This window comes from Pseudopodoces humilis, chromosome 7, assembly GCF_049639895.1.
Source record: "Pseudopodoces humilis isolate 2021_Gansu_Grassland_sample_001 chromosome 7, ASM4963989v1, whole genome shotgun sequence".
NCBI lineage: Eukaryota > Metazoa > Chordata > Aves > Passeriformes > Paridae > Pseudopodoces > Pseudopodoces humilis.
The window spans coordinates 62,523,224-62,666,469 of NC_142206.1; positions in this window are offsets into that span (position 1 = coordinate 62,523,224).

Sequence of the window (143,246 nt, forward strand, 5' to 3'; positions counted from 1 at the left end):
GATCTTCCATTCCTATGAAACGTCATAGTTCAATCAATTATTTAATTAAAAACAAAGGAATTCAATTCTTCATCCCCCAGAGAGGTCCTGGAGCAGACCCAAGAGCAGGCCAGAGCAGGAATAAACTGCTGCACACCCCAGGCCAGCCAGGATCTCCCTCTGGGTTCCTCCTCCCTTCCCGTTCCTTTTCTCTCCCTGCTCCCAGAACACAATTCAGAGTGGATTCTTTCTGACAGAGTTTCTCTGGTGGACTCAGCCCAAGCTGCATTTCCCAGCACAGCCAGGGCACTGCAGGAGCCACAGAGCCCCCAAACCATCCACAGGGCTTTTGGGAGCTTCCAGGGAAGAGACGGATCCAGGGAGAGCTTCCAGCACATTCCAGGGCCTGCAGGGGCTCCAGGAGAGCTGGAGAGGGGCTGGGGACAAGGGATGGAGGGACAGGAGCCAGGGAATGGCTCCCAGTGCCAGAGGGCAGGGATGGATGGGAGATTGGGAATTGGGAATTGCTGGCTGGGCTGGAATTGCCAGAGCAGCTGTGGCTGCCCCTGGATCCCTGGCAGTGCCCAAGGCCAGGCTGGACATTGGGGCTGGACATTGGGACAGTGGGAGCTGTCCCTGCCGTGGCTGGGGTGGCACTGGGGGGGATTTCAGGTCCTTCCCAGCCCAAACCATTCCCTGATCCTCTGACAGATGGAAGTTGAAGGCTGAGCCCCAGATAAATGCCAGGGGGGACAGGAGCCCCCACGCTCTGTCCCCATCCCCTCCTGCCCTGCAGCAGCCAGGGCTGGGCAGAGCTGGGATGGGATCTGGGATTGTGCAGAGATCCCTCAGCAATCCCTGGGGCTGGGATGGGATCTGGGATTGTGCAGAGATCCCTCAGCAATCCCTGGGGCTGGGATGGGATCTGGGATTGTGCAGAGATCCTTCAGCAATCCCTGGGGCTGGGATGGGATCTGGGATTGTGCAGAGAAATCCTTCAGCAATCCCTGGGGCTGGGATGGGATCTGGGATTGTGCAGAGATCCCTCAGCAATCCCTGGGGCTGGGATGGGATCTGGGATTGTGCAGAGATCCTTCAGCAATCCCTGGGGCTGGGATGGGATCTGGGATTGTGCAGAGATCCCTCAGCAATCCCTGGGGCTGGGATGGGATCTGGGATTGTGCAGAGATCCCTCAGCAATCCCTGGGGCTGGGATGGGATCTGGGATTGTGCAGAGATCCTTCAGCAATCCCTGGGGCTGGGATGGGATCTGGGATTGTGCAGAGATCCCTCAGCAATCCCTGGGGCTGGGAAGGGATCTGGGATTGTGCAGAGATCCCTCAGCAATCCCTGGGGCTGGGATGGGATCGTGCAGAGAAATCCTTCAGCAATCCATCAGCAACCCCACGTGCAGGCCCCACAGCTCTGCTGGGGCTCGCTGCTGTGCTGGGCCCTTCACTGCCCTGGGTACTGCCCCTGAACACAGGCTTCACCTTCGAAAAGAACAACTCCTAATCATTTTCAACTGGCTTTAACCACGAATGTGTCAGATTCTGAATGTCTTGTGATGGAAAGACTTAATGCCTATTAATTAGGATCAGCATTACTATTTTTATGTGAAGTCTCCATGGTAATAATTCTGTTCTGGAGGGTGTCAGGGGAAAATTTGGGATGATTTTGATATGAAGAGTGCAGACCATTGCCACAACACTCTCAGTCTCTCAGCAGGGTCACTGTGAAAGACAAGATGCAGATTTTGTCCCTTTTCATCAATCCCTGAGAGGATAATTTTTAGAGAAGGAGCTACTCATAATTTCAGCAGTTCAAGCACAGGAGTGTCTGTACATGTAATTACATTTCCCTTACTAAGTTGATTCCTTGTGAGATTGCTTTCCAGCGTGCAGAATTTCTTGTCTGAAATTCCACCAAGCAGAGCTCAGAATTTCCTTGCCTGATACATTAAAATAACTCTTGTTTTTTAAAGACAAACATGGATCAATCCACAAACACCATGAGAGAGTCTTGGCTTCCTCTGGGTTAAAATATTCAGGCTGAAGGGGCAGTTCTGCATTCCATAATTTCTTTTTTTCAGTCTATTTTTTCCAAAAAATATTTATTCTTGCTTTTGTTGTGTTGTCATCTGAAAATTCTTCCCTTTTTCCCCAGAGCAGGGACAGCTCCCACGGTCCCAGGTGCTCCAGCCCCAATGTCCAGCCTGGCCTGGGACACTGCCAGGGATCCAGGGGCAGTCCTGGGGATAACCTGGTGGCCCTGGGATAACCTGGTGGCCCTGAGATAACCTGGTGGCCCTGGGATAACCTGGTGGCCCCAGGGATAACCTGGTGGCCCTGGGATAACCTGGTGGCCCTGGGGATAACCTGGTGGCCCTGGGATAACCTGGTGGCCCCAGGGATAACCTGGTGGCCCTGAGATAACCTGGTGGCCCTGGGATAACCTGGTGGCCCTGGGATAACCTGGTGGCCCTGGGATAACCTGGTGGTCCTGAGGATAACCTGGTGGCCCTGGGATAACCTGGTGGCCCTGAGGATAAGCTGGTGGCCCTGGGATAAGCTGGTGGCCCCAGGGATAACCTGGTGGCCCCAGGGATAACCTGGTGGCCCCAGGGATAACCTGGTGGCCCTGGGATAACCTGGTGGCCCTGGGATAACCTGGTGGTCCTGAGGATAACCTGGTGGCCCCAGGGATAACCTGGTGGCCCTGGGATAACCTGGTGGCCCTGGGATAACCTGGTGGCCCTGGGATAACCTGGTGGCCCTGAGGATAAGCTGGTGGCCCTGGGATAACCTGGTGGCCCTGGGATAACCTGGTGGCCCTGGGATAACCTGGTGGCCCTGAGATAACCTGGTGGCCCTGGGATAACCTGGTGGCCCTGGGATAACCTAGAAGAGAGGGGAAGAGGAGGCTGCTGCAGCCAGAGCAGCCCCAGGCCAGGCAGTGCCGCTCCCAGTCCTGGCACCACCCGTGGCCGATCACTTCTGGCTCCTCTCCCGTGTGGAGACAAAACTCTCACCACCTCAATAAATACATTTTCCAGCTTTGGCTCTTGTGTTTGTCCTGTGATTTATCCCTTGCTCGATATCTCATCTTCACCTTGCACAAATGGGTGCAGCTGCCCTCCAAGGGCCGCTGGCTCCTGCCAGCCTTTGTGTGGGGGCAGCTCTGGGGGTTTGTATCTTTGGAGATGTCTCTTGCTGATTCCAAAATGAGCTGACATGCTGAGATATTGTTCAGGCATAACAGAAATTCAGATCAAGAAATCTGAAGGGTTTTGGCTGAAACTGTTCACCAAACTGAATCTAATTTGCAAAAGATCGTGCCCAACACCAAACCGAAGTTTCTGGTGTAATTAAACCGTTCCACCTGTCTCGGGTGATCATTGCCTGCATTACTGATATTATTCTCACATTGCTTTTCTAAACATGGAGATTATGATGGCACAAACAGATTTAAAAATAAGCTCATTTGGGTTTTTTTAGGCAGATCTCATTTTTGGATCCATATCCTTTTTAGCTCATTTGCACACAATACCAGTGGAACAGGCACCTTTTTCCCCCTTTTCATTTTGCATCCCTGTGACAGAAAATAGCAAACAGACTTTTAAAATAATGACTCCCAGTTTGAAACCTTGACTAATGAGGTACAGCCTGGTTGGACAGCATTGTTCTGAAGGCTTAAAACCAGGGAATGGAAATGAGATCATTCCCACATCAGCTGCAGTGGCCACAGCTCCCAGACTCCATGGAAATGGCTCCAAGGAGCCCAGGGTGGCACCGAGGAGACCCCTGGCTGCTCAGGGCTGCTCCTGGAGCCACCAAGGGCTGGCTGCAGATCCAGGGGCCACCAGGGACGCTTCTCCAGGGGAGCAGGACCCAGAACGGAGTCAGAGCTTCTCCTGCCCCCGGCTGTGGGAGAGGCCCAGCCCAGGCTATGGAGAAGGAGGTGATTTCCTGAGCTCTGCTGTGATTACATCTCCACTACAGCAAATAACGGGGATTTTACACACAGCCTCCAGAGAGCTTTGGGCAAATAATTAAAGCAAATAGTCCATTATTCCTTGATTAATTTTGTCCGCTTCTTTCGTCTTCTCCTAACGAAACATCCTTGCTCTTATTCCTTTTTCGTTGGGTAAATTTATTGTTCAGATTTATCCCTCATTCAGATTCATTTGAAGAATATTTAATTTTCAGTTTCCACGGGGCCCAGGGCCCGTCCCAGCCCTGGGGTGGCAGCGGGGCCGGGGCAGTGCCCGTCCCTGTGCTGGCCCTGCAGGGCTGGGCAGGGCTGGAGGGACAGGGCAGGACCTGGAGGGGCTGCAGCGTGTCCAGGGCAGGGAACGGAGCTGGGGAAGGGCTGGAGAATCCCTGAGGGAGCTGGGGAAGGGCTGGAGCCCCAGGAGAGGCTGAGGGAGCTGGGGAAGGGCTGGAGCCCCAGGAGAGGCTGAGGGAGCTGGGGAAGGGCTGGAGCCCCAGGAGAGGCTGAGGGAGCTGGGATGGGGCTGGAGCCCCAGGAGAGGCTGAGGGAGCTGGAAAGAGGCTCAGGGAACAGGGACAGGACAAGGGGAAATGGCCCCAAGTTGTGCCAGGGCAGGTTCAGGTTGGATATTGGGAAAATTCCTGCCTGGAAGGGGTTGCAAAGCACTGGCAGGGGCTGCCCGGGGTGGAGTGCCCATCCCTGGGGGGATTTAAAGCCCTGTGCTCGTGGCACTTGGGGACAGGGGTCACTGGTGGCCTGGGCAGGGCTGGGGAAGGGCTGGACTCGATGGGCTCCGAGGGGTTTCCCAATTCCCAGCTAATTCTGTGATTCCTGGTTGCTCCACATCTGGAATCCCCCTGGGTGTGGGCAGAGGATGAGGGGTCAGGTGAGGGTGGGCCTGAGCAGCCCCAGTGGTGCTGTAAGAATCAGGAGCTTCCAGGAACGTCACATTTCTGAGCAGCACCAGAGCAGGATCCTGCACGGCACTAATGATATTTCAGAGTGCTGATTTGGGGTTAATCCTGAGCTCATTTCCTGGCCCCAGGGCCCTGGCTGGGGATGGGGCTGGGGCTGGGGATGGGGATGGGATGGGGCTGGGGATGGGGCTGGGGATGGGGATGGGATGGGGCTGGGGATGGGGCTGGGGATGGGGATGGGGATGGGATGGGGCTGGGGATGGGGATGGGGGGGGGCGGGGGATGGGATGGGATGGGGATGGGGATGGGGCTGGGGATGGGATGGGGATGGGGATGGGGATGGGATGGGGCTGGGGATGGGGCTGGGGCTGGGGATGGGGATGGGATGGGATGGGGCTGGGGATGGGGATGGGATGGGGATGGGGATGGGATGGGGATGGGGATGGGGATGGGATGGGGCTGGGGATGGGGATGGGATGGGGATGGGGATGGGGATGGGGATGGGATGGGGATGGGGATGGGGATGGGATGGGGCTGGGGATGGGGATGGGGATGGGGCTGGGGATGGGGCTGGGGCTGGGGATGGGGATGGGGATGGGGATGGGGATGGGATGGGGATGGGGATGGGGCTGGAGCTGGGGCTGGAGCTGGGGATGGGGATGGGGATGGGGATGGGGATGGGGATGGGATGGGATTTGGGATGGGGATGGGGATGGGGATGGGGATGGGGATGGGGATGGGGATGGGGATGGGGCTGGGGCTGGGCTGGGGCTGGAGCTGGGGCTGGGGATGGGGATGGGGATGGGGCTCGGCTGGCTCTGGGGACTGGGATGGGGATGGGGCTGGGGCTGGGGCTGGGGATGGGCTGGGGCTGGGGGTGGGGCTGGGGCTGGGGCTGGGGCTGGGGTTGGGTGTGGGGATGGGCTGGGGCTGGGTCTCCACACCCTGGTGAGGAGAAGCCCTGCTCTGCCACAGCCCCAGGGCCAGCAGCCCCTGGCACTCAGTGACCCTGGCTCCTGCCCCGTGCAAGGAAAGCACTGCCAGCACTAAAGTCACAAAGAAGTGCCATTTTCCAGCCCAGACCATGGCAGTCCAGGACAGAGCTGAGCTGAGAGCCGGGAACTTCAGAGAAACACTTCCATCAGATATAAAATGGCTCAGCTCAGGTATTGATTAAGGGCTGAAACAGAAGCAGTTACAAGTAATTTATTCTTTATACCCTGACATAATACAGGAATTATTTAATTAGGAACAGAATTATTTACAGAAGGTGCATTTGTGGCGAGTTTAAATCAATAGGTTTAGTTAATAAGCAAAAATATAAATCTAGGTGGAGTTTAATTAACTGCAGGTCTGTCAGCAGTTCTGTGAGTGCATCCCACTGGCAGCAGCTCTGGGTAATTTTTACAGCTAGCTCACCTTGGAATGAATTTCTCTGTGCAGGTTTCACGCTGTCCTGTAGAGCAGCAGCAGAAGGAAGCCAGCCCAGTGCCTGGTGCAGAGGTTCCAGCGGCCATGGGAAGCTGTGCCAGGGCTCCAGGAGAGCTGGACTGGGACAAGGGAACGGCTCCCAGTGCCAGAGGGCAGGGCTGGATGGGATTTTGGGGACTGGGAGTTTGTTGTAATCCTTCCCCCCCGATGGGACCCCTCTGTCCCACCCCCCGTGGTGAGAGCCTGCTCGTCTCAGAACACAGGCGGCCGAGGGGGTCCTGGAGTGGATACAACACGGACTCAAAGTATCTAGACACAGGAGGCTCAAACTTGCTGGAATAATCCCGGGTTTACTGTCTGTCGTCCATCCGGGGCAAGAGAGAGAGCGAAATGCTCTGGGTCTCATCTCTTATACCGGGGGCAGGGGTGATTAGGGGATGCAGGGAGGTCACAGCCAATGGCAAGGAGGAAGGGAAAGGAGGTTTTCAGGTAGGAACTCACATTACACAAACCAGAGGTGAGTTTTACCCTTGGGAGGTACCAAGATTTTTAGATGCACTACAACAGGAGTTATTCCCTGGGAGGGAGGGAGGTGCTGGGAGGTGCCCAGAGCAGCTGTGGCTGCCCCATCCCTCAGTGAAAAGTCACTTTCCTCAGTCAGAAATGGGGTTCCTTTTCCTAAGCATGAGCCCCTTGCCGAGGGAAGTCTGCTGCAAAACCTAAAAATTATTAAGGAAAGTCAGAGTTTTGTACTTTTGGAAGAAAGTCCTGCAGTTCTTAGGCAAATCTGTAATTTCCAAGGGAATTTCTGCTTGGATGAGAACCTCTGGCTGTTTTTCTTTCTTTTATATCAGTAGAAATGGAAATATGGATTCACTTAGAGTTGGATCAGTCCAGAGCTTCCAGAATTTATCCTCAACACTTTAAAAACAGAGTGGTTTTTGGAAGAAGATAATTTTCTCTTTTCTCCAGAGGCAGCAGGAAGGATGGAGAACAAGTTCCCCATTTCATCACAATATTTTTCAGCAAAGGAAAGCCCAGAATATTCCTGATCTGTTTGGTAACGTCCCTGCTCCACAGCACCGACAGGAAAGTGAGGGTGAGCAAAGTGAAACATTATTTATTCATCTCATTCCCATTGTTTACCATAACAGAGATTTATCTGAGCCCAGGCAGGAATCCCTTTCTCCGTCATGCCAAGCTCTTGAACTGGGATTGAAGCCACTGACTTGTTTTAATTAACACTAATGCTCAATTAAATCAAGTAAACATTAAGATTCATGAATTACAACCTTCATTTGATTTGAAGGCAGCTTGTCAGGACACAGACACATGAAAGCCTGAGGTCTGGGATGGCCCCGGGAAGTTTGGGATGCCCTCGGGAGGCTCGGGATGCTCAGGATGCTCCCGGGATGCCCTCGGGATGCTTGGGATGGCCCGGGAGGCTCAGGATGCTCCCAGGAGGCTCAGGATGCTCTCGGGATGCCCTCGGGATGCTCGGGATACCCCCGGGATGCTCGGGATGCGCTCGGGATGTTCGGGATGCCCTCGGGATGTTCGGGATGCCCTCGGGATGCTCGGGAGGCTCGGGATGCTCGGGATGCCCTCGGGATGCTCGGGATGCCCTCGGGATGCTCGGGATGCTCGGGATGCTCCCGGGATGCTCGGGATGGCCCCGGGATGCTCGGGATGCGCTCGGGATGCTCGGGATGCCCTCGGGATGCTCGGGATGCCCTCGGGATGTTCGGGATGCCCTCGGGATGCCCCTGGGATGCTCGGGATGCCCCCGGGATGCCCTCGGGATGCTCGGGATGCCCCCGGGATACCCCTGGGATGCTCGGGATGCCCCCGGGATGCCCCTGGGATGCCCCTGGGATGCTCGGGAGCCCTTGCTGGGCTGTGTCACCTCAGGCTGCCGGGAGCAGGAGCAGGCAGCCCCAGGAGCAGCCCCGCAGAGCTGAGGCACACAGAGCTGGCACACTCCCTGCCTCCTGGGCTGATCTGTGTGCACTCCAGGTGTCAGCAGGAAAGATGACAGATTCGCCCTGTCAATCACATTAAGAAGAGAATAGCAAAACTAATTTGGCTTATCATCAAGAGAATAAATCTTGTTGGGAAGGCTGGTGCGGTGTTTCCTTATTCCAAGCAGCTCCTCTGGCAGCCGGAGGCAGCTCTGGGCTGGCACTGAGGGCTGTTTGCCCTGGCAGAGCCAGGCTGCCCTTGATGCTCCTCTCCTTGGTGTGCTGGGAGAGCAGCGCAGGAGGGGCTGCCCAGCACGGCAGTGAAACCCTGCTGCCCCCAGAGCTCCTGTGCTGCTCACAGCAGCTGCTCATGGCTGGGATTCCTTCAAACGGGGCTCAGGGAATGTCCTGAGCTGGGGGAACCACAGGGATCATCCCAGCCCCTGGCCCTGCCCTGACCCCCAGCAATCCCAGCCTGGGCATCCCTGGCAGCGCTGCCCAAATGCTCCTGTGCCCATTCCCTGGGGAGCCTGGGCAGTGCCAGCACCCTCTGGGGGAGAGCTTTTCATGATCTCCAGCCCAAACCTCTCCTGACACAGCTCCAGCCCTTCCCTGGTCCTGTCCCTGTCCCAGGAGCAGAGATGGGAGCTGCCCCTCCACTTCCCCTCAAGAGGAAAATTGCCCTGCTTGCACTGTGCTTTCATTTATTCAGCGTCCAGGGAATTATGTGGACGATGCAGCACAGAGTGAAAAGCTGTGCACGGGCAGGTGTTGGCTCTCAGGGAAACATTCCCTGGGCATGAGACCCCTTCCTGCTCCAGCTCTGGCCTTGCAGCAGTGGGACTCGAGGCACTGAGGTCCTCTAATGAAAGCACTGATGTGCATCCTGAAAAATCAGGATTAATTTCTTAATTCTCCACCTGATTTCTTAATTTCAGTATGGAGCTACTGTAGCTGGGAGTAGCTGCCAGCGCAGCTGTTCCACGCTGACCCTCGCCCCCAGACAAGCATCATTTCCTGCCCAGCAGAGTGGCACAGGAGCAGCAGATGCTGAGGAGGACTTGGAGAGGCTGCAGTGTTTCCCTGCTGGACCTTTCCCTGTTCAGGTTTCATGGCAATCCTGTTTGCTCAGCTGAACTCCTGCTGGGCCCGCAGAGCTCCCTGTGCTGGCCTGGGGAAATCTCCTGTGGAAGCAGCTCCAGAGGGGCAAGGCACCAGTCAGCACCACCAGATTGTCATTCCCACTTCTGCTTTTCAGGGCTCTTTGTCTTCCTTTCCTTTCCCAGCCACAGCTGTTCCTCCTTTCCCTGGAGCAGCCCCGGTGCCAGGGCTCCTGTCCCCAGTGTCCCCCGGCTCTGTGTGCCACCACGGGGCTCTGCAGCAGGGGGACAGAGCTCAGCACCAGAGCAAACCTCACCAGAGCTCAGCACCAGAGCAAACCTCACCAGAGCTCAGCACCAGAGCAAACCTCACCAGAGCAAACATCACCAGAGCAAACATCACCAGAGCAAACATCACCAGAGCTCAGCACCAGAGCAAACCTCACCAGAGCTCAGCACCAGAGCTCAGCACCAGAGCAAACCTCACCAGAGCTCAGCACCAAACCTCACCAGAGCTCAGCACCAGAGCAAACCTCACCAGAGCAAACCTCACCAGAGCTCAGCACCAGAGCTCAGCACCAGAGCAAACATCACCAGAGCAAACATCACCAGAGCAAACATCCCCAGAGCAAACATCACCAGAGCAAACATCACCAGAGCAAACATCACCAGAGCTGAGCACCAGAGCAAACCTCACCAGAGATCAGCACCAGAGCAAACCTCACCAGAGCTCAGCACCAGAGCAAACCTCACCAGAGCTCAGCACCAGAGCAAACATCCCCAGAGCTCAGCACCAGAGCTCAGCACCAGAGCAAACATCACCAGAGCAAACATCACCAGAGCTCAGCACCAGAGCAAACATCACCAGAGCAAACATCACCAGAGCTCAGCACCAGAGCAAACATCACCAGAGCAAACATCACCAGAGCAAACCTCACCAGAGCAAACCTCACCAGAGCTCAGCACCAGAGCAAACATCACCAGAGCAAACATCACCAGAGCAAACATCACCAGAGCTCAGCACCAGAGCAAACATCACCAGAGCTCAGCACCAAACATCCCCAGAGCAAACATCCCCACCTGCCCTGTGCAGCCCCAGCCTGCTCTGCCACACGAGGGCTGATGCTGCTTTGCCCTGCAGTGGCAGCATCAGCCCAGCTCTGGGGCTGCCCTGTGGGGCTGACTGCTCACACGGGCTGTTCTCAGCCTCGGCCCCTCTCAGGGCAGGAGGTGCCCACAGGAGCTCAGCCCTGAGCGGCTCCGATGCTCTGGGTCTGTTTTGGGCAGCTCCATCAAAGCAGAAATGACAGCCTGGGACAAAGGGTTTGCAGTTTGCAGGGAAACACAGAAATGGTGACAAACACCCCCTGCACTGTAAATCCCCGTGCCCTCCTGCCAGGGCAGCCACCCCTGGACAGGGATCAGCACCCTGGAGCTGCTGCCTCTCCTGGAGCCTGCTCCTTCCCCGGGCAGGTGGGAATTGCTCACCTTGTGCTGTACCATCCCTTTGGCCAGGCTGCAGCCCAGGTGGCCTCACAGCACTCCTGCACCTCATCACAGGATCATGGAATTGTTAATGCTGGAAAAGACCTCTGAGAGCACTGAACCCGCCCCTGCTGTCCAGTGTCACCTGCAGGCTGAGGCTGAGCACCGTGCCCTGCTGTCCAGTGTCACCTGCAGGCTGAGGCTGAGCCCGTTCCTGGGCCCGTGGATAGATCTGGGTGATTTGGAACTGGGTCACAATTTCTGGCAGCCAGAGCCAGCCAGGAGCTGTTCTCTCCTCTGGCTTTACAGAACCCTGACAGGCTGCTCAGGAGGAATCCCCAGCACCAGGGCCATTCGTGCTGCTGTGGCAGAGCTGTCACTGCCAGCTGTCCTTGCAGCATTTGCAGTGGGACACGAGCAGCTCCTGCCGGGGCTGCCCCGCTGCTCCCCCCTCTCAGCCGGGCACCTGGAGCTGCCCTTCCCTCTGCCCCTCTCAGCCGGGCACCTGGAGCTGCCCTTCCCTCTGCCCCTCTCAGCCGGGCACCTGGAGCTGCCCTTCCCTCTGCCCCTCTCAGCCGGCCTCTGCAGCACTGCAAACACCTCCCAGATCATTCCTGCAGGGAATTCTGGCCCCTGGATGGGGTGGAAGTGCCCAGGGAGGTTTGCAGTGCCCATCCCTGGAGGTGTCCCATGAATTCCTGGAGGTGGCACTCGGAGCTCTGGGGACAGGGTGGGCACTGGGCATGGCTGGCACTCTGTGATCTCAGAGAATTTTTCCAGCCAGTTCTGGGATTCTGGGGCTCTGGGATTCTGGGATTCTGTGTGTTTGTCCTCTCTGCCCGGCCATTCCCCACGGGGCAGCTCAGAGGCTCTGCCAGAGTGAATTGGAAAGCACAGTGTAAAAAATATAGAGTTTAATGAATTTTTATTTCCCTGATATTTCACTTGCGGTTGGAAGGAAGAATGAAAAATCTTCTGGTCTTGTAGAATACTCAGTTTTCATCTGACAATAACAGTGGGGTTTTTGACTGTTTATTTTGAAGAAGGACAGAGTGTAAGACTGAAATGACTGCCAGCAGAAGTCACTTGCTGGACTCCTCCATCCCCGGCTGAGCTCGTGGCCAGGTGATGTCCCAGGGCTCAGGGGTGTTTTGGACTCCCATTCCCTGCTCTGGCTTTTCTAGGAAGGGGCTGGGTGCTCCATCCTCCTCCCTAAGCTCCCCTGGCTCTGCTCCTGCAGGCGCAGCAGCTGTCAGGCTCTCCCTGCCCAGTTCACCCAGTCTCCCAGGGCTGCTGGGACCGGTCAGGCCCTGGAACACCTTTGGCAAACTGGGAGTGCAGGAATTGCAACAAAGAAAGCTTATGATGGAACTGCAGCTAGAGAGGGAAAAGCATTCCCTGTTTTGAGAGAGGATAAACAAATGTGTGGTAACCCTGCACAAAGCCTCTGCTCGAGGCCAGGCCCCTGCACTAGAGCTGCCCAAAGATTATAGAATATTTATAAATATCCCCAAGGCTTTTCAGGAAAATGGTTATAAACGAGATTCAGGAGCCCCAAGCCTTAAAGTCAGATCACTTTGGATATTTGTGCACACAAATGTTGCTGCACACACGAACATAAAGATAAAATGCCAGTGGGAGCAATGAGAGCCTGGAATGTTCCTCAGGCACTTCTCAAACCCCCTGGTGCGAGGGGTGAAAACAAACAGTGCCCAGTGGTTAAAACTTCCCTGTCATTCCTCAGAACATTCTAACAGCTTATCAAAGTCACATTCTACAAACACCTTAAAAATAACACACCCTCAAGTCTGTTAAGGTTTCTGTACTTCTGGCTGGAGTTCTTTGCTTTGTGTCCTGCTCTCCAGGTTTTTGCCCTGTCCTGTGTAATTTCGGGGATGATCTGACCCTGCTGTGTCAGAGCTGGCAAGGCACAGTTGTTTTGTTAATGTCTGGGTTTTGTTCCTGGTTTCCTCTGCATGTTTTGACTTTATTTACTTCTGGTTGTGCCCTTCTGAAACCTCCCAAAGCCTCAGATTTCTCTGTTGCAGACTGGAGTGTAATTAGGTTAAGATGTTCTTTAGGTAATTTTAATCCAAATATTATTTTCTTCACCAGAAAGTCCAGACTATGAACAAACTCTGTGTTCAATGCCGAGGCCCAAATGGCCACTAGAGATTTATATCATGTTAATAAGGAAGACGTATTCAAGTGTAACCCAGGAAAAAAATCGTATCAAACTGATTTAATATTACCTAAGTATCGAAAGCCACCCTGGAAATAACAACCTACTCATAATTTTAATTTGTAAAGAAAACTTGTTTACGTGGCAGCAATTAAAAATATCAGCTCGATATCTGTAGAACACAGACAAGGCTGAGCTAATTTATTAGATCAACTCAGTGAGCACGTTTTACTCGGTGTGCAGGGAGAGTTCTCCATCTCCAGTTCCGATCAAGGCTCCTTTGCAGATGGGTGACGGCGCGAGGAGGGCTGAGCCACAGCGCAAATGGCTTTGGAATGGAAATCACCCCATCCTCAATAAACACCTCATGATAAAATTAAGGAGATCCTGTTAGGCTGCATCACCATTATCCCCCATTATTGTTCCGTTTGTAGGAGCTGCAGTCCAGGGGTGAGGGCGTTTTCCTGCCGCGGGGAGCACGGACACGCCGGAGCGCTGGGACCTGCAGGACCGACCCTGCGGCTCCCCAGGTGGGGCATGCTGCTCCATCCTCCTGGGCAGGGCTTCTGGGGGGTTCTGTGAGATCCTGGGGGGTTCTGTGGGGTTCTGTGGGGTTCTGTGGGGTTCTGTGAGGTTCTGTGAGGTTCTGTGGGGTTCTGTGAGGTTCTGTGGGGTTCTGTGGGGCTCTGTGGGGTTCTGTGAGGTTCTGTGGGGGGCTCTGTGGGGTTCTGTGAGGTTCTGTGAGGTTCTGTGGGGGGCTCTGTGGGGTTCTGTGGGGTTCTGTGGGGTTCTGTGAGGTTCTGTGAGGTTCTGTGAGGTTCTGTGGGGGGCTCTGTGAGGTTCTGTGGGGTTCTGTGAGGTTCTGTGAGGTTCTGTGGGGGGCTCTGTGAGGTTCTGTGGGGTTCTGTGAGGTTCTGTGAGGTTCTGTGGGGGGCTCTGTGAGGTTCTGTGGGGTTCTGTGGGGGGCTCTGTGAGGTTCTGTGAGGTTCTGTGGGGGGCTCTGTGGGGTTCTGTGGGGTTCTGTGAGGTTCTGTGAGGTTCTGTGGGGGGCTCTGTGGTGCTCTGTGGTGCTCTGTGGGTCACGGGGACAGCTGCAGGTGCCTGGGCTGGAGGTTGTGTTTGGCTCTAGGATCACCAGGACACGGACCTGGAGCTCCTGGATCTGCTCCAGAGGAGGGATGTGAGGATGAGGAAGGGCTGGAGCATCTCTGTGCCCAGGAAAGGCTGAGGGAGCTGGGGCTGCTCAGCCTGGAGAGGAGCCCCAGTGGAGTGGGAGCTCAGCCCTGGCTGTTCTTGTCCATCCCTGGGTGTCCCTGACTGTCCCTGTGTGCAGGATGGGTAGAGCAGCCCCAGGCTCTGCACCAGGCCCAGCCCCAGGCTCTGCCCCAGGCCCAGGCTCTGCCCCAGCCCCAGGTTCAGCCCCAGCCCCAGGCTCTGCCCCAGGCTCTGCTCCAGGCTCTGCCCCAGGCCCAGGTTCTGCCCCAGGCCCAGGCTCTGCCCCAGGCCCAGGCTCTGCCCCAGCCCCAGGCTCTGCTCCAGGCCCAGCCCCAGGCTCTGCCCCAGCCCCAGGCTCTGCTCCAGGCCCAGCCCCAGGCTCTGCCCCAGGCCCAGGCTCTGCCCCAGGCCCAGGTTCTGCCCCAGGCTCTGCCCCAGGCCCAGGCTCTGCCCCAGGCCCAGGCTCTGCCCCAGGCCCAGGTTCTGCCCCAGGCCCAGGCTCTGCCCCAGGCCCAGGTTCTGCCCCAGGCTCTGCCCCAGGCCCAGGTTCTGCCCCAGCCCCAGGTTCTGCCCCAGGCCCAGCCCCAGGCTCTGCTCCAGCCCCAGGCTCTGCCCCAGGCTCTGCCCCAGGCTCAGGTTCTGCTCCAGCCCCAGGTTCTGCTCCAGGCCCAGCAGTGGCACCAGAGCCACAGGCAGGGGCCCATCCCAGGAATTCCCCCGGCACAGGAGCAGAACTTCTGCCCTGGGCAGTGCCCAGCCCTGAGCAGAGCCCAGAGAGGGGCTGGAGTCTCCTCCTGGGATATTCCAGAGCCACCTGGACACACTCCTGTGCCCTGGGCTCTGGGATGGCCCTGCTGGAGCAGGGAGTGACCCCAGGGACCCTCTGGGGTCTCTCCAGCCTGATCCATGCTGGAATTCCGGGAGCCTGTGCTCCCAGAGGCCTTTTCCAGCCCCAGTGACCCCTTGGTTCCACACCCCTCGTGCCCGAGGGCTCAGGCTGGGCTGTTCCTGGGAAGCACAGAGCTTTCCATGGAAATCCCACCAGCTCTGGGCTCCCCTGGCACTGACCCACAGCCAACCCTGCAACGAGGGCTGGGGAACAACCCCGAAAAACAGCAAATCTTCTGTGGAAAGCCCTCTGCGACCCCCAGAGAGGATTTATTTGTCCTGAGGATCAATAATGCCTGATCTTTCTGTCTCCACAAGCATCAAAGCCCCAGTGGCTGTGCGGTGTTATTATTCATGGAAAAGGATTTCCAGAGAAAGTGAGAACTTTGCATGGGTAGTTTAGGTTAGATACAGAAATGATTAATTTTGTTTAATTTAATAGAGAGATCTAATTTCATTGCTACCTAATATTTAATATTTTCCCTCCCTGACTCGGTTCTTTCTTTAGACTTGCATGGTACTGAAAGAGAAATAAAGAAAAAAAAGAGGCAAAGAATGCAAAGTAAAACAAAAATGAGGCTGTTCAATCAGGCGGGGAAAAAAAGCTATCTAAAATCCCCTGAATAAGGTCAAGGAAAATGAATCATATCTTTTTCATTCAAGAAGTGAATTCGGCTTCAGGCATTAAAAGCTGTCTGAAGATGTTGGAGACACACTCGCTGCCTGTGTGGCAAACGTGCCCCGTTTGTGCCCAGTCTGGCTGCGGGGCACGGGCAGGGTTTGCTCTGGAGTCTGCTGGCACCCTCAGGCACACCAGGGGCTCCTCCTGGCCATGACAGCAGCCAGGAGATCCCGTTCTCCGAGGGGTTTGGCTGAAGGCTGGTCTCAAAGCCAGCTGGGCAAGTGATGCCTTCAGCAGGCTGGGGTAAAGCCGGTGTAGCTGGCACTGGGACTGGGGCTGAGCTGGTCCCACAGCTCTGGGGCTGAGCTGGTCCCACAGCTCTGGGGCTGAGCTGGTCCCACAGCTCTGGGGCTGGGACTGAGCTGGTCCCACAGCTCTGGGACTGGGGCTGAGCTGGTCCCACAGCTCTGGGACTGAGCTGGTCCCACAGCTCTGGGGCTGGGACTGAGCTGGTCCCACAGCTCTGGGGCTGGGACTGAGCTGGTCCCACAGCTCTGGGACTGGGACTGAGCTGGTCCCACAGCTCTGGGGCTGGGACTGAGCTGGTCCCACAGCTCTGGGGCTGGGACTGAGCTGGTCCCACAGCTCTGGGACTGGGACTGAGCTGGTCCCACAGCTCTGGGGCTGGGACTGAGCTGGTCCCACAGCTCTGGGGCTGAGCTGGTCCCACAGCTCTGGGGCTGAGCTGGTCCCACAGCTCTGGGGCTGGGACTGAGCTGGTCCCACAGCTCTGGGGCTGAGCTGGTCCCACAGCTCTGGGACTGGGACTGAGCTGGTCCCACAGCTCTGGGACTGGGACTGAGCTGGTCCCACAGCTCTGGGGCTGAGCTGGTCCCACAGCTCTGGGGCTGGGACTGAGCTGGTCCCACAGCTCTGGGGCTGAGCTGGTCCCACAGCTCTGGGGCTGGGACTGAGCTGGTCCCACAGCTCTGGGGCTGGGACTGAGCTGGTCCCACAGCTCTGGGACTGGGGCTGAGCTGGTCCCACAGCTCTGGGGCTGGGACTGAGCTGGTCCCACAGCTCTGGGACTGGGGCTGAGCTGGTCCCACAGCTCTGGGACTGGGACTGAGCTGGTCCCACAGCTCTGGGACTGGGGCTGAGCTGGTCCCACAGCTCTGGGACTGGGACTGAGCTGGTCCCACAGCTCTGGGACTGGGGCTGAGCTGGTCCCACAGCTCTGGGGCTGAGCTGGTCCCACAGCTCTGGGACTGGGGCTGAGCTGGTCCCACAGCTCTGGGACTGGGACTGAGCTGGTCCCACAGCTCTGGGACTGGGGCTGAGCTGGTCCCACAGCTCTGGGGCTGAGCTGGTCCCACAGCTCTGGGGCTGAGCTGGTCCCACAGCTCTGGGGCTGTCATGCCTGTGCTGGTCGCAGCCCTGGGCAGTCCCAGCTCCCATCCCAGCCATGTCCCAGCCATGTCCCAGCCGTGTCCCAGCTCCCATCCCAGCCGTGTCCCAGCCATGTCCCAGCCATGTCCCAGCCGTGTCCCAGCTCCCATCCCAGCCATGTCCCAGCCATGTCCCAGCCGTGTCCCAGCTCCCATCCCAGCCATGTCCCAGCCATGTCCCAGCCGTGTCCCAGCTCCCATCCCAGCCGTGTCCCAGCCATGTCCCAGCCGTGTCCCAGCCATGTCCCAGCCGTGTCCCAGCTCCCATCCCAGCCGTGTCCCAGCCATGTCCCAGCCGTGTCCCAGCCATGTCCCAGCCGTGTCCCAGCTCCCATCCCAGCCATGTCCCAGCTCCCATCCCAGCCATGTCCCAGCCATGTCCCAGCCATGTCCCAGCCGTGTCCCAGCCATGTCCCAGCCGTGTCCCAGCCGTGTCCCAGCCGTGTCCCAGCCGTGTCCCAGCCGTGTCCCGGCAGGAAGGCCCTGGGAAGGGGGATCCTGCCTGGCAGGGAAGGCTCACACACCCCCTGGGCTGTGTCCAGGCCGGCACTGAGGAGGGCTCAGCATTTCAGGGCAGCTGAGATCCCGTGGGGTGTGAGAGCCGGGGACAGAAGGAGGAGCTGCAGGGGAAGGCAGGAGCCCCGACAGGTTACAGGGTACAGGTTAATCCAGTTTAGTCTCTCCAGCACATCTGCTCCTGCTGTTCTGCCTCACAAACCATTCTGAAGGTTGCCCTAACAGCCCCTTTTTCTTTAGCACTCACAAACAAAAGCCAAGAAAAGGGATGACTGATTTTTCTAAAATCCTCTCCCACGCCCCACCTCAGCATAATGCACTCCATCTTAGTCAAAACCACCTCTTACTCTTTACTTTGGGCTTTATTTTTTTCACTGTGTGGTTGATTCTGCTCTTTTTGATAAGCTGAAATGGAAACGTCATTGTGAGTGTAAAGCTCCCAATAATTTACCATTTCCAATGGAAAATTACCCTGCAATTGGAAATATTTTAAGAAGAACTTTCCCCAAGGAAAATATAAGAATGGTGAAAACCCTACAGTAATGTCCTTCTCTGTAGAGGAGCAGGAATCCCAAAATCCAGAGTGAAAAAACCTCAAATCCCCCCCAGTGCCCCCCAGCCATGGCAGGGACAGCTCCCACTGTCCCAATGTCCAGCCCCAATGTCCAGCCTGGCCTTGGGCACTGCCAGGGATCCAGGGGCAGCCACAGCTGCTCTGGCAATTCCAGCCCAGCCAGCAATTCCCAATTCCCAATCTCCCATCCATCCCTGCCCTCTGGCACTGGCAGCCATTCCCTGTGTCCTGTCCCTCCATCCCTTGTCCCCAGTCCCTCTCCAGCTCTCCTGGAGTCCCTTTAAATGCTTTCTGGCTGTGAAAGGATTCATGCAGCTGCTCCCATTTCCCTGTCTGTGTTCCTGTGGGCAGCAGCCGTGTGTCCCCTGGCTCTGGGTGCCACCTCTGCTGGCACAGGTGTCCCTCCCCAGGCTGAGGACAGACCCCCTGGTGACACCCTGGTGTCCCTGTCCCTGACCCCGTGGCTCCGGTCAGGAGAGGCTGGGACTGCTCTGCAATCCCTGCTGAGCCCTCCTGCAACACGGAGCTTTTCTTTGGCAGTCCCAAATTTCCCCCGGGAATTCTCGCCCTGCGGTTCTGCCGTGAGCAGCCTTCTCAAAAACATCCATATTTTCCATATTTCCCAATTATAATCCTGATCCTTCTCAGCAAGGCCTCCCTGAGCAGGGCACACCTTTACCCACTTCATTTGAAATGCAAATTTGCATTTCCAGCGCCTAACCAAAGTTTGTCCTTTCTGCAAGGAAGGTGGATGTTTATTCTGATTTGAATCCCAGCATATCTTTTATGTGTATTGTTTTTAGTGACATTTAAAATAAAAATCATCCACATGAACCAGACTGAACCCCCTGATGCCATCGAGCAGAACTGCTGGTGTCATTCTCATGATTTATATCCATTAATTTACTTTCAGAACACACTTAGCACGGTAATTTTCTTTGGAGATAAGTGATCTTGGGAGTAAAGAGCAGGTGGAGGGGGAGAAATCCTCTCCTTTCTCTCGCTGCCTGCCCCTTCACCCACGGCGAGCCAAGCTGCCTGTCTTTCTGCTCCGAGGAATGTGGCTCAAATGAGCTGGAAAACAGCTCAATCTGGTCAAGTGAGGCTTCCCCGACACGCCTGAGCTCTCGCTGGGTACCGAGCCGGTGTTTCTCCTCCCGGCAGCAGCTTCTGCTGCCAGGCTCGAGTTCAACCAGAGAGAGCCCGGCCCCGGCAGCGAGCGCAGCCCCGAGAGGCTCTGCCGGGAGGGGGAACCGGGGGAGCGGGGATGGGCCCGGACAGCACCCCTGGGGATCGGGGATCCGCACCCCGAGGGGATCCGGGGATCTGCACCCCGAGGGGATCAGGGGATCCGGGGATCTGCACCCCGAGGGGCTCAGGGGATCCATGGATCCGCACCCCGAGAGGATCAGGGGATCCATGGATCCGCACCCCGAGGGGATCAGGGGATCCATGGATCCACATCCCGAGGGGATCCGGGGATCCATGGATCCGCACCCCGAGGGGATCCGGGGATCCATGGATCCACATCCCGAGGGGATCCGGGGATCCATGGATCCACATCCCGAGGAGATCAGGGGATCCGCACCCCGAGGGGATCCGGGGACCCGCACCCCTCCGGTGCCCGTGCCGGTTCCGTGCCCGTGCCGGTTCCGTGCCCGTGCCGGTTCCGTGTCCGTGTCCGTGCCCGTGTCCGTGCCGGTTCCGTGTCCGTGTCCGTGTCCGTGTCCGTGCCGGTTCCGTGCCCGTGTCCGTGCCGGTTCCGTGCCCGTGTCCGTGCCGGTTCCGTGTCCGTGCCCGTGCCCGTGTCCGTGCCGGTTCCGTGTCCGTGTCCGTGCCGGTTCCGTGTCCGTGTCCGTGCCGGTTCCGTGACCGTGTCGGATCCGGGTCCGCGTCCGTGTCCGTGTGCGTGCCGGTTCCGTGCCCGTGTCCGTACCCGTGCCCGTGCCGGTTCCGTGCCGGTTCCGTGCCCGTGTCCGTACCCGTGCCCGTGCCGGTTCCGTGCCCGGTTCCGTGCCCGTGTCTGTACCCGTGCCCGTGCCGGTTCCGTGCCCGGTTCCGTGCCCGGGGCCCGCAGCTGTGCCCGGCACACTTCCAGGTTACCTTTGCCGGGTGCGGGGCTGTGTTGAAGATCGCCCCGGGGCGCTCGGGCCGGCCGGGCCCCTCCTGCCAAGGACAGAACCGGAGCCCCCGCCCAGGTTCTGCTGGTCCCGTTCAGGTTCTGCTGGTCCCGATCAGTGCGGTGGGTCCCGACCCTGCCGGGGCACAGGGGCCCGGAGAAGGGCAGGGCAGGGCAGGGCAGGGCAGGGCAGGGCAGGGCAGGGCAGGGCAGGGCAGGGCAGGGCAGGGCAGGGCAGGGCAGGGCAGGGCAGGGCAGGGCAGGGCAGGGCAGGGCAGGGCAGGGCAGGGCAGGGCAGGGCAGGGAAGGGAAGGGCAGGGCAGGGCAGGGCAGGGCAGGGCAGGGCAGGGAAGGGCAGGGCAGGGCAGGGCAGGGCAGGGCAGGGCAGGGCAGGGCAGGGCAGGGCAGGGAAGGGCAGGGAAGGGAAGGGAAGGGAAGGGGAAGGGAAAGGGAAGGGAAGGGAAGGAAGGGAAGGGAAGGGAAGGGAAGGGAAGGGAAGGGGAGGGAAGGGAAGGGAAGGGAAGGGAAGGGAAGGGAAGGTGGGGGAAGGGAAGGGAAGGGAAGGGAAGGGAAGGGAAGGGAAGGGAAGGGAAGGTGCGGGAAGGGAAGGGAAGGGAAGGGGAAGGGAAGGGAAGGGAAGGGAAGGGAAGGGAAGGGAAAGGGAAGGGAAGGGAAGGGAAGGGAAGGGAAGGGAAGGGAAGGGAAGGGAAGGGAAGGGAAGGGAAGGGAAGGGAAGGGAAGGGAAGGGAAGGGAAGGGAAGGGAAGGGAAGGGAAGGGAAGGGAAGGGAAGGGGGCACCCGGGGCACAGGGTGGGAGCAGCTTCTCCCCCTTCTCTGGGCAGCACAGCCGAGCTCTGCCCGGTGCTGCTCTCCTCCCGCACGCCGTGCCAGCCCGGGAAGCTGTGCCACAGCCTCACCACACACGGGGAAGGGTTCCTTGCTCACGGCCAGTCTGTGCCAGCAGCACCGGGCACAGCCTTTTCCTGGGAGCACAGGAAGGTTCGCAGTCTCCCACTGGCCCTGCTTGGGGCAGTGATGTGGTGCCGGTGATTCCAGGGGAGGAAAAGCAAATCCCACCAGAAGAAAACTCAGTTTTGAAATTGCTGGGTTTCCTTGGAAGCACTGAGGGCTCTTTTTGAGCTGGAGGTTTGTGGCTGGCTGCAGTTAAGTGATTTTCAGTAGCTCTGGGGCCCCTAAAACCAGTGACTCTTTTTTTTTTCCCCACTTGTAGCCTATTCCCTCCAGGTTAAAGTTATCTAAAGCACTCCTCTTGTCATGGAATTCCACTTCAGGTGAGACTTGTATAGCCAGGCAGAGGATCAATATCCTCTGAATCCAAAATGCACCTGCCTGTGTCGATGTTTAAACAGCCTGTGCTGCTGGGGATCCCTGGCCGTGGCTCTGGGGATCCCTGGCCATGGCTCTGGGGATCCCTGGCCATGCCCTGGGGCTCCTGGAATCCCTGAGGTTGGAAAAGCCCTCCCAGACCATTCATGCTCACCCCGTCCCCAGCCCAGAGCTCCGAGTGCCACCTCCAGCAATTCCTGGGACACCTCCAGGGATGGGCACTGCAAACCTCCCTGGGCACTGCCAAGGCCTGAGCGCCCTTTCCATGGGGAAATTCCTGCTGCTGTCCCCCCTGAGCCTCCCCTGGCCCAGCCTGAGGCCATTCCCTCTCCTCCTGTCCCTGTTCCCTGGCAGCAGAGCCCGACCCCCCCGGCTGTCCCCTCCTGCCAGGGACTTGTGCAGAGCCACAAGGGCCCCCTGATCCCCCTTTGCTCCCGGATCCCCAAGGGAGTGAGCAGAGCTCTGGTTTCCCTGCTCCATCCCAAGCCCTGCCCCTGCAGCCTCAGCTCCCCTGGAAGGAGGGATCCGGCTCAGGGAAGGGAGAAGAGAAGGAGAGCGTTCTGAGTCACTGCTGGTGGCTCCGTGTGTGACCCCAGGCGTGGGGGGGTCTCTCCCCTGCCGAGACACTTCTTCAAAGAGCTGGATTAATAATTCACTCCACACTACTCAGCTACAGAGCATTTCCCTCAACCATTTCTTGATGGAATTCATGCCAGCATTTATGGCTCATTTTTCTTCCTTTTAATCTTAACATATTTGCAAAGGAAAGCTGGAGAGTTTTCCACAGCCTGTTCCACACATGGATCACAGGATGTCAAGAAATTGGGGGAAAAAGAATGAACTCATGAAGAAAAATAGACTTGAGATAATTTCACCTGAGCCGGTTTCTTTAAAGTGGCTTGTTGTAAACTAGGAAAATGCAAATGTGAAGTTGGGGCAGACCTGGGAAGTTTTTGGGATGAGAGGGAGCTGTGGTGCCCAGGGAATGGGAGCTCTGTCCTGGCACGGCGCTGGGCTGTCAGAACCTGGCACTGCTGTCCAGCCAGAGAAAATCCAGATAGAAAATCCAGCTGAAAAGCTGTTATGGCTGAGGTTATGGGAACTGTGAGATGAACAATACTGATGTGGTTTGTATATCGTTCATTTTTATTTCATTTAGGTATCAGCTAATCATAGGACAAAACTATTAAAGAGAAAAAATACCCTCCTGGTTTATTTAATGAGGCTGTCTCTTTTTACTCATCCTTCTGAAAATGGCTGTAAAAATACCTACAAAACACAGAATTCTTAGATCTTCATTCCACTCCTTCCCCACCCCTCCAAAAGGCAGCAATATTAAATATTCCATTCCTTCAGTGCAGCCAGCAAATATACACAAGTTTTGAACCTATTATACATGGAACTTTAATGGTCTATAAAAAGCATCCAGAAAAGGATTTATTGATTTATTTATTTATTCACTTATTAAACCTTTTAAACCAATCACTATGTTATTTTTTTTTCCTCAATCAACACCTTTGTGTACTTTCCTCACTCAGCTGCAATCAGTGGTAGTTGTTTTTAGAGATTCCATGGGCGATAAAGTGAATTATTCTCTGGAGCTGTGACAAGTCTGCTAAAGAGGCAGAGATTTGTGAGGCTTTTTCTGTGTGTGGCCACAACAGCTACTGCAACTTTATTTTCAGCAATGAAAACACGCTGGATTCCCCACCGGCAAATTCAGCTTCCTTTGTAGCTGAGCTCTGCCTCTGAACTCCCTGGCTCGGTAGGAGCTCTCCGTGTCCCTTTGTCTCTCCCATTCCCTGTTATCCATGCCCCAGGCTCCAGGCAAGGTGACTCTGCTGGGGGAGGCGTAGGTGGAGACAGCGGGGAGCAGTCCTGGTGTGGTGGCCTCAGTTAGTGAGTCCCTTCCCTTCCCTTCCCTTCCCTTCCCTTCCCTTCCCTTCCCTTCCCTTCCCTTCCCTTCCCTTCCCTTCCCTTCCCTTCCCTTCCCTTCCCTTCCCTTCCCTTCCCGCACCTTCCCGCACCTTCCCGCACCTTCCCGCACCTTCCCGCACCTTCCCGCACCTTCCCTTCCCGCACCTTCCCTTCCCGCACCTTCCCTTCCCTTCCCTTCCCTTCCCTTCCCGCACCTTCCCTTCCCGCACCTTCCCTTCCCTTCCCTTCCCTTCCCTTCCCTTCCCTTCCCTTCCCTTCCCTTCCCTTCCCTTCCCTTCCCTTCCCTTCCCTTCCCTTCCCTTCCCTTCCCTTCCCTTCCCTTCCCTTCCCTTCCCTTCCCTTCCCTTCCCTTCCCTTCCCGCACCTTCCCGCACCTTCCCGCACCTTCCCGCACCTTCCCGCACCTTCCCTTCCCGCACCTTCCCTTCCCGCACCTTCCCTTCCCGCACCTTCCCTTCCCGCACCTTCCCTTCCCTTCCCTTCCCTTCCCTTCCCTTCCCTTCCCTTCCCTTCCCTTCCCTTCCCTTCCCTTCCCTTCCCTTCCCTTCCCTTCCCTTCCCTTCCCTTCCCTTCCCTTCCCTTCCCTTCCCTTCCCTTCCCGCACCTTCCCGCACCTTCCCGCACCTTCCCGCACCTTCCCGCACCTTCCCGCACCTTCCCGCACCTTCCCTTCCCTGCCCTGCCCTGCCCTGCCCTGGATTAGTGCTGGTGTTTTCCATCCCTGCTCCATCCACCCTTCCCTCCCAGCCCGTTCCCATGTCCTGCCCTCCCTGGCTCCTCTCCCAGGGTCAGTGGGGCTGGCAAAGCCTCCAGGCCCCTGGAGCCCCCCCTGTCACCAGCCCCGGGGAGCTCCAGAGCCTCCCGTGGACACCCAGGCTGTGACACCCAGGCTGTGTGACACCCAGACTGTGACACCCAGGCTGTGACACCCATGCTGTGACACCCAGGCTGTGACACCCAGGCTGTGACACCCAGGCTGTGTGACACCCATGCTGTGACACCCATGCTGTGACACCCATGCTGTGACACCCAGGCTGTGACACCCAGGCTGTGTGACACCCATGCTGTGACACCCAGACTGTGTGACACCCATGCTGTGACACCCAGGCTGTGACACCCAGGCTGTGACACCCAGGCTGTGACACACCCAGACTGTGTGACACCCAGGCTGTGACACCCAGGCTGTGTGACACCCAGGCTGTGACACCCAGGCTGTGACACCCAGGCTGTGACACCCAGGCTGTGTGACACCCATGCTGTGACACCCAGGCTGTGACACCCATGCTGTGACACCCATGCTGTGACACCCAGGCTGTGTGACACCCATGCTGTGACACCCAGGCTGTGACACCCATGCTGTGACACCCAGGCTGTGACACCCATGCTGTGACACCCAGGCTGTGTGACACCCATGCTGTGACACCCATGCTGTGACACCCAGGCTGTGACACCCAGGCTGTGACACCCAGGCTGTGACACACCCAGACTGTGTGGCACCCAGGCTGTGACACCCAGGCTGTGACACCCATGCTGTGACACCCATGCTGTGACACCCAGGCTGTGTGACACCCATGCTGTGACACCCAGGCTGTGACACCCAGGCTGTGACACCCAGGCTGTGTGACACCCATGCTGTGACACCCAGGCTGTGACACCCAGGCTGTGACAGCCATGCTGTGACACCCAGGCTGTGTGACACCCAGGCTGTGTGACACCCAGGCTGTGACAGCCATGCTGTGACACCCAGGCTGTGACACCCATGCTGTGACAGCCATGCTGTGACACCCAGGCTGTGTGACACCCATGCTGTGACACCCAGGCTGTGACACCCATGCTGTGACACCCATGCTGTGACAGCCATGCTGTGACACCCAGGCTGTGTGACACCCATGCTGTGACACCCAGGCTGTGACACCCAGGCTGTGACACCCATGCTGTGACACCCATGCTGTGACACCCAGGCTGTGACACCCAGGCTGTGACACCCATGCTGTGACACCCAGGCTGTGTGACACCCATGCTGTGACACCCAGGCTGTGTGACACCCATGCTGTGACACCCAGGCTGTGACACCCAGGCTGTGACACCCAGGCTGTGACACCCAGGCTGTGACACCCATGCTGTGACACCCAGGCTGTGACACCCAGGCTGTGACACCCAGGCTGTGTGACACCCATGCTGTGACACCCATGCTGTGACACCCAGGCTGTGACACCCAGGCTGTGACACCCAGGCTGTGTGACACCCATGCTGTGACACCCATGCTGTGACACCCAGGCTGTGTGGCAGGACCCAGCAGCAGTGGCAGCGTTGCAGTTTCCATCTCTGGGCTCTGCAGGCGGTGCTGCCCCGCAGGAGCACTGAGCACACGGCTCTGCTCCTCGGAGGAGAGAACAGGCCCTGGAGAGAGCTTCCATCTCCATGTGCCACTAATGTTATTCATTTTCCTGCCAAATGACAACTTTCCACTTATCTTCGAGCTCTGCTGAACAACACTGCCTCCCCCTCTCCTGGTGCTCCCCATCATTCCAGCACCATGGCAGGAGAAATTCCTTCACTGCCCGCAGGCACAAGCTCAGTTCAGTGATCCAGAGGAGGATATTGACTCAGGTCAGCTCCTGTTAAAGAAACGGGGGGAAATGGCTTTTGTTCGCAGTGCCTCTTCCTGGAGAGGCTGTTCAGGAGCTGTGAGGGGGAGGTGGCCCTGATGTGACATCGGAGCAGGGATGGGGAAGGGAGCGGGGGCCATCTCCAGCCAGCCCCAGGGGAGGCTCCTGGAGAGCTGGGCATGGCCCAGGGCCCTTCCCAGAGAGCTGGGCTTGCCTTGAGCCAGGAAAACACAGGGAAAACACAGGGAAACACAGGGAAAACACAGGGAAAACACAGGGAAAGCACAGGGAAAACACAGGGAAAACACAGGGAAAACACAGGGAAAAGCACAGGGAAAACACAGGGAAAACACAGGGAAAAGCACAAGGAAAACACAGGGAAAGCACAGGGAAAACACAGGGGAAAGCACAAGGAAAACACAGGGAAAACACAGGGAAAAGCACAAGGAAAACACAGGGAAAAGCACAAGGAAAACACAGGGAAAACACAGGGAAAACACAGGGAAAACACAGGGAAAAGCACAGGGAAAAGACAGGGAAAACACAGGGAAAACACAGGGAAAGCACAGGGAAAACACAGGGAAAACACAGGGAAAACACAGGGAAAACACAGGGAAAACACAGGGAAAACACAGGGAAAACACAGGGAAAACACAGGGAAAGCACAGGGAAAACACAGGGAAAACACAGGGAAAACACAGGGAAAACAGGGAAAAGCACAAGGAAAACACAGGGAAAAGCACAGGGAAAACAGGGAAAAGCACAAGGAAAACACAGGGAAAACACAGGGAAAACAGGGAAAAGCACAAGGAAAACACAATCACAAAAGCAAAATAGAGCTGTGCTTGTTGAAGCCCGTGTGAGGTTTGTGAGAAATAAACCCTCACCTTTTGTGGATAATACCTGGAACAGACCATGAAAGAGTTTGCCCTCCTGAGGTGATAGGGGAAGGTTATTTTTAGCTGGAAATGTTTTTGTCACCCTTCACTCACCACCCTGTGTGTAACTAACTCCAATCCCACGGATTCCTTGTGCAGGAATCCGAGCCCAGCAGAGCAGGTCAGGTTCCTCACAAGGACCCAAAACCTCTTTATTTCAGCTCAGTTCAGCTGTGTTTGCCAGACTGGCTCCTGCCCTGGTCCCCTCTGGATCCTGTGCTGCCCCTGGTTCTGTCAGGCCCATCCTCAGAGCTCTGCAGTTTTCCTGGGAGCCGGGCAGTGGTTGGCAGCTGATGCTGTGCCCTGCCCCGTGTGTGGGGTGCCATCCCCTGTGTTTGACAGGCCAGCCGTGCCCTCACTGCCTCCAGGGTCACCTCAGCACAGCTGGGGCTGGGGCTCATTCCCACCAATCCAGGTTCCCTGGAGAGCTGGTGGCACCGCAGTGTCCTGCTAACAGGAGCAAGGTCTCACACTCTCAGGGTGTTCAGGGGATTCTTGTGTGGCCGTGCTGCTGCACAGGGCTTTGAGGCACCAAGCCTTCATTTCTGGCACCCCCAGCAGTCTCTGACAGCCCCAGCCAGTCACTGAGTAATGGTCCTCACACACTCTAGAGGAAATTATAAACGCAGTGCCCAGGTGGATCCAGGAGCTGAAATGAAATCAGCTTTGGAGGAAGTCCACGAGCACGGTGATTCCCTTAACCCCGGCCCTGGGAAGAACAGGAGTTTTTCCTGCTTCGTTCCCAGCTGTCTGGAGGTTTAGAGAGGTCTGGGCTCTCATCTTGCATCTCCTCCCAGACACCCAGCACACATCAGCTTTCTCTCCTCGGGGCCTGTTCTGCCGTGCTTGTGGAAGAGGCTTCACCTGTCTCAGAGAGAATCTGTCACTGCTGGAAGCCCCAGGCCAAAAGGAGCAGAATGTGAGGTGTGGAGCTGTCACCGTCCTGCTGGCCTGCAGGGACCTGACCAGGGATCAGCTCTGGGGGCACAGGGCATGGCACTGCCACTGTGGCACTGGCTGTGTCATTGGCACTGTCATTGGCACTGTGACACTGCCACTGTGGCACTGGCGCTGTGTCATTGGCACTGTCATTGGCACTGTGGCACTGCCACTGTGGCACTGGCGCTGTGTCATTGGCACTGTGGCACTTCCACTGACACTGTGACACTGACACTGTGACACTGACACTGTGACACTGGCTGTGTCATTGGCACTGTCATTGTCACTGTGACACTGCCACTGTGGCACTGGCGCTGTGTCATTGGCACTGGCATTGTCACTGTGACACTGCCACTGTGGCACTGACACTGTGACACTGACATTGTGTCATTGGCACTGTGGCACTGGCACTGTGTCACTGACACTGTGGCACTGGCACTGTAACACTGACACTGTGGCACTGGCGCTGTGTCATTGGCACTGGCATTGTCACTGTGACACTGCCACTGTGGCACTGGCGCTGTGTCATTGGCACTGTGGCACTGGTACTGTGTCATTGGCACTGTCATTGTCACTGTGACACTGCCACTGTGGCACTGGCGCTGTGTCATTGGCACTGTGTCACTGGTACTGTGTCATTGGCACTGTCATTGTCACTGTGGCATTGACACTGTGGCACTGGCGCTGTGTCATTGTCACTGTGGCATTGTCACTGTGGCATTGGCACTGTGGCACTGACACTGTGGCACTGACACTGTGTCATTGTCACTGTGGCACTGGCACTGTGTCACTGACACTGTGACACTGACACTGTGACACTGACACTGTGACACTGACACTGTGACACTGGCACTGTCATTGGCACTGTGACACTGACACTGTAACACTGACACTGTGACACTGGCACTGTGACACTGGCACTGTCATTGGCACTGTGACACTGACACTGTGACACTGACACTGTGACACTGACGCTGTGTCATTGGCACTGTGTCATTGGCACTGTGGCATTGACACTGTGGCACTGGCGCTGTGTCATTGCCACTGTGGCACTTCCACTGACACTTTGACACTGACACTGTGTCATTGGCACTGTGTCATTGGCACTGTGGCACTGGCGCTGTGTCATTGGCACTGTGACACTGGCGCTGTGTCATTGCCACTGTGTCATTGCCACTGTGGCACTTCCACTGACACTGTGACACTGACACTGTGACACTGACACTGTGTCATTGGCACTGTGGCACTGACACTGTGACACTGACACTGTGACACTGACACTGTGACACTGACACTGTGACACTGACACTGTGTCATTGGCACTGTGGCACTGGCACTGTGACACTGACACTGTGACACTGGCACTGTGGCACTGGCACTGTGTCATTGCTACTGTGGCACTGGCACTGTGACACTGCATGCCATGCTCTGCTGAGCCTCAGGCCCTGCACAGCCCCTCGGGGCTCCAAGGGCAGGGGGTGGCACTGCGGGGGACAGGTGCCCACCCAGCCGCTCCATCACTGCCACCCTCGGCTGGGAGGGGAGGGAGAACCTCTGGAAAGGCTCCTGGTGGAGATACGGGCAGGGAGAGGGCACTCAGCCACCCCTGCCACGGGGAAAACAGATTCCACTTGGGAAATTCGTTTAATTTGTTACCCAGATCAGCAGGACAATGAGAAATAAACTCAGACCTTGAACCCCCTTTTCCCTGGCCCTCCTGCTTCCCAGGACGAGCAGCACAGGGAATGGGCAGCTGTGCTCAGCTCCTCACTCATCTCTGCTGCTCCTTCCCCCAGGGCCTGACTCTGCCACCCCTCCCCTGCTCCAGCCGGGACAGCCCCTCACCAAAACCTGCTGAGAAACAGCCCCAGCCCTGCTCCTGCTCCTGCCTGCCATGAGAACCTGGAGAGAAACAGCCCCAGCCCTGCTCCTGCCTGCCATGAAAACCTGGAGAGAAACAGCCCCAGCCCTGCTCCTGCTCCTGCCTGCATGAAAACCTGGAGAGAAACAGCCCCAGCCCTGCTCCTGCTCCTGCCTGCATGAAAACCTGGAGAGAAACAGCCCCAGCCCTGCTCCTGCTCCTGCCTGCATGAAAACCTGGAGAGAAACAGCCCCAGCCCTGCTCCTGCTCCTGCTCCTGCTCCTGCCTGCATGAAAACCTGCTGAGAAACAGCCCCAGCCCTGCTCCTGCTCCTGCCCTGCTCCTGCTCCAGCCTGCCATGAGAACCTGCTGAGAAACAGCCCCAGCCCTGCTCCTGCCTGCCATGAAAACCTGGAGAGAAACAGCCCCAGCCCTGCTCCTGCTCCTGCCTGCCATGAAAACCTGGAGAGAAACAGCCTCAGCCCTGCTCCTGCTCCTGCCTGCCATGAAAACCTGGAGAGAAACAGCCCCAGCCCTGCTCCTGCTCCTGCCTGCATGAAAACCTGGAGAGAAACAGCCCCAGCCCTGCTCCTGCTCCTGCCTGCATGAAAACCTGGAGAGAAACAGCCCCAGCCCTGCTCCTGCTCCTGCCCTGCTCCTGCTCCAGCCTGCCATGAGAACCTGGAGAGAAACAGCCCCAGCCCTGCTCCAGCCCCAGCCCTGCTCCTGCTCCAGCCTGCCATGAGAACCTGCTGCCCCCGGAGCCCCCAGGGCTCAGCATTCCCCCTCTCAGGTTAAAAAGGGATTAGCTGATGCTCTTGGTGATGCAAATTGCGCAGAGATCACCCTGGTCCCCAGTCAGAAAGTTCATCTTCCCTTGTCACTTCACACCTTAAATAAGGGCACGGGCAATTACTCACTTCCACAGCTGGCTGCATTCAATGTTTCAGGAGCTGAAATGAAGTGGTCTGTGTTCCACTGACCCCGAGGTGCTCAATTCGATATTTAACTGCCAATACCCTGCCGAGCGTGGCCACAACGGTTGAGAAATTATTTGATGTTCGGTCTTTATTTTCTGCAGTAAGAAATGTGCAATAATCACTCTGCTGGAGGGGCAGGAAGGGCAGGGTTCCTTTGGCTGGGCTGGCACACTGGAGCTCATCCACATCCCCCAGACCCCAGCAGGGGCTGGATGTGCAGGAGAAAGGGTGGCTGAGCTGCAGAGAGCAATGCTCCCTGCTCAGGGAAAACCCCTCTGCTTGGAGTCGGTGCTTCAAAAATCAGGGAAATTGAGACATGGAATAATTGACTGGTGTCCCTCTTTCTTCTCTCAATTTGCCTTATTCAACAGCTGCAGTAACAAAACTGCTGTGTGTGATTTGCTCAGGTGTGAGAGTTTCCCTGTGACTCTGGAACAAAGTCTAAACAAACTATTAAAGAGGCATCAGAAGGACACAAGAGAGATTTTCAGAGTAACAAGGAAAACTATTGCTCCAAGGAACTGGGGGATTGAGGAGATGTATGAATTTCTTCTATTCAGAAAGAACATAAATCCCATAACCAGCTTTTATGGATTTGCACTTGAATCCAAAAATCAATGACTTAAGACAGAAAATGCATCAGCTCAGCACAGTTTAGTCACCTTGGAAGAGGCCCTGTCACCACTTTGGGAATGGGATGTAACAAAAGGAGTCCCGAATGGGAACTGGACAGAATCTTTTCCTACAGTGACTCCTGGCCCTGGCCGAGGCTGGGGGCTGCAAAGGCCTGGTTTAACCCAGTCCCAGCTGCCAAATGATCCAACAGCTGCCTGGGCAGGGCTGTGCTGGGGCTGGAATCGTGCTGCACCTGCAGAGGTGTGGGGCAGAGCTCACCTGGGCACTGCTCACCTGGGCACTGCTCACCTGGGCACTGCTCATCTGGGCACTGCTCACCTGGGCTGGGGCCATGTGCAGTGTCCTGAGCTCACCTGGGCACTGCTCACCTGGGCACTGCTCACCTGGGCTGGGGCCATGTGCAGAGTCCTGAGCTCACCTGGGCACTGCTCACCTGGGCACTGCTCACCTGGGCACTGCTCACCTGGGCTGGGGCCATGTGCAGAGTCCTGAGCTCACCTGGGCACTGCTCACCTGGGCTGGGGCCATGTGCAGTGTCCTGAGCTCACCTGGGCACTGCTCACCTGGGCACTGCTCACCTGGGCTGGGGCCACGTGCAGAGTCCTGAGCTCACCTGGGCACTGCTCACCTGGGCACTGCTCACCTGGGCTGGGGCCATGTGCAGTGTCCTGAGCTCACCTGGGCACTGCTCACCTGGGCTGGGGCCATGTGCCATCCTGAACTCACCTGGGCAGCTCTGACCTTGGCCAGGAATGGTCCTCAGCTTGTCCCTGCCCTTGTCCCTGCTGTCCCTGGGCTCTGTCCCTGCTGTCCCTGCTGTCCCTGCTGTCCCTGGGCTCTGTCCCTGCTGTCCCTGGTCTCTGTCCCAGGGCTCTGTCCCTGCTGTCCCTGCTGTCCCTGGGCTCTGTCCCTGCTGTCCCTGCTGTCCCTGGTCTCTGTCCCTGCTGTCCCTGGGCTCTGTCCCTGGGCTCTGTCCCTGCTGTCCCTGGGCTCTGTCCCTGGGCTCTGTCCCTGCTGTCCCTGGGCTCTGTCCCTGGGCTCTGTCCCTGCTGTCCCTGGGCTCTGTCCCTGGCTCTGTCCCTGCTGTCCCACTGCTGAGCCCTGGCAAGCTGCAAGACGGGCACGGGGTCAGGCCCCAGACAGATTCCACCTGACAGGAATTGTTGAGGATTAAGGAGGACAGAAAAATCACTTCCTTTTGTTTTGCCAGGGAATTCAAATGCTCCAAGATTTAGTGTAACACAGGATCTGCTTAAGTGGTAATTGTTCTTTGTTTCAAACTACATCAATTTGCAGCTGGAACACTATGGCTGTCACTGGAAATGCTTTGTAAATTTATTTACAGGCAGCAGGAAAGTGAAGAAGCACACAGACAGAATTTTAAATACAAATTGCTTCAAGGTACAATTTCCTCCAATTGCTGTAATGTGCATTATGAATTTAATTTCAGTACATTTCTGCTATATAATAACCTGATTTGGAACTATAAATGCAAATTAAATTTAAATAACTTATAATTTTTTATGTGATGTTTTATAAATATTTACTGTGGGGGTCTTATTGAATCAAGGAGGCCTCAAAGTGAGCAGATGGTGACAAAGGTCGTCCCTTCCCTGGGGGTGCCGGGGTGGTGATGGGCAGGATCTGTGAGTGCTCCAGCTCCTCAGTCTGAGGGGAGATGCTCTGACACCCAGTGCTCCCAGGATTCACCAGTTCATCCCAGAATCACCAAATCCCGGGATCCCTGAGCCTGGAAAATCCCTCCAGGATCAGAGTCCCAGCTGTGCCCACCCTGTCCCCAGAGCTCCGAGTGCCACCTCCAGCAATTCCTGGGACACCTCCAGGGCTGGGCACTGCAACCCTCCCTGGGCACTTCCAAGGCCTGAGCGCCCTTTCCATGGGGAAATTCCTGCTGCTGTCCCCCCTGAGCCTCCCCTGGCCCAGCCTGAGGCCGTTCCCTCTCCTCCTGTCCCTGTTCCCTGGCAGCAGAGCCCGACCCCCCCGGCTGTCCCCTCCTGCCAGGGACTTGTGCAGAGCCACAAGGGCCCCCTGAGCCTCCTTTGCTCCAGGCTCAGCCCCTTCCCAGCTCCCTCAGCAATTCTCCAGCCCCTTCCCAGCTCCCTCAGCAATTCTCCAGCCCCTTCCCAGCTCCCTCAGCAATTCTCCAGCCCCTTCCCAGCTCCCTCAGCAATTCTCCAGCCCCTTCCCAGCTCCCTCAGCAATTCTCCAGCCCCTTCCCAGCTCCCTCAGCAATTCTCCAGCCCCTTCCCAGCTCTGTTCCCAGCCCCTCCTGCTCTTCCCAGCCCATCCAGGCAATGTCCTGGGGCACACAGAGCAGGAGCTGCTGCCCAGGCTGGGCTCACCCAGCTCTGCCTTGTTTTAAACGCCTGATTTGTCCCTGCCCTCTGGGCAGAAGTAATTCTGCTTTTTCATTCTCTTTGGTGAAACAGTGAAGAAAATTGGTCCAACACTGAACTTCTCTAATAACATTTGGTGCTTGGTGGTTTTTATCATTTTAAATGACTGACAGATGGATAGTTTTAAATGGATTTAGTACATGATGCAATTATTTCAATATAATAAGCGCTATTTAAGATTATTTAATAATGTTATAATAAAATATAGTAACATCAGTAATAAACTACTATCCAAATTTGAAACCTATTAAAATGTTTTGATAATTAACAGAACTCTGAATTGGTTTAGATTGAAAGGGAGTTTAAACCCCCCCCAGTGCCCCCCTACCATGGCAGGGACAGCTCCCACTGTGTCCAGCGTGGGACACTCAGGGATATGAAGGGATGCTGCAATTCTCACCTTAGGGAATGTCCCCAGCTGCCATTCCCTGCAGGACAGGGATGTCCAGGAGAGCTGACACCAGTTTTTAGCTGGAGTTTCCCTGCTTCCACCTGGGCCTGGAGCTGGATTGAAGGGAAATGCTGGGTGCAGGGGTGGAATCCAGAGCTGGAATCTCTGCTTTGAGCCTGCAGTGCCCTCCCAGCTGGAGCTTCCCAGGGAGCAGCACGGGCAGGGAGACATTCCCTAACATTTGGAGGAGTTTGTTTTGCAGATTTTTTTTTTCAAGCTACTGCAGTTGAAAATAAATAAATACTGAAGGGCAATTTTAGCAGCGTGATTCTAATTTGTTTAATCAGATTATGTTGTTTTCTTCACTGCTGCCTTCTAATTTGGATATATGAAAATGAAATTAATATTAGATTCTCATATTTATTCAGAGTTAATGAGATGATTGGAATGGGTTGCCAGAATAGTTTTTTAAATGTGGATAAACTTCCTTTCCTGGGATGTGTCTTCCATAAGGGCTTCATTCCCTCCTGAAGTTAGGACAATGACCCAAAAGGTCACTTCAGTTCCCAATCATTCCAGAACCATGTCAGCAGCTGCTACAAGGTTTAACAGCACCAAACACAGGGGGGAACGGCCTTAAACTGAACGAGGGCAGGGATGGATGGGAGATTGGGAATTGGGAATTGCTGGCTGGGCTGGAATTGCCAGAGCAGCTGTGGCTGCCCCTGGATCCCTGGCAGTGCCCAAGGCCAGGCTGGACACTGGGGCTGGACATTGGGACAGTGGGAGCTGTCCCTGCCATGGAATGGGGTGGGAATGGGTGGGGTTTGAGGTCCCTGCTGCCCAAACAGCAGCTTTAGTGCTGCCAACCCCTCCTGCTGGAATAAATATCCCAAAAATGGAAATAAAACATCCCAAAGCCTCCAGAGCTGAGCTGTGTCCCCCCAGGCATGTCCTTGGCTCAGTGATGGCACTGCAGGTGCCTGTGCTGCTGCCCCCAGGTTCAGGGGATCTTATCCCATCCCATCCAGCTCTGCCCATCCATCCCTGTCCATCCCTGTCCATCCCATCCATCCCATCCATCCCTGTCCATCCCATCCATCCCATCCATCCCTGTCCATCCCATCCATCCCTGTCCATCCCATCCATCCCTGTCCATCCCTGTCCATCCCTGTCCATCCCATCCATCCCATCCATCCCTGTCCATCCCATCCATCCCTGTCCATCCCATCCATCCCTGTCCATCCCTGTCCATCCCATCCATCCCTGTCCATCCCTGTCCATCCCTGTCCATCCCTGTCCATCCCATCCATCCCATCCATCCCTGTCCATCCCTGTCCATCTCTGTCCATCCCTGTCCATCCCATCCATCCCATCCATCCCTGTCCATCCCTGTCCATCCCATCCATCCCTGTCCATCTCTGTCCATCCCTGTCCATCCCATCCATCCCTGTCCATCCCTGTCCATCCCTGTCCATCCCTGTCCATCCCATCCATCCCTGTCCATCCCATCCATCCCTGTCCATCCCATCCAGCTCTGTCCATCCCTGTCCATCCCATCCATCCCATCCATCCCTGTCCATCCCATCCATCCCATCCATCCCTGTCCATCCCATCCATCTCTGTCCATCCCTGTCCATCCCTGTCCATCCCTGTCCATCCCATCCATCCCATCCATCCCTGTCCATCCCTGTCCATCCCATCCATCCCATCCATCCCTGTCCATCCCATCCATCCCATCCATCCCTGTCCATCCCTGTCCATCCCTGTCCATCCCTGTCCATCCCTGTCCATCCCATCCATCCCATCCATCCCTGTCCATCCCTGTCCATCCCATCCATCCCTGTCCATCCCATCCATCCCTGTCCATCCCTGTCCATCCCTGTCCATCCCATCCATCCCTGTCCATCCCATCCATCCCTGTCCATCCCTGTCCATCCCTGTCCATCCCATCCATCCCTGTCCATCCCATCAATCCCATCCATCCCTGTCCATCCCTGTCCATCCCTGTCCATCCCATCCATCCCTGTCCATCCCATCCATCCCATCCATCCCTGTCCATCCCATCCATCCCTGTCCATCCCATCCAGCTCTGTCCATCCCATCCAGCTCTGTCCATCCCATCCAGCTCCAGCCCTGGATCCCAGCTGGAGCTCCTGGGGCAGGGCTGAGGGACAGGAGTGTCCCTGGCAGGGTCTGGCCTGGGTGTGTTTATGGGACCTCTGGCTGTTTGTCCCGCTCCGCAGACACTCCCTGTAAATACTGAGGGGTTTCAGCTGACTTTTCCTTCAAATCCCTGAGCAACTCTTCACCTGATTATCTCCACTGTGAATCCAGCCTTGTCCATCCGATAATATTTCCCACTCAATCAACACATGCCTCCAACTTGTAATTATCTTGGGAAATGTTTTCATAATGTACAACCCTTCACCTTTTTGCTGTGTTGATTTATTGCCTCCGAGTTAAACCTTGATGTTCAATTTCCCGGCGTTGTTATTAACATCTCCTGCTAGAGAAAATAATTCCACTGAAATTTCATGGGAAAATGAATCAAAACATGGTGATATTTACACACGGCCTTTTAATCATTTCAAACATAGAGAAGTTTTTGATTTAAAATTACAGTAATTTTATTTCAATTGTCCTTGGTATTATCCCCAGCCATAATTAGGAACATCCACAGAATTAACGGGCTGGCAGCTCCTTCCACGAGCAGTAAATAATACCTGAGACAGAAAGAAACACCAATTGCTGGTTTGAATACCAGGTTCCTGCAGGTTTTTAGTAACAAGGAGTTCGGATCAACGTCCTTTGCCTTTCATTTGGAGTCAGGAGCGGCGGTGGAGTGGGAACAGATGGGAGATGCCAGCTCACATCCCAGTGCAGGCACAGCCTGCCTCCCACCAGCCTCTTCCTCTGCACCACAAAGGTTTGGAATGTGCTGAGCCCTGCAGGGCAGCGGGGCTCTGCAGGCATTTACACACCTGAGCCATGAAAACAGGAATAACAATTCACAGCACCAGGGAACCACAGATCCCAGAGAATCACAAATCCCAGAGAATCACAAATCCCAGAGAATCACAAATCCCAGAGAATCACACATCCCAGAGAATCACAAATCCCAGAGAATCACACATCCCAGTCAGGGAATCACAAATCCCAGAGAATCCCAAATCCCAGAATTAGGGGATCACAAATCCCAGAGAATCACAAATCCCAGAGAATCACAAATCCCAGAATCAGAGAATCACAAATCCCAGAATTAGGGGATCACAAATCCCAGAGAATCACAAATCCCAGAGAATCACAAATCCCAGAGAATCACAAATCCCAGAGAATCACAAATCCCAGAATTAGGGGATCACAAATCCCAGAGAATCACAAATCCCAGAGAATCACAAATCCCAGAGAATCACAAATCCCAGAATTAGGGGATCACAAATCCCAGAGAATCACAAATCCCAGAGAATCACAAATCCCAGAGAATCACAAATCCCAGAGAATCACAAATCCCAGAGAATCACAAATCCCAGAATCAGGGAATCACAAATCCCAGAGAATCACAAATCCCAGAGAATCACACATCCCAGAGTCAGGGAATCACAAACCCCAGAATCACAAAATCAAGGAATCATAAAATGGTTTGGGAGGGAAGGACCAAAGACCCCGACTTGTTCCACCCCCGTTCCAAGGGCCCTTTCCTCTGTCCCAGGCTGCTCCAAGGGCTCTGTGCAGAGGGAGGTGTTGGGGAGCTGAGGGCACCAGAGGGCCCAGGATCTCCTCTTGGGATGTCCTCCCCTTATCCTAGAGGCCTCCTTGCAAGGGGGTAACTGCACCTCCAGGGATCCTGAAATCCAGGATTTTCCTTCCCTTGCCCTCTCCAGGGGCCGTTCTCTGCCTGCAGCTCTGGATCCATCTCTGCGTGTCTCTGGCTCTGCTCTGCATTTCCAGCTGCAGTGCAGGCCATGCACACACAGCTGGTAGAGCTCCATAAAAAGCAAAACCTGCTCAGTTCATCCAAACCTCAATCAGCTTCCATCACCCTGAGCCAGGGTGGGAAGGCGCTGCGGGCACGGGGCCAGGCCCCATCAGAGCAGATTGGGATGGATGACCCTCATTCCACCAGCTATGAATCCAATAAAAAAAATGTTGTTACACTTTAATGCATTATCTGTCATGATAATGAAGTTTTATTTACCATTTCCAGGAACGTTTTCCCTCTCACAGACACTGCTGGGAGGAGCAGCCCAGCAGAATCCCGGGGCTCTGTGGAAGCTGCCAGGCAGCGGGACAGGCTCTGTGTGTGTGCCTGCAGTTGGATGCTCCGCTCCTCCAGAGCTCTCTGCTCTGCCTCTGCTGCTTTATCTGTTTTCCAGGATGCAGCAGAACCTGCTGAAGGTTCAGAGAGGGGTGAAAGCTGGGAATGAACAGCTCAGGTTGTCCCCAGCTGCACCCTGTGGCTCTCTGGCTCCTCCTGCTCAGGCCATCTCCCCCCAGGCTCCCTCTGGCTGCCCCCACAGCATTTCCCTCTCCCAGCAAGAGCTTCTCCCTCTGCAGACCCATCCTGGAGCCCTGGGAACCGGGGCTGCTGTTCCAGTGACCCTCCTCACCAGGCCCTGGGCACTGCAGGGCTCCCAGCCGCCTCTGGATCCGTCCCAGGATTGTGTTTTCCTGACATCCTTCTCTGGATTCCTCAGCCACCTCTGGTTCCCACCCTTTCCCTGCAGAAAACATCTCCTGGTTCCTGTGCCAGCTTTTCCTGAGCTGCCTCCTGCCCTTTAGGATGGGCTTTCCCTGCCTCCCATGGACTGCTCGGACCTGACGCTCTCATGGTTGGACCTGATGAGTTTAGAGGTTTTCTCCAGCCTAAATGATCCCATTATTCCTTTCCTCCCCAGCACTTCTCTGCCCTTTTCCCAGCTGCAGCCTCCTGTTTCATTTACCTCAGCTCATTAACACCCGCCAGGGCTCGTGTTTGCACAGCACCAACAAGGGCAGCATTCCCTGGCTGTCCCTGGGCCAGGCCAGACCCACTCACACCCCAACAGCTGCAGAAATGTTCACCAGCTCTTCCTAAGACACAATCTACTCCCCTTCCTCTCCCTCGCAGCCTGCTGATGCAGTGATCCGTAAAACTTCTGAGAAGTATTTATAAAGGTGACAGCCCTGACACGGGGAATTAAATCACAATATCAGAATGTGCCAATTTAGGAGCTTATGGAGTTCAAGTGAAAAACCCCACGAAAAACAGATGAAGAACTGTCACAGCTGAGGAAAACAATCTGAGGAGAACGAGGGCTGTGGGTCTGCAGCACGTGCAGAGCAGCGGCGGGAGGAGGATGATGAGGATGAGGATGAGGATGATGATGAGGATGATGATGAGGATGATGATGAGGATGAGGATGAGGATGATGATGATGATGGTGATGATGATGGTGATGATGAGGATGATGATGATGAGGATGATGATGATGGTGATGATGATGATGATGATGAGGATGATGATGATGAGGATGATGAAGGTCAGGATGATGAAGATGAAGGTGATGAAGGTCAGGATGATGATGATGAAGGTCAGGATGATGATGATGATGATGATGAAGGTCAGGATGATGATGATGATGATGATGAAGGTCAGGATGATGATGATGAAGGTCAGGATGATGATGATGATGATGATGAGGATGATGATGATGATGATGATGATGAGGATGATGGTGATGATGATGATGATGATGAGGATGATGATGATGGTGATGATGATGATGAGGATGATGAGGATGATGATGATGATGGTGATGATGATGATGATGATGATGATGATGGTGATGATGATGATGAGGATGATGATGATGATGGGGATGATGATGATGAGGATAATGATGATGAGGATGATGATGGTGATGATGATGATGAGGATGATGAGGATGATGATGATGAGGATGAGGATGATGAGGATGATGATGATGGTGATGATGATGATGATGATGGGGATGATGATGATGGTGATGATGATGATGAGGATGATGATGATGATGATGATGATGATGATGATGAGGATGATGGTGATGATGATGATGATGATGAGGATGATGATGATGATGTGAGCCAGGGCACGGAGAGCAGCACACCCTGAACAGAGCTGCTGGGGCCAGCAGTGCTCCTGCAGCACCGACAGGTGATGGAGCAGCAGAAGCTGCAGCACAGACACCGAATTTGTTACTTTTGTACCTAGGAGGGTTTGGGACAAGGCGGGCACAGAGAAGCAGCCCGAGGTGTGAGCTCTCCTGGCACCCGCAGCTGGCACCGCTGTCCCAGGGCTGTCCCCGGCCAGGCAGAGAGGGACAGACCCACACCCAGCAGAGGAGCACCCAGCTGGCCCTGCCCTGCTCACTGCCCTCACCTGGGTGCTCGAGACCAAACAGGAGATGTGCAGCCCCTGACCCAACCCACCATGGAATGCCCTGGCTTGGAAAAGGACATCAGAGCCCCCCAGTGCCACCCCTGCCATGGCAGTGACATCAGAGCCCCCCAGTGCCACCCCTGCCATGGCAGGGACCTCAAACCCCCCCAGTGCCCCCCCAGCCATGGCAGGGACAGCTCCCACTGTCCCAATGTCCAGCCCCAATGTCCAGCCTGGCCTTGGGCACTGCCAGGGATCCAGGGGCAGCCACAGCTGCTCTGCCCACCCTGCCAGGCAGGAATAATGAGCTGTGAACAACAGGGGCTGTTCTGAGCAGAACCCGAAGCTCTGGAGCTGGGGCAGGGCTGTGTTCGTGTTCCTGCTCCCCTGTTCTCACAGGAGCCCAAAGGAAACTTGAGCAGGAGAGAAAAGCAGAGCCTAAGACTGGGAAGTGCTTCCCCATGAATATTCTTTCTTTGTTTCTTTTTGAATAAATGTCTAAAATGTGCTGAAATGACAATTCCATGTGAGAGAAGCGTGCCTGGTGGGGCTGACTTTGGTGCTGGAAGCAGGAGCACAAACGGTGAGCTCGTGTGGGCGTCATCCACGGAGGCTTCCAATGATCCCAGCTGCTTTTAACCGGCTTTGTGGAAAAGTTTTCCTCTGGAAACTCATTTGTGCATGAAATCTGATTATTGCTTGGGACAGACTCTGACAGAGTAACTGAATAAGTGACCTCAAAGATTCCTGCATGCTGTGCTCCAGGAGATAACCTTTCCCTTTCCCTTTCCCTCAGCGTTCCACGGCGTCGGGGGAATGTGCAGTCAGGCCTTCACCCAGGGGAAACAGAGAGAAGGGAGAGCTCTGAGCTCTTCACTGGGCCAGCAGGGCTTTGGCAGAGCTGGGTTTAAATAATTCTGCCTCCTCCTGGTGTGCTCCTCAGAGCAGGAGCTGAATCCCTCTGCAGTGCTCCCTCTGCTCCCCAGGGATGCTGTTCTGGATGTCACCTGTGTCCCCTCAGAGCCACTGCAGCCAGCAGCTCCCCGTCACCTCTCGTCCCCAGCATCCCCAGGGACACCCAGAGACAGAGCAGGGACACCCAGAGACACAGCAGGGACACCCAGAGACAGAGCAGGGACACCCAGAGACACAGCAGGGACACCCCAGACACAGCAGGGACACCCAGAGACACAGCAGGGACACCCCAGACACAGCAGGGACACCCAGAGCCCTGCAGGGAGACACATTCCCAATCTCCCATCCATCCCTGCCCTCTGGCACTGGGAGCCATTCCCTGTGTCCTGTCCCTCCATCCCTTGTCCCCAGTCCCTCTCCAGCTCTCCTGGAGCCCCTTCAGGCCCTGCAAGGGGCTCTGAGCTCTCCCTGGATCCTTCTCCTCTCCAGGTGAGCATTCCCAGCTCTCCCTGGATCCTTCTCCTCTCCAGGTGAGCATTCCCAGCTCTCCCTGGATCCTTCTCCTCTCCAGGTGAGCATTCCCAGCTCTCCCTGGATCCTTCTCCTCTCCAGGTGAGCATTCCCAGCTCTCCCTGGATCCTTCTCCTCTCCAGGTGAGCATTCCCAGCTCTCCCTGGATCCTTCTCCTCTCCAGGTGAGCATTCCCAGCTCTCCCTGGATCCTTCTCCTCAGATTTCCTCACAGCTTACACAGCATCTTCCACTGAGAGTTACTTGACACAATTTTTTTGTTTGTTTGTTTTTTTATAAAAACACATTAACCCAATTTTTAGGCAATTAGAAAAGAAAATGTTGCAATTACTATTAATTTATGTTATGGTCTAGACATCCTGTCATGTGAAGAGAGGAACAGGAGGAAAGCCCTCGTTGGCTGATTCCCTACCCAGACACCACATTTGTCTGCTAGGAGACAAATCACCCTGATGTGCAGACAGGCCTGGGAGTTCAGAACCTTACAATTCACAAATGAATGAGGGAACATTAATGAGGAGCATCGTGCTGTACCCAGGCACTCCCTGCTTGAGGTGCTGCAGGTCACCTGAGTTTATGGTAAAATCCTTCAGAGTCAAAACAAGTGGAGTTTAATTCGATGTTATATTTTCTATTCATCTTGCACAAGTGTTCCAGGAAGAAAAGTGAATTCCCAGCTCTGGCCAGTTCCAGGGAAAGCAGGAGGAGGTGTGAAATAATGCTGAAAGGAGCAGGAGCTGCTGTTTCCCCCCAAACCCAGGAGGCTCAGCTCCCCCAGCCGGGTTTGAAGTCACACCGTGCCCTGTTCCACCAGCAGCCCAGAGGGAAATTGCATTTCAGAGCATGAACATTTGAACTCTGAAGTGTGATTAAATATCAGCAACCCCACCTTCAGCAGCTCCTGAGTCACTGGGTGTGGGTTCAGGAATCACTTTGGGCTCAAAGCTGCTTGGAAATTGCTCAAATCCAGAAAAGATCTGCCAAGGAACCGGGGAGAACTCAGGAGTTCTGTGTGAACATTTTCCTGTTGGGCTGGTAAAATCCAGCTGAGATCCACACTGAGCACTCTGAGCAGCTGTCCAGGGACTGGGTGGCTAAAAATTCATTTAATCTGAGTCTATTTAAAAGTTCTTTCGGAATGGACTCGGGGGAACAGATTTGGCATTGGCAAGGAGATGTATTCCATGATTTAATACATCTTCCTGCTCCTAATTCCTCTCATTCTGTTGTATGGAGTCACTTCTTGAAGCGCTGCAGTCGTCACAAAACGGAATTAATTGGAACTTGATGTGGATTAGAAACTGCTGCTGGTCTGTGTGGATGGAGAGGATTTTGTCCCCAGGGGCTGTTGTGGGGCTGTGGTCCAGCTCTGGAGCAATCCTGGTGCCCTGTGGCCACAGGCACAGCCAGCAGGGCTCAGGGGTGGGCACTGATCCCCAGGGATCACTCAGAGCAGCAGAGCCCAGGGTGTCCAGAGAGTCAGATCCTGCTGGGAAATCCCAGAACCATCCAATGGGTTGGGTTAAAGGGACCTTAAATCCTTAAACCCCCCCCAGTGTCCCCCTGCCCTGGCAGGGACAGCTCCCACTGTCCCAATGTCCAGCCCCAGTGTCCAGCCTGGCCTTGGGCACTGCCAGGGATCCAGGGGCAGCCACAGCTGCTCTGGCAATTCCAGCCCAGCCCCTGCCCACCCTGCCAGCCCCACACACACCTCCCCCAGCCCCCAGCCCCTCCCTCATCCCCAGGAGCTGGGGTTGGATTTGCAGGGCAGTGAGGACAGCGGCTGGAGAGGGGACAGGGCCAGGGCTGCTCCCAAGTGCCGAGCGAGGCCACGGGCCATGGGTGCTCCCAGCTCCTGATACCAGGATCCCAGCTCAGGGTTCCTGGCTCCCATCTCCCAGCTCCCACATCCAATATCCCATTCCCACATCCCATATCCCACATCCCATATCCCATCTCCCATCTCCCTTATCCCATCTCCCACATCCCATATCCCAGCTCCTATCTCCCATATCCCACATCCCACATCCCATATCCCATATCCCATATCCCATATCCCATATCCCACATCCCATATCCCATCTCCCTTATCCCATCTCCCACATCCCATATCCCATATCCCATATCCCATATCCCATATCCCATATCCCACATCCCATATCCCATCTCCCTTATCCCATCTCCCACATCCCATATCCCATATCCCACATCCCACATCCCATATCCCATATCCCACATCCCACATCCCACATCCCATATCCCATATCCCATATCCCATATCCCACATCCCACATCCCACATCCCATATCCCATATCCCATATCCCATATCCTCTATCCTATATCCCATATCCCATATCCCATATCCCATATCCCATATCCCATATCCCATATCCCATATCCCACATCCCATATCCCATCTCCCTTATCCCATCTCCCACATCCCATATCCCATATCCCACATCCCACATCCCATATCCCATATCCCATATCCCACATCCCACATCCCATATCCCATATCCCATATCCCATATCCCACATCCCACATCCCACATCCCATATCCCATATCCCATATCCCATATCCCATATCCCATATCCCATATCCCATATCCCATATCCCACATCCCATATCCCATCTCCCATCTCCCTTATCCCATCTCCCACATCCCATATCCCAGCTCCTATCTCCCATATCCCATATCCCATATCCCATATCCCACATCCCACATCCCATATCCCATATCCCATATCCCATATCCCACATCCCATATCCCACATCCCACATCCCATATCCCACATCCCATATCCCATATCCCATATCCCATATCCCACATCCCATATCCCACATCCCATATCCCACATCCCATATCCCATATCCCATATCCCACATCCCATATCCCATCTCCCATTCCCATTCCCATATCCCATATCCCACATCCCATATCCCATCTCCCATCTCCCATTCCCATCTCCCACTCCCATCTCCCATTCCCACTCCAAGCTCCCATATCCCATATCCCATATCCCATCCCATATCCCACTCCCATATCCCATATCCCATCTCCCACTCCCATCTCCCATTCCCACTCCAAGCTCCCATATCCCATATCCCATCTCCCATTCCCATCTCCCATTCCCATCTCCCATCTCCCATTCCCACTCCAAGCTCCCATCTCCCATTCCCATCTCCCATCTCCCATTCCCACTCCCACTCTCATTCCCATCAGGAGGACCCCCATGGCAGCCCCAGGAGCCCGGGCACTGTCAGCTGGGTGGGTGCTGGAGCCAGGGCTGCTGCTCTCCTGTCCTCTCCCGTGTGATCTCCCGTCCCTCCTTCCCCCCATTCTTTTTCTCCTGTTATTATTCTCAGCAGAGTGAGATCAAACCCTCTCCAGTTTCCCTGGGAGTGAGGAGGTCACTCTGTGAGCACCTTCCTTGGACCCTTTGGCTTCTGCTGCTCTTTCTGGCCACGGGCATCTCCAAATCCTGAGTGTTCCCTTCCAGACAGGCAAAGGCCACAAAGCATCCAAGGACCTGCCACAGACCCGGGAGCCGCTGTTTCACTGAGCTGAGGCTCCTCTGCAGAGTTATCTCTCCTTTTTATTCTGCATCTGATTCCTCCATTGAGGCTCATACTGTCACTTTTTAAAATGTCATTCCTGGCATTACTTGTTGGATTGAAAATGTTATTTAAATGCATTTCACATGGACATTTATTACCAAGCTGGAAGGAAAACATTCTCTTGGAAGTTTACACAAGTTATGAACTTCACATTTGTATTTAATGGTTTTGTAGAATTGCATTGTGAGAAAACATTATAAATATAAGAAATAAAAAATATTTCTAAAGATATTGTATAACCTTGTGGATTTATCTCCCTCTATTTACTCCATTGCTCTGAGGGTCCATTAAGGCAGCAGTAATCTCATCCTAAAGACAGGATGTCATTTCTTATATCTGCATTCTGCTGCCACGCTTTAAGTGGGCTCCAAAGATCCACAAATGAGAAATAAACAAAACAAACCAGGAAAACAACAGCCCAGAACCTGTAGTTAATCTCAAAGGGATTTTTATCTTTGTCAGCCTTCATCCCCCTGCTCAGAGAGCAGATATTCTCCTGGGAGACAAGAGAGCTGGAGAGGGACTGGGGACAAGGGATGGAGGGACAGGACACAGGGAATGGCTCCCAGTGCCAGAGGGCAGGGATGGATGGGAGATTGGGAATTGGGAATTGCTGGCTGGGCTGGAATTGCCAGAGCAGCTGGGGCTGCCCCTGGATCCCTGGCAGTGCCCAAGGCCAGGCTGGACATTGGGGCTGGACACTGGGACAGTGGGAGCTGTCCCTGCACATCCAGGGCTGGCACTGGGGGGGATTTAAGGTTTTTCCCAGCCCAGCCCATTCTGGGATCCGGGGATTTTATGATTCTCTGCTGCTTTGGTGCTCAGCTCCAGGGCTGGAGCCGCCAGGGTCCCTATGGTGTCCCCACCAGGGACAGCCCCTGTCCCTCCCCAGGGCACCGCTGCCTGGGGGCTCCCACAGAGGATCTGCTCCTGCTCCTCGGGGACACCAGCAGGGACAGGGGGGACCCGGGGCTTTGTCCAGCCGGGAAATCCCGGCAGCTCCATCCCAGTCCCGGCCGGAGCCCCTGGGCACAGCCCCGCGGCGTTTGGGAGCTGCAGCCTCCATGGATCCCCAATTCCCGGCCGCTCCTTCCCTCCTCCTTTCCCAGCAGCTTTCCCGAGCCTCCCGCTGCACATCCCCCCGGGACCCGGCGTTCCCCAGGCTGGGAACTGAGTCCCTGCAGCCCTTGGGCTGTCCAGGACCGATCTGTCCTGTGCCAACCCCGGCTGGAGGGGGGACAGACACCGAGCCCCATCCCCTGAGGCCGGAATTGTTGGTGCAGATGTCAGCGCACACCTCCCGTGTGGCAGCGAGCCTTGGGCTCCTCTCCCCGGCTCCGAGCAGCTTCTCCGGGCTCGTCCCCGTGCCCATCCCTGCCCTCTCTCCCGTGCCCATCCCTGCTCTCTCCCGTGCCCATCCCTGCTCTCTCCCGTGCCCATCCCTGCTCTATCCCCGTCCCCCTCCCTGCTCTGCGCGTGCCCATCGCTGCCGTCTCCCGTGCTCATCCCTGCTCTCCCCGTGCCCATCCCTGCTCTCCCCGTGCCCATCCCTGCCCTCTCTCTCCGTGCCCATCCCTGCTCTCCCCGTGCCCATCCCTGCTCTCCCCGTGCCCATCCCTGCTCTATCCCCGTGCCCATCCCTGCTCTATCCCCGTGCCCATCCCTGCTCTCCCTGTGCCCATCCCTGCTCTCTCCCGTCCCCATCCCTGCCCTCTCTCCCCGTGCCCATCCCTGCTCTCCCCGTGCCCATCCCTGCTCTATCCCCGTGCCCATCCCTGCTCTCCCCGTGCCCATCCCTGCTCTCTCCCGTGCCCATCCCTGCTCTCTCCCGTGCCCATCCCTGCTCTCCCCGTGCCCATCCCTGCTCTCCCCGTGCCCATCCCTGCCCTCTCCCGTGCCCATCCCTGCTCTCCCCGTGCCCATCCCTGCTCTCCCCGTGCCCATCCCTGCTCTCCCCGTGCCCATCCCTGCCCTCTCTCCCGTGCCCATCCCTGCCCTCTCTCCCCGTGCCCATCCCTGCTCTCCCCGTGCCCATCCCTGCTCTCCCCGTGCCCATCCCTGCTCTCCCCGTGCCCATCCCTGCTCTCCCCGTGCCCATCCCTGCCCAGGGACCCCGGCAGAGCGAGGCTGGATTCGGGCAGCTCCGGCTCGGTCCCACGGGGAGCTGGCAGCGCATTCAGCCGCTGCTGAGCTCCGCTCACGGTGAATTGGACCCGATAATCGGGGTTTTAGCGTCGCTGCGGCACCGTGTCCCAAAGCCCTGCCAGGTAAATGAGATGTGGTGGGGCAGGGATGCCAGGGATGCTCCGAGCTCAGCACAGCTGTGGAGCAGCAGGACAGGAGCCCAGGCTGTCCCGGCAGGGTTTGTGACACTCCCGAGGCACTGAAGGAGCCCAGGCTGTCCCGGCAGGGTTTGTGACACTCCCGAGGCACTGAAGGAGCCCAGGCTGTCCTGGCAGGGTTTGTGACACTCCCGAGGCACTGAAGGAGCCTGGCAGGGCTGTGCCAGGGCTGGGAAGGAGCTCTGGCAGCCTGATCACTGCTCCCAGCAAAATGGATTTTTGCCAGGAGTCTGAAGCTCCCATTAAGGGTGGTTTCCTGTGGAAACGTTTTAATTTAGCAGTTTCGACAGGAGGATGAAGTTGAAAAGTCAATCAACAGGGTTTGTGACAGGCCAGAAGTGTGACAGGCCCAGAATGGGGATGCACTTTTCCCTGCTGTCCTATTTTTTTTTTCTTCTTTTGCAAAAATTCAGTGTGAATTCTATATAAATTTACAATTTGTGAACCCATCCCTGCCCACTGAAAAGCTTGGAATTGTTAATTAGTTCCTGCCTCCAACAGGAGACACAGGCCAGGAGGAAGAGGTAGCAGACATCCCACCTGTGCCAGGGTGTGCAGGAGCAGGGAGAGAATCATGGAATTCCAGAATGGTTTGGGGTGGAAGGACCTCAAATCCCATCCAGTGCCCCCCAGCCATGGCAGGGCCAGCTCCCACTGTCCCAATGTCCAGCCCCAGTGTCCAGCCTGGCCTTGGGCACTGCCAGGGATCCAGGGGCAGCCACAGCTGCTCTGGCAGTTCCAGCCCAGCCAGGAATCCTCAGTTCCCAAAATGAGAGATTTGGGCAGGGAAGAGCGGCGTTTGTGGAGCAGTGCTGAGCACAGCAGCACTGGGCAACACGAACTTGGGAATTCAGTGCCATTTCCATCTTTGCACTCCCTGTCAGAATGTCTCCTTCCACAGGAACAGGTGCCCATGGCCCTCCTGCAGGAGAACAGGCTGTTCCCAGCGCTCGGGACGAGCTGGGGATGTGCCTGGGGGGAAGGAGCTCTCCACAGGCTGCAGAGACAGCTGCCTGCAGGGGCTGGTGATGGAATGCAGCCCTGCTCCCGTTCCAGCCCCTCCTCCAGGTGCATCATCTCCCCCTCCTGTGTTACCTTCACTCCCCATCAACTGGGGCTGATTCAGTAACAGAGACACAGAATTTCCTCCTCCTCATCCTGCAGCTGCCAGCGCCCTGTCCCCAGCAGCTGCACCTCTGGAGCCAAGGAGCAGCTCCTGGATGGGAGCCCAGAGCCCCTTCCCCCCAGCAGGGTCACCTGGATGTCACTGCCAGGTGTGACCGTGACACCCAGACAGCCACTGCAGCCCTGTCCCACCCAGCCTCGGCTCCCCCTGCCCTCCCCACCGCCTGCCCCTCACTGCTGGCCCGTTCCTCAGAGCTACCCTCAGAGTTTGATTTATTCTCTGTTCAATAACAAATGATTTTGTGTCTTCTCCCTGGGATTTATGAGGATGAAGTGGCTTCTCCCTGGAAACCTGTGCGTGGTGAGTGCAGCCCTCCACACCCAGAAATGCAAACATTGCTGTGGGCTCGGGCTCCCAGTGGGGAACAGGGACAGGGGAGGCTCTGCTTAACAGGGACAGGGACAGGACAGGACAGGGACAGGGACAGGGACAGGGACAGGGACAGGACAGGAGCAGGGACAGGGACAGGACAGGGACAGGGACAGGACAGGGACAGGGACAGGGACAGGGACAGGAACAGGACAGGGACAGGGACAGGGACAGGGACAGGGACAGGGACAGGGACAGGGACAGGGACAGGAACAGGACAGGGACAGGGACAGGGACAGGACAGGGACAGGGACAGGGACAGGACAGGGACAGGGACAGGGACAGGACAGGGACAGGGACAGGGACAGGACAGGGACAGGGACAGGGACAGGGACAGGGACAGGGACAGGGACAGGACAGGGACAGGGACAGGGACAGGACAGGGACAGGGACAGGGACAGGGACAGGGACAGGACAGGGACAGGGACAGGGACAGGGACAGGGACAGGACAGGGACAGGGACGGTCCTGAGCTGTGCCACAGGACACAGGTAGCTCTCGGGGTGTCCTGCCCTCCCAGGCTGTTTGCACTCACAGTCACTGGGGGTGCCAAAGCCCTCTAAGGGCACCGAGCCCAGCTGCTCCCCCAGCCCTGCCCAGCCCACCACTGACCCCTGCCCCTGATCCATCCCTCACCATCGTCCAGGTGGCACCGAGACCTTCCCTGCACATCCAGAAATCCTCTGTGACTGCATGGAAACCTTCCCTGCACATCCAGAAATCCTCTCAGGCTGCATGGAAACCTTCCCTGCACATCCAGAAATCCTCTGTGGCTGCATGGAAACCTTCCCTGCACATCCAGAAATCTGCTCTGGCTGCATGGAAACCTTCCCTGCACATCCAGAAATCCTCTCAGGCTGCATGGAAACCTTCCCTGCACATCCAGAAATCCTCTCAGGCTGCATGGAAACCTTCCCTGCACATCCAGAAATCCTCTCAGGCTGCATGGAAACCTTCCCTGCACATCCAGAAATCCTCTGTGGCTGCATGGAAACCTTCCCTGAACATCCAGAAAGCTGCTCTGGCTCTATGAAAACCTTCCCTGCACATCCAGAAAGCTGCTCTGGCTGTGTAGAGACCTTCCCTGCACATCCAGTCCCAGAACCACTGCTCCTGGCTGCCCAGATCCTGCAGGAAGCTCCTGTGGGAAGTTTTGGGGCTGCCTCTCCCCGGTGTCTCGGGGAGCCTCTGTTCACCAAGCCCTGAGGAGGTGTCTGGGAGTCCTTCCTGCACCGTGCCCTGGTTTGAGGAGGTGCTGCCAGGCTCTCCAGGGTTTGCCTGTCCCCTCCCAAGCTGGTGGCAGTGATCCCAGAGGCACAGGGGCAGAGATGTCTCTGCAGGCCCCTCGTGCTGCCGGAGACCCCAGGGCACCGAGGAGCGGGTCCGTCCCTGTTGGTGCTGCGGGGGCTGCAGGACTTTATCCCCCACACCCCCTTGGGCCCCTCACTGCCCTTTGTGTGCTTTTTAGCCACAATAAACTCCCTCCTGGCAGATTGTGAACCTCTCTGCAGCATCCTCCCATAACAATACATTTAATTCAGTTAATTGGCTAAATGTGAGAGCTTCATTTTTATGCTGTTCTGATTTTTTTATATTATAACCACTGGGAGGGGTTTGCATCACTTTTATACGTTATTTTCCTTCAGACATTGATAATTGTTATCTCCTTTTAAAGAGAGCACTTAAGGCTATTTGCTTCATCTCCTTTTGAACATTACTCTCAAGCCCATTTAAGCATTCACCATTCAAATCCAGCACTTCAGAGTACAGAGCAATAAAATAAAAGCCAAGGTTTTTTTCAACTGGAGGAGCCAGGATGAGAATGATGCCTGTGCAAGCAGGTTATTTGTATCCATCAGTAGCCAGGACTTTCCAGGCAGCTCTAAAAAGCAGCTCCCTGTGTAGCAGAGACTGGAGAGGAGCCTGAGGCCAGAGCTCAGGGGGGCCTGGGATGATCCCTGGGGGTCCCAGCTCAGGATATTCTGGGGTTCTCTGGTTCTATGAAATGTCTCTGTCAGTGGGGTCGAGGCTGTGGGAACATCCCTGGAAATGTCCCAAACCCGAGAATGGCACCGTGGGCACTGTTTAATGGGGTGTCCATTAAAGGGGACTCGAGCCAGGGCTCCCCTCTGGAGAGAGGCTGAGCTGGGGAACACCTCTGGCTCCCTGGGCCCCTGAGCTGGAGCTGTGTCCCCTGAGCTGGAGCTGTGTCCCCTGAGCTGGCTGCTGTCCCCTGAGCTGGAGCTGTGTCCCCTGAGCTGGAGCTGTGTCCCCTGAGCTGGAGCTGTGTCCCCTGAACTGGAGCTGTGTCCCCTGAACTGGAGCTGTGTCCCCTGACCTGGAGCTGTGTCCCCTGAACTGGCTGCTGTCCCCTGAGCTGGAGCTGTGTCCCCTGACATGGCTGCTGTCCCCTGAGCTGGAGCTGTGTCCCCTGACCTGGAGCTGTGTCCCCTGACATGGCTGCTGTCCCCTGAGCTGGAGCTGTGTCCCCTGAGCTGGAGCTGTGTCCCCTGAGCTGGAGCTGTGTCCCCTGAACTGGCTGCTGTCCCCTGAACTGGCTGCTGTCCCCTGAGCTGGCTGCTGTCCCCTGAACTGGAGCTGTGTCTCCTGACCTGGAGCTGTGTCCCCTGACCTGGAGCTGTGTCCCCTGAGCTGGAGCTGTGTCCCCTGACATGGCTGCTGTCCCCTGAGCTGGAGCTGTGTCCCCTGACCTGGAGCTGTGTCCCCTGAACTGGCTGCTGTCCCCTGAACTGGCTGCTGTCCCCTGAACTGGAGCTGTGTCCCCTGAGCTGGAGCTGTGTCCCCTGACCTGGAGCTGTGTCCCCTGACCTGGCTGCTGTCCCCTGAACTGGCTGCTGTCCCCTGACCTGGAGCTGTGTCCCCTGAGCTGGCTGCTGTCCCCTGACCTGGAGCTGTGTCCCCTGACCTGGAGCTGTGTCCCCTGACCTGGCTGCTGTCCCCTGAACTGGCTGCTGTCCCCTGAGCTGGCTCCCAGCGCTCGCTGTCCCCTGCACCCCTCACTGCCCCAGTGCACCCCAAGTGAGGGCAGCTGCTGCTCTCCTCCCGAAGCTTTGGAGGAGCATTTGAGGAAGGTGTTGAATCCACCCAGCTGTCTCAGGACAATGCTGGCTGCAGCTTTAGCTCAGCACTGCTGCTGCAGCTGGAGACGGGAGCCGGGCACGGGAGCTCTCCAGGGCCGGGATAAAGGGACGGATCAGTGCCCCCAGCCCTCGGCACCCCCAGCTGTCCTGGGGCCCTGGCCAGGCTCCTCTGGTGCCAGAAGTGCCCGAGTTCCACTCGGAATGCCATCCACTCGCTCATCCTGGGAAAGCTGAACCTCTGGGGAGCAGTTAATTGCTGGCGCTGGTATTTAATTAGCTCTACACATTGCTTTTCATTTTGGGTGGGCCTCGGATGATAAATGTGTGTTTGAACCTCCAAATCCATTACAGTTAATAGAATTGTGAAAGCTTTTCCTCTCAGCTGTTACTCCGTGCCCGATGTCTGACTCACAGACAACGCATAAATGTAATTTATTTTCACCACGGTGGCAACTTTTACAATTACAACGGTCCCAGCACCCGGGCTCCCTGGCACTGCACCCTGCTTTATTTACATCTCCATCCATTTGGAAGCTGGTTATTACACTCACTAAATTCTTGGGGAAGGAAAAAAAAAACAAAAAAAAGAAGAAAAGGCATCTTTATTCACATTTTATCTGAGGCTATTTAGCAGCTGTTTTAATTGGGAAGTCTCTGAGCGTGTCTGTAGGTGCTGCAGGTGCAGGATGGGTTCAGGTGCAGTTGGATTTAGCTCAGAACTGACCACGGGGTGACGCAGAGGGGAACTCGAGGAGGAGAAAGGCCATTTGGATCGGGAATTAGTGATGCTGTAGGAGCACCCAGGACTGTAGGAAAGAGCCAGCCCAGAGCAGGAAGGAACCAGACACTCTTTGTAGGGCTTTGGGACATGAGACCTTCTGGGGACCTTCTGCAGCCTGGAGCTTAAATCTCTTTATTTGGGTTTTCTACACTTTCATTATTTGGGGCTGTTACAAACACCCCTATTTCCTCAGCAGTTTGCCCTGAATGTTTTTATTGACCATTTTTCCTACAACTTCCCTCAAAAACCCATAGTAAAGTTACACTCCCTTTTCATTATAAATTGGAGTTGTTGTGTTGATTACCCAAGTCACACTGGATTAATTTCTTGTCATATCTCATTAGAAATTCATCTTTAAACAAGGTTTGTAAACTCCCTTGACTCATTTTCAGTGTTCTAGATTTACACATTGCCGTTCCCGCTTTATTTTTGTTTTCAGGCTAAAAAGACTCATATACTTAAATATGATTTGCTAATTCTGCAGACTCATAAATATCTATGAGAAATGCCAGATATCCTCTCTGCGAGCACTTTCACGCTGGCTCACATATTCTCAGCTGCTGTGGCACCCGCTCGTGGCTCTCCAAGAGGGAAAAATGAATTTTGTTCAGCCCCAGGTTTAATGGTTGACATCATGGTCTGACAACCTCTCCAGCTCCCAACCCCTGCACAGATAAATATGCAAGAACCTCAGGGAGAAGAATTCCTGAAAAATGAGACAACACACAATGGATAAAAATACCGGGGATAAAAAATGCTCTGCAGTGTCAGAAATTGCTCTTCAGAAGGGAACACGAGGCTGAGAGCAGGAGAGATTCGTGTTCCAGGGACAAAAGATAAATGCTGCAATGGAGCCATTGGCATTCCAGGCAGGCAGCTGGCTCTGCTCCCGAGCCAGGGTCACACTCCAAACCCTTCCTGCAGCACAGCCCCCGCTCACCTCCTCCCCCAGGAGGCCAGGAAATGCTGCTCACTGCTGGCGCTCCGAGGGAGGATGACCAGTCACCTGTGTTCCTCTGTGACCGATAGATCACCTGTGCTCCTCCATCACCTGTGCTCCTCCATGACTGATCACCTGTGCTCCTCCATCACCTGTGCTCCTCCATGACCAATCACCTGTGCTCCTCCATCACCTGTGCTCCTCCATGACCAATCACCTGTGCTCCTCCATGACCGATCACCTGTGCTCCTCCATCACCTGTGCTCCTCCATCACCTGTGCTCCTCCATGACTGATCACCTGTGCTCCTCCATCACCTGTGCTCCTCCATCACCTGTGCTCCTCCATCACCTGAGCTCCTCCATCACCTGTGCTCCTCCATCACTGATCACCTGTGCTCCTCCATCACCTGTGCTCCTCCATGACCAATCACCTGTGCTCCTCCATCACCTGTGCTCCTCCATGACCGATCACCTGTGCTCCTCCATCACCGATCACCTGTGCTCCTCCATCACCTGTGTTCCTCCATCACCTGTGCTCCTCCATCACTGATCACCTGTGCTCCTCCATCACCTGTGCTCCTCCATCACCTGTGCTCCTCCATGACTGATCACCTGTGCTCCTCCATCACCGATCACCTGTGCTCCTCCATCACCGATCACCTGTGCTCCTCCATCACCGATCACCTGTGCTCCTCCATCACCGATCACCTGTGCTCCTCCATCACTGATCACCTGTGCTCCTCCATCACCTGTGTTCCTCCATCACCTGTGCTCCTCCATGACTGATCACCTGTGCTCCTCCGTGTCCTGCCAATGCCTCTGTGGCAAGGATCAAGTATTTGCTGGTAAAACCATTTTTCAGATGTGTTGTTTCCTGCAGGAATATTGAGACCAGAGGCTTTTAATGGAAATATATTTATAATAAAAAAAAATCTCATGACAGGTTCGAAGATTGTAGTGGAGGGAGGAAGAAAGATAAAAATGGTTGAAACATTGAAAAATAACGTGCAGGCCCAGTTCCTTCTCTGGGAGAGAACTGCAGTGACACAAAGGCCACGGGAGCTGGGACACACAAGGATGGGTCACACAGGACAGGGGTCACACAGGACATGGTCACACAGGACATGGTCACACAGGACATGGTCACACATGGGTCACAGAGGACATGGTCACACAGGACATGGTCACACAGGACATGGTCACACAGGACATGGTCACACATGGGTCACACAGGACATGGTCACACAGGACATGGTCACACAGGGGTCACACAGGACATGGTCACACAGGACATGGTCACACAGGACATGGTCACACAGGGGTCACACAGGGGTCACACAGGACATGGTCACACAGGACATGGTCACACAGGGGTCACACAGGACATGGTCACACAGGGGTCACACAGGGGTCACACAGGACATGGTCACACAGGACATGGTCACACAGGACATGGTCACACAGGGGTCACACAGGACATGGTCACACAGGGGTCACACAGGGGTCACACAGGACATGGTCACACAGGACATGGTCACACATGGGTCACACAGGACATGGTCACACAGGACATGGTCACACAGGACATGGTCACACATGGGTCACACAGGACATGGTCACACAGGACATGGTCACACATGGGTCACACAGGACATGGTCACACAGGACATGGTCTCTCAGGACATGGTCACACAGGACATGGTCACACAGGACATGGTCACACAGGGGTCACACAGGACATGGTCACACATGGGTCACACAGGACATGGTCACACAGGACATGGTCACACATGGGTCACACAGGACAGGGGTCACAGAGGACATGGTCACACAGGACATGGTCACACAGGGATCACACAGGACATGGTCACACAGGGGTCACACAGGACATGGTCACACAGGGGTCACACAGGACATGGGTCACACAGGACATGGGTCACACAGGACATGGTCACACATGGGTCACACAGGGGTCACAGAGGACAGGGGTCACACAGGACATGGTCACACAGGGATGGGTCACACAGGGGTCACACAGGACATGGTCACACAGGACATGGTCACACATGGGTCACACAGGACATGGTCACACAGGACATGGTCACACAGGGATCACACAGGACATGGTCACACATGGGTCACACAGGACATGGTCACACAGGGGTCACACAGGACATGGTCACACAGGGATCACACAGGACATGGTCACACATGGGTCACAGAGGACAGGGGTCACACATGGGTCACACAGGACATGGTCACACATGGGTCACACAGGGGTCACAGAGGACAGGGGTCACACAGGACATGGTCACACAGGGATGGGTCACACAGGGGTCACACAGGACATGGTCACACAGGACATGGTCACACAGGACATGGTCACACATGGGTCACACAGGACATGGTCACACAGGACATGGTCACACAGGGGTCACACAGGACATGGTCACACATGGGTCACACAGGACATGGTCACACATGGGTCACACAGGACATGGTCACACAGGGGTCACACAGGACATGGTCACACAGGGATCACACAGGACATGGTCACACATGGGTCACAGAGGACAGGGGTCACACATGGGTCACACAGGACATGGTCACACAGGGGTCACACAGGACATGGTCACACATGGGTCACACAGGGGTCACAGAGGACAGGGGTCACACAGGACATGGTCACACAGGGGTCACACAGGGGTCACAGAGGACAGGGGTCACACAGGACATGGTCACACAGGGATGGGTCACACAGGGGTCACACAGGACATGGTCACACATGGGTCACACAGGGGTCACAGAGGACATGGTCACACAGGACAGGGGTCACAGAGGACATGGTCACACAGGGGTCACACAGGACATGGTCACACATGGGTCACACAGGGGTCACAGAGGACAGGGATCACACAGGACATGGTCACACATGGGTCACACAGGACATGGTCACACATGGGTCACACAGGACATGGTCACACAGGGGTCACACAGGACATGGTCACACAGGACAGGGGTCACAGAGGACATGGTCACACAGGGGTCACACAGGACCCACAGCATCTCCAGCCCAGCCATGTTCTGGGGACAGTGCTGGCACAGCTGTGGCACAGCTGGGCACCCCGCAGGAATTCCAGCCATTCTCCTCCCCGCTCTGCCTTCCCCAGCTGACATTTTTCACATCTGAAGCATTAATTTACCCTAACACATGGGTTTTGTGCTCAGGACTCTTGAAGCGCTGGGTGTGAGGGGCCCGCGGGGCGCGGAACGGCTCCGGCTCCACGTTGGTGCCACAGCCCCAGAGCCACCCGTGCAGCAGCGCCGCAGGAATTGCACCCAAGGGTCAGAGCTGCCATTTAACGCTGATTTGCTTGTGTTGAACAAGTGGTGACCGGCTGAAGGAAGCGTGTAAAATATCTGAAATTGCTGCTCTCGCGAAATTAATGACACGTTTTCCTACGACGTTTCAGCAGCTCCACAGCTCCTGTTCTGCTTTCCATGACAAAGGTTGGTGCATTTAATAGTCAAAAGAAAAGCAGAACGATGTGCGGATGAAGGTGATTGTAGTCACATGATTTAGGAGAATAATTTGAGAGAAAGGGAATAAATTGTGAGACACGGAGCCTGTAATTCCGCAGCATAATTTTATTATTGTTACCAAAACTGGCTTCATCTCAGTTACTTTAGCCCTTAGAAAGTTTGAACAGATGGCATCTCTTGCTCTAACTGTATATCTAATTTAGCTTGCATGACTTTTTGATTACGTGTATTTGAATTAATGGGCTTCTCTATGTTTGTTCCATCATCGGGTTAATGGTGTTTAAAAGATGTGGATAGGTATCAATTCTCCCTTGGTCAACAGGCAAAAGTAAATGAAATTTACTACCAAAAAATGGTGCTGAACAGTGAAATAACTCCACCGGGGATAAATTGATCTCTGCTAAATCAGGCACAGCTCTTTGCTGCCAAACCCACACGGCAGAGGAAGTGAAGGGTGACTGGGAGTGACTGATCACGGATACCAATACCGTACCAATATTGCAGCAGGAATTTCCCCATGGAATGGGAGGTCAGGGCTGGGCAGGGGCTGCCCAGGGACCTTTGGAGTGCCCATCCCTGGAAATGTCCAGCTAAAGAGTGGAGGTGGCACTCGGAGCTCTGGGATGGGGACAGGGTGGGCACCGGGCACAGCTGGGACTGGCTGGGCTGGGAGGGATTTTCCAGCCTCAGGGATCCCACGATCCTGGGATATGACAGGAGATCAGCATTCCTTGGATCTTGAGGAGAAAAGGCACAGTCAGATGGTGCTTTTTAGATGTTGCAGCCACGAGGAGCCGACCTCCTGGTTTCCCTTTGGGAAGGAAAGTGGTGAGATCAGAAATCCTTCAAGGCTTCAGCTCCGGCTTGGTGGGGCTCTCGTGGCCGGAATCCTGGGATGCAGCGTGGGAATCCCTGCGTGCCCTGCAGCTTCCCGAGGTGCCAGCGCTGTTTCCCGAGCATCCGAGGGGCCCAGCAGCCGCCTCCTGTGCAGCAGCCCCAGAGGGGCTGAGTGTGCCCAGGGCTCATCCCCATGCCTGGACATCTGCTGGGGAGCTTCAGGCTGGTTCTGCTGCGACTTCCAGGTGGGCTCTGGAAACAAAATCCTGTGCCTGAGCTGCTCTCACCAGCACCAAGCAGCTGTCGGGAGCAAATTCCATTCAGCTCCTTGGCTTTTGTTGTTTTTTCCCGTGCTTTTCAGGCTGGTTTATCTCTCCGCATTTCTGCATGTTCTACAGAGAATTTAAATCACTCTCCTCCCGATGGCTACTCAGCAACACATTCATCCCCCACAAAACCTCTCTGCTCTCCAGGGCCACGGGCTCCAAGGTTTTCCTCTCTGAGGTATTTGAGAGGGCACGTTCTTTTATTAAAAAAAATTAAAAAATAAAAAAAAAGTAAAGAGAAAAGACATAAAGGCAGAAATGTGGATGAGGTTTTGTGGGTTTTCCCCCATTTGGGCCAGTCTGGCACCATTCCCAGCTGTAGTTTTTGACTTTTAACCCTTTAGAGGAGTGATGACCTGGAATGTAGTGACACCACAGCCCAGAAGAAACATTTACTGGTTTAAGGATTTAAGGAATGTTTCAGTTATTGAAGCCAATTATTGTCATCAAACCTCTCATGTCCCCTGTGGGTGGGAAACAGGCGTCATGCTCTGGAAGAGAGAATTTGGAAAAATCAGAACCAGAGAATCAGAATGATGATAAAGCAGCAGCTTCTTTAAATAAAGCCAAAACTGGGATATAGTTAGCAGCGACTCTGCACTACATTTCTGCCTTCTGTGTTTGATTTATAGAAAATCTGTGGGTTTAAAATTTGCATGGCAGGCTCTCAGGGACAGAGCCCCTGCGTGCAGCCAGGGCTGTGCACTTCCCTTGGTGTCAGCACTCCCCAGCTCCCGGGGCCGCTGTGCCTGAGCCCAGGAGATGTGTCTGTGTCTCCAGAGCCGTGTCTGTGTCTCCAGAGCCGTGTCTGTGTCTCCAGAGCTGTGTCTGTGTCTCCAGAGCCGTGTCTGTGTCTCCAGAGCTGTGTCTGTGTCTCCAGAGCCGTGTCTGTGTCTGCCAGAGCCGTGTCTGTGTCTCCAGAGCTGTGTCTGTGTCTCCAGAGCCGTGTCTGTGTCTCCAGAGCCGTGTCTGTGTCTCCAGAGCTGTGACTGTGTCTCCAGAGCTGTGTTTGTGTCTCCAGAGCCGTGTCTGTGTCTCCAGAGCTGTGTCTGTGTCTCCAGAGCTGTGTCTGTGTCTCCAGAGCCGTGTCTGTGTCTCCAGAGCTGTGTCTGTGTCTCCAGAGCCGTGTTTGTGTCTCCAGAGCCGTGTCTGTGTCTCCAGAGCCGTGTTTGTGTCTCCAGAGCCGTGTCTGTGTCTGCTGCCTTCCAGAGCTGTGTCTGTGTCTCCAGAGCCGTGTCTGTGTCTCCAGAGCCGTGTCTGTGTCTGCCAGAGCTGTGTCTGTGTCTCCAGAGCCGTGTCTGTGTCTCCAGAGCCGTGTCTGTGTCTGCCAGAGCTGTGTCTGTGTCTCCAGAGCCGTGTCTGTGTCTCCAGAGCTGTGTCTGTGTCTGCTGCCTTAAAGAGCTGTGTCTGTGTCTCCAGAGCTGTGTCTGTGTCTGCCAGAGCTGTGTCTGTGTCTGCCAGAGCTGTGTCTGTGTCTGCCAGAGCTGTGTCTGTGTCTGCCAGAGCTGTGTCTGTGTCTGCCAGAGCTGTGTCTGTGTCTGCCAGAGCTGTGTCTGTGTCTCCAGAGCTGTGTCTGTGTCTGCCAGAGCCGTGTCTGTGTCTCCAGAGCTGTGTTTGTGTCTCCAGAGCCGTGTCTGTGTCTGCCAGAGCTGTGTCTGTGTCTCCAGAGCCGTGTCTGTGTCTCCAGAGCCGTGTTTGTGTCTGCTGCCTTCCAGAGCCGTGTCTGTGTCTGCCAGAGCTGTGTCTGTGTCTCCAGAGCTGTGTCTGTGTCTGCCAGAGCTGTGTCTGTGTCTGCCAGAGCTGTGTCTGTGTCTCCAGAGCCGTGTCTGTGTCTCCAGAGCCGTGTCTGTGTCTCCAGAGCTGTGTTTGTGTCTCCAGAGCCGTGTCTGTGTCTCCAGAGCCGTGTCTGTGTCTCCAGAGCTGTGTCTGTGTCTCCAGAGCCGTGTTTGTGTCTGCTGCCTTCCAGAGCCGTGTCTGTGTCTGCCAGAGCTGTGTCTGTGTCGCCAGAGCTGTGTCTGTGTCTCCAGAGCCGTGTCTGTGTCTCCAGAGCTGTGTTTGTGTCTCCAGAGCCGTGTCTGTGTCTCCAGAGCCGTGTTTGTGTCTGCTGCCTTCCAGAGCCGTGTCTGTGTCTGCCAGAGCTGTGTCTGTGTCTGCAGAGCCGTGTCTGTGTCTGCTGCCTTCCAGAGCTGTGTCTGTGTCTCCAGAGCCGTGTCTGTGTCTGCAGAGCCGTGTCTGTGTCTCCAGAGCCGTGTCTGTGTCTCCAGAGCCGTGTCTGTGTCTCCAGAGCTGTGTCTGTGTCTCCAGAGCCGTGTTTGTGTCTCCAGAGCCGTGTCTGTGTCTCCAGAGCCGTGTCTGTGTCTCCAGAGCCGTGTTTGTGTCTCCAGAGCCATGTCTGTGTCTCCAGAGCCGTGTCTGTGTCTCCAGAGCTGTGTCTGTGTCTCCAGAGCTGTGTCTGTGTCTCCAGAGCTGTGTCTGCTGCACAGCCATCGGTAACCGGCTCCTCTCGGCACCAGCTCCGTGCTCTGAGAACCGAGCGGCAGCGGCCACGGGCCGCGCTCAGCACCTCCAGCATCACCTGCCAAAGGACACACCTGGCTCTGCTCTCCCAGAGCAGGAGGATTTCTCTCAGCCAGGCAAATCTCCGAGTTTAGCTTCTCATTATGCAGGAGATTTCCATCGGCTCGGTGGAAGGCTGCAGAATCCCGAGCGCTGCTCCCGAGGCTGAGCCCGGCTGGGCTCACCTGAGCTGCCTCCCGCAGGCACTGCCGGCAGCCTCACCTGGAACGGGCCGGGATGAGCCCAGCTCTGCCCAGGGAACGGCTTCGGCCACAGGGACGGGATTTACGGCTTCAGATTTACTGCTTCCCTTGGAGCCATGGGGGGCACGGGAGCCACGGGAGCCACGGGAGCCACGGGAGCACCTGGAGCCTCGGGAGCCACGGGAGCCAGGGGAGCCACAGGAGCCACAGGAGCCACGGGAGCCACGGGAGCCACGGGAGCCACGGGAGCCATGGGAGCCACGGGAGCCACAGGAGCCAGGGGAGCCACAGGAGCCAGGGGAGCCAGGGGAGCCACGGGAGCCATGGGAGCCACGGGAGCCACAGGAGCCAGGGGAGCCAGGGGAGCCAGGGGAGCCAGGGGAGCCACGGGGGGCACGGGAGCCAGGGGAGCCAGGGGAGCCAGGGGAGCCAGGGGAGCCACGGGGGGCATGGGAGCCACGGGGGGCACGGGATCCACAGGATCAGGCTCTTGGGGGGCACACAAAATGGGCAGAGATGTGAGTCCAGAGCTGAGGCCAGAGGCAGACAGAGAAATGAACAGATGGGAAAAGGAACAGATGGATGGATACATAGATAGATAAAGGAATAGATAGATAAAGGAATTGATAAAGGATAGATTGATAGATAGATAGATAGATAGATAGATAGATAGATAGATAGATAGATAATGGATGGATGGATGGATAGATAGATATATAGATAGATGATAGATAGAGAGATAGATAGATAGATAGATAGATAGATGGATAGATATACAGATAGATGAGAGAGAGATAGATAGATAGACAGACAGACAGACAGAGGAATACATAGGTAAATGGATATATGGATAAATGAATAGAGATATAAAGGAATAGATGGACAGACAGGAAGGTGGGTGGGAAGGAAGGTAGGCAGGCAGACATGATAAAACACCTGAGTTACACAGTCCTACTCTTTCAGCCCCAAGGAATAAACATACACAAATACACATAATTGGACTCATCCCAGCTTGATGAGTTTAGTATTGCTCTCATTTTATCTATCAAAATATAGCAAAAGAAGTATTTTTCCCCCCTATGCATTATATGAAGAAACCCTGTCAGTGTTTGCTCCAGGAAGTCACCAAGCACAGGAATTTTGGAAGGTTTTTACCTGTCTCGTTCACAGGGGCAGTTACAGCACCCCTCATGCCCCTCATGAGTGTTCATGAATTTGGCAGCAGAATTTAGCCCCTTTTCTCTTCTAGGAAGTGTGAAGCCATATCCAGGCACACACACACAAAGACCAGGGACAGCAAGGGCAGCTTTCCCTTCAGTCTCCATCCTGTGCTGGCAGGACAGGAGCAGCCCAAAGCCTGGATTCCCTCTGCCTCTGCTGGGTGAGCTGCTGGCACCTGCAACTGCTGCACTGACCAACTCGTCTGCCTTAAAAACATTCCTGCATTTTGATGCTAATGAGTTATGAAACCTCTAATTAGTCTGTCTCATTCATCATTAAGCCTGTCATTTAGCCTTTCCATGGAAAGGTTCTGCTTTTGTATCAGCTGTTTATATAATAGCTATTTCTCTTTATTTGATTATAATTATTTTATCTAGAAGGTGACCCCCTGTCACGGCCCTTGGGAAGCTCCACAGGCCCTCAAGAGGAGCACGAACTTGTAAATGCAAACCACGGAAGAAAAATGCGGCAGAGCAGATAAGGACAGGAACAGGAAATGAGAACGAACAAAAACCCCGTTAACAGGTGGGAATGCGAAGGAAGTTTCTCGGTGGTTGCAGCGCTGTGTGGAGCCACGGGCTGGGAGGGAGGCGGAGCTGCGGGGGCTGAGGCTCGGGGGTCGGGGGGGATGAAGCTCGGGGGGCTGAGGCTCGGGGGGCTGAGGCTCGGAGCTCGGGGGGCAGAGGCTCGGGGGTCGCAGGCTCGGAGCTCGGGGGGCAGAGGCTCGGGGGTCGCAGGCTCGGGGGTCGGGGGAGGTAGAGGCTCGGGGGTCGCGGGGCTGAAGCTCGGGGGTCGCGGCTCTCTTCCCCTGCCCAACCCGCTCCCCGGCCCTGCACCGCCCCAAAGTCCGGAACAGGCTGTGAAAGCTCACAATGAACCCGAGCCGGCCGGGGAGGGGTCGTGTCCTGTCCCGGCCTTTCCCCGGCAGGGTCCCGGCCCAGGGACGGCTCCTCCCGGCTGCCGGGACACTCCGGGGGGACACTCCGGGGGACACTCCGGGGGACACTCCGGGGGGACACGGGACACTCCGGGGGACACGGGACACTCCGGGGGACACGGGACACTCCGGGGGGACACGGGACACTCCGGGGGACACGGGACACTCCGGGGGGACACTCCGGGGGACACGGGGCACTCCGGGGGGACACGGGACACTCCGGGGGGACACTCCGGGGGGACACGGGACACTCCGGGGGGACACTCCGGGGGGACACGGGACACTCCGGGGGGACACTCCGGGGGACACGGGACACTCCGGGGGACACGGGGCACTCCGGGGGGACACGGGGCACCCCGGGGGGACACGGGACACTCCGGGGGACACGGGACACTCCGGGGGGACACTCCGGGGGACACGGGACACTCCGGGGGGACACTCCGGGGGACACGGGACACTCCGGGGGGACACGGGACACTCCGGGGGGACACTCCGGGGGACACGGGGCACTCCGGGGGGACACTCCGGGGGACACGGGGCACTCCGGGGGGACACGGAGCACGGAGCTCGGCAGGAGCTCTCCAGAGAGCCCCAAAGTGCCCGAGCTGGGTTTGGTCTGGCACCGCCCCCGGTTCCTCCAGCACCGCTTCTCCATCCTTCACGGCGAAGCTTTTCCTCCTGCCCACGCCTCCCGAATGTTTATGGGGAAAGGGAGAAGAGAAGCAGCAGCCCCCGGAGCAGGCAGAGCTGTGTTCCGGGCCGGGAGCTGAGGTGGAGCTGTGCCGGAGCCCGCAGGCAGGAGCGGCTGGCACGGCCTGCCCGAGCGGCAGGAGGAGATGCCATCCCAGCACTTGTCCTGGATCCCACTGTGTGACCGGCTGTGCTGACATCCAGCGTGTCATCCTGAGAAAAACCTGGAGAAAAGCCGGTCCTGTGCCGCCCCGCCAGGGGCATTTCTCCATTTCCACCGCAGTTTGTTCTGCTCCAGCAGCCGCGCCGGCAGAGCCGCGCTCTTCATTTGGAACAGGAATTCTCAATCCGATCTTGCGCCTTTCCCTGCCGGAACGAAGTGTCCCAAGCTCCGGAAGAGGCTGTTTCTGAGGCAGGGCTGCCCCAGGAAAGGTCGGGGTGGGAGCAGCCTCCTCATCCTCGGGGGCTGCTGCAATCCCAGCTCCGCTCCCTGACCCGCTCCCTCCTGCAGAGCGAGACACAGCTCAGCGCAAACTCAACTTCTTCTTCATTATTTCTTTCTTCTTTATTTTCCTCAATGAGAACAGATCAGAAAATGAGAGGAGAGATGTGAAATCCCCCTCGTGTCATTACCATTTGGCAGGAGCCTCCCTGCGTGGTGTGCTTGTGGGTAAAGCCTGGTGCCCTCGCTCCCTGGCAGCACAGATCATTCCAGCTCCCAGCAAAGCACATTCCTCATCCAGCCCCAGCAAAGCACATTCCTCATCCAGCCCCAGCAAAGCACATTCCTCATCCAGCCCCAGCAAAGCACATTCCTCATCCAGCCCCGGCCAAACCTCAGGAATCCTGGGTGGAAAGGAGTCCCTGCAGGCGCTGGGGCCGTCCCTGGGCAGCTGTCCCTTGGAGGAACAGAAACCCCAAAGAGAGCTGGACAATACTCGGGGTGTCCAAATTCCACTCGGGGAGCAGCCTCGGGGCAGAGAACAGGGAGTGCCACAGGCTCAGGAAATGTGGGAACATCTCCCGGGCTGGGCAGGGGACACTGCTGGGGACACACCTGGGATCTGGGCTGGCACTGCCCTCAGCATCCACCCTGGACACCTCTCCTGGTGCTTCTCAGAACACAGAGGGGAAAGCCAACCTTGGCCACATTCCGTGGAATCGTTTGCTCTCCCAGCTCCAGATCTGAACCAAAGTGAAGCACAGAAACTGCAGCAAGAGCTGGGATTTCAGGCACATCCCTCTCTGTACTTGCCCAGTCAAACCCCAGGTTTCTCTATTCTACAGCACTAATTATGGGATCCCACAAGCTGGAATAAATCTCTCCTGGTATTTAAAGTGATTTAAAATACTCTCCTGGTATAAAAAATAAATTTGCTTTTTGCCATTTAAGAGCTTTAAATCCGGAACTCGCTGAAGGAGGCTGAACTAAAACCACCTGCTGACCTTCAAAAGGAGTTTTGATTGTAACAGACCTGAGAGACAGGAGTTGTAAAAATCACTTCCATCCATTCTCACTGATTTACTGCACAGCAATGCAGAAAGCAGCCACATAAATTATTCCTGTATCAAGTTTTTCCAAAATTTCCTGTCATATTATAACAGTTAGGAGTATGCCAGATATAATTTAAACTCCATTTAACTTATTCAAAATATTTAAATCAATCCAATATTGACCAAAAAGTGTTTTATATTTTTCAGTCCCCAGTGATAAATTGTTCTGGATGGATATTACAGGAAATCTCAGGTTTTGCTTGTCCTGTTTTCTGTGTCACTTGAAATGTCACAGAGTGGGAAAGCACCACGGAGCTGCTGCAGCGCTGCGGGATGGGAGCAGGGATGGACTTTGGTGCTTGTGAGCACTGCAGACTCACAGAATCCTGGAATTATGGAATATCCTGAGCTGGGACCCCCAGGGATCATCCCAGCCCCTGTCCGTGCCCAGACCCCCCAACAATGCCAGCCTGGGCATCCCTGGCAGCGCTGCCCAAACGCTCCTGGAGCTCCGGCAGCCTCGGGGCCGTGCCCATTCCCTGGGGAGCTTTTCCAGAGCTCATTCCACCCTCTGGGGGAAGAACCTTCCCTGATCTCCAGCCTGAGCCCCATCCCTGGCCCAGCTCCAGCTGCTCCCTGGTGCTGTCCCTGTCCCAGGAGCAGAGACCAGACGTTCACTGGGGTTTCACTCAGCACCTCCCTGGGGGAAGGGACCAGGACAGGTCAGGGCACAGGACCCCACCGACCTCACCCTCCCTCCACCAGCCCCTGCTGAGCCCAGGGGAGAAATCAGTGATAATCAGGGTCCATAAAAGTGCAGAGAGGTTTATATGGGGTGTAACTTCCTGGTTTTACTTGTTAATCAAAATTCTGGGAACCTACAAAGTCTCTCTAATCGATTCAAGCAAAGTGATTATTGAAATTAGTTCTGCAGTGTTTCCTGGAAAGCAAAATGCTTAGAAAATAAAAGTTCACAACAAAGCCAGAGGGAAAAGTCCCAACGTTCCAGGGAGCATTCTGTGCCTTGGACACGGTGATGGAGCAGCCCAGGAGGGTTTGGAGAGTCCCTGGGAGCCTGGAGGGCAGCCACACTGAATCTGTCCTCATTTGAACAAATCTGGGATGAGTGAGGCAACAGGAGCAGGAATCTGCCCCAGGACCCTCAACTCCCACCACTCCCGGGACCTTCCAGCCCCAGGCACAAACCAGGGGAGTTAAAGGGAATTCTGCTCTGCATAAATGTGTGGATATTTACATGGGTGGCCACGTGCAGGTACAGACAAGGAGGATTTGAATACAAGAATTCTGAAAAAGCACCAAGATTCTGCAAACATGCTTTCAACATTTCACTGCAGAAAGAGGATTAATTACATAACCTGGGTAATTTCTGTATTCCTGTTAGAAACTTTGAAACATGTAGGCAAAATTACCAACAACCCCACCCTCACCCATACAGCATTAGTCTGCAAATGAGAAAATCTCGAGATATTATTTCAATGAAAGTACAAATAAAATGAGAAAGGATTTATCTACTGTATTAAAAGACTTTATTTTTCCATCAGAAAAATAAATATTTTAGGGTTATATTCCCTGTCTGGATATTTAAAATCAACACAACAATGTAGATGACTGACGAGAACACAGGCTGTCTCAAATGGCAGCTTTGTATTCTGCTTTCTACTTCTGGTTTTCAGCTTGTTTTTGCTTTCCCCAAATGCCAAAAAAAAAAAATCACAGAAGGCAAAGTATCAGACAGCTGAGTCTGAAATAGAAAAGAGACCAAACCCGCTACATTCCATCTTAAAATTTATTCCATGACAGTGAAAGGGGACGAGTTAAAATAATTATGTGATGATCAAAGGATTTCACAGACTCCTGGAATGGTTTGGGTTGGAAGGGTCCTTGCAGCCCATCCCATCCCATCCCATCCCATCCCATCCCATCCCATCCCATCCCATCCCATCCCATCCCATCCCATCCCATCCCATCCCATCCCAGCCCATCCCATCCCATCCCATCCCATCCCATCCCATCCCATCCCATCCCATCCCATCCCATCCCATCCCATCCCATCCCATCCCATGGATCCCATCCCATCCCATCCCATCCCATCCCATCCCATCCCATCCCATCCCATCCCATCCCATGGATCCCATCCCATCCCATCCCATCCCATCCCATCCCATCCCATCCCATCCCATCCCATCCCATCCCATCCCATCCCATCCCATCCCATCCCATCCCATCCCATCCCATCCCATCCCATCCCATGGATCCCATCCCATCCCATCCCATCCCATCCCATCCTATCCCATCCCATCCCATGGATCCCATCCCATCCCATCCCATCCCATCCCATCCCATGGATCCCATCCCATCCCATCCCATCCCATCCCATCCCATGGATCCCATCCCATCCCATCCCATCCCATCCCATCCCATCCCATCCCATCCCATCCCAGCCCATCCCATCCCATCCCATCCCATCCATGGGCAGGGAACCCTCCCACTGTCCCAGGCTGCTCCAAGCCCATCCAGCCTGGCCTGGAGCACTTCCAGGGCTCCAGGGTTAAAGTGGGATCTGAGCAACCATGGCCATCTCCACAACCAGTTCATTTCTGGAGAGCACAGGCAGCATTTCTTCCCTAAGTTTTTACCTATGGAAAAGCACTTTCCAAAAAGTTGGGAGTGAAATTAGAGATGCAAATCCTCATTAAAGTGCGACCCGCTGGGAGCACCAGTGCTGGCTCTGTGTTCTCCACATGCCCAGCACTGGGGGCTTTGTGCTAATCCTCAGAACTAATTGCACCACTATTATTTTGCCGAAAGTCAAATAACGATGTGCGGGATTTAACTAAATGAACATTTAGGAGGATGCTGAAGCACAGGAGCATCCTGCTCCTTCTCCCAGCTGAGCACAACAAAAACCCGCAGAACTGCTCACTGTAAGTGAAGTTTAATTAAAACACGGTCAGATTTGTCTGCCAGTCCTCGGAACCCTCACTCTGGGGGAGAAGGATGTGCCAGATGTTTCCTGAGGGAGAAGTTCTCCGTGTCCCTGCCCATCCCGTGCTCGCCCTGCTGGAGGCACAGCGGTGAGGGGACGAGGTGTGTGGGACAGGAGGGAACGTGTCTGGCACCTGCACAGTCCCTGCTCTGCCTTCTGCCCTCCTCCTCCTCCATCCCCACCTGAGTCATTCGGATGAAGGACAAGCCTCTCCTCCTTCTCCAGCAGTAGGAATCCAGCAGGATAACTCCAGCAAAATGATTTTGTGCAGCCTTTTATAGAACCACACTTGTCAGGGCAGGCTCAGGCTGGAGATCAGGGAAGGTTCTTCCCCCAGAGGGTGGAATGAGCTCTGGAAAAGCTCCCCAGGGAATGGGCACGGCCCCGAGGCTGCCGGAGCTCCAGGAGCGTTTGGGCAGCGCTGCCAGGGATGCCCAGGCTGGCATTGTTGGGGGGTCTGGGCAGGGCCAGGGGCTGGGATGATCCCTGGGGGTCCCTCCAGCTCAGGATATCCAGTTATTCCTACAGAACTAGTGCTCAGCAGGGTTGTCTTGTGGCACAAATCCTCAGAATTTGGGGAAATCTTTGCACATCTGGGAGAAAGCTTCAAATGATCTGGTTTATTTTATTACATCACAGAATCACAAAATGGTTTGGTTTGGGAGGGATGTTCAAGATTATCCCAGTGCCACCCCCTGCCACGGGCACCTTCCACCATCCCAGGCTGCTCCAAGCCCAGCCTGGCCCTGGACACTTCCAGGGACGGAGCACAGTCATTGATTCTACACTTATTTAAATAACTGCTGCTGGGCATTTGTCCAGATGTCCTGGGGCACAGAAACCACAGTCAATAGTTCACCTGCCTCAGCATCAGAATTCCTGGGGATTTTTTAATATTATCTCGGCAGGACTGATCCACTTCTCTCCTTCAGTTCCCAGTTCTTGGCCCCTTGCCCCTGCAAATGCTCTGCAGACAAAAGTGAACTTCAGAAGGGGAATCCTTCCATGCAGGCCTGGCTGTGACACTGGCACTGCCCTCTCGTGTGACCTGCTGCTGGGCAGCAACCAGGCAAAGCCAACCTGAAACACAGCAGCTGTCAGCATCCCAGATTTGATATCCAAGAGCCAGCAGGCAGATGCTTTAAGTCACGTTCACAAGGCAAATCCGTCAAATGTGCTAAAGGAGAAGAGAAATTCTCCCCCCTCTGAGGAGGAGATTTAAGCTCTGGAGAGGTGACGGTTTCCAAAGCCTGTGGGAGCAGCCCGGAGCTGGGACCTGCTCCCTGCTGCCCTGGTGACATGGCAAAGTGACCTGAAGGAGAATGAAAGCTCAGCAAAATTTGTTATGTGGCCAACAGAATGGGAATGGAGTGAAACTGGATTTTTCACCAGTCCTGCACTCTGCATGGATTAACTACAGACAAGTAACAAACACAGTCAGGTTATACTGGGAACACCTCAATATCTGCATTTCCAGCTGCTGGCACAGCCTAGGGTTGGCTTCCTGGTGGAAAACCCCAGAAGCTACAGCACAAAACTACAGCACAGGCATGGCACCCGCTTCAGCAAACACAACCATCTTGTTTGAAGGGTGCTGTTCTTCCAGAAAATTCCACTGCAGAGTTGATCTGATACCATCAGCATTAATGACAATTATTATCACACCTACATAGGCACTAATCTTCAGCCCAACATCTTTCCCTTGACTAACACAGCTCAGCTATCTTCCCCTCCAATTTTCATTGCATTCCCTTTTCATCCTTTCCACAGGAAGAGCGGATGATGAGTTCCTTCTTTCCTCAGAACTTCATCGCAGTAATGGGAAAAATGTCAGAAATAGTGAAGAAAAAGAGGTGGTGAAATGTCACACAAAGGGAAGAAGACTTTCATGCAGGGAGTTTGTCAGAGGCTGCTATTTGGCACAAAATTGCTTCATTTCTGGACTGTCAGATTATGAAGCAGCACCTTCCCAGCAGAGCGAGGCCACGTGTCCGAGCCACGCTGCACAGGCTGCCAGGAGCTGGGCACGAACGCCTCGGCCAGGCAAACCTCAGCATCCAAGAAAAGGTTCCAGGGAAGAGACTGGCAATAATTTGGGGTTAGGGGAGGCAGGGGCTGCCTGTGAGCACAGCCTGGCCTGGGAGCAGAACCTGGCACATCACACCCGGACCCTGCATCCCACGGGAAGGCAAGGGCAGCTCTTTCCATACTGGATCTGGGGCGGGTTGTGCTGCCCCAGAACTGAACCGGCTGCCCCCAAAGGGCTGCCCTTGGGGCGGGGAGGGGTAAAGTCAATTCGGGGAACTGCAGGTGGCTGCCGAGCCATCGGTGGTGGTGGGTGTGGAGCGCTCCAGGTGCTCCAGGATGGGTGGGCACAGGGAGCTGCACCCCGGCACAGAAACTCCTGCTCCTAAAAGCTGGAAAAACCCCAGGGGCTTCGTCTCCAGGAGCAGCATTGACCCTACAACTCCCTGGCAGGAGGGGACAGCCGGGGGGGTCGGGCTGTGCTGCCAGGGAACAGGGACAGGAGGAGAGGGAACGGCCTCAGGCTGGGCCAGGGGAGGCTCAGGGGGGATATTGGGAAAATTCCTTTATGGAAAGGGCTGTTCAGCCCTGGCACAGCTGCCCAGGGCAGGGCTGGAGTCCCCATCCCTGGAGGGATTTAAAGCCCTGGGGATGTGGCACTTGGGGACAGAGGTCAGTGTGGCCTTGGCAGGGCTGGGAATGGTTGGGCTCAGTGCTTTCAGGGAGATTTTCCAACCTCACTGACTCTGATTCTCTCAGGAGAATTTCTTTGCAAAACTGAAGGTCAGAAGCAGGTCTCTGGAAAATGAAGATGCAGAGCTGTAGGAGCAGGCCTGTGCTGTTCCCTGCCGCAGTGCAGGACCCCCTTTCTCACCCCCACCCCTCTGCCCGTCCCTCAGACCGGCTCTGACAGCACCCACAGCAAAACAACCTCGTCTTGGCTTCCCACAAACCAGGCTGCGGCCACCAGGCACCACCAAACCAAACTCAGCTCCTGAAAGACACAACGCCCTCAGCCCCAGCCGTGCTGGGGGGACGTACTGGGGCCCTGAATGGCTGCTCAGGAGATGTGGTTCAGCGGAGCCCAGGCTGGCTCGAGGCATCACAGCGGCACCGTGCCACGCGTGGGGAACTGCTCGCCCTCAGTCCCACCCGAGGCAGAACCTTCAGAGCCGCTCGCTCTGCGCTGCCAGACACCAGGCATTGATCAAAGGAGGAGGAGGAGGCTCTTTGTGCAAGGTTCCAGCAGGGTACAGTTTATCGAGGCTGAAGAGTCAGGGACAAACAGCCCTGGGCACCCCTGTGCTCAGGATTAAATACAGGGAGGGCCAGGGGGTGGTGCAGACATCCAACCCATCAGGAACACGCAGGGGAGGAGCAGGAGGGGGGGTTTACTGGATAGGGACCTATGAGGAAAAGGGGGAGGAGAGGACAGGTCACAAGGACCAATGGCACCTCGAGGAGCAGGGGATTTCCAGCGGGGAGGACCTGCAGGGGGCTGGGCTGACAGGAGATTGGCAGGGAAGGGTCTGGAAGAAGGGCAGGGTTTGTGATTGACAGCACAGGGGAGGTTACAGCTTCAGGGACAAACCGAGGGACCATGGGGGAACACGGGAACGAACCTTGTAACTATAAGCTAACTTTTAAAACAAACACGCGCCACAACACTCAGGGACCGCGGTACGTGGGAAATGTGGGAAGTGTGGCAAACAGTCCTGGTGCTCCCCAGAGAGCCTGGAGAAACAGCTCAGCCCCAGAGGGTTCAGGGGGAGAAGCACACTCCCCAAAGTCTGTGGGGAATACAAGAACGGATATAATTATCGTATAGACCACTGCCTCTCTAAACACTGCTTAGATAATAAACCCCAAAGGGAGCAGCTTGGGAGTGGGTGCTCACATTTGTCCTGCGGTAGGAGTGTGGGCTGGAATGGGAGATAACGTGGCAGCTCTGGAGCTGGCAGGCTTTAGAGGAAAATCAGATGAAGCTCGTGACCTCTGGAGCTGCTCCTTTGATTCCATTACAGCGTATGTTATTCATATTCTTCCTCTCATTTTATTCAACTTGAAGAGAACTGATAAGAGGCAGAAATGCTCTGGATACCCATGAGCTCAAAAAAGAAATAAATTGGACATTCTCGTGTAGAGAAAGCTGTGATTTCTTCCAGATCCTGGTCAGGGCAGGATCCTGCACTTGGAACTTCAGCTGTGCAGCTGAGAGACTCTGGCTCTCCTCTGCGGAGCAGAATTGGTGTGCCTGGGGACAGAGCAGCTGTGAGTGGTGCTTTTGTTTTGGTTCCCCTGCCAGGCAGCTCCAGCACAAGACAGAAAGAAAATGATCAATCTCATTTCTTAGGACTGCAGATCTCAGAGGTTTCCACCGTGGGCTCCATTTTCTGGATCTCTGCCTATGGAACACCCAAAATTGGGATTTCCCACTGGCTGAGAGCCCCAATTGCCACTGCCCCCTTCTGCTTCTGTCCAACCTCCACCCAAGGGTCCCATCACCCTCCCTGACCTCCCTCACTGAGCACCCCTGACCTCCTGGAAGCAGCTTCATCCTCACAGCAGGATCCCGGGGGCTTTTTAAAATATCAAGAGCAAACAGAAGAGGTATCAGAAAAAGTATGAGAATCATAGCATATCCTGAGTTGGAAGGGACCCACAAGGACCCTGCTTAAAGACTCTGTATTAGAGATAAAAGATTAAACTTTTTCCCCCAAGGAAGAAAGTATCACAGGGGAGGAATAAACCCCAAGTCAGTGCTCAAGAAAGGCAAGAAGAGCACTGTGAAAACAGCAATATAGAGAGCTCTGAAAGGGACGTTCTGTTCAAGAAATAAAAAGATAAAATTCCACAAATTTTCACAGAATGAGCAAAATCATAATAACACATCCAAAAATTGATTTAGGAAGGTACGACATGTGCTGAGAGCAGCCCTTTTTAATCAAGTGTCCCTGAGAGTTAATCAGACTGATCCAAGCCAAGGAAGTCAGGAGGAAAGCAGGAATTCTGTGAGCTCACTGCCAGCCTGCTCCCGGGGGATAACCCCTGCTCCCCCAGGGTCACCCATCTGCACAGCCCTGCTCCAGTCTGGGTGGGAAATGGGCGCCCTGGAACAGAGCTGGGAGGTGATGGAGAGACTGGAGAATGGGAGTGCAGGGGGGCTGACACCCATTGATCTGCTCTTCCCTGGATCCTGATCCCTGGCTGGCACACCTGGCTCACCTGTTATTCACCTGCGTTATTTAACTGCATCTACTGCGCTCTCTACCTTCAGCAGGAAAGCCAGAGCTCGCGTGGCCCCAGGCTGACAGAGCTCCTCTGTTCTCCCAGCCAGCCCAGAGGAAAGCTTTCCATCCCTGAGTCTGGGACGTTCCCAAGGAAAGCTTTCCATCCCTGAGTCTGGGACATTCCCAAGGAAAGCTTTCCATCCCTGAGTCTGGGACATTCCCAAGGAAAGCTTTCCATCCCTGAGTCTGGGACATTCCCAAGGAAAGCTTTCCATCCACGAGTCTGGGACATTCCCAAGGAAAGCTTTCCATCCCTGAGTCTGGGACATTCCCAAGGAAAGCTTTCCATCCCTGAGTCTGGGACATTCCCAAGGAAAGCTTTCCATCCCTGAGTCTGGGACATTCCCAAGGAAAGCTTTCCATCCACGAGTCTGGGACATTCCCAAGGAAAGCTTTCCATCCCTGAGTCTGGGACATTCCCAAGGAAAGCTTTCCATCCCTGAGTCTGGGACATTCCCAAGGAAAGCTTTCCATCCCTGAGTCTGGGGGGTTCCCAAGGAAAGCTTTCCATCCCTGAGTCTGGGACATTCCCAAGGAAAGCTTTCCATCCCTGAGTCTGGGACATTCCCAAGGAAAGCTTTCCATCCCTGAGTCTGGGGGGTTCCCAAGGAAAGCTTTCCATCCCTGAGTCTGGGACATTCCCAAGGAAAGCTTTCCATCCCTGAGTCTGGGACATTCCCAAGGAAAGCTTTCCATCCCTGAGTCTGGGACATTCCCAAGGAAAGCTTTCCATCCACGAGTCTGGGACATTCCCAAGGAAAGCTTTCCATCCCTGTGTCTGGGGGCTTCCCAAGGAAAGCTTTCCATCCCTGAGTCTGGGACATTCCCAAGGAAAGCTTTCCATCCCTGAGTCTGGGACATTCCCAAGGAAAGCTTTCCATCCCTGAGTCTGGGACATTCCCAAGGAAAGCTTTCCATCCCTGAGTCTGGGACATTCCCAAGGAAAGCTTTCCATCCCTGAGTCTGGGACATTCCCAAGGAAAGCTTTCCATCCCTGAGTCTGGGACATTCCCAAGGAAAGCTTTCCAGGCAGCAGCCTGCAGTATCCTCAGCCCGTTGCTGATTCCTTTGCCTGGAGCAGGAATTCCTTGCTCGGGAATCAGGAGCGCTGTGAGGACACAAAGGCTCCTGGCAGGGGGCAGGGGTGCAGCTGAACCTGCCCACTGCACATTCACCCTCTCCCCAACACACCTCCCTTCTCCCCTGCTCCAAGGAAGGAATTTCCCAGCACTTTAAGCTATTGAGCTGCTGATTTTCCTTTGCCTAAAAGTCTGTGGAAATCCACGGCTGGGCACAGCTCAAACAGGAAGAGTGTTTTCCAGCTTCTTGGTGAGTGCAGTGTGATTCCAGCAGGTGATCCACCTCCATATCCCTTCTTTGCTCCTTGTTTGCTCCTTGTTTGCTCCTTGTTTGCTCCTTGTTTGCTCCTTGTTTGCTCCTTCCTTGCTCCTTGTATTTTCCGGGAGGAGCTGATCCTGCAGCCGGTGCCCCCAGCCCTGGCTCCCAGTGCTGCCCGGAGCCAGCTGGGATTGTCTGTGTGCCAAGGGCTGAGAGCAGCAGGGATACACAGGGAGCCATCCCAGGGATATTCTGGGATTTGGGGCTGGTTTGACACAGTTTTACCATTTCTCCCACTGATGAGCTGGAAAAAACACGGAATGTTCATGCTCCAGACCTGGCTTCTCACAGGGTTGGGACCCCAGACCCCCTGTGAGCCTGGTGTTACAAATTGCTGCCTTTCCAGCCTGAGCCTTGTTCCACAGAAGCTCCTGCAAGTCCTGGGACAGCGTTCCAGGTGTGCCTCACCTGCCAGCCCAGCCCCAGCACAGCAGCAGCTCTGCATTCATTCCCAGTGTGAGACATGCCAGGAACGGCAGGTGCCGAAAATCACTTCCATTTTTAAAGGAATGCCTTTGCATTTCCAAAGGATCGACGAGACTGCAAGGGGAAAAAGAAGAAACTGACAAATAATCTCAGAAACAGCCCCTGAAAACCTGAACGAGCACCTCCCATTCCAGATGTTCTCCCAGCTCCAGCCACAATCCCAAAAGAGAAGTTAATGCTTCTCCTGCTCTTCATTTCTGGAGATCTCCTGACCATCGTTGCTCTGATGTTAACACTTTTAATTTACACTTCCCAAATCTATTCGCAGTCACGGCCCACTGGGCTGATTTTAGCACAAGAGAATCCCTCAATTTACCTCATTCTGCTCCCTCTTTAGTGTGCATTCCACTGGAGAGTTTCTAGGGAGGAAATACATCTTCTCCTTGCTTTTTCCTTCCTTTGCCAGACCCCTTCCCTGTCCCAGGGTCCCAGGGCAGCTCTTGGGGCTCAGCTGGGCTCTGGAACCTCAACAACTCCTGGTTACAGAAGGGAGGCCCTGGCACAGGTACCCAGAGCAGAACCCCTGGATCCCTGGCAGTGCCCAAGGCCAGGCTGGACATTGGGGCTGGAGCACCTGGGACAGTGGGAGCTGTCCCTGCCATGGCTGGGGAATTGAGAACAAGAGGTCTTGAAGGTCCATTCTAACCCAAATGAATCCAGGATTCTGCGATTTTAAGGCTGTGCTTGACTTCCACTGTTCCAAAATGAGGTTTTTCCATGCCCAGCTCAGTGCCAGAGATGCTCAACACGATGAAAATCTCGTTCTGTTGTCGCAAGATTCCAAGTTCAGTTTTGGAGCCTCTCGCCTGGGACATTTCAGGCAAGGCTGAGGCAGCATTTCAAGGCTGGAACACTTGGCTGAGCTCAGCCCTAGCTCTGAGCGTTGCCAGACACTTGGCCCTGATGGTTTGTCAGTGACTGATAAACCAGGACATGCCAGAAAGGTGAAAGCTGGATGAGAGAAAGGAGCTTTAGTGAGCTTTTCCTTTTCTTTCCTTCTTTTTCCTAGATAAAGGGATGAAAACACATGAGATGAGCAATGTGACAGGGACAGGCCTGATCTTCTGCTAGAGCCTTTGCAGCATCCTTTTTATCTGAAGGACTCCTGCAACAGCTCCTGCAGCTGCCTGATGAAATGTGAGGAGAGCACAGCTTCTCCCAGTGCTCCTGAGGAACATCACAAGAATTCAAAGTGATCAGGAGGATGAAAAGGGCACAAAATGATATTTAGTGCTCGTGTTCTTTAAAGAGCAGAGGTGAGCCTGGCGCTGCAGCCCCGAGCAGAGCCCACCCCACCCTGCTCTGCAGCACAGCAGGGACGTGTCCCTGTCCTCTGGCAGGGAGCTGAGGCAGCACTGCTGACCCTGGGGCTGCATTTTGTTACTCCTGGCTGCTTTTGGGGTGGGGACCAGTGGGGGACTCCAAGAGGGACCCCATCAGTTCCCCTCTTGATTCATAAAAGAGATAAATTTATTGGGTGTAAAGTCTCCTGGAGTGGCTTCATGGCAGGGACACCTGGGCCTGGCCTTGGGCACTGCCAGGGATCCAGGGGCAGCCACAGCTGCTCTGGCAATTCCAGCCCAGCCAGCAATTCCCAATTCCCAATCTCCCATCCATCCCTGCCCTCTGGCACTGGGAGCCATTCCCTGGCTCCTGTCCCTCCATCCCTTGTCCCCAGTCTCCATAAGGGTTCCCAGAGCCCTGGGCTGTCCTGTGCTGACCAGTCCAAATCCCAGCCTGTGATGTGAATCCAGTCCAGGATGGATTTCCCAAGAGCTCAAACCCCACCCCAGCTGGAGGCAGGGACATTGCTCCCCGACACACAGGGACTGAGCAGCAAATTCCAGCCCAGCCAGGGTCCTTGGGAAGGGCAGAGGGACAAAGAGCTCCTCTCTGAAGCCATCAGCACCCCTGAACCAGCACACACCACTGCAGGATGGAGGAAAGGCCTAAAGACTCCTGGGAATGGGGAGATGCTCCCTGGGAAGTGCCTTGGATTCCTCCTCCGTGCCAGGGGTCTCTGTCTCTGCAGAAAGGGTTAATGGCTGTCGGCTTAATTAGTGCAACATGAATGAACAACATTTTTGTGAGCTTGAGGGGAAATTAAGACAACGTTTAGTTCTGCTCCTTGTTAGCTCTGCATAAATTCTCCCAGGAGCTTAATTAGCTCTGTCACAGCAAACAGCGCTGGGTTTCCACCAGGGAATGTCCCAGGGAATGTCCATGTTCCCAGGGAATGTCCCAGGGAATGTCCCTGTTCCCAAGGAATGTCCCAGGGAATGTCCCAGGGAATGTCCCTGTTCCCAGGGAATGTCCCAGGGAATGTCCCAGGGAATGTCCATGTTCCCAGGGAATGTCCCAGGGAATGTCCCTGTTCCCAGGGAATGTCTGTGTTCCCAGTTCCTGCCCCGTCAGGAGCCCACAGCAGCGGGTGCCCAGCCCAGCCCAGTCCAGCTCAGCTCAGCCCAGCCCAGTCCAGCTCAGCCCAGCCCAGTCCAGCTCAGCCCAGCCCAGTCCAGCTCAGCTCAGCCCAGCCCAGCCCAGTCCAGCTCAGCCCAGCCCAGTCCAGCTCAGCTCAGCCCAGTCCAGCTCAGCCCAGCCCAGTCCAGCTCAGCTCAGCCCAGCCCAGTCCAGCTCAGCCCAGCCCAGTCCAGCTCAGCTCAGCTCAGCTCAGCCCAGCCCAGCCCAGTCCAGCCCAGCCCAGTCCAGCTCAGCCCAGCCCAGCTCAGCCCAGCCCCCTTCCCCAGCAGGCTCTTTCTGGGTTTTAGGGAGCCCTTTCCTGTCCCTGGGTTTTAGGGAGCCCTTTCCTGTCCCTGGGTTTTAGGGAGCCCTTTCCTGTCCCTGGGTTTTAGGGAGCCCTTTCCTGTCCCTGGGTTTTAGGGAGCCCTTTCCTGTCCCTGGGTTTTAGGGAGCCCTTTCCTGTCCCTGGGTTTTAGGGAGCCCTTTCCTGTCCCTGGAGGGGTCCCAGCCCCTCCTGCCTCGCTGCTCGTGGCCATCCCTCCCACCCCTGCTCTGCACTTTGCTCTGTGCCTCAGTTTAGGGGATTCAGCCTTTTTGTCACTCATCCTTTTCATTCTGAAGTGCTCTTTAAGTTCAAATAACTCGTTCCACACAAAGGTTTTTGTGCATCATCTGTGAAAAGTGACATCCTGGTCACCCTGACCTCTGGTATTCCTGGAATTCTCCAAGTAAATGGCAGCGTCTCTCCCTCCTAACCTGCAATCACCATCACACACAAGTTTTATAACCCAGAGCTTGCCTTCCCAAGAGGAACAGCCGTACATTTGGAAGGAATAATCACAGGCAAAACTTGGCTCTGTACATTAATTATCTTTAGAGATTTGTTCCAAAACAGAGGTAGTAATTTTTGTGTTTTAACATTTATCGTTCTGTGGAAAGCACATCATTCTGCAGGAGGAACTCAATTCACAGATATTTTCTTTTCCTCTAGGTTTTTTGTGTAGAACTCCTAGAACTTTTAGTCTAAAGTAAAAATTAAAAAATAAATTTAAATACACATAGAGCCTGAAATGAGAGTCCTTTAGCTGAAAAAATACCAGGTGAGCCCTGCACTGACCGATCTCCAGGCAGGAGGGTGCTGCTTCCCCCCACGGCTCTCAGCCCTCCCCTGTGGCCACTGCCAGCCCAGGGCACAGCCCCACTGCTCTGGGGCCTGGCTGAGGAGCAGCAGCTCAGCCCCGAGCTTGGGGACAGCAGCAGGTGTGACCTGGGTGGGCACAAGGCTGGGGACAGCAGCAGGTGTGACCCGGGTGGGCACAAGGCTGGAGCTCAGGGACAGCAGCAGGTGTGACACAGGAGGGCAGAGGGGCTGGGGACAGCAGCAGGTGTGACACAGGAGGGCAGAGGGGCTGGGGACAGCAGCAGGTGTGACCCAGGGGGGCACAAGGCTGGGGACAGCAGCAGGTGTGACCCAGGGGGGCACAAGGCTGGAGCTCAGGGACATCACAAGGTGTGACACAGGAGGGCAGAGGGGCTGGAGCTCAGGGACATCACAAGGTGTGACCCAGGGGGGCACAAGGCTGGAGCTCAGGGACAGCAGCAGGTGTGACCCAGGTGGGCACAAGGCTGGGGACAGCAGCAGGTGTGACCTGGGTGGGCACAAGGCTGGAGCTCAGGGACATCACAAGGTGTGACCCAGGGGGGCACAAGGCAGGAGCTCCAGAGCTGGGGACACTCAGCTGGCAGCAGGTCCCCTCCTCTCCTCCAGGGTGGGAGCACAAAGAGTTTTGTCACCAGCTCAGAGCAGCACAGCTCTCCCAGGAACACGACACCCCTGCTCTCTGAAGGGCCCCTGCCCTAGAGTGCTCTCCCAGCCACATTTCTCCAGAGTCTGATTAAAGTCATCATTTGCCACTGAAAATGTCATAAAATATTTATGACACAGATGATATTTAAAGATCACTGTAGAACATTTCTAATAACTGATGTAATTCAGTGGAAGCAGCCTAAATTGACACACTCAGAAAAAGGAAATAGTGGAGCAAAGCAACACTCCATCGAGTCTGCTAATTAGTTCTCCCCAGCTCCGGGCAGGAATCACATCTGGCTGCCTGGAGAGCACACACGTGTGCCAGTGGCTGCAGCTGGGACACTGCTGGCAGGGACGGGGCACAGGGATGGGTGTGCAGCCCCAGGGGGCACAGGGATGGGTGTGCAGCCCCACAGGGATGGGTGTGCAGGGATGTGCAGTCCCACAGGGATGGGTGTGCAGGGATGTGCAGCCCCACAGGGATGGGTGTGCAGGGATGTGCAGTCCCACAGGGATGGGTGTGCAGGGATGTGCAGTCCCACAGGGATGGGTGTGCAGGGATGTGCAGCCCCACAGGGATGGGTGTGCAGCCCCACAGGGATGGGTGTGCAGCCCCACAGGGATGGGTGTGCAGTCCCACAGGGATGGGTGTGCAGCCCCACAGGGATGGGTGTGCAGCCCCACAGGGATGGGTGTGCAGGGATGTGCAGCCCCACAGGGATGGGTGTGCAGTCCCACAGGGATGGGTGTGCAGTCCCACAGGGATGGGTGTGCAGCCCCACAGGGATGGGTGTGCAGCCCCACAGGGATGGGTGTGCAGCCCCACAGGGATGGGTGTGCAGTCCCACAGGGATGGGTGTGCAGTCCCACAGGGATGGGTGTGCAGCCCCACAGGGATGGGTGTGCAGCCCCACAGGGATGGGTGTGCAGTCCCAGGGGGCACAGGGATGGGTGTGCAGCCCCACAGGGATGGGTGTGCAGTCCCACAGGGATGGGTGTGCAGGGATGTGCAGTCCCACAGGGATGGGTGTGCAGCCCCAGGGGGTGCCAGGACAGAGGAATGACCCCCAGCAATCCCAGCACAGTCCATGGGGTACAGAGAGAGGAGAAGGGGCTGCAGCAGCAGCAGGGCCAGCTCAGACCCCACAGGGACAGAGCAGGGACCCGGGGAGTGACCTGGGGAGGCTCCTGGGGAGGTTCCTGGGCAGGGACCTGGGCAGGGACCCGGGGAGGGACCCGGGGAGGCTCCTGGGGAGGTTCCTGGCCCAGTTCTGCTGCCCCACAGATGTCCCAGATGGAGCAGCACGGATGGAGCCGTGGTGGGGCTGTTGGAGCTGCCCCTCCTGAGGGCTTTGGGGAGCAGCTGCTGAGACCTGCCACCCCCTCACCTCGGCTCTCCCAGATCCACGGGCTTCTCCCACATCTGTCAGTTCTGCCTAAACCACATCTGTTTATCAGCTGATGGCTGGAGACTCCACAACGCTGCCGAATCCAGCTGGAATCCCTTCAGAGTTTTGGCCTCCTATGGTAACAAAGGATTAGAGAGGGGAGAAAGAGGAAGCTTTTCTCCTCTAGTTTTAGATGCACAGCCAGATCATGACACACCTCCTGCTATGAGAAACAAGGAACAGCCCTCTCCACATCCTGACAACACAGCACAAGATCCCTTCTCAGCTCCCTGCCCCTCCACAGCTCCCTCAGGAACCTCTGCTTGTCTCCAGTGGTCATCAGCTTAAACAGGAATGTTATTTTCCATCTCTTGCCTCTGCCATTGCTTTCCAGGCAGGAAATCACCCAGCCCAGATTCAACAACTGATCAGAGAATCTCAAAGGTTGGAAAATCCCTCCAAGACTGAGCCCAGCTCTTCCCCCTGCCGAGGCCACCACGTGTCCCCAAGTGCCACATCCACACAGCTTCAAATCCCTCTGGAGATGGGGATGCTGAGCTGGAGACTGCAGAGCTCTGGGTGCCCACCCAGTGCTGCTGGCATTTCACCCCACACTTGTTCCTCACTGCCAGGGCTGGGTCCCTCAGGGCTCAGACTCAGGATAAAGGAGTCTGAGCTTCCCTAAGCCTCAGCTCCTGCTCCTGTCATCTCCCAGGTTTTCTCTGAATGCAAGAGCACAATGTGCTTGGGCAGCCTGTGTTCCCTCCAGCACAGCTCTGCTCCTGGGGAACCTTCACCTGCTCAAGCCAGGCGAGGCAAAAACCTGAACATTTCAGAATGGGAAACATTTTGTGAAAACCACTGAGAAAAGCCACCCAAAGCCAAGCTCACTTTTAGATTGTTCACTGTGTGATGACCTGGAGGAAAACTGTGTAAAATGGCTCTCCTGTTTCACAGAAGTGCTTTCTCAGCCAGGAAAACTGCTCGTTCCTCATTTGGGGCTCAATACACTCTTCAGTTCTGGTTTCTCTCACCATACATAAAGCTTTTCCCTTAACTTGGAGCCACAGAAATTGTTGCATCACTGCTGATAAAGCCAGATGCTCACAGTTATTCAGGATAAAGTGTCTTTTAATAGCTGGCATCATTAACTACAGACAGTTCAAAACTCCAGAAGAGCTGCAATAGTAATAAATTGTTCAGGAAAAGCAGGCAATTGATATAACTGCTTCCAAAGTAGTGAGGGAAAGGAAAATGGGTTTTGAGAGCACTGAATGAGTCACAGAACATCATCCCCGGGCCCAGAACACTGGGTTTAGTCACTGGGAGGTAGCACACTCACAGAGGAGCAGCTACAGAGGGATCCTGTCCCTCCAGAGGGATCCTGTCCCTCCCAGTGACAGCCAGAGGGATCCTGTCCCTCCAGAGGGATCCTGTCCCTCCCAGTGACAGCCAGAGGGATCCTGTCCCTCCCAGTGGCAGCCAGAGGGATCCTGTCCCTCCAGAGGGATCCTGTCCCTCCAGAGGGATCCTGTCCCTCCCAGTGACAGCCAGAGGGATCCTGTCCCTCCAGAGGGATCCTGTCCCTCCCAGTGACAGCCAGAGGGATCCTGTCCCTCCAGAGGGATCCTGTCCCTCCCAGTGACAGCCAGAGGGATCCTGTCCCTCCAGAGGGATCCTGTCCCTCCCAGTGACAGCCAGAGGGATCCTGTCCCTCCAGAGGGATCCTGTCCCTCCCTGCTGCAGCCAGGTCTGGGTTCCAGCTGAGCTGCCTTCCCAAAGGGGATCAGAGGCACCCCTCACCCCAATCCCTGCCCTGCTGCTGCACAGTGATGCTCCAGGTGCAGGCTGTGTGTGGCTGGGAGTGCTCAGCTTTTCCCTGGACCTGGCCAGCTCCAGCTTCAGCCCCTGGATGTTCTCCCACCCCCACGTGTGACAAATCCACCCCAGCAGCAGCACCCAAGAGCTGGGGCTGGTCACAGGACTGGGGTCCAGGCTTTGTTCTGGCTCATCCCTGGGCACCCCTGCACAAACAGCTCTGCCCTGGCTGGGGCTCTGCTCCCCCTGGACGTGCCCAGGCTCTGCCAGGCAGCCCCAGCACGCTGCCCATTCCCAAAGGGCACTGCCACGGCTCCACACCGGCGTTCACACTGCAGCTCTGGCAAAAACCCCTCTGCAGGACACTCAGGGGTCTCCAGCTGAGCATCAAACTCCCAGGGACAGCATGAAAATCCATCCTGCCACTGCCTCCCCCGGGAAACACCCGGACCCAAACCCCCCCAGGGGCTGTTTTTGGAGCTGGAGGTGGCAGAAAGATCCTCCTCGGTCCTTCAGGCCGTGCAGAACCCCTCAGCCTCTCCTCACCCCTTCCTGGGCTCCTTCTTCATCCTTCCAGGATTTATTTGTTGGGGTTAAGGAGACCTAGAACGTGACTGAACTGTCCCAGCCTCTTTCAGAGTGATACTCAACTGCAGATTCTTTTTGTCCCTGTAGGCACCAGAAAAAAGGCAAAGGTGAAGAGGGTCTGATCAAATGGTGCCAGGGCTGCAGCACAGGGATGGCCCAGGGGAGGACACAGCCCACTGAACTGTGGAGTGGGCTGCTGGGGATCAAGGACATCCTGAGCAGCAGAGAAGGAACTGGGATGGTTCTGGAGGCCTCTCCCAAGCTGGATGAGCCTGTGGGCACAGGGCAGAGGCTGAGCTGTGTCCCAGCTGCAGCCAGAGCCCACAGGGACAGACCTGCTGCCTGCAGGGCTGGGGACACAGGGGACACAGGGGACACAGGGACACAGGGACAGACCCTGCTGCCTGCAGGGCTGGGGACACAGGGGACACAGGGACACAGGGGACACAGGGACAGACCTGCTGCCTGCAGGGCTGGGGACACAGGGACACAGGGGACACAGGGACACAGGGACACAGGGACAGACCCTGCTGCCTGCAGGGCTGGGGACACAGGGACACAGGGACACAGGGACACAGGGACACAGGGACAGACCTGCTGCCTGCAGGGCTGGGGACACAGGGACACAGGGGACACAGGGACACAGGGACAGACCCTGCTGCCTGCAGGGCTGGGGACACAGGGGACACAGGGGACACAGGGACAGACCCTGCTGCCTGCAGGGCTGGGGACACAGAGCCCTCCTTCCTGCAGGGCTCCCTGGCCACTGCTTTGCCAGCAGCACCAGTGAGATGGGAACTGGCCCCAGGGAGGCTTTTCTGGCCCCAGGGAGGCTTTTCTGGTCCTCCTTCCCACAAAACTTCCCAGCCAGAAATGCAAATAGGAGGTGCCACTTTAATTCACTCTTTCCTTGGAAAAAGGTGAAAACCCAGGAGGTATCAGAGTGCCAGAGAATCCCAACTCAGGTTTTCACTTCACCTCCTGATTTGTTGTTTTGAGGGAGATCAATGCTGGGGATGTCTGTCAGTGTTACGGATGTGCTGCTATTTGCAGATCAGTCCTTTGCAGTCCCAGGAGAGATCCCCGTGCCAAGTCTGCTCTTCTCCTCCCTGACACAGCACAAGAGCTCCTTCCCAAGATCTGCCTCAGGCTGCCGATGCCAACAGGATTCCTCATGGGCCAGAGCAGCCCTGCACTGCTGGGAAAGCAAATTCAGCTTGGGGCTTTCCCCTCCTGTGTCCTTCCCCTGGGAACCAGCAGGCAGAGCCTACAGCCCTCTCTGGGTGATTCTGCATCGTCCCCAGGCCCCAGGGACAGTGGCAGGGGGGGAATGAGCTGGGCCTTAAGGTCCCTTCCAACCCAAACCACCCTGGAATTGTGTCCCAGCTGTGCTGAACCCCAGGAAATCCCATCATTTCCTGACTGCTGCAGGGACTTGGTGAGCAAAGAAACAAAGAAACAAAGAAAGAAACAAATTGTCCCTCTGAGGGTGCCCTTGGTCTGCAACAGGAGCTGGGAGTTGAGGCAGGGCAGGGCAGGCACGGGGAGCTCACACAAAGCCTCTCTCAGTGAGCCCTGGTGAGTGCCCAGGACAAACAGACACGACAGGACCGCACTGCAGGACATGCAGGGGGTTCAGAGAAAACAGCAGCTCATTCATCCCCTGCTCCTTCTGGAGCTCGGAATCCGTGTCCTCTCCAGCCTGGATCTCCTCTCCTCTGGGAAATGGGGAGTCTGGAGCTGTTCCCACCTGCAAGGGCGGCAGAGCCCCCTGAGCAGCTCTGGGCTCGCAGAAGCCACAGGCTCTGTGAACTGCTCAGAGAGCCAGGGAACAGCCCTGGGGCACTGCCAGCACCCACAAGGTGACAAATAATGTGGTTAGCTTCAAAGGAACCGCAACCTTACAGGCTCCAGAGGCACAGGAGAAAAAAATAGAACCCCAGAAGTGGGATGGAAAGAACATTAAATCCCATCCCACCCTGCCATGGCAGGGACACCTCCCATGTCCCAATGTCCAGCCCCAGTGTCCAGCCTGGCCTGGGGCACTGCCAGGGATCCAGGGGCTCTGCTCTGGGAATTCTGTGCCAGGGCCTGCCCACCCTGCCAGGAAGAGAATGAAATAACACCCAAAGAGCTGTGCTGCTGCTTTGCCTCCCCAATAACCCGCTCTGGGTACGGTGGGGCTATTTTATATTTCAGCAAGAAGCCTCTCTCTCCTCTGTGCCGTGTTCCAGGAACACAATGACTCAGATGCATATGTCAGCTCGTCTGTCTCGTTTTCGGGGGTATTTTTAACATTCCAATTCCATGGTTACATAAGCTGGGTTTGCAGCAGGGCTCCTGGGCACGGCGTGACCAGTCTGGGCAGGTGACACTTCTCATCATGCTGGGCTGGAGAGGAGGCAGAGCTGGCTGGGGAGGCTGGTTCACATGGGAGATGAAGGCAGTCAGGGCATTCCACTCGCTGTGAGCTCAGTAATTACATGACTCCAGGACCAGTCTCTTTATTAAGAAAATTGTTTATTAGCATTCTACAGCTGCAATCAAGGCCAAACTGGCTCTGGCTCCCTGAAGGCTCCTCCAAAGCCTCTCCAGAGTTATTTTTGCCTCTGAGCCATATCCCACACTGATGCTGCCTACAGACAGAGCTATTTCAAAGTCAGGAGAACGAGAAAAACCAAACATTTCTATCAGCAAACACTCAGGTGAGCGCTGCCTGCTCGCTGCTGTACAGAGCAGCACGAGGAGCCTCTTGTCTGCAACAAGAATGATTTCATTTAGCACCAGGAGCAGGGGCAGCAGCTCTGTCAGCTCAGCCACAGCCCGCAGGAAATGTTTTATCCAGCCCAAGGACACCTCTCCTGCCTCTGGTCAGAGGAACTCGGGGGTTTCACACACGAACTGAACATCCCTGACTGCAGAGCAGAGTCAGGGCTGCCCCTAAAACTCCTCCTGTTCTCCTACCCCAGCCATGGTGATCTGAAACCTTCCTGCACAGAGGCACTGAGTGAGCTTAGGGACAGAAATTCAAACCTGCCTTAAACACAGAATTTTTTAAAATCAAAAATTTTCAAAGATCCGTATTTATTATTCTTTTTTTCCTTAAATCTGGGCTGGAAATATCCTGCTTTAGTTTCCAGGCACTGAACACCAGAACTCTGTCAGAAGCTGCTGTGTGAATCCTCCCATCCTTCTCCCAGCCTGTCCCAGGGGCTGGTCCCTCTCACTCCCAGGGGTTCCCGGGGAAGTTTGGCAAAGCTGTTCCCATCCTTTCAGGAGCCTTCCCAAGCACAGGCATCACATTTCCCCCCCACAGTGGCACCCTTTCAGTCACAGCAATTAAAGTGGCAGAAGTTCTGATTTCAGAAATTCTGGATCCTTCTAGAACTTCTTACCTGGCACTGAGGGGCAGGAGCCTGTCCAGGGAAGGCAGCAGAGCTGGGGAAGGGGTTCAGGGCTGCTCTTATTGCCTCTAGCTGGTTCCACTCTGGGCAGGAGGGAGCCCCGAGTGGCCACCTGAGGCCTTTTTAGCACAATAAAAGGGTTACGTGGAGGTTTCAGCAGAATAAAAGGGTTAAATGGAGATTTTAGCAGAATAAAGGGTTACATGGCGGTTTCAGCACAATAAAAAGGTCACATGGTGTTTTTAGCAGGGCTCCTTTGTGGCTGAGTCTCCTCCCTCACAGGACTGGTTTTCCATAATAAGGGGACACACCTTGGGCTGAGAAGCGACCCCAAATCCCCTGGGGCTGTTCCTCACCGCGTCAGCAAGCTCTGATTGCTGAGAGCAATCCCGATCCCGATCCTGATCCCGATCCTGATCCCCATCCTGATCCCCATCCTGACCCCCATCCTGATCCCCATCCTGACCCCCATCCCGATCCTGACCCCCATCCCGATCCTGATCCCGATCCTGATCCCCATCCTGACCCCCATCCTGACCCCCATCCTGATCCCCATCCTGACCCCCATCCCGATCCTGACCCCCATCCCGATCCCGATCCTGATCCCCATCCCTATCCTGATCCTCATCCTGATCCCAATCCAGCCAGGACTGGCACATCCAGCCTGGATTGGCACATCCAGCCAGGACTGGCACATCCAGCCTCATCCCTGCATCCAGCCTGGATTGGCACATCCAGCCAGGACTGGCACATCCAGCCAGGATTGCCACATCCAGCCAGGATTGGCACATCCAGCCAGGACTGGCACATCCAGCCAGGATTGGCACATCCAGCCAGGATTGGCACATCCAGCCTGGATTGGCACATCCAGCCTCATCCCTGCATCCAGCCAGGATTGGCACATCCAGCCAGGACTGGCACATCCAGCCAGGACTGGCACATCCAGCCAGGATTGCCACATCCAGCCAGGATTGGCACATCCAGCCAGGACTGGCACATCCAGCCAGGACTGGCGCATCCAGCCAGGACTGGCACATCCAGCCAGGATTGCCACATCCAGCCAGGATTGGCACATCCAGCCAGGACTGGCACATCCAGCCAGGATTGGCACATCCAGCCAGGACTGGCACATCCAGCCAGGATTGGCACATCCAGCCAGGATTGCCACATCCAGCCAGGACTGGCACATCCAGCCAGGATTGGCACATCCAGCCAGGACTGGCACATCCAGCCAGGATTGCCACATCCAGCCAGGATTGGCACATCCAGCCTCATCCCTGCATCCAGCTGCTCCTGCCTGGCCACGCTGGAACCGGGCCACGTGGAGGCTGCACATCCATTATTTCTGCTTTTATTTTTTTCAGTAATTTCTGTATTTCTGTTTCCCTTCAGGACTTTAACTACAACGTTCTACACAAAATCTGACATTTAGGCACTACCAATGTAGGTTTTAGTGATTTCAGCTTTCTCACACAGGCAGTGGAGTTTCTCTTGGAGCTGCAGAAGAAAGAGCTGAGCTCACCTGAAGTTCCATTTTCACAGAAGGGCTGGAGCCCGCTACACTGTAACAAATCGCTAATTTGTAAAGTCAGAGTTGCCAAAACAAACTCTTCTGGAAACGGAAATATTTTCAAGGCATTGGTTTGTTTGGTTTCGGTGTTTGTTTTTTTTACCTATAGAAATCGACCAGGCGAGGGAAGAGCAGCAGGGCCTGGGAAGGATTTTCACCACCCAGGAAAGCTCCAAGGCTTCTGCTCCCACTTTTGCAATGTCAATATTCACTTTGGGCTGGCTGCTGCTGCCTGGGCCAGCTGTGACACCAAAGAGCATCACCCGAATAAATCAGAAATCAAATGGGGGCCTCAGGGGCTGAAACCCCACTGGGAGCCTGAGTGGAACAGCCATGGGGATGGGGACACTGGGATGGGGTCACTGGGATGGGGTCACTGGGATGGGGACACTGGGATGGGGTCACTGGGATGGGGACACTGGGATGGGATCACTGGGATGGGATCACTGGGATGGGATCACTGGGATGGGATCACTGGGATGGGGACACTGGGATGGGGTCACTGGGATGGGATCACTGGGATGGGGACACTGGGATGGGATCACGGGGATGGGGTCACTGGGATGGGGACACTGGGATGGGGACACTGGGATGGGGACACTGGGATGGGGTCCCTGGGGTGGGGACACTGGGATGGGGACACTGGGATGGGGACACTGGGATGGGATCACTGGGATGGGGACACTGGGATGGGATCACGGGGATGGGGTCACTGGGATGGGGACACTGGGATGGGGACACTGGGATGGGGACACTGGGATGGGGTCCCTGGGGTGGGGACACTGGGATGGGGTCACTGGGATGGGGTCACAGGGATGGGGACACTGGGATGGGGTCCCTGGGGTGGGGACACTGGGATGAATTCCCCAGAACGGGGTCACTGGTTTGGGGTCCCTCAGGAGTGTCCCTGCAGGGAGGCTGCCCTGGCTCAGCACTGGGGGATCTCCCCCAGCCACAGCTCAGCACCGATGGATCAGGGCTGGGTTCCCAGGGGGGACCTGGGGTGATTCATGGAGCAGCTCTGGGCGCTGTCACCGTGGGGAGCAGCCCCAGCTCTGCTCCCTGCCCGGGCTCTCCAAGGCTGCTGCAAAATCCAATTTGGCCTCCCCTGCTGGCTCACACAGAAGTTCCTCTGCCAGCTGTGGCTTTATGGCTTTTCTGGTGCAGAAGGGTTAATTTTGTGTTGGAAGGTAATAGGGAAAATCTGAATTATTGTTAAACTTAGAGTATCTGCAAGATGTACCTTAGAATCCCAGAATCCCTGATCACTTTGGGTTGGAAGGGACCAAATAAAATCAAAAGGGATCAAATCCCACCCATCCCACCCCTGGATGTGCAGAGACACCTCCCACTGTCCCACAGCCCCAATGTCCAGCCTGGCCCTGGGCACTGCCAGGGATCCAGGGGCAGCCACAGCTGCTCTGGCAATTCCAGCCCAGCCCCTCCCCACTCTCACACTCCTCCACATTCAGTCTAAAAAATACATTACAGGAACTATTAAAATGTAATTTATCAGCCTCTGGCTGCAAGAGTTAAAGGAGTTTAACCCCAGCAGCAAAGATAACTTTGATCCCAGGAACCTTTGTGTGTGCTCAGCAGCAGCAGAGCCCGGGTGCCAGTCCTGGGGCAGGGACACGAGCAGGGACAGGAGCAGGGACAGGAGCAGGGACAGGAGCTGGGACAGGAGCTGGGACAGGAGCAGGGACAGGAGCAGGAGCTGGGACAGGAGCTGGGACAGGAGCAGGAGCTGGGACAGGAGCAGGGACAGGAGCAGGAGCTGGGACAGGAGCAGGGACAGGAGCTGGGACAGGAGCAGGAGCTGGGACAGGAGCAGGGACAGGAGCTGGGACAGGAGCAGGAGCTGGGACAGGAGCAGGGACAGGAGCTGGGACAGGAGCAGGAGCAGGGACAGGAGCTGGGACAGGAGCAGAGACAGGAGCAGGGACAGGAGCTGGGACAGGAGCAGGGACAGGAGCTGGGACAGGAGCTGGGACAGGAGCTGGGACAGGAGCTGGGACAGGAGCAGGGACAGGAGCAGGGACAGGAGCAGGGACACAAGCAGGGACACGAGCAGGGACACGAGCAGGGACAGGAGCAGGGACACAAGCAGGGACAGGAGCAGGGACAGGAGCTGGGACAGGAGCTGGGACACGAGCAGGGACAGAAGCAGGGACACGAGCAGGGACAGGAGCTGGGACAGGAGCAGGAGCAGGGACAGGAGCTGGGACAGGAGCTGGGACAGGAGCTGGGACAGGAGCAGGAGCAGGGACAGGAGCAGGGACACAAGCAGGGACACGAGCAGGGACAGGAGCTGGGACAGGAGCAGGGACAGGAGCTGGGACAGGAGCTGGGACAGGAGCAGGAGCAGGGACAGGAGCTGGGACAGGAGCTGGGACAGGAGCAGGGACAGGAGCAGGAGCAGGGACAGGAGCTGGGACAGGAGCTGGGACAGGAGCAGGGACAGGAGCAGGAGCAGGGACAGGAGCTGGGACAGGAGCTGGGACAGGAGCAGGGACAGGAGCTGGGACAGGAGCTGGAGCTGGGACAGGAGCAGGGACACAAGCAGGGACACAAGCAGGGACACAAGCACGGACACGAGCAGGGACACAAGCACGGACACAAGCAGAGACAGGAGCTGGGACAGGAGCTGGGACAGGAGCAGGACAGGGACAGGAGCAGGGACAGGAGCAGGGACACAAGCAGGGACACGAGCAGGGACACGAGCAGGGACAGAAGCAGGGACAGGAGCAGGGACAGGAGCAGGGACACAAGCAGGGACACGAGCAGGGACACGAGCAGGGACAGGAGCAGGGACAGCTGCAGCCAGAGCTCAGGGCTGCAGGTCACTCTGTGCCTGTGATTCCAGACACACAGCAGTCCCTGCTCCACAGAAACCATCCCTCCTCCCGCCAGGGCACGAGCTGGACACGCTCCAGAGGGGATGGATGGCACAGGCTGCTGTCTGTCCATGGCTGTGCACTGTGAAACTGCTCTGGATCATCCTCCTGTGGACACTGCTCTGATCAAGCTGAAAGAATTTTAGCATTTACATCTAAGTTTGATTTAAAGAAGTAAAGAGAAAAATCCTATCCCTTCCCCAAAACACCACCACCACCAATAACAACAAAGCAAAAAAACCCTCAAGCCTCGAGTCCCCCCCCCCAAAAACCAAAGGAAAAACCCATGGAAAGCCCCAAACCCCAAATGATGCTCATGCACTGCAGGGGTTTATTTCTCCCTCTGCATGGAAAACGTTTTACCCCATCCAATCCTGGAAGCTGCTGTTGGATGGATAAATCCTTTCTCCTTTTGCTCAGGCTGCAGCTGCCCGAGAGCTGCTGCTCCCCCCAGGAACGAGCTGCACACCTGGACAGGAGCAGCCTGGAAAGCTCTCCCAGGAGCCAGGAGCATTGCTCTGAGACAAGGAGGAACAGCGTGACAGTGTGAAAGGGATTTTCCTAAATCTGACCAGCTGCAGTTCACTCTGTTACAGGAAAACATGATTGACACAAAGCGAATTTTCTCCTGATTTGTGTTTGGGGTTTTGTGTCATCTTTTCCTTGCATTTTCAAGTGTTTCACTTCTCTGCTGTCACTGAAGCTGTGTAGTGAGACGTTTTATTTACATGGATAGAACGAGCTAATTATGCTTCCTTTTACAATCCATTTAAACTGGATTATATAAGAATTGGGCTGCAAGATGCCAGGCCCAGCCCAGCAGGGGAAACACCGGCTCCTTCAGAGAGCCCAGCTCCTCCAGAGAAGCACAGGAAGATCCAGAGTCAAGGAGAGGCACGGGATAATACAGGATGAGAACAAGGCACTACAAACCACTGCTGCCAAGGGATTGTTTCCAGACTTCCAAGCAATTCTCTGTTTTCATTCCCTGCTCTCCAGAACTGTCATATTCCTGGTTTGGACAGGAATATTTGTATTTGGGAAACACTGATTTGTTTGGTTTTTTGGTTTTTGTTTGTTTCTGTTTGATTGTTTGTTTTCCTGTTGTTTTTTGCTTGTTTTGTTGGTTTGGTTTGGTTTTGTTGTTGTTTCTGTTGTTTTGTTTGTTTGTTTGTTTTTCCCCATTATCACACAGGAAAAGAACCTCTTGATTTTCCTCAGTTTCTCCATTAGGATTGTTCCCCCTGCTTTGAGTTGTTCCTTTCCAGGTTCGTTTCTGGGACAGTTTGCTCAGTGTTTGCCCCTCAGCTCTTGGCACTCCTCTCTCACCTGGGGCTTTTCTCCCTTGCTCCCTCCACCCGCAGGAGGTTCTGCAGCTTCAGGGGCCCATCCGAGGCTCCAGGATCTTCTGTGGGGACTCTGTTCCCCTCCTGGGGAAACCACAGCCCCGTACAGACCTGCCTTTAAACACATGCCCTGATTTCCCGAGCTTTGTTCCCTTTTCCTGCCGTAGGACAGAGCCTTTCTCAGCAGGGACAGCCCGGGGCTGCACTGCAGGGAAACTCTGCTCCTTCCCAGCCTTCAGGATTAGCTTCATTCACTCCAGTGTTTTGTGACCCATCCTGATGTTTAACTCACCCCACTGGCTGAGCTGAATCCATCAGGACTTTTCCAGGGCTTTGCTGGTCGTGGTGGCTGCTCTGCTCCGTTCTGGGGGTGTTGAGGAGCTCTGTGCAGCTGCCACGCGGCAGGGATTGACTGCAGTGACGCCAGAAGCCCCAAAATTCGGTGACTGAAGACTGACAAGTCTGAAATCCTGCCCAGCACGAGCAGGCAGCGTGTTTTCCTCGGTCTGTGCCCGTAAAGGATGCAGGGAGTTCATGGATGCTGGGCTGGCAGCAGCCAGGCTCTGGTGAAGCAGGACCTGGGCTAGCAGGGCTCAAACTCAGCCCAAGCCAGGCCCGGCTCCCAGAGCTGGGCAGGGCTCATTTCCCAGGCAATTTAACCCAGTCCATGGTGCTCCTGACCCCATTCCATGGTGCTCCTGACCCCATTCCATGGTGCTCCTGACCCCATTCCATGGTGCTCCTGACCCCAATCCATGGTGCTCCTGCCTCCCAGTCCATGGTGCTCCTGCCCCCATTCCATGGTGCTCCTGCCCCCCAATCCATGGTGCTCCTGCCCCCATTCCATGGTGCTCCTGCCCCCATTCCATGGTGCTCCTGACCCCAATCCATGGTGCTCCTGACCCCATTCCATGGTGCTCCTGACCCCAATCCATGGTGCTCCTGACCCCAATCCATGGTGCTCCTGCCCCCCAATCCATGGTGCTCCTGCCCCCCATTCCATGGTGCTCCTGCCCCCATTCCATGGTGCTCCTGACCCCAATCCATGGTGCTCCTGCCCCCATTCCATGGTGCTCCTGACCCCAATCCATGGTGCTCCTGCCCCCATTCCATGGTGCTCCTGACCCCATTCCATGGTGCTCCTGCCCCCATTCCATGGTGCTCCTGCCCCCCATTCCATGGTGCTCCTGCCCCCAATCCATGGTGCTCCTGACCCCATTCCATGGTGCTCCTGACCCCATTCCATGGTGCTCCTGCCCCCATTCCATGGTGCTCCTGACCCCAATCCATGGTGCTCCTGACCCCATTCCATGGTGCTCCTGACCCCAATCCATGGTGCTCCTGACCCCAATCCATGGTGCTCCTGCCCCCCATTCCATGGTGCTCCTGCCCCCAATCCATGGTGCTCCTGACCCCATTCCATGGTGCTCCTGACCCCAATCCATGGTGCTCCTGCCCCCCATTCCATGGTGCTCCTGCCCCCCATTCCATGGTGCTCCTGACCCCATTCCATGGTGCTCCTGCCCCCATTCCAGCCCTCCCTCCTCCTGCTGCCTCTGGCAAAGCCGGCTGTGCCCAGAGACCTGGAGACCAGCCCAGGCTGGCTCGTTTGGGTGGGGTCACCCCCGTGTCCCCTCAGGCAGGACCAAGCCCCATTTGGATCCACCTGGGCTTCTGATATATATATATATATATATACATATATATATAACTGATATAACTGATAATTGATAACTGATAAGTGATAACTGGTTACTGGTAACTGATAACTGATAACTGGTAACTGGTAACTGATAACTGATAACTGATAACTGATAACTGATAACTGATAACTGGTAACTGATAACTGGTAACTGATAACTGATAACTGGTAACTGATAACTGATAACTGATAACTGATAACTGATAACTGATAACTGATAACTGGTAACTGATAACTGATAACTGGTTACTGGTAACTGATAACTGATAACTGATAACCAATAACTGATAACTGGTAACTGATAACTGATAACTGGTAACTGATAACTGATAACTGATAACTGATAACTGGTAACTGATAACTGATAACTGGTAACTGGTAACTGGTAACTGGTAACTGATAACTGGTAACTGATAACTGATAACTGATAACTGATAACTGATAACTGATAACTGGTAACTGGTAACTGGTAACTGGTAACTGGTAACTGATAACTGATAACTGGTAACTGATAACCAATAACTGATAACTGGTAACTGATAACTGATAACTGATAACTGATAACTGATAACTGATAGCTGGTAACTGATAACTGATAACTGATAACTGATAGCTGGTAACTGATAACTGATAACTGATAACTGGTAACTGATAACTGATAACTGGTAACTGGCAACTGATAACTGATAACTGGTAACTGGTAACTGATAACTGATAACTGGTAACTGATAACTGGTAACTGATAACTGATAACTGATAACTGATAACTGATAACTGGTAACTGATAACTGATAACTGATAACTGGTAACTGATAACTGATAACTGGTTACTGGTAACTGATAACTGATAACTGGTAACTGATAACTGATAACTGATAACTGATAACTGATAACTGATAACTGGTAACTGATAACTGGTAACTGGTAACTGATAACTGATAACTGATAACTGATAACTGGTAACTGATAGCTGATAACTGATAACTGATAACTGGTAACTGGTAACTGATAACTGATAACTGATAACTGGTAACTGATAGCTGATAACTGATAACTGATAACTGGTAACTGGTAACTGATAACTGATAACTGATAACTGATAACTGGTAACTGATAACTGATAACTGGTAACTGATAACTGATAACTGGTAACTGATAACTGGTAACTGATAACTTCCCCTCCTTAGCTCTGCACAAACCTCACGGCAGCGATGCTCACGGCACAGATGTGTCCTGTCCCTGTGAGCCACAAGCAGACAGGTCAGAAGGGAGGAATTCCAGCCTGGGGGTGCTTGGGAATGTGGCTCTGGGGGGATTCTGGGGGCAGGGTTGATGTTCAGCTGCACACTGAGGTCACTTCCAGCCTGGCTGGTTCTGCCACTCGATGGCTTTGCCGTGGAAATGGGAAATTCTGCAGAGATCCTGCTGCTCACTGGGACCGTGCCTGTGGCTGTCACTGGAATGAACAGTCTCCATTGCAGGAAATCCCTGGAAATCATCCCTGTGCCTCATCCAAGATGGACTTTGATAAATGGTGAAAGCTGCCCTGGCCCCTCAGCCCCATTGCCATGAAGAGGGTTCTGCTGGGGTTTTCCCTCCTTGTGGGAATGCCCTGGCTGGAGCTCTGAGCTCTCTCCTCTGTCACAGAGCATTTTTTATGGGGAAGGGTAATTGCACGAGTGGATGTATTACTTTCAATGGAAATCACATTTAAAGAGTGCCATCCTTCTGTGATTAGCTGTGGAATATCCATTACCTGCCCAGAGAGCAGAAAATGCGATGCTGAGCTCCTGGAATGAGAGACTCTTGCTGACTCTCAGTCCTGGCAGTGTGATGTGATATTCCCACCGGGATTCTGCAGCTGCCCTGCCCCGGGGGCTGCTCCCGTTTCAACCCTGCCTCTGTCACTGGGGCAGCTCTTTGGGGGATTTGGGCAGAGCTGGACCCGACCCCCCACCCCAAGCCAGGGCTCGGCCAGGGCTGGCACCAAACCTTTGGGAGCTGCAGCTGCTCGTGCTCACCCCAGGGAAATCCTGGAGCAGGGAGCACCCCAGTGCCCTGACTCTTCCAGGAGTTTCCCCTTGCAGGGCCTGCAGGGGCTCCAGGAGAGCTGGAGAGGGACTGGGGACAAGGGATGGAGGGACAGGACACAGGGAATGGCTCCCAGGGCCAGAGGGCAGGGATGGATGGGAGATTGGGAATTGGGAATTGCTGGCTGGGCTGGAATTGCCAGAGCAGCTGTGGCTGCCCCTGGATCCCTGGCAGTGCCCAAGGCCAGGCTGGACATTGGGACAGTGGGAGGTGTCCCTGCCATGGCAGGGGGGATTTAACCCAGCCCATTCCATAATGTGTTGATTTATCTGGCCGACCACTGCTGCATTTCTGGCTCAAATTCACTCCAAATCCCATACATTCAACCTCCTTTTCTAAGGAGATGCTTCAAATTGTACCTGTTGAGGAATTATAAAGGAAGAATACTCAATGTTCATAAAAATAAAAATAATATTTCAGCACAACTGCATTTTAATCAATCTGACACACAATGAAAAGGAGGCATGAGGAACGGAGGCTGCATTGTGCCCAGTGCTGCACAAAACAACTGCTTTAGCAGCTCCAGGAGCTCATCTGCAGCATTTTAATCAGCAGCACGCTCAGCACAGGCTGCCTCGGGCTCCCTGCAGCCGCTGAGGCTGCCCCGGCGCCCGGCACCGCAAGGGTTAACGCAGCGTGCACCGGGATGGGCCGGGGCAGGACGGGGCTGGCTCCTTCCCGCTTGGGGATCCTTGTCCTGGCTTTGAGTCTGTCCTCCGGCACTGGCAGAGTGTCCTTGTCCCGGCTCAGAGCAGCTCGGCAGGGAGACACTGCAGGAAATGCACTGGAGCTGCAGCCCCGGGCCGGGATCTGCAGGAAATGCACCGGAGCTGCAGCCCCGGGCCGGGATCTGCAGGAGATGCACTGGAGCTGCAGCCATGGGCCGGGATCTGCAGGAAATGCACCGGAGCTGCAGCCACGGGCCGGGATCTGCAGGAGATGCACTGGAGCTGCAGCCACGGGCCGGGATCTGCAGGAAATGCACTGGAGCTGCAGCCCTGGGCCGGGATCTGCAGGAAATGCACTGGAGCTGCTGCCCCAGGCCGAGATCTGCAGGAAATGCACCGGAGCTGCAGCCCCGGGCCGGGATCTGCAGGAAATGCACTGGAGCTGCAGCCCCGGGCCGGGATCTGCAGGAAATGCACCAGAGCTGCTGCCCCAGGCCGGGATCTGCAGGAAATGCACTGGAGCTGCAGCCCTGGGCCGAGATCTGCAGGAAATGCACCGGAGCTGCAGCCCTGGGCCGAGATCTGCAGGAAATGCACTGGAGCTGCAGCCCCGGGCCGGGATCTGCAGGAAATGCACCAGAGCTGCTGCCCCAGGCCGGGATCTGCAGGAAATGCACCAGAGCTGCTGCCCCAGGCCGGGATCTGCTGGGGGATTGGGGCTGCAGGGGAAGGAATGGAGCCAGGCTGGGGGAAACTCAGTGTTCCTGTCACTGACACCCTGACAGGAACAGCCTCACTGCCCCTGTCACTGACACCCTGACAGGAACAGCCTCACTGCCCCTGTCAGTGACACCCAGACAGGAACAGCCTCACTGCCCCTGTCACTGACACCCTGACAGGAACAGCCTCACTGCCCCTGTCACTGACACCCAGACAGGAACAGCCTCACTGCTCCTGTCACTGACACCCTGACAGGAACAGCCTCACTGCTCCTGTCACTGACACCCAGCTCACTCCTGCTCGTTCCCAGGCCAGGCCCCAGCTCGAGTGCTGCTGTCACCACATTGCCAAGTTCTTCACTCTCACGAGGAAATTCTTTTCCTCTCAAGTATCAAAACATTGGGATGAATTTTCTCTCTGTGGTCCATGATGGTTTTTATTGCATTTTGTGCAGTGTGCAACCCAGAGTGGATTGGGCTCAAAAGGACCTGAAATCCCTGTCCATGGGACACTGTCCCCAGCCTGGCACTGCCAGGGCTCCAGGGGCAGCCACAGCCGCTCTGGGCCTCTGTGCCAGGGCCTGCCACGGAGGAATTCCTGCCCAATTCCTGCTCTGCTATCTCCACAGTCACTCACCTGTGCTACTGTGTGCAACTGCCAAATTAAGAACTCTTTAATAATTCAGATTTATTACCTGTGGTTACTCTTGGCCAAACAGGAGAGAGTCTCTAAGCAAGTAATTGGGTATGAAGCCTAACTGAGCAGTATTTATTTCCCTTTAATTGCAGCTGAATGATTAGAAATGCTGTTCAGTCTGTTGTGCTCCACTCTGCTCTGTACAATCTCAAATCATGATGGGTTATTATTTTATAAAGCTCACACCCTCCTTGGAATAACGAGACTCATCCTCTCCGACTCTCATTGCTATGCTCTCTTTTCTGAATCAATAACTTTGATGTGCATTTGTTTGCAGGCTTCTACACTTTGTGAGTGATCTCTGTTTTTTTAACTTTAAATACCTAATTTTTAATGAGCATAATGAGCAGGATGTGCAGTTTTCTGCACAGACATGTGTAACTCAAATGTGCTGTAATGCACTCTGGAATGAAAATGTGTTCTACAGACAGCCTAAAACCAGGATCTATTTCCTTCTTTCATTGGAGAGAAATAATTTTCTATTTGACTGATAATTGACTCAGCTGCCCAGAAATAGACATTCCAAGGACTTCCCAGAAACTGCTTTATTGAATCTTCATTCTTCCTAAGTGTGAAAATCCACATTCCCGTGAACTTGCACTGGCCATTTGGGCGTCTCAGTGACCGGGTGCTGAGTGGTTAGTGTCCCCAGGTGCCACCTCCTCTCCTCTCCTCTCCTCTCCTCTCCTCTCCTCTCCTCTCCTCTCCTCTCCTCTCCTCTCCTCTCCTCTCCTCTCCTCTCCTCTCCTCTCCTCTCCTCTCCTCTCCTCTCCTCTCCTCTCCTCTCCTCTCCTCTCCTCTCCTCTCCTCTCCTCTCCTCTCCTCTCCTCTCCTCTCCTCTCCTCTCCTCTCCTCTCCTCTCCTCTCCTCTCCTCTCCTCTCCTCTCCTCTCCTCTCCTCTCCTCTCCTCTCCTCTCCTCTCCTCTCCTCTCCTCTCCTCTCCTCTCCTCTCCTCTCCTCTCCTCCTCCCCTCCCCTCCCCTCCCCTCCCCTCCCCTCCCCTCCCCTCCCCTCCCCTCCCCTCCCCTCCCCTCCCCTCCCCTCCCCTCCCCCTCCCCTCCCCTCCCCTCCCCTCCCCTCCCCTTCCCTCCCCTCCCCTCCCCTCCCCCTCCCTTCCCCTCCCCCACCTTCCCCCCCCCTCCCCTCCCCCCCCCTCCCCTCCCGCCCCTTCCCCTCCCCCCCCCTCCCCCCCCCTCCCCCCCCCCCCCCCCCCCTCCCCTCCCCCCCCCCTCCCCTCCCCTCCCCTCCCCTCCCCTCCCCTCCCCTCCCCTCCCCTCCCCTCCCCTCCCCTCTCCATTCCCAGAGACACAGCACAAAGCTGTGCACAATCAGCTCCTTCTCCTGCATTATTTATTATCCATCCCCTCTCCCGGGATGCCGAATGTGCCAGGCTGGCGCTTTGTAGGACACGAGAAGCGTTTTGTCATTGAAGATCTTCTCCGTCTCCTCCCCTTGAAGATGATCACGTTGAGAGGAAAATTCCCAGTAGCAGGAGGACCTGGAGCCAGGACTGACTGGAGGAACACAGGACCCATCCCTGCAAACACATTCTCTGCAGAAATGAGATCAGTTCCGGATTTCCTGCCCTTCAGAGGACAGAGCTGGCAGCACCTCCTGTTCCCTGTTGTTTCCTGCCCCCATTCTGAGGATTCCCAGTGCTCCAGGACAGTGCACAGTGGCCCGAGAGTCCCTGGCACTGCAGCAGGTCCCAGGTGGGCAGGGATGCGCTGCCTCCTTCCAGAACTGGCACCACAAGATATTCCTGTGCTCCTGTGCACTTCCCTGCTGGGAGCAGGACATGGCCTCAAACTGCCCAGGGAGGTTTGCAGTGCCCAGCCCTGGAGGTGTCCCAGGAATTGCTGGAGGTGGCACTCGGAGCTCTGGGGACAGGGTGGGCACAGCTGGGACTGGCTGGGCTGGGAGGGCTTTTCCAGCCTCAGGAATCCCGGGATTCTGTTCTCTGATTCCATGAACCAGCTCCTGTCCCAGCACTCCCAGTCTGTGCAGGAAGAGCCAAGAGGCAGCTCTTGCCTGGGTAGGAGATTGTTTATTTATGGGATCTCTCCAGGAATCCCAAATCCTGGCACTCCTCCATGGAAGAGTCCCCAGAGGTGACGTGTGGAACAAGCTGGGCATGTCCTGGTGCTCGACCCACCAGTGGCACCAGACCCAGTGGTGATGGATGTGTTCTGGAACTTGTGGGTCAGACTGAAAGGGAGCAGGGATATTGGGATATCAGGATGGAACTGGAAAGGAATGTGGGGTGGCCCTGCAAGGTGCCCAGAGCTGCTGTGGCTGGCCCTGGATCCCGGGAAGTGTTTGGAGCCAGTTTGGATGGGGCAGCCTGGGACAGTGGGAGGTGGCCCTGCCCTGGGAGAGCCCTTGGGGAAGATTCCAGCGGGAGAGGGAATTGGCCAGGGGCTCGGACAGCAGCGAGCAGGGGCTCGGCAGCGATGTGTGGCACCAGTGGGAGCGGTGCCGTGCCCGAGGCAAACATCTCCTCCTGTAAATGAAACTGAAAAATTGGGACACTACAGAAAAGAACCAGAAAAGAATAATTTGGCGCTGAATGAGACGCCTGACAGAATAAATCTGTAGAGCTCAATATATAAAAGTATCAAAGAAAGAGCATGGCATGACAGGATCATCATGACAAGTCTTCAGAGGAGGAAAATCCATTTCCTGGCCCAGTCCTTTCCCGAGCTGGGAAAGGCAGAAGGAGGAGCAGCATCTGACAGCTGGCACAGGAACCAGGCTCTGCAGCGTGCAGGAGATCCCCAGCAGGGCCTGCCTCGGCTTCCTCTCGCCAGAGCGCTGCGAGGAAGGGCAGGACAAGAGCTGGCCCCTACCCCAATGGAATTGGGTTTGGCCAACCCCAAATGTCTTGGCACTACTCAAGAGGAACCCCAAAGTTGTCAAGAAGATGAGACAGGGTCCCTTGTTCCCTGTGATCTTGTCCCCACCACCTGGACACGCTCACCTGGTGCCCGTGTCCCCTTGGCCATGTCCCCTCAGCCATGTCCCCTCAGCCATGTCCCCTCAGCCATGTCCCCTCAGCCATGTCCCCTCAGCCATGTCCCCTCAGACCTGTCCCCTTGGCCATGTCCCCTCAGCAGTGCTCTCAGACCTGTCCCTCGGCCATGTCCCCTCGGCCATGTCCCCTTGGCCATGTCCCCTCAGACCTGTCCCTCAGCCATGTCCCCTTGGCCATGTCCCCTCAGACCTGTCCCTTGGCCATGTCCCCTCAGACCTGTCCCTTGGCCATGTCCCCTCAGACCTGTCCCTCGGCCATGTCCCCTCAGCAGTCTGACCCCACTCACCCTCTCCCCAGGAATGAGCAGCAGAGCGCCGGGGGAGAGCAGGAACGGGAGCAAAAGGAGATTTGTTTTGCACTGTTGGTGGTGAAATGCCGGTGCTAAAGGACAGCAGGGATGTCTGGTGCTGACCTTGCTCTGCTCCTGGAGGGGAACACACCTTCCTGTGCCCAAAAGGCTGCTCCAGCAGAATCCTGGATGTCAGGACACATTAAACCCCAGCGTTGCCAGGAGCTAGCTACAGCCCTGGTGGGAGGACAGCTTTGTTTTATTTGTTTTATTATTTCCTCCGTGCTGTGTGTGTGTGCCTGGGAGGAGCCTGGGGAGCTCTGTGGGAGCAGGGACACGGCTCCTGCAGCTCCCACCAGCTCCTGCTCTCCCCATGGGCCAGGGCATGGCGGGATCAGCTGCCACAAAGAGAGGGCAGAGGTATCACCTGCAGCCAGAGACACCCCCTGGGACTGTCCTGACACACCCAAACACCCCCTGGGACTGTCCTGACACACCCAAACACCCCCTGGGACTGTCCTGACACACCCAAACAGTCCTGTATGTGTTGGATCCCAGTCCTCCCAGATCAGTCCAGCAGCCTCCAGCACTAGACAGGACCTGAGCTGTCCCTGCCCCCTGACAGGACCTGAGCTGTTCCTGCCCCCTGACAGGACCTGAGCTGTCCCTGCTCTCTGACAGGACCTGAGCTGTCCCTGCTCTCTGACAGGACCTGAGCTGTCCCTGCCCCCTGACAGGACCTGAGCTGTCCCTGCTCTCTGACAGGACCTGAGCTGTTCCTGCCCCCTGACAGGACCTGAGCTGTCCCTGCTCTCTGACAGGACCTGAGCTGTTCCTGCCCCCTGACAGGACCTGAGCTGTCCCTGCCCCCTGACAGGACCTGAGCTGTCCCTGCTCTCTGACAGGACCTGAGCTGTCCCTGCCCCCTGACAGGACCTGAGCTGTCCCTGCCCCCTGACAGGACCTGAGCTGTCCCTGCTCTCTGACAGGACCTGAGCTGTTCCTGCCCCCTGACAGGACCTGAGCTGTCCCTGCTCTCTGACAGGACCTGAGCTGTCCCTGCTCTCTGACAGGACCTGAGCTGTTCCTGCCCCCTGACAGGACCTGAGCTGTCCCTGCTCTCTGACAGGACCTGAGCTGTCCCTGCTCTCTGACAGGACCTGAGCTGTCCCTGCTCTCTGACAGGACCTGAGCTGTTCCTGCCCCCTGACAGGACCTGAGCTGTCCCTGCTCTCTGACAGGACCTGAGCTGTTCCTGCTCTCTGCCAGGACCTGAGCTGTCCCTGCTCTCTGACAGGACCTGAGCTGTCCCTGCTCTCTGACAGGACCTGAGCTGTCCCTGCCCCCTGCCAGGACCTGAGCTGTCCCTGCCCCCTGCCAGGACCTGAGCTGTCCCTGCCCCCTGACAGGACCTGAGCTGTCCCTGCTCTCTGCCAGGACCTGAGCTGTCCCTGCCCCCTGACAGGACCTGAGCTGTCCCTGCTCTCTGCCAGGACCCAGGATTTGCTTTCCTCCACACCCATTTTCTTCCATCAGTTTTGGGAGGACCCTGCTCCAAGGCTTTGTGTGGATTGTATGATCCAGGGACACGTTCCCTGCCCCAGGACCCCAGTGAAGGACTCAGATATTTCCTATGGGTTAATTACAAGCCATTGATTACGGTCACTGGGGCTGGGCCAGCCCTCCAGGCTCCAGTTCTGCTCTTGCCTGGCTTCCGCAGGGACATTTTGCCACGACTCTTTCCACTCACACCACTCACAGCACAGGCTGGGAGTTGTCTCTGGTGGCAGCTCTCCTCCAGGTCAGCTTGGAGTGTTCCAAGGTGAGACTGTGACACTGTCACTCTCTGTATTGCCTGAAGATTTGGAACCAGTAACTCTCCTGCATTATCTCCCAACCCTCTGGACAACCAGGTGCTTCTCAGTGAAAATCTCCACATTTTCATCACTAGCTTGAGCAGTTCTTACTGCAAGTCCTAAACTTCTTTGTCTAAGATGAATCAAATTCTGGACCAAGAGAGGTGTTAGAACCAAGGCACTTCATTTGTAAAGATATTTTTCATAGTAATTTCTGTTTGTTTTGCTTGGAATCACAGAATTCCTTAGGCTGGAAAAGCCCTTTGAGATGGAGTCCAGCCCTTCCCCAGCCCTGCCAAGGCCACACTGACCCTGTCCCCAGCTGCCACATCCCCAGGGATTTAATTCAGCTGTGCCAGGGCTGGACAGCCCTTTCCAGGAGGGAATTCTCCCAATATTCAAAGCCTGCTGCTCTGCAGGGTGTAAAACAGCTAAACTCCAGATCTGCTGCACACACCATCCCAGCTCCCAGAGCCAGCTGAGCAGGGATTACAGGGATATTTGTATTTATAACAGCTCCTGGGTGAAAACTGAATACTTTCTCATTTTTCTATCAAACTTCTAGTTATGTTTATTCTCCGACAGTAATGTTTTACTACAGCACAGATTTGCAGTTTCCCTGAGCTGGCTGCCTTTAACAGCCAGCATTTGCGTGAATTCCCTGCATCCACATCCATATTTTTATATATATAATAAAGCAAACTGCTGAAGGATCATCTAAACTTTATTTACTGTGGCCATGCTGCAATATTTAGGTCTGCTGAAATCGTTAGGGCATTTTAATTGTGTTATCAGAGCACAGCCAAAGCAGCAGATCCCCTTTCCAAAGAACCTGGACACAGATGAAACTGCTGAATATAACTGGAATATTTACTGAGAATTAAATCTGTTACAGGAGGGGTTGGACTGCTGATAATTTACTTTTAAAAAATTAAAATTTGAAAGTTACAACTGATGTCCTCTAGAAATGAAAGCTTTGGGACTCTTTATGGTTTTAGTTTGCTTTTGTCACGGGAAACATTGGTCTTTCAATCAGAAACAATACAAAACATTCCTTACTCGATTTCCCAGTTAATTTTGCAGTGAAATTCTGTGTTTGTGGCTCTGTTGCTGTCCAAATGCCATTAAATCATCGGAGGACTCATTGGAGAGCACAAACCTTTTTTTCTTCCTTGTTTCCCTTTTTCCTTGTGGCTGCCCCATCCCCGGGAGTGCTCAGGACCCGGCTGGATGGGGTTTGGAGCAGCCTGGGCTGGTGGAAGGTGTCCCCTGGGGCAGCTGCTGCCTTCCCCTGGTTCTGGTGTCCAGATGTTGCCAGCTGCCAGCCCAGGATCCCTGGAGCTGCCTTTGCAGGGATGCTGTGCTCAGGGGGAGGGTGACTGCCCTGACCTGCTGCTCTGCACTGCCTCTTTTATTTCTGCCTTTACCTGCTTTTATTCCAGGCACCTTTGGAAACATGAAACCGTGAGGAACAGAGGATTTCTGTTGTGTCTTTCCCCCGTGTGAATCGGGGAACAGGAATTAACCAGAAAGTCGCTGTGGCTCCACAAGGTGTGTGATGGAAGGGAAGATGCTGGAGTGGCACATGAACATTTGTGCTGCCACGAGAGGAGGCAGAGGCAGCAGGCAGGAAAGGCACAGGCTTTGCTCCTGGCAGGCAGATGATGTCTCCAGGGCTGGAGCTGAGCAGCCTGTCCTGTGCTGGTGGCAGTGTCTGCCTGCAGAGAGCCTGGCTTGCTCTGCTCAGCCAGGGACGCTGCTCCGGCCTTCGTGTGCAGGCGAAGATCCAGGGCAGCTAAATCTGTGTCATTGATCTCATTGAAACCTAATTGGTGCCCAGCCCAGCTGCTCCAGCTGGAGCCGGGTGTCCCCTGGGCCCTGTGGCACTGGCCAGCCCCAGCTTTACCCAGTCCTGGAGGGCTCCATGGGCTGTGGCACCGGGGCTGGGCAGCAGAGAGGGGCAGCAGAGAGGGACAGGGATGTGCTCAGCCCCTGCCCAGCTGTGTGTGACCCTCACCAGGGACAGGGATGTGCTCAGCCCCTGCCCAGCTGTGTGTGACACACCAGGGACAGGGATGTGCTCAGCCCCTGCCCAGCTGTGTGTGACACACCAGGACAGGGATGTGCTCAGCCCCTGCCCAGCTGTGTGTGACACACACCAGGGACAGGGATGTGCTCAGCCCCTGCCCAGCTGTGTGTGACACCAGGACAGGGATGTGCTCAGCCCCTGCCCAGCTGTGTGTGACACCAGGACAGGGATGTGCTCAGCCCCTGCCCAGCTGTGTGTGACACACCAGGGACAGGGATGTGCACAGCCCCTGCCCAGCTGTGTGTGACCCTCACCAGGGACAGGGATGTGCTCAGCCCCTGCCCAGCTGTGTGTGACACCAGGACAGGGATGTGCTCAGCCCCTGCCCAGCTGTGTGTGACACCAGGACAGGGATGTGCTCAGCCCCTGCCCAGCTGTGTGTGACCCTCACCAGGGACAGGGATGTGCTCAGCCCCTGCCCAGCTGTGTGTGACACACACCAGGGACAGGGATGTGCTCAGCCCCTGCCCAGCTGTGTGTGACACACACCAGGGACAGGGATGTGCTCAGCCCCTGCCCAGCTGTGTGTGACACACCAGGACAGGGATGTGCTCACCCCCTGCTCCCCTGCCCAGCTGTGTGTGACACACCAGGGACAGGGATGTGCTCACCCCCTGCTCCCCTGCCCAGCTGCAGGTGTGTGAGCCACACCTGAGCCAGCTCACAGCCCCGGGGAGGCTGGACAGGCCCTTCAGGAGCACCAGCACCACCCAGCTGGCTCTGCAGCCCGGGGTCAATCTGTCCCGTTGTTATTCACAGAGGGAAAGGTGAGGGGGACAGTCTGTTCTGGGAGCACAATGGGAGAGCCCAGCAGGGAGCCCCTGGCCCCTGGGATGCTCCACCCGCCCCACAGTGTCCAGGGCAGGAGCCTGGAGGGCTGGAGGCTCCTCAGGTGAGCTGAAACCCCTTCTGAACCCCTTGCAGACCCTGCTTTCCCACAGTGGCTCCTGGGGCTGCTGGGGAGCTTGGGGGGCACTGGGGGCCCCAGGCCCTCGCCATTGCTCTGAAATGCTGCAGGACTTCAGCTCTGCTCACCAGAGATGGTTCCTGCCCCCCTGGAGACTCAAGCCTTTCAAAATGCTGTAAAGCCCTTTTTTCTTAAACCTCTCACCAGCGTACAAGGGCGGATTCTTGTTTGCTCTTGCGTTGATTTTGTTTCTCTGCTGTTTGATTCTGAAGGCGTTACTGCTGGTGTTTCCTGCCAGAGCCCCAGTTACAGCCCTGAGAGCTCTCACCAGCCCCTGGGTCAGGTTAAGTGTTTTGACACCGAGACTGTCCAGGATGCAGCAGTTTCCAGTCCCAGCTATTTTCTTGATGGAGCACTTTACCAATCTCTTGAAGTGCCCTCCTAAGTGCTGTCTTGGCACAAGGAACACGAGGCTTGGCTGCCCCTGGAGCTGATCCTGCTCTTCCAGGCATGGTTTCCCTTTGGAATCCACGACCTTGTCACCTTCGTTTGCCTTCCCCAAGTGCCTTTGGCAGGCCCGGGGCTGTCGCTGGCTGTGTCACAGCCCAGGCCAGGCAGCCGCACTCACACGAGCGCTGACACACGGCCGGCTCTGCCCGTGGCTTCAGAATTTGATTTCAGCATGGTCACGCTGTCCAGGCCTGCAAATATCCATCTGGATCTGTCCTTACATCCCTGGAAATGTCCAAGCCTTCCCCAGGCTCTCTGTGTGCGAAGCTGAAATCCCCAAAGGGCACTCGGGGGTCCCGCAGGGCTGGGGGTGTGCAGGGCAAAGCTCCCCCTCAGCAGCTCCATCCTCGGGGCTCTTGTTAAAATCACCAAACCCCCTCAGCAGCTCCATCCTCGGGGCTCAGGTCCTTGTTAAAATCACCAAACCCCTTCAGCAGCTCCATCCTCGGGGCTCAGGTCCTTGTTAAAATCACCAAACCCCCCCAGCAGGTGAAACCCAGCTGTGCTTTGCAGGTGAGGTGCTGCAGCCCAGGCCCAGCTCAGAGGGATTCTCCCTGGAGTGTGTCCTCCCTTTGCTAAATTTCCTGTGGAAATTCACATCCCTACGTTGGGAAAATACACAGAGATATTATTGATCTTGTCTGAAAAGCTCATTCACAAATATTTAGAAACTTGAATGGTGCTTTGTCCATTTCACTTCTAAAGCAGCACAGAAAAAAAAAATAAAAAAAATCTTGATTTTGCAAATGGCTTCTAAAAACATTCCTCTCGTTGTGTATTCCTGTGCTCCTGTATCGCTGCTCCTCTTTGTCCTTTGATTTGAGGATTTACGGCTCCATCCCCACTGGCCATTGATGCCCAGTGTTTCTTTAAGCCCAGTCTGAGCTCAGCCAAGTGCGACAGGGCTGGCGCCCGCCCAGCCCGCGGATCGAGGCTCTTCAATGGCCACGAGATATCAAATGCATCTGAAAAATTAAACCTTTTATCTTGATTGCGTTTCAGTGGCGGGGAAATGAAAAGGGCATTTGTGCAGTGCTGACTCCAGCAGAGCGCCCGGGGCTCTGAAGGCAGATTTGCAAAGCCAAGGAAGGAGAGAAAGGCAGGAGAAAGGGAAGGGAGGCGAGGCAGGGATGGGCTGTGGGGAAGGGGCTCTGAGAGGGATTTCACAGCTCCTGGACACATGGAAGGGGCTGCCCAGGGAGGTTTGTCCAGCCCTGGAGGTGTCCCAGGAATTGCTGGAGGTGGCACTCGGAGCTCTGGGGACAGGGTGGGCACAGCTGGGACTGGCTGGGCTGGGAGGGATTTTCCAGCCCAAATGATTCTGTAATTCCGTAATTCTGTAATTCCGTAATTCTGTAATTAATTCTGTAATTCTGTAATTCCGTAATTCCGTAATTCCGTAATTCCGTAATTCTGTAATTCCGTAATTCTGTAATTCCGTAATTCCGTAATTCCGTAATTCCGTAATTCTGTAATTCCGTAATTCTGTAATTCTGTAATTCTGTAATTCCGTAATTCCGTAATTCCGTAATTCCGTAATTCCGTAATTCCGTAATTCCGTAATTCTGTAATTAATTCTGTAATTCCGTAATTCCGTAATTCCGTAATTCCGTAATTCCATAATTCCGTAATTCCGTAATTCCGTAATTCCGTAATTCCGTAATTCCGTAATTCTGTAATTAATTCTGTAATTCCGTAATTCCGTAATTCCGTAATTCTGTAATTAATTCTGTAATTCTGTAATTCCGTAATTCCGTAATTCCGTAATTCCGTAATTCCGTAATTCTGTAATTAATTCTGTAATTCCGTAATTCCGTAATTCCGTAATTCTGTAATTCTGTAATTCTGTAATTAATTCTGTAATTCCGTAATTCTGTAATTCCGTAGTTCTGTAATTAATTCTGTAATTCTGTAATTCTGTAATTCTGTAATTAATTCTGTAATTCCGTAATTCCGTAATTCCGTAATTCCGTAATTCCGTAATTCCGTAGTTCTGTAATTAATTCTGTAATTCTGTAATTCTGTAATTAATTCTGTAATTCTGTAATTAATTCTGTAATTCTGTAATTCTGTAATTCTGTAATTAATTCTGTAATTCTGTAATTCTGTAATTAATTCTGTAATTCTGTAATTCCGTAATTCTGTAATTCCGTAATTCCGTAATTCTGTAATTAATTCTGTAATTCCGTAATTCCATAATTCCGTAATTCTGTAATTCTGTAATTAATTCTGTAATTAATTCTGTAATTCCGTAATTCCGTAATTCTGTAATTAATTCTGTAATTCTGTAATTCTGTAATTAATTCTGTAATTCTGTGGCTCCTCCGTGGTTTTGAATGTGTAAAAAAAAGTGTGTTCCCCATTTTTTCCTAATCTTCTTGCAGATGCAGCTCTCCAAATAAATTTTGATAAGAACTGCAAACCAGATGTTAAGCAAATCATAGAGGAAAACAATTAAAGTGTATTTTCAGCTTTTGGAGACCCTTGCCAATTTGGCTTTGCAGACAGCAAATTAGGAAAACCTCAGGCATGGACTGGATGACACCACTGGGCCCCCAGCCCTTCCTCTATCCCAGGAACTCACTGGGAAATGCTGCAGAAGTCTGGATCCAACCTGCCCAGCTCGGAACTGGACAGGTGTGGGACAGGTACAGGCGTGGGACAGGTACAGGTGTGGGACAGGTACAGGTGTGGGACAGGTACAGGTGTGGGACAGGTGTCAGGGTGGGACAGGTACAGGTGTGGGACAGGTACAGGTGTGGGACAGGTGTCAGGGTGGGACAGGTACAGGTGTGGGACAGGTACAGGTGTGGGACAGGTACAGGTGTGGGACAGGTGTCAGGGTGTGACAGGTACAGGTGTGGGACAGGTACAGGTGTGGGACAGGTGTCAGGGTGTGACAGGTACAGGTGTGGGACAGGTACAGGTGTGGGACAGGTACAGGTGTGGGACAGGTACAGGTGTGGGACAGGTGTCAGGGTGTGACAGGTACAGGTGTGGGACAGGTACAGGTGTGGGACAGGTGTCAGGGTGTGACAGGTACAGGTGTGGGACAGGTACAGGTGTGGGACAGGTACAGGTGTGGGACAGGTGTCAGGGTGTGACAGGTGTCAGGGTGTGACAGGTACAGGTGTGGGACAGGTACAGGTGTGGGACAGGTACAGGTGTGGGACAGGTGTCAGGGTGGCAGGAGAGAGACAGGGTGCAGGTGTGGGTGTGGAGCAGGATGAGGAGCAGGATGGAGGAGAGGGATGAGGAGCAGGATGAGGAGCAGGATGAGGAGCAGGATGGAGGAGAGGGATGGAGGAGAGGGATGAGGAGCAGGATGAGGAGCAGGATGAGGAGCAGGATGGAGGAGAGGGATGGAGGAGAGGGATGGAGGAGAGGGATGAGGAGCAGGATGAGGAGCAGGATGGAGGAGAGGGATGGAGGAGAGGGATGAGGAGCAGGATGAGGAGCAGGATGAGGAGCAGGATGGAGGAGAGGGATGAGGAGCAGGATGAGGAGCAGGATGAGGAGCAGGATGGTGAAGAGGGATGAAGGAGAGGGTTGGAGGAGAGGGATGAGGAGCAGGATGAGGAGCAGGATGGAGGAGAGGGATGAGGAGAGGGATGAGGAGCAGGATGAGGAGCAGGATGAGGAGCAGGATGGAGGAGAGGGATAAGGAGCAGGATGAGGAGCAGGATGAGGAGCTGGATGAGGAGCAGGATGAGGAGCAGGATGGAGGAGAGGGATGGAGGAGAGGGATGAGGAGCAGGATGAGGAGTTCCTGGGACAGGCTGAGGCCAGGCAGGCAGAGTGAACATTTCCTGCACAGATGTGTCCCTGGGGCTGTGGTGGGAATGGGACAGGAGCTGGACAGAGTGTCCAGGAGGGTTCAGCTCCGCTCCCCGCTGGGCTCAGGGGCTGGACCTGCAGCAGCCTGGGAGTGCAGCCAGCCCAGGGTAACAGCCACAGAACAGAAACATAAAGCCACTGAGTTCCATTCCTCACTCTGCAGCAACAACTGACTTTGAAACAGCATCGATGGCACCATCTGAAATCTCCAAAGCCCTCCACAGCCTGCTAGATCCAAAACAATGTGTTGCAGAAAGGCGCTGTTCTTTTTTCTGATTGCTGTCAAACACAAAATCTGACAGACACAAACAAGAAAAAGTAATTTAAAAAAAACAACAAATACTAGACATGAAAAAAAATCCCAACCAGACAAAATCAAAACAAAACCTGAAGGAAATCCCAAACTAATCTGCAAAAACCTGGAACAGTGCAAGGTTTCAGGCTATGCTCTGCAAAGTGCAGTTTTCAATATGATTAAGACTAGGCTTAAAATCTAAGACCATTAAGGAATTTTAAATATCTGCTTTTCAGCTTGATCCTCTGTACTGACACAAATCCCAATTCTTCTGCTTTCTGTGCTCTGGGAGGGCAGATTCAGGCTGGATAGCAGGGAAATCCTTTTAATTTTAAAGCCAATTCCGGCTGTAGGTGACACTGCAGAGCCTGGAGGGACACCAGGGCCTGTGCTCAGAGGAGTTTGGGAATGTCCTTCCCCAGCTTCTCCCCGTGCCTTTGGCCAGATCCTGCTTTTCAAAGTGGAACAGAACTGTTTTTCAGAGCCAGCTCACACCCAGGGAGCTGCAGAGCTGAGGGATGTGTGAGGCTGTGCTGGATGGTGGGAGCTGTTCCAGCAGCAGTGAAAGGCAGCTGGGAGCGAGCAGGAGCGCAGCAGAGCAGGAGGGAGCAGGAGGGAGCAGAGATGTGCCTGTGATGGTGACAGGGCTCTGTTCCCCCCTGCAGCAGCTGCTTTGCTGGGATGCAGATCAGGAGGGAGCAGAGATGTGCCTGTGATGGTGACAGGGCTCTGTTCCCCCCTGCAGCAGCTGCTCTGGTGGGATGCAGAGATGTGCCTGTGATGGTGACAGGGCTCTGTTCCCCCCTGCAGCAGCTGCTCTGGTGGGATGCAGAGATGTGCCTGTGATGGTGACAGGGCTCTGTTCCCCCCTGCAGCAGCTGCTTTGCTGGGATGCAGATCAGGAGGGAGCAGAGATGTGCCTGTGATGGTGACAGGGCTCTGTTCCCCCCTGCAGCAGCTGCTCTGGTGGGATGCAGAGATGTGCCTGTGATGGTGACAGGGCTCTGTTCCCCCCTGCAGCAGCTGCTCTGGTGGGATGCAGAGATGTGCCTGTGATGGTGACAGGGCTCTGTTCCCCCCTGCAGCAGCTGCTTTGCTGGGATGCAGATCAGGAGGGAGCAGAGATGTGCCTGTGATGGTGACAGGGCTCTGTTCCCCCCTGCAGCAGCTGCTCTGGTGGGATGCAGAGATGTGCCTGTGATGGTGACAGGGCTCTGTTCCCCCCTGCAGCAGCTGCTTTGCTGGGATGCACTGCAGCCTCCCGCAGGACTCGAAGCTTTACAAGGCTTTGCTCACACATCGTGCTTGAATGGTGAGCCGTGTTTTGATCTGAGTGACGCGGGGCCGTGGATGAGGAATGCTAATTTATAAATGATGGGCTTGTGAATTAGCAGAGAGAATAATTAACGTTCCACCGACAAGGATCTCTCCTTTTCCCCTCTCCCCTCCCTGCAGAGCCCAGGCTGGGGCTGGGGCACAGGGCAGGGCAGGGGGTGCCCGGTGCTGGTGGCACTGGCAGGGACCCGTCCTGCTGGAGCTGTCCCCAGCCCTCTGCAGGACATCAGCGCACCCACGGCACCAGGAGGCACACGGGAGGATTTCCCTGCGTGGCTGGAAGGTGAGGACTGATTTTACCAGACAAGTACAACAATTAGTTTGGAATCATTTCCCTGAGTGAACCACACCACACTACTCAGTGATTAAAGGCAATAAAAAGATTAAAAGGCAATAAATTGTGTATTACATCCGGATAGGTGACAGTCCTCTACAGGGGACTTTTCATCTCTTTTTTTTCCTCCCAGTAACACCTTTCACTAAATAACACCTTTAGGACCACAAGAGCTGCAAGAACTCCTTCCCAGCCCCACCCAGTGCACAGATGTGAAACAATTCCAAGGCTCCAACTCCTCCACCAAGCACAGTGACCCACGGGAGCTGGGGGAGGCCCTTGGAGCCAAACCTTGCCCTGCTGAGTGTCAGGAGCCACCTGCACAGCCCCATGAGAGCCCTGCTTGTAGCAGAGCCCAGAGCCACAAGGGCATGACGGAACCTGCAAGCAGCTCTGCTAAATGAGGCTCCTTTTGCTGAATCCAACAGCAAACAGCGGTTTGATGTATTTGAAGTGCTCAAAAATCTCTTTAAAGCACTGGATCTAATCAGGATCTTTCTCCAGGGCACGCCAGGTGAGCGGCCTGAGCAGCTCTCAGCAAGGACCTCCGCAGCGGTTTTGCCAGGATTGTGATTTAGCTCAGCTTTGGCGTGAGGCAGCGTAAGCAAAAGTGCTTTTCTGAATAGCTGCAGGCAAAATACTTCAGAGTGAATCAGGAACAATATTTCAACAGGACCCAAATTCCCAGAAGAGTCCTTCCTCTCACATATCTGCCTGGATTAAGGTTTTCCCAGAGAAATGGAAACATTTCCTTTCCCAAGGACCCACTCCAGCTATGCAGTGCTCCAAAATCCCTCCATGTTCCTTTGCATCCCTTAGAATGTATCTTTTATGAGAAGTTCCATGTTCTTTTTATGAACCATGTTCTTTTTATGAACCATGTTCCCGTGTCTTGGGCTGGATCTTTAGTGCAGGTACCTGAGTGACTCCCAAAGCTGAGGATTTATCCCATCTCAGGGTGCCTGAGTGACTCCCAAAGCTGAGGATTTATCCCATCTCAGGGTGCCTGAGTGACTCCCAAAGCTGAGGATTTATCCCATCTCAGGGTGCCTGGATGACTCCAAAGAGGAGCACCCATCATGTTCCCAGTGCTGTTCATGTTCCTGTTCCCAGTGCTGTTCCTGTTCCCAGTGCTGTTCCTGTTCCCTGTGCTGTTCCTGTTCCCAGTGCTGTTCCTGTTCCCAGTGCTGTTCATGTTCCCAGTGCTGTTCCTGTTCCCAGTGCTGTTCCTGTTCCTGTTCCCAGTGCTGTTCCTGTTCCCAGTGCTGTTCATGTTCCTGTTCCCAGTGCTGTTCATGTTCCCAGTGCTGTTCATGTTCCTGTTCCCAGTGCTGTTCCTGTTCCCAGTGCTGTTCATGTTCCTGTTCCCAGTGCTGTTCCTGTTCCCAGTGCTGTTCATGTTCCTGTTCCCAGTGCTGTTCCTGTTCCCAGTGCTGTTCATGTTCCTGTTCCCAGTGCTGTTCCTGTTCCCAGTGCTGTTCCTGTTCCCAGTGCTGTTCATGTTCCCAGTGCTGTTCCTGTTCCCAGTGCTGTTCATGTTCCTGTTCCCAGTGCTGTTCATGTTCCTGTTCCCAGTGCTGTTCATGTTCCTGTTCCCAGTGCTGTTCCTGTTCCCAGTGCTGTTCATGTTCCCTGTGCTGTTCCTGTTCCCTGTGCTGTTCCTGTTCCCTGTGCTGTTCCTGTTCCCAGTGCTGTTCCTGTTCCCAGTGCTGTTCATGTTCCTGTTCCCAGTGCTGTTCCTGTTCCCTGTGCTGTTCATGTTCCCAGTGCTGTTCCTGTTCCCAGTGCTGTTCATGTTCCCTGTGCTGTTCATGTTCCTGTTCCCTGTGCTGTTCCTGTTCCCAGTGCTGTTCCTGTTCCCAGTGCTGTTCATGTTCCTGTTCCCAGTGCTGTTCCTGTTCCCTGTGCTGTTCATGTTCCCAGTGCTGTTCCTGTTCCCAGTGCTGTTCATGTTCCTGTTCCCAGTGCTGTTCCTGTTCCCAGTGCTGTTCCTGTTCCCAGTGCTGTTCCTGTTCCCAGTGCTATTCCTGTTCCCAGTGCTATTCCTGTTCCCAGTGCTGTTCATGTTCCCTGTGCTGTTCATGTTCCCAGTGCTGTTCCTGTTCCCAGTGCTGTTCATGTTCCCTGTGCTATTCCTGTTCCCAGTGCTGTTCATGTTCCCTGTGCTGTTCCTGTTCCCTGTGCTGTTCCTGTTCCCAGTGCTGTTCATGTTCCCTGTGCTATTCCTGTTCCCAGTGCTGTTCATGTTCCCAGTGCTGTTCATGTTCCTGTTCCCTGTGCTGTTCCTGTTCCCAGTGCTGTTCCTGTTCCCTGTGCTGTTCCTGTTCCCAGTGCTGTTCCTGTTCCCTGTGCTATTCCTGTTCCCAGTGCTGTTCCTGTTCCCTGTGCTGTTCCTGTTCCCAGTGCTGTTCCTGTTCCCTGTGCTATTCCTGTTCCCAGTGCTGTTCCTGTTCCCTGTGCTGCTCCCTGACGTTTCATCCTTCTCAGGTTCTGGGGAAGGGGATTTCAGGGCAGCTTTGGGGTGCTGCCCTCAGTAAGACAGAGCTCCCTGCCTCAGCCCCTTTCAGTGGTGCAGAAGCTGCAGCTGGATGGGGACAGCAGAGCGAGCCCTGCCCGCTCGTCCCTGGCTCAATTTTGCACTGGATTCGCTGCAGACACTGGAGTGAGGCCTGTGCCAGTGGGAGCAGCATCCCCTCACCCCACCAATAACTGCACCATAATCCCATCAATAACTGCACCTCATAATCCCATCAATAACTGCACCTCATAATCCCATCAATAACTGCACCTCATAATCCCATCAATAATCCCATCAATAACTGCACCTCATTATCCCATCAATAACTGCACCTCATAATCCCACCAATAACTGCACCTCATTATCCCATCAATAATCCCATCAATAACTGCACCTCATAATCCCATCAATAACTGCACCTCATAATCCCATCAATAACTGCACCTCATAATCCCATCAATAATCCCATCAATAACTGCACCTCATAATCCCATCAATAATCCCATCAATAACTGCACCTCATTATCCCATCAATAACTGCACCTCATAATCCCATCAATAATCCCATCAATAACAGCACCTCATTATCCCATCAATAACTGCACCTCATAATCCCATCAATAATCCCATCAATAACTGCACCTCATAATCCCATCAATAACTGCACCTCATTATCCCATCAATAATCCCATCAATAACTGCACCTCATTATCCCATCAATAATCCCATCAATAACTGCACCATAATCCCATCAATAACTGCACCTCATTATCCCATCAATAATCCCATCAATAACTGCACCTCATAATCCCATCAATAATCCCATCAATAACTGCACCTCCTGCACCTCCCAGGAAAGCAGTGTCACTGCCAGCCCGTGCCTGTGCCAGGGACAGCCAGTGTCACCCCCCTGCAGGGACAGGGCAGCCTCTCCTCCATGGTTTTATTCCCTGTTGGGCAGGGTGAGGAGCCGTGTCCTTCCCTCATTCCGGTGTTATCCTGGCACTGTTTCACTGCTCCTCCATGGCTCTCCCACAGCAGCACAGATTAAGTGTGAGGCACCAGATATTTATTAAATTTGAGATTGTATCCAGGGACCCAGAGCAAATGCAATTTACACTTTCATGTGGAAGCAGCTGGAAAAGACAAAAACCCCACTAGTATTAATATTTCTGCCATTTACTGCAAAGACTGTTTTGCTCTGAACGTCCTGCTTTGCTCTGCTCTCAGAGCAATGGGCTCGAGCCCAGACTCTTCATGTCTGCTGTGGATCTCATGTTTAATTTCCATCCCTGGAGAGGGGCATTCTGTAAGGAAGCTGTCCAGGTTCCCCAGAGACACTTTGGCTGTGTTTGGGTGAGAATGCTGCCCTTTGTAAAATCTCCCTGGCTGTTTTCTCACTCTTAAAAGTTTGATGTGGAAAACAAAAGCAACATAAAAGCCCAAGAGGGAACTGGCCTGGCAGAAAAGTGCATCCCAGGCCCAAGGAGAGGCACAGATGGTGTTGGGGCAGGAGATTTTGGGGCTCTGGATGAGCTCTGCAGAGCCCACCAGGGCCCCTGGGCACTGCTGGACACCAGAAGCTCTGGGGCACTTTGGAGGTGTTTGGGAGCTCTCCTGACACAGAGACTTCCTAAAGAGCTCTGAGAGTGAAGAAACTTCCCCAAAATCCACCCTGAGCCTCCCCTGGCCCAGCCTGAGGCCGTTCCCTCTCCTCCTGTCCCTGTTCCCTGGCAGCACAGCCCGACCCCCCCGGCTGTCCCCTCCTGCCAGGGACTTGTGCAGAGCCACAAGGGCCCCCTGGGCTCCTTTTCCCAGAGTCCTGGCACCGCCAGTTCTTGCCTGGACGTGGCTTTAGTGAACACAGACCTGCCCAGGAGAAGGGGCTGAGGAACATCTGTGCCCTCTGGCGTGTCCCCATGGCAGACTGAGGGGACAGCGATGTCCTGGGGGAGTGCAGTGCCTGCTGTGCCATCCAGGAGCTCCAGTGCCACTCCAGAACTCATCCAGCTGAGCCATGACTGCTCCCTGAGCAGCTGCGTAATTATGACAAGTGTATCCAGACAGAGACTGGAAAATTGAACATCCCCAGCAAAGATGTCAGGCTTGTAATTCAGTCTCACATTAACACACACTCCTGGGTTTTTTTCAGTCTCCCTGTTTTCATTCCCAGCCTCAAGCACAGCAGGGCTCTTCAGCTGCTGGGCCCAGAGGTGGCACAGGATGAGCTGGGGCTGTCCTGGATCCCTGGCAGTGCCCAAGGCCAGGCTGGACATTGGGGCTGGAGCAGCCTGGGACAGTGGGAGCTGTCCCTGCCATGGCAGGGGTGGCACTGGGGGGGTTTGAGGTCCCTGCCATGGCAGGGGTGGCACTGGGGGGCTCTGATGTCCCTGCCATGGCAGGGCTGGTGGCCAGCTCTGCCAGGTGGGGCTGGTGCTGAGGTGTCCTGCACCCTGGACCCCGACCAGGTCCCTCCCAGGCTCCAGAGGGATCCCAGCAGGTCCTGGGCCCCAGCAGCTCCTCGGGCAGGGAGGGGACAGAGCTCAGCGTGGGGCTCCCAGGCTGTCCCAGCCCTCAAACAGCCCTGCAGATGCAGATGATGGTATTTCCCAACCTGTCTCTCCTCTTTCCCTAGTATCTCTTCACAGGTGAGGTCAATGAAATTTTTTAGTATATTTGATGTGGAAAACTCTGCAAACATTTGATCTGCAGAATAAATAAGCAGCAGATTTTGGCTTTGCTTTAGGCAGCTGTGGAAATGCATTTTTGACTGCTGGCTGGTTTGGCAGGGAGGCCCAGCAGGTTCCAGTGCTGTGCCCAGCCTGGCTCGGGGCTCCATGCCCGCTGTACCCAGAGCTGCTGCAGCTCTCCCCAGATCTGTACCCAGAGCTGCTGCAGCTCTCCCCAGATCTGTGCCCAGAGCTGCTGCAGCTCTCCCCAGATCTGTACCCAGAGCTGCTGCAGCTCTCCCCAGATCTGTACCCAGAGCTGCTGCAGCTCTCCCCAGATCTGTACCCAGAGCTGCTGCAGCTCTCCCCAGGCCTGTGCCCCGTGCTGCAGACCCCCAGACCCCCAGACCCCCTGAGCCCCACTGGCGGGGGGCTGCAGCCCCAGGGCCTGCAGGGACACCCCTTTGGCAGCCCAGGGCGAGCTGGGCTCTCTGGCCAGCTGAGGCTGCCCCTGCCTGGGCTCTGCTGCTGCCAGGCCTCGGCAGGGCAGCACCTCAATAACCACAACAAGCAGAAATCAGCACCCAGAGATGCTGCTGGGGACTGGGGTTCTCTGACCAGCAGCTCCTCTCCCCCTGCTCAGGGCTGGGGAGAGGAAAACTGCTTTTGTTGAGGCAGAGGCTGATCTTCAGCCAAAGAGCGGCCAGAAAAAGGAGCATTTTGCTTTTCCATCACATTCTGCTGGCCCTGCTTTTAGATCCAAAATGAGGCAGCCTAATTGGTCATTTATCCCTTTAGCTTTTGATTTCTGTCCTGAGAGGACTGCATAAACTGTTTGCTGTGCTATAAGGAATTGCTGAAGAGGATGACAGAGCTCTGGACAAGCAATTCCTGCTGCCAGTCGCTCTGTGCTCACTCCAACGAGGCAGCAGAGAGGCCCTGGATGCTGCCAGGATTTTCACCTTCATTTGTAAAGTCAACTTCATCACAGACATGAAACCCACTTACACACAGCTTGGAGTGCAGCTTAATTGGAGCTCCAGCCACAGAATCCCAGACGGTTTGGGGTGGGAAAAGACCTCAAATCCCCCCCAGTGCCACCCCAGCCATGGCAGGGACAGCTCCCACTGTCCCAGGCTGCTCCAGCCCCAATGTCCAGCCTGGCCTTGGGCACTGCCAGGGATCCAGGGGCAGCCACAGCTGCTCTGGCAATTCCAGCCCAGCCAGCAATTCCCAATTCCCAATCTCCCATCCATCCCTGCCCTCTGGCACTGGGAGCCATTCCCTGTGTCCTGTCCCTCCATCCCTTGTCCCCAGTCCCTCTCCAGCTCTCCTGGAGCCCCTTCAGGCCCTGCAAGGGGCTCTGAGCTCTCCTGGAGCTGATGTTTTTCACAGGAGCTGCAAGTCTGGTCTGTAAATGCCAAACCAGGAGAGATCCACCCGAGGAACTGTGAGCCCCTGTGTAAAGTGCCAAATTCCCTTTATTTGTGCTGGTACTGCAGCATTAGTCAGGGACTGACTAGCTAGGAGATTCTCTCATAAATGTGATAAATATTTTTCTCGTGGCTTTCTGGGGTTTATGCCATTCCTACAGACCTGGGAAAGTTCAAAATGAAATTTGTTTCTCCAATGTTTACTACTGAAATGAATGAATTTTTATATTGATATTTTTATCATTCATTGAGGATAAAGTCTCTAGGAAATCCTGGGGTATTGTTTATTCAGGAAAATTATTTTACATCATTTTACCTGGAATGAAAATAGCAAATGTCAGATTTAGGTGCAAACAAATTTAGAAAAGTCTTTTTCCTTCCTTGTTTTTTTCCCTTCTCCAGATCAAAATTTATGTAGCAAAAAAGGAAAAGTGGTAAAAATGTCTCTTTTTTTTATCAGCTCCAGAGGTGTCCTGGGGATGTGACTGCAGGAGCAGGAGGCAGATGAATGAGCACAGCATCAGAGAGGAGCTGCCTTCCCATCAACCCTGCCTTGGAATTAGAACTTCCCCGGCTCAACCCGACGTCTCCTCGTGTTCTCGAGCTCCAGGGGTACCCTGGTGCCCTTGGTGACCCCTCCAGAGCTCCAGTCCCCTTTGCTGCCTGGGAAATTAGAAAGTTTCAGCACCTGAAATGTTTATTCCTTGTGAAATTTAAGTTCTTTCAAAAAAATTTTTGTTCTGTATGAGGAAAAAGTAAATAGTTGCACACAGGAATTCCTTTTGGCCAAAACAGGAAGATTTGTTTTCCTTAGTATTTTTGTAAGCTGTGTGCTTTTTCAGGAATTCAAACCTTGTAAACAGCATTTGATTTAGTCTGGAGATGAGGATTGCCAGCAGTAGCTGATGTGGGATGCAGGAGCAGTGTGTGGATACCTGCAGCCCTGCAGTGCTCTCAGGAGAGCAGTGGTGCAGGGGAGCTGCTCTGAGCTCTGGCTCCTCTGCCCGGGCTCCAGGATCTCTGCAGCTCGTGTCCCACAGGCTGAGCTGAGCCTGGCACTGCCCTGGCACCACCTGAGACAGATCCTGCCTGCCTGGGACCTCTGCACTGCCCTGGCACCACCTGAGACAGATCCTGCCTGCCCTGGGACCTCTGCACTGCCCTGGCACCACCTGAGACAGATCCTGCCCTGGGACCTCTGCACTGCCCTGGCACCACCAGAGACAGATCCTGCCCTGGGACCTCTGCACTGCCCTGGCACCACCAGAGACAGATCCTGCCCTGGGACCTCTGCACTGTCCTGGCACCACCAGAGACAGATCCTGCCTGAGACCTCTGCACTGTCCTGGCACCACCTGAGACAGATCCTGCCTGCCCTGGGACCTCTGCACTGCCCTGGCACCACCAGAGACAGATCCTGCCTGCCCTGGGACCTCTGCACTGCCCTGGCACCACCTGAGACAGATCCTGCCTGAGACCTCTGCACTGCCCTGGCACCACCTGAGACAGATCCTGCCTGCCCTGGGTCTCTGCACCTCCAACCTGGACTCACCTCTGGCCTCCTGGCAGGGCACCTGGAGGGGCTGGAGCGTGTCCAGGGCAGGGAATGGAGCTGGGAAGGGTCTGGAGAATTGCTGAGGGAGCTGGGAAGGGGCTGGAGAATTGCTGAGGGAGCTGGGAAGGGGCTGGAGAATTGCTGAGGGAGCTGGGAAGGGGCTGGAGAATTGCTGAGGGAGCTGGGAAGGGGCTGGAGAATTGCTGAGGGAGCTGGGAAGGGGCTGGAGAATTGCTGAGGGAGCTGGGAAGGGGCTGGAGAATTGCTGAGGGAGCTGGGAAGGGGCTGAGCCTGGAGCAAAGGAGGCTCAGGGGGCCCTTGTGGCTCTGCACAAGTCCCTGGCAGGAGGGGACAGCCGGGGGGATTTGGGATCTGCTCACAGGGAACAGGGACAGGAGGAGAGGGAACGGCTTTGCAGGCTCTGGTTGGAGCCCCAGACACAAAACCACTCTGCATTAGGAGAGGAAATAAAACTGGAGACCATGAACTTGGATTAATGGAAAGAGTAAGGAATGATGGAGGTTCCATTGGGCAGGAGCCCCCGTGACTCTGACTCCCATCATTGGCAGCATTTAATTTAACATTTCAGTAAATAGTTACAGCGATGGTTTTCAGTGCTGGGCATCGTTAGAGAGCTGAATAATTGCAAAGCTATTACAGTCTGTATCTGCTGGGCATCACTTCAGAGCTGGAAATTAACTCTATGCAGCATCAGTTTTCTGCTTGATATTATTGCCATCCCCAGAGTGATGACCTTGGAAATCAATATATGGGAATCATTAATGCATCATGTTTGCTTTTTGCTTTCAAATTCTCAGACATCTGTTACTGCAGCCAAATAAAAATTCTTTACATGCAGTTTTATATTTTACTTTTCACCAGCTTTATTTTAGTAGTCTTCCAATCTTTTTCCCTGGGATGAGTGAGGGGCTCCTGCAGAACAATTGTCCTGATGAAAGGTGTTTTGATTGATTTATCTCTCAGTGCTTCCTGAGTTTGTGCAGTGAGTTCTTCAAGAGGTGCCATAAGCAGAGTTTCTCTCAGGTTCAGCCCAGGTAGAGGGATGTTGTGCATCAGCCCAGAGCCAAGGAACTGACTGATTTCCCTGCAGCTGCTGGGGGAGCAGGATGCTCCCTGTGCAGATTTGCTGCTCTTCTGCCTCCTCACACACTTCAGAGAGCTGTGCTGAGAGGGGCGGGTTTGCTGCTGAAATACCAAATGTCATCTCCTGGTAAAATCACAGTTCTTGAATTTCCACCAGCCTCTGCCTCCTGAACTCTCTGTGCCCCCTTCAAGTGGGGCTTCACTTTCCCTGGAACTGGACTTTCCTTCCGTGCAGGTATTTGTGAAAGTGGTTCCTTTCTCCAAAGTCCTTCTCCCATCTCAGAGATGGTCACTGTGCAAAGCTCATCAATTTCATGTAAAACCAACAATTGCTCCACTTCAAAATGTTCCAATAGCCGAGGAAAAATACCAACAAAGCAGGAGAAAAGGCCTTTCAAACAGGACACTCAAAGCTGTTGAAAGGAATTGCCAGACAGTGGTTTATTGAAAGTCATAAATGTTACAAATTTCTTCAGGTGCTTCAAAGTAACTCCACAACTGCAGAGAGATGGGGTGGGAGAGACAGCCACAGTCACAGTCACTGCTCTGTCACAGCCTTGTCACAGCCACAGTCACAGTCACAGTCACAGCCACAGCCACAGCCACAGCCACAGTCACAGTCACAGTCACTGCTCTGTCACAGCCTTGTCACAGCCACAGCCACAGTCACAGTCACAGCCACAGCCACAGCCACAGCCACAGCCACAGCCACAGCCACAGCCACAGCCACAGCCACAGTCACAGTCACTGCTCTGTCACAGCCTTGTCACAGCCACAGCCACAGCCACAGCCACAGCCACAGCCACTGCCCTGTCACAGCCACAGCCACAGCCACAGCCACAGCCACAGTCACTGCTCTGTCACAGCCTTGTCACAGCCACAGCCACTGCCCTGTCACAGCCACAGCCACAGCCACAGCCACAGCCACAGCCACAGCCACAGCCACAGTCACTGCTCTGTCACAGCCTTGTCACAGCCACAGTCACAGCCACAGCCACTGCCCTGTCACAGCCACAGCCACAGCCACAGTCACAGTCACTGCTCTGTCACAGCCTTGTCACAGTCACAGCCACAGCCACTGCCCTGTCACAGCCACTGCCCTGTCACAGCCACAGCCACAGCCTGGTCACAGTCACAGCCACAGTCACAGCCACAGTCACAGCCACAGCCACAGCCACAGCCACAGCCACAGCCACAGCCACAGCCACAGTCACAGCCACAGCCACAGCCACAGTCACAGCCACAGCCACAGCCACAGTCACAGCCACAGTCACAGCCACAGCCACAGCCACAGTCACAGCCACAGTCACAGCCACAGTCACAGCCACAGCCACAGCCACAGCCACTGCCCTGTCACAGTCACAGCCACAGCCACAGCCACAGCCACAGCCACAGCCACAGTCACAGCCACAGCCACAGGCCTGGCTTCTCCAGCCTGGTCCTGGCACCCCAGGAGGGACAATCACAGCTCCTCAGGACAGTCCCAGGACAGCCACAGCTCCTCAGGACAGCCACAGCTCCCCAGGACAGTCCCAGGACAGTCCCAGCTCCCCTGCACAGCCAGACCAGGGCCAGCCCCTGGCAGGGATGCACCAGGTCCCTGTTCCCTCCTGCATGGAAGAATTGCCTAAGGATCGGGGAAGGGCTGGACCCAGCAGCTGAGCAGGAACTGTGGCACAAACACAGAGCCACAGCTCGGGGCAGGAACCCTCCAAAAACTCTCCCAGTTCCAGCCTGGAGCACTGGGAGCCCTGGGAGCCCAGCCCTCTGCTGGGAGTGCAGCTGCCCTCCTTTCCCAGTGTGGGATTTGTGTTTCCAGTGTCTCCACTGGTGATGTGAAATGCATTTTTCCTGTTCCATTTCCCACCAGGAAGATTATCTGCTAAATGTACGCGGCAGCGAGAGCCACGAGCACCAGTGGGGAATGCACATCTCAACTCCCGAGTTCTCCTCCATGGAAATTGTTTGCAGGGGTGCTGTCCCCTGGGTCTGCTACAAACTATTTCAGGTTCAGCAGCTCCACGGCACGTCCAAAATAAACCTCAGAAAGCAAAAAAAAAAAAAGATGAATCAATTTAGGAACCAGCCTTCCAAAAGGCAAAAAGCTGTTGTAAAGATCTTCCTAGCCTAGATGAAAATATTTCGCATCAGTGCTCTGACTCATCAGAAACTCTGGCAGAAAATTGGCCAGGAGCATCCAATTTAACCTTCCAGGAACTGCTGGTTCAGCAGAAAAGGCATCTGCTGGGAACATGCCAGTACAGGCAAAACTATTTAGGGAAAAATATATGAAACAAACGATTTCTGTAAGAAAGGAATAATGCAAAGTTATAAATATATGCAGAATCACAACAGATAAAACAAAAATATCAAAGAATAATAGAATATTCTGAGTTGGAAGGGATCCACAAGGATCACTGGGACCAGCTCCAGTATCAGAAGAGGTTTATCAGTAATGCTTCTGATTTACAAGGAATTAGAGGTGCTTTTCTATACATACAAGTATAAAAAATTCACAGCTGAATGAATTTGATGGAGACTTTGAAAGTGTATGGTTTAGATTGTGCAAAGAAACAAATGTTGTAAACATGGGGAATTTCTGTAGGAAAAATCCCATTGCGTTTCCAAGAGGATTATTCTGCAGGTGCAGGGGAGATTTTGATGACACATTTCCTATTGCTCAGTGCTGCTGTTCACTTCACCTGGGTGCACACTTTAATATCGTGTGGGACACCAGGGAATGACAGATCCTCCATCCCTGGGCTGTCACAGGCCAGCAGCAGAATGAAACTGGGCAAACATCAGACATTTGTACTTGGAATGTGGGCACGTGGAGCAAGAATGGCTGGGAATGCTCACCTGGAGAGGAGAAGGATCCAGGGAGAGCTGGGAATGCTCACCTGGAGAGGAGAAGGATCCAGGGAGAGCTGGGAATGCTCACCTGGAGAGGAGAAGGATCCAGGGAGAGCTGGGAATGCTCACCTGGAGAGGAGAAGGATCCAGGGAGAGCTGGGAATGCTCACCTGGAGAGGAGAAGGATCCAGGGAGAGCTGGGAATGCTCACCTGGAGAGGAGAAGGATCCAGGGAGAGCTGGGAATGCTCACCTGGAGAGGAGAAGGATCCAGGGAGAGCTCAGAGCCCCTGGCAGGGCCTGAAGGGGCTCCAGGAGAGCTGGAGAGGGACTGGGGACAAGGGATGGAGGGACAGGAGCCAGGGAATGGCTCCCAGTGCCAGAGGGCAGGGATGGATGGGAGATTGGGAATTGGGAATTGCTGGCTGGGCTGGAATTGCCAGAGCAGCTGTGGCTGCCCCTGGATCCCTGGCAGTGCCCAAGGCCAGGCTGGACATTGGGGCTGGACATTGGGACAGTGGGAGCTGTCCCTGCCATGGCTGGGGTGGCACTGGATGGGGTTTGAGGTCTTTTCCCACCCAAAGCACTCTGTGACTGTTTCTATCATATGGACAACAGGATCTTCTTGTCTGTCCTGTGAAAAGATTTCTAGGAGACAATTCTCTGATCAAGCAGAGGAACCCCTCCTGCCATTCCCGTGGGATGGGGGCAGGATGCTCCTGAGGCCGGAGCAGCTGCTCTCCTCCCAGCCAGGGTGATGCTCAGGAGAGCAAACCATCCCCAGGGAGGGTCTTTGGGGACAAATCCATCCCCTGGCCGAGTCCCCCCGTGCTCCCTCCCTGTGGAGGCACATTTGGGGAAGAGGCAGCTGGCTGAGCTCCAGAGCTGGCTGAAGGAGCCCCCAGCCCCTCCCTTCCCATCAGGTTTCTGAAGTCTCCTCTAAACCCAGCCATGGCTTGGCTGCTGTCACCGTACTTGAGGCCGGGGGAAATGGCCTCAGGTATCAGCAGAGAAGCTCAGGCTGGACATCAGGAAACATTTCCTCATGGAAATGGTTGTCAGGCAGGGGAAGGGGCTGCCCAGGGCGGTGCAGTCCCCACCCCTGCAGGCGTCTGAGGAAGAGGTGGATGAGGCAGGCACGGGGGACTCGCTCACAGCTCCGTGATCCTGGAGGGTTTTTCCAAGCAGAACCATTCTGGGGCTGTCTGGCTCTGAGGGGCCTGGCCAGGAGCACAGCAGGATCGGGGGGGATGCCACCGTGGGAGGATCCAGCCCCGAGGAGTCAGCGAGCCCTAATTGCCACATTTCACCCGACCTCGATAGCACGAGCAGATGGCGTGTTTTGTGTAACAACAGATTGAAAAATAACTCTGGAAATAATTAGTGTCAGAAAGAAATCTCTTTACTTTGGGGCTGTGGGATTGGTTATGTAAAATTCCGAGCAGCAGTGGCTGCCGCAAATGTTCCATTTCTGGGGGTTGGAATCACGTTTTTGGTATTTCATGGAATCACAGAATGGTTTGGGATGGAAGGGACCTTAATGGTCATTCTGGTTCCACCTTCCCTTTGGTTACTCATAATCCCCTAGGAGGGATCAGTGTGTGGGAGGTGACAATGACAGTCGAGTGGGAGGTGCCAGAGCTGCAGCTCAGCAGGTGCTGAGGGCTGGGGTTTGTTTGGATTTTTAGAGACAAAGTTGGATGGACAACACCTGCACCTTTATCCTGGCCCTTCCTGTGGGGTGAGTAATGATCTCTAATGAGATCAGACCATGGCCTGAGCAAGCTGATCTTACCTGGCCCCACTGAGGAGAGGGACACACCCAGACATCCCTTCGAGCCAAAATTATTCTAAATTCTCACTCAGACTTAACAGAAAACGTGAATTTGTTAAACTCAGTAATCCATTTCCAAATCATTTTTGTCTATTCATCCATATTGATCTATTTTAATAATAGTCTTGTTTATTTTGGAAATTTACAGTATGACTAGAGAGGGTTTTTCATTCCTTGTGTTATCTAAACACTTTGGTTCTCTGAGGAACAAGGATGAAGGATCTGTCCTGGGTGCATTGGCTCCACAGTTATCAATGCACAGCTGAAGATCCTGAACATTTCCTGTGAAATCCCTGAACATCCTTTGAACCCTGCATCTGCAGCCTGTCCCAGGAGCTGCTGCTCTCTTTGGCTTTGCCATGGGGAAGGTCCTGTACATCAGGCTGGTTCTGGCAGCCAGAAATGCTCAATCTGGCACTCATTTGGGGGAAATCCCTGCAGTTTCCAACACTCACAGGTCCCTGGGGCTGGGAGCTGCAGGGGCAGGACGAATGTCCTCTGAGAGGAGGATTGCAGGATATTTGGAAGAAATTCCTCCCTGGCAGGGTGGGCAGGCCCTGGCACAGGTGCCCAGAGCAGAACCCCTGGATCCCTGGCAGTGCCCCAGGCCAGGCTGGACATTGGGGCTGGACACTGGGACAGTGGGAGGTGTCCCTGCCATGGCAGGGTGGGATGGGGGGGATTGAAGTCCCTTCCATCCCAAACCAGTCTGGGATCCTGTGATTCTGTGATTCATATTTACCATAAGCCAGCCAGAAATAACTCAGCACAAGCTCTCCTGAGCCAGAGATCAGAAGGAAGGAATTAAAGAGCTCAGTGCTGTCTGTGTAAGGGAGAAAATGAATCCCAAAGAACTCGAGGTAATTGGTGGCTGAAGTGGTGGCAGCCAGGGCTGCTGCTCCCTCAAGGCCTCGGAACCTCTCCCGCTTACTGCCCTCGCTTCAGCTCTCTTTGAAGTGCTTTTCCCTCACAGTCGACATCAAAGACACAAATCTCCTTCTCCTTTATTTCTTAAAGGGTCAGGGGAGCAGGTGAGAAAGTCAGCAATAACAGCAGTTCCCTCCTGAAATCCCCTGTGACATCAAAGCTGGGTCATTCCCCTTCCACCACACCGAGATCCCTTCGTGCTCTCTGGCAGGGAGGAGCGGGACCATGGCGTGTCCTGCTTCCCACACGGGCTGCACCTCTGAGCCCTGGGGGAATGCTGGCTCTCCTTCACTGCAGCTCCCTGTGGATCTCCTTCAGCTCCCTGTGGATCTCCTTCAGCTCCCTGTGGATCTCCTTCAGCTCCCTGTGGATCTCCTTCACTCCAGCTCCCTGTGGATCTCCTTCAGCTCCCTGTGGATCTCCTTCAGCTCCCTGTGGATCTCCTTCAGCTCCCTGTGGATCTCCTTCAGCTCCCTGTGGATCTCCTTCAGCTCCTGGTGGATCTCCTTCAGCTCCTGGTGGATCTCCTTCAGCTCCTGGTGGATCTCCTTCAGCTCCTGGTGGGATCTCCTTCAGCTCCTGGTGGATCTCCTTCAGCTCCTGGTGGATCTCCTTCAGCTCCCTGTGGATCTCCTTCAGCTCCTGGTGGATCTCCTTCAGCTCCTGGTGGATCTCCTTCAGCTCCCTGTGGATCTCCTTCAGATCCCTGTGGATCTCCTTCAGCTCCTGGTGGGATCTCCTTCAGCTCCCTGTGGATCTCCTTCAGCTCCTGGTGGGATCTCCTTCAGCTCCCTGTGGATCTCCTTCAGCTCCCTGTGGATCTCCTTCAGCTCCTGGTGGATCTCCTTCAGCTCCCTGTGGATCTCCTTCAGCTCCTGGTGGATCTCCTTCAGATCCCTGTGGATCTCCTTCAGCTCCCTGTGGATCTCCTTCAGATCCCTGTGGATCTCCTTCAGCTCCCTGTGGATCTCCTTCAGCTCCCTGTGGATCTCCTTCACCAGCTCCTTCCAGGCTGGCAGGGCAGAGTTTTTTGAGGAATTCACGCAGAAATGCGAGTCAGAAGGAAATAAAAATGAATAATTTGACTCTACTGCAGCCCCTGCCTTCCACTGCCAGAGCTCTTCTGCTACCTGGGCCCAGTAAAGAAAAACTGCCAGCACAAAAAATCGATGGAAAAAATGCAAAATATTCCTTATCACAGGTGGTTCCTTTAGATTATTTATCACAACAAGATTTTGGAGGGTCTCCTGGGGACCTACCATCCTCAGATGCTCACAAACCAGTATTAATTCCAAACATTATTAAGACACATTCAAAACCCTTATTAAATGCAATCAAGTTTGATTTAGAAGGACTGGAAAGGTAAGCATAATTAAAATGAATGTGCTGCCTGGAATATAAATTCTTTTTCAGCCAGCATTTGAGAGTCATATTGTCAGAAAATTAATAACCTTAAGCAGTATTTTTTTGCAGCCCACTGGGAAAATAAAGGGTTTGGTTACCCTTGTTAAAAACTTTGCAGATTCTTTTGAAGAGGGATCCTGAATCCTAAATATGATTTTGCTAATGCGATGCTTCCTCCTGGGGATGCTGGAGCACAGAGTGCACTTGAGTGGAAAGTTTAAGGATGACTTTAATTGAATTACAGCCACCAGAAAAGGAGAAGAGAGAGATAGAAGGAACTCAGACTTTGTGCAGCATCTCTCCCCAGCTGCATTCCAACCATATCCACGTGGCCACAGCCAGGGCACTGAAAGGACACAGGGGAGATGTTTGTAAAGGCTGAGGAGGGACCATGGAGGGACAGGGCAGGACCAGGGTCTGTCACCACAGAATCCCAGAATGGTTTGGGAAGGGATCTTAAATCCCATCCCAATCCCACCTATTCCATGGCAGGGACAGCTCCCCCTGTCCCAGGCTGCTCCAGCCCCAATGTCCAGCCTGGCCTTGGGCACTGCCAGGGATCCAGGGGCAGCCACAGCTGCTCTGGCAATTCCAGCCCAGCCAGCAATTCCCAATTCCCAATCTCCCATCCATCCCTGCCCTCTGGCACTGGGAGCCATTCCCTGTGTCCTGTCCCTCCATCCCTTGTCCCCAGTCCCTCTCCAGCTCTCCTGGAGCCCCTTCAGGCCCTGCAAGGGGCTCTGAGCTCTCCCTGGATCCTTCTCCTCTCCAGGTGAGCATTCCCAGCTCTCCCTGGATCCTTCTCCTCTCCAGGTGAGCATTCCCAGCTCTCCCTGGATCCTTCTCCTCTCCAGGTGAGCATTCCCAGCTCTCCCTGGATCCTTCTCCTCTCCAGGTGAGCATTCCCAGCTCTCCCTGGATCCTTCTCCTCTCCAGGTGAGCATTCCCAGCTCTCCCTGGATCCTTCTCCTCTCCAGGTGAGCATTCCCAGCTCTCCCTGGATCCTTCTCCTCTCCAGGTGAGCATTCCCAGCTCTCCCTGGATCCTTCTCCTCTCCAGGTGAGCATTCCCAGCTCTCCCAGCCCTGGAGCAGCTCTGTGGCTCCTCTGGGCTCTCTCCAGCAGCTCCAGGTCCTGCTGTGTCCCAGCTCTGCAGGTGGGGTCTCACCTGAGCAGGGGCACAGGGCAGGGTTCCCCTCCCTGCTGCCCTCACTGAGGGCTCAGCCCAGGCTGGGGTTTGGATCCCAGCACACGTTGGGAGATGAGGATTTCGGGTACCTCAGCAGGGGATGAAGGCCAGGGAGGGCTGCTGAGGAGGGGGCACAGCCAAGCAGAGGCAGCCGTGCCTGAGTGCCCCCAGGCCAGCTCTGGGTGGGAGGGATGCCCTGAGCTGAGCAGCCCCCAGGAGCTGGCACTGCAGGGCTGGCACGTCCCTGCCCTGGGCCCTGCTGTGCCCACTGAGCTCTGGTTCCATACTGCCCCTGCCCTCTGCCCTCTGCCCCCTGCCCCCTGCCCTCTGCCCCCTGCCCTCTGCCCCTGCCCTCTGCCCTCTGCCCTCTGCCCTCTGCCCCCTGCCCCCTGCCCTCTGCCCCCTGCCCTCTGCCCCTGCCCTCTGCCCTCTGCCCTGCTGGACACAGCCCCGGTGCCAGGTCCAGCTGTGCCAGTGCCAGGTCCAGCTGTGCCAGTGCCAGGCCCAGATGTGCCAGTGCCAGGCCCAGCTGTGCCAGTGCCAGGTCCAGCTGTGCCAGTGCCAGGCCCAGCTGTGCCAGTGCCAGGTCCAGCTGTGCCAGTGCCAGGCCCAGCAGTGCCAGTGCCAGGTCCAGCTGTGCCAGTGCCAGGTCCAGCTGTGCCAGTGCCAGGTCCAGCTGTGCCAGTGCCACTGCAGCAGAACCTTCTGGCAGCCCCCTGAGCCCAGCCCAGCCCTCGGGCTGCCCTGCATGAGGAGTCTCACAGGCCGCTTTTTCCTGAGTGATTCGGATCATTGTTTTAGTTTTCTTGTTTATAAAATTGGCAAGGGATGGCAGATGGCAGTGAAGGCAAACAAATCTCCTTCCCAGGGAAAACAAGTTAATTTCTTAGATTTTTTTTTTTTTTAGTTATTTTCTTGAGAGCTGTTAGATCCAAGGCAGTAATCCCTCCTTAATCCATCATAATGCCATTTGTTGAAAGTCCTGCTTTCCATGCTAATTGTGTTTCTGGAGTTAAACCTTGACACTTCCCATCAGCCTCATTGCAAGGGAGAACAACAAGCTCGGGGTTAATCCTCCCAAGCTGCTTCCATGTCCTGCGCTGCAGCCCCGCTGCCCCGGGAGCAGGGATCAGCCCGGGCTGGAGCCACTCCCGGGGCAGCTGCTGAGGCAATTCCTGCCCAGCTCCCCTTGCACAGCTCCCTAAAGGCTGCAGTGGCCAGTTTTGCCAGAAGAAAAAAAAAAGCTTTTAAATCAGTAGATGTGATGTCCATGGATAGGGAAGGGGACTGGCAGTGAAGGAAAATGGCACAGAATATCAGTTAAAACTGGCCTCCTAAAACATGCTTTCCATTGTGTTCCTCGTGGAGAAAAAGCCTCAGACATTAAGGATTCTGTCAAAGGAAGACGTGGAGTGCGAGCACAGATAAACCCCCAATCTCTGTGTGTTCAATCGACAACCTGGGGCTTTGCATCCGCAAATATTAATTTAAGCTCCTCTTAAGGAAAGCAAAGATAAATCACCCTCATGTGTAACTGTCCTGCTCCTTGTGAAATCTGCATCTGATGCCTTAAACTCTGCTGTTTATCCCAATCCAGACAGACTCCCCTGCTGATGCAGGAGAGGGAGCAGCCTCTCCCAGACCCACTCAGAGCTCAGCCTAACCCTAAACCCTAACCCTAACCCTAACCCTAACCCTAACCCTAACCCTAACCCTAACCCTAACCCTAACCCTAACCCTAACCCTAACCCTAACCCTAACCCTAACCCTAACCCCTAACCCTAACCCTAACCCTAACCCTAACCCTAACCCTAAATCTATCCCATCCCCATCCCCAGAGGCAGCTGGGTCTTGTTCCTTCCACATGGAAACACTGCCCATGGCCACCACAATGGGCACGAGTCACTGCACAGGTTCTCCAGGGACCTCTCTGGACCCCTGCACTTGTGGATTTTCCCCTTTTCTGTGTTCATTCTCTCCTGTCTCTGCTCCTTGTCTGACACTCACCTCAGAGGCTCAAGAAGTAAAGACAAAATGAGATAAGAAACAGAATTTCCCATCAAACCTGTAAATAAAATATGACTTGAAGTATTTGTGTAAAAGGAAGACACCAAGTTCTCTTGACAATCCCTTTCAGATTTAATTATGGGACACGATGGTCATTTTTGTCCATCTGCCTCAAAGAGTTCCTAATGAATTCAGGAGTTCTGTGTGGGCACCCACGGCCATTCCAGCCCTCTGGCAAGTATAACGAGGAGCACTTGCACAAGTGTGGCCCAGAACACGTCTGCAGGATAGAGTTTGAATTAAGCAGCAGCCTGGGCCCGTGGCTGTACCCAGCACGAGTGGTTCCAGCAATGGTCCCAGCGAGCAGGGCTGCAGTGACGGACTGGCCAAGCCATAATGTGCTGGACTCTGCAATTATCCAAGGTCAGCAGAGTGGATTTCATTGCTGGCTTCACAAAACCATCTCATAGCTTGAGAATCTGGCCACATTCCAGAAAACTGGGGAAGGGTTAACATAAATCAGTATTTTAAAGCAGCAGATCGAGCTTCTCTCTCGTTCTACAGGAAAAGAGAATTTTTATGGCTCCAAGTTTGGGAGCGATGCTGCTGGCCAGTCCCAGTCAGCCCAGAGCCCCAGCTGGAGCACAGCCTGCAGTCTCCCTGCACTTGAGGTGTTTAAAGCAAGAGGAGCAGCAGCAAAAGGACTTTATCCCATTTCTGGGTGCTCCTGGCCCCGTGCCCTATTCAGCAGTGAGGTGTCCCAGGACACAGAGCTTGTGTCAGACACAAAACCCCAGCAGAGCCTGGTGGCTCCTCCCAGAGCCTTTCAGCATTGCTGTCTGCCAGCCTTGTTTGCAGAGGTGGCTGCTCTTCCACGATCACTTTTGATTCTGTCCCCACGCACAGTCAGGTCCAGGCAGGGCTCCTGAGAGCTGGGACGGGGCCTGGAGCAGATCCCGTGTGGGAACAGAGAGAGGAGAGACATCTCTGCTCCTGGGACAGGGACAGCACCTGAGCTGGGCCAGGGATGGGGCTCAGGCTGGAGATCAGGGAAGGTTCTTCCCCCAGAGGGTGGAATGAGCTCTGGAAAAGCTCCCCAGGGAATGGGCACGGCCCCGAGGCTGCCGGAGCTCCAGGAGCGTTTGGGCAGCGCTGCCAGGGATGCCCAGGCTGGGATTGTTGGGGGGTCTGTGCTGGGATCATCCCTGGGGGTCCCTCCAGCTCAGGATATTCTGGAATCCTACCTGTGATAAGGTACCACACCCAGGACTTGATTCCTCCTTTTCAGTCACAAAGCCTGGCTTTTGCTTTTAATTTGTTTGATTTTCCTTAGGAGAAAGGCAGGTCCATGCAAGGGTTAAGTAGGATTGCAGGTCTGGAAGGGCAAATCGATGCTCTGGTAGGGATGCCCCAGGAAACACAGATTTAAATTGGAGCTCCATGATACAGCTTAGCAGGACTCTGCTGCAGTTTCACTGTAAAGAGGTCCAAAGTATTATTTTTGTACTTAAGAGAAGAGATGGCAAACAGCACTGTGAAAAATCAGAATTCACAGAGGAGTTCAGCTGGTGTCTGTGAAACCCCAAGTCTCTGCTGTACATGGAATTAGAGAAGTGGTCACAAGAACACCACAGCTGGCTCTGCCTCCCACGGTTTTCAGCCCTCAGACATCGCCCGTGCCCTGGTCTGAGTGTTGGTGTCTCAGTGGCTCTTTCTTCTCCGTGGTGTAAAACTTGTGACATCTGAAAAAGATTTCAGATGGAATCTGTACAAAATATTTTCAGAAGTTTCAAAAATGAATATATGGTGATAGACTGATGGTTTGGGTTGGGAGGGACCTTCAAGCCCATCCCAGCCCTGCCGTGGGCAGGAGCACCTCCCACCACCCCAGGCTGCTCCAGCCCCATTGAACATTCACATCTCAAGGAAATAAAGCTCTGGGAATTAGGAAGCTTTTGTTATGACTAATCAAACATTGTCTGTCTCAGTTTTAATTTGCAGTACAAGAGATTGACATTTCACCATGGCACAGAGCCCTACCCTGGCAAAGTGAATTACACTTTCTTTGTCATACTTTCTTATGTATTATACTTTCTTACAAATTATACTTTCTTTGTCATACATTTCTAACTTCTTGCAGTAAAACCCAGCCCCGGGCCAGGAGTCCCACTTGACTCCCAATCCATGGGGGAAGGCTACAACTCACCTGAGGCAAAGCCCCAGGACGTGGGAGCCTGCTTGGAGCAGTGCTGGCTCCAGCTCCTTCTTTCTCTGTAATGGCATCCTTAAAAATAAAAATAGTCTTTTGAACATAACTGGGAGATTTTACTTAATTTTTATAAATAATTTTTATAAGCAGCCACTGTAACTCCAGGAAATTCAACGCATATATTTTACAAAAATAACATGAGACACAGGGTTTCTAGAAATTCCCCTGTCCAAGAAAGGAAAAATTTCTCTATTTCTACTGAGACAGAACACCCCCCTCCTTTTGACACAAGAGATGCCAAGAAAAGGCATCCATTATTTCTTTGAATTTTTCACCCTCATTTCCTAGCAAAGGTGACTCAGCTCTTCATTGCTTCAGCCTTTTCAGGGAACACTCTCTGCAAACTCTCCCCTGGTCTCTTCTTTTGCTTCCATTGATTTTCCATTATTTGCTTGTTATCTGAGGTCAGTCGTGGGATTTCCGTAAAAATTTATATCGCTCCATAGCTTTTCTTTCATTCTGGTTTATGTCCAGTTCCATCTGCATTGTTGGAAGGGTTTCTTTTCCTTTTTTTCTGTTACTTTTGAGTTAGGGCTTTTTAAAATTGCTTTTCCCCCCCTGCATTTCCACCTCTGTAATTATCTTTCTGTCTTTGTTTTCTTTTTCTTTTTTTCTTCATAAAATCATCAAATCCCAGACTGGTTTGGGTTGGAAGGATTTAAATCCCACCCATCCCCCCCTGCCATGGCAGGGACAGCTCCCACTGTCCCAATGTCCAGCCCCAATGTCCAGCCTGGCCTTGGGCACTGCCAGGGATCCAGGGGTTCTGCTCTGGGAATTCTGTGCCAGGGCCCCACTGGAACAGGCTTGGGCTCATTTTCTCTTTGTTCACCCTTTCTCTGTTCCAGCTTTTAAAAGTGAGGTTGTGCTTTTCTCCCCAGCATCAAACCCCTCCCTGTCCTCACTACCATGTGTGCCCCCGGTGCTCCAGCGCCCACCAGGACGGGGATCCCAGGTCGGGGGTCCCAGGATGGGGGTCCCAGGATGGGGATCCCAGGTCGGGGGTCCCAGGTCGGGGGTCCCAGGATGGGGGTCCCAGGACGTGGCCAGGGGTCCCAGGATGGGGATCCCAGGTCGGGGGTCCCAGGACGTGGCCAGGGGTCCCAGGTCGGGGGTCCCAGGTCGGGGGTCCCAGGATGGGGGTCCCAGGACGTGGCCAGGGGTCCCAGGATGGGGATCCCAGGTCGGGGGTCCCAGGATGTGGCCAGGGGTCCCAGGTCGGGGGTGCTGGGATGGGGGTCCCAGGATGGGGCCAGGGGTCCCAGGATGGGGGTCCCAGGTCGGGGGTCCCAGGATGGGGGTCCCAGGATGTGGCCAGGGGTGCCAGGATGGGGGTCCCAGGTCGGGGGTCCCAGGTCGGGGGTCCCAGGTCGGGGGTCCCAGGATGGGGCCAGGGGTCCCAGGGAGGGCCCAGCACGGAGCTGGGGGGGCCGGGCAGGGCAGCTGGGGCTGGGCAGGGTGGGAATCCCTGCTGTCAGTAAAGTGAGGTTAAAGCCTGACATTAAGAAGCAGCAGAAGTGCTTGGGGCTGCTCTGCTGTGGGTGGGCTCTGTTTGTGTCTCACCTCCTGCTCTGCCCCACGCATTGCCGTGCAGCCCTGCAAAGGGAACGCGCTGCATGAATCACCTTGTTTCCACCAGGGCCCAGAATAGCTGCTGCAGCAATTAAACTTGGATTGAACCTGACTCCTTCCTTTTGCCTGTGGCAAGCTGAACCACGGATGCCAAACAAATTTGCATTAATGAGTTATTTTCCTGTAAGGAAGAAAATATAACCTTTTTGGGTGGCTGCTATGCACATGTGTTTTGAGAAAGCAACAGCTTACATTGCTTAATGATGCCAAAATAATGCAGGGAGGAGGGGCAGGTGCCAATTAACATTATTTAATGCCAGCTCTCAATTAACAGCACCATGGCTACTGCTGACAGTGGGCACCTGGGGCACCTCTGGCACCTCTGGCACCGCTGGCACCGCTGGCACCGCTGGCACCGCTGGCACCTCTGGCACCTCTGGCACCGCTCCCCTGGCCAGCCCTGTGGCCGCTGCTGTGGCCGGAGCCCAGCAGACCCCGCTGTCCCGGGCAGTTCAGGATGCCCTGCGAGGAGCTGTGCAGTGGGAGGCAGCTCCTGAGCTCAGGGATCCCTCCAGCAGCCCAGTTAACAGCTGTGGGTATTGCAGACAACAGCAGGCTCTGCTGTGCTGCTGCTGGTTTGGCTTCTCAGGAGGAAGATTTGGAAAGCCTTGTTGAAATTCAGGTGCATTTCCATCAGGGAGGGACAGGAACAGGCAGTGCCAGCTCCAGGGGCCGGGGTTCAGCTGTCCCTGCGAGGGGGAGCAGCTGGCAGCGTGTGCTGTGGGCACTGTGTGTGCTGTGGGCAGTGTGTGTGCTCTGGGCACTGTGGGCACTGCGGGCACTGTGGGCACTGTGTGTGCTGTGGGCACTGTGTGTGCTGTGAGCAGAGCGCCCGGCAGGACAGACAGACAGTCCCCGTGCCCCATGACAAACCTGCAGCTCCTCCAGAATCTTCTTCACATCCCCTTCCCAGACAAAGGGTCCTGGTGGCCGGGAGTGGCCAGCCACAAGCTGTGTGCATTTGGTGAATGCTCGTGCTCGGCCACCGCTTCCTGGAGCGTCTCCTCCTGTAAATATCAAATGTTCTCAGTGCTGGAGACTTCTGCTGTGAATGTGACTTAGAAAGAAGACAAACAAGGAGACAAACAAAACCAAAACAAAAATCTCAGAAGGTTTTTTGGAACAACTATTTAAACCTCTTGCTGTGGGGAAGTTCATTAACCAGACAAGGTTTCACTGTGTGTTTTATCATCTCATTAGATCTTTATCAGCCCTCCAAAGCAGGCACAGCCACAGCATTGCTCCCCTCACCGGTCCCATCCCTCACAGAGCAGCACAAAATCCCCCTTTGTGTGCTGGGACCTCCCAGATCTGCCCTGCTGTGCTCAGCTCCCAGGGCTCTTAAACCCTAACCCTAACCCTAAATCTTAACCCTAAACCCCGACCCTAAACCCTAACCCTAACCCTACCCCTAACCCTAACCCTAACCCTAACCCTACCCCTAACCCTAACCCTAACCCTAACCCTAACCCTGACCCTAACCCTAACCCTAACCCTAACCCTAACCCTAACCCTAACCCTAACCCTAACCCTAACCCTAACCCTAACCCTAACCCTAACCCTAACCCTAACCCTAACCCTAACCCTAACCCTAACCCTAACCCTAACCCTAACCCTAACCCTAACCCTAACCCTACCCCTAACCCTAACCCTAACCCTAACCCTAACCCTAACCCTAACCCTAACCCTAACCCTAACCCTAACCCTAACCCTAACCCTAACCCTAACCCTAACCCTAACCCTAACCCTAACCCTAACCCTAACCCTAACCCTAACCCTAACCCTAACCCTAACCCTAACCCTACCCCTAACCCTGCCCCTGCCCCTGCCCCTGCACACCCAGGCTCTGCACTCCTGCTCCCTGGCCCCACACATCGCAGTCACAGACTATCCTGGGCAGGGACCCACAAGGATCTCCAGGGCAGCTCCTGGCCCTGCACAGAGCCCCAGGAATGTCACCGTGTGCCACCACAGGCCACTGAGTTCCTGTGCCACTGTGTTAGACTGAAATGTGGTGACAACGTGTCCTTTTGTGAGGATCTTTAAAGGCTCCATAAAAGGCTCTTGGAGGTCTTTTCCAACCTTAATGATTCTAGGACTTTATGAAAAATTGTCCCATAAGATCAGCAGCGGGTTATAAGTGATTCTAAAGCAGCCACAGATTCTGATGAGCCATGAATCATCTGCCATGGCAGGATCTGCAGGGCGGGGTCCCTGGTGGAATACCTCGCTGACACCCACGGGCTGCATCACTCGGCTCTCACCATCAGCCAATCTTCTGAAAATAGTGAAGGAGTCTTTAATATAAAGCACTGCCCACTCCTCCCCTTCTCTGCACATGATATCCCCCTCAATCCTTCCCACAGAATCAGAACTCCAGTCTTTTCTATTCTAGCTCATGCCTCAGATCTCAAGGTTTTAGTAAAGCCAGTTTTCAAATTGTTTCTTCTTTGTTGTTTCTTCAACAAAATTTGCCAGTCCTGCTTCCAGCTCAGATACCTGGCTTGGCACATTGGCAGCCACAGACTGTGCCAGGGGAGGCTTAGGTGAGATATGATGGAAAGTTTTTCATGGAAAGCTGCCCAGGGCAGGGGTGCAGTCCCAGTCCCTGGAAGTGCTCAGAAAATGTGTGGATGTGGCAGTCGGGGACGTGGCTTGGTGGTGACCATGGTGGTGCTGCTGGGTTGGATTTGGTGATCTCAGAGGGCTTTCTCAACCTTAATGATTCTGCAGTTCTAAAAAAAAACCAAAATAGTCATTTGACTTTTCTGCCACACATTCATCCTTTTTTTTTTCATTTCTTGGCCACAAAGGCAGATGACCTTGGGGTGTCTGTGCAGCAGGGCCTGGTGTGGGCTGGGTGTGTGACACAGAGCTGGGTGTGTGACACGGGGCTGGGTGTGTGACACATGGCTGGGTGTGTGACACAGAGCTGGGTGTGTGACACAGAGCTGGCTGTGTGACACAGAGCTGGCTGTGTGACACAGAGCTGGTGTGTGACACGGGGCTGGGTGTGTGACACAGAGCTGGTGTGTGACACGGGGCTGGGTGTGTGACACAGGGCTGGGTGTGTGACACAGAGCTGGGTGTGTGACACAGAGCTGGGTGTGTGACACAGAGCTGGGTGTGTGACACAGAGCTGGTGTGTGACACGGGGCTGGGTGTGTGACACAGAGCTGGGTGTGTGACACAGGGCTGGGTGTGTGACACGGGGCTGGGTGTGTGACACAGAGCTGGGTGTGTGACACAGAGCTGGTGTGTGACACAGAGCTGGGTGTGTGACACGGGGCTGGGTGTGTGACACAGAGCTGGGTGTGTGACACAGAGCTGGGTGTGTGACACAGAGCTGGGTGTGTGACACAGGGCTGGGTGTGTGACACATGGCTGGGTGTGTGACACAGAGCTGGGTGTGTGACACAGAGCTGGTGTGTGACACGGGGCTGGGTGTGTGACACAGAGCTGGGTGTGTGACACAGGGCTGGGTGTGTGACACATGGCTGGGTGTGTGACACAGAGCTGGGTGTGTGACACAGAGCTGGGTGTGTGACACAGAGCTGGTGTGTGACACATGGCTGGGTGTGTGACACAGAGCTGGTGTGTGACACATGGCTGGGTGTGTGACACAGAGCTGGTGTGTGACACATGGCTGGGTGTGTGACACAGAGCTGGTGTGTGACACAGAGCTGGTGTGTGACACAGAGCTGGTGTGTGACACGGGGCTGGGTGTGTGACAGAGTTGGGTGTGTGACACAGAGCTGGGTGTGTGACAGAGTTGGGTGTGTGACACAGAGCTGGGTGTGTGACACAGGGCTGGGTGTGTGACACAGAGCTGGGTGTGTGACACGGGGCTGGGTGTGTGACACAGAGCTGGTGTGTGACACAGAGCTGGGTGTGTGACACAGAGCTGGTGTGTGACACGGGGCTGGGTGTGTGACAGAGTTGGGTGTGTGACACAGAGCTGGGTGTGTGACACAGGGCTGGGTGTGTGACACAGAGCTGGGTGTGTGACACAGGGCTGGTGTGTGACACAGAGCTGGGTGTGTGACACAGGGCTGGGTGTGTGACACAGAGCTGGGTGTGTGACACAGGGCTGGGTGTGTGACACAGGGCTGGTGTGTGACACAGAGCTGGGTGTGTGACACAGAGCTGGGTGTGTGACACAGAGCTGGTGTGTGACACGGGGCTGGGTGTGTGACACAGAGCTGGGTGTGTGACACAGAGCTGGCTGTGTGACACAGAGCTGGTGTGTGACACGGGGCTGGGTGTGTGACACAGAGCTGGGTGTGTGACACGGGGCTGGGTGTGTGACACAGAGCTGGTGTGTGACACATGGCTGGGTGTGTGACACATGGCTGGGTGTGTGACACAGAGCTGGGTGTGTGACACAGAGCTGGTGTGTGACACGGGGCTGGGTGTGTGACACAGAGCTGGGTGTGTGACACAGGGCTGGGTGTGTGACACATGGCTGGGTGTGTGACACAGAGCTGGGTGTGTGACACAGAGCTGGGTGTGTGACACAGAGCTGGTGTGTGACACATGGCTGGGTGTGTGACACAGAGCTGGGTGTGTGACACAGAGCTGGTGTGTGACACATGGCTGGGTGTGTGACACAGAGCTGGGTGTGTGACACAGAGCTGGGTGTGTGACACAGGGCTGGGTGTGTGACACAGAGCTGGGTGTGTGACACAGAGCTGGGTGTGTGACACGGGGCTGGGTGTGTGACACAGAGCTGGTGTGTGACACAGAGCTGGTGTGTGACACAGAGCTGGTGTGTGACACAGAGCTGGGTGTGTGACACAGAGCTGGTGTGTGACACAGGGCTGGGTGTGTGACACGGGGCTGGGTGTGTGACACGGGGCTGGGTGTGTGACACAGAGCTGGTGTGTGACACAGAGCTGGTGTGTGACACAGAGCTGGTGTGTGACACAGAGCTGGTGTGTGACACGGGGCTGGGTGTGTGACAGAGTTGGGTGTGTGACACAGAGCTGGGTGTGTGACACAGAGCTGGGTGTGTGACACAGGGCTGGGTGTGTGACACAGAGCTGGGTGTGTGACACAGAGCTGGTGTGTGACACAGAGCTGGGTGTGTGACACATGGCTGGGTGTGTGACACAGAGCTGGGTGTGTGACACAGAGCTGGGTGTGTGACACAGAGCTGGTGTGTGACACGGGGCTGGGTGTGTGACACAGAGCTGGTGTGTGACACGGGGCTGGGTGTGTGACACAGAGCTGGCTGTGTGACACAGAGCTGGTGTGTGACACAGAGCTGGTGTGTGACACAGAGCTGGTGTGTGACACGGGGCTGGCTGTCACCGCTGCCTGGCCACAGACAAGCTGTACCTGATCCCCCAGGTGTGTGTGGAGCTCCCGGGCCCTGCTGCAGGGAGGAAGGGAGGCACAGCTCCCAGGCTGGGCATGGAGACGGGCTCCTCCGGGAGCACAGAAATGGAACCGGGTGTGCCGTGCTCCACGGGAGCTCTCTGCTCCTTCCAGAGCTTCCCTGGGCTGTCAGCTGTTCCAGCTG